The following is a 126,114-nucleotide window of genomic DNA, read 5'->3' on the forward strand; positions in this document are numbered from 1 at the left end:
TATTAACGCGCGTACCGCTGGGGGCGACCGTTATTGTCGCCCCTAGCGGTATATATTAACGCGCGTACCGCTGGGGGCGACCATATTTGTCGCCCCTAGCGGTATATATATTAACGCTTGTACGGCTGCAGGCGACCGTTTTTGTCGCCCCTAGCGGTATATATTAACGCGCCCCTAGCGGTATACCGCTGGGGGCGACTGATATTGATCGCCCCCAGAGGAACTTCCGCTAGGGGCGACCTTTCTTGTCGCTCCTAGCGGTATATATTAACGTGCGTACCGCTGGGGGCGACCATTATTGTCGCCCCTAGCGGTATAACGCTTGTACCGCTGCGGTCGACCGTTTTTGTCGCCCCTAGCGGTATAACGCTTGTACCGCTGGGGGCGCCCTTTGTCGCGCCTAGCGGTATATATTAACGCGCGTACCGCTGGGGGCGACCATTATTGTCGCCCCTATCGGTATATATATTAACGCTTGTACGGCTGCGGGCGACCGTTATTGTCGCCCCTAGCGGTATACCGCTGGGGGCGACTGATATTGATCGCCCCCAGAGGATCTTCCGCTAGGAGCGACTTTTCTTGTCGCCCCTAGCGGTATATATTAACGCGCGTACCGCTGGGGGCGACCATTATTGTCGCCCCTAGCGGTATAACGCTTGTACCGCTGGGGGCGCCCTTTGTCGCCCCTAGCGGTATATATTAACGCGCGTACCGCTGGGGGCGACCATTATTGTCGCCCCTAGCGGTATATATATTAACGCTTGTACGGCTGCGGGCGACCGTTATTGTCGCCCCTAGCGGTATACCGCTGGGGGCGACTGATATTGATCGCCCCCAGAGGAACTTCCGCTAGGGGCGACCTTTCTTGTCGCCCCTAGCGGTATATATATTAACGCTTGTACGGCTGCGGGCGACCGTTTTTGTCGCCCCTAGCGGTATATATTAACGCGCCCCTAGCGGTATACCGCTGGGGGCGACTGATATTGATCGCCCCCAGAGGAACTTCCGCTAGGGGCGACCTTTCTTGTCGCCCCTAGCGGTATAACGCTTGTACCGCTGCGGGCGACCGTTTTTGTCGCCCCTAGCGGAATAACGCTTGTACCGCTGGGGGCGCCCTTTGTCGCGCCTAGCGGTATATATTAACGCGCGTACCGCTGGGGGCGACCATTATTGTCGCCCCTATCGGTATATATATTAACGCTTGTACGGCTGCGGGCGACCGTTATTGTCGCCCCTAGCGGTATACCGCTGGGGGCGACTGATATTGATCGCCCCCAGAGGATCTTCCGCTAGGAGCGACTTTTCTTGTCGCCCCTAGCGGTATATATTAACGCGCGTACCGCTGGGGGCGACCATTATTGTCGCCCCTAGCGGTATAACGCTTGTACCGCTGGGGGCGCCCTTTGTCGCCCCTAGCGGTATATATTAACGCGCGTACCGCTGGGGGCGACCATTATTGTCGCCCCTAGCGGTATATATATTAACGCTTGTACGGCTGCGGGCGACCGTTATTGTCGCCCCTAGCGGTATACCGCTGGGGGCGACTGATATTGATCGCCCCCAGAGGAACTTCCGCTAGGGGCGACCTTTCTTGTCGCCCCTAGCGGTATATATTAACGTGCGTACCGCTGGGGGCGACCATTATTGTCGCCCCTAGCGGTATAACGCTTGTACCGCTGCGGGCGACCGTTTTTGTCGCCCCTAGCGGTATAACGCTTGTACCGCTGGGGCGCCCTTTGTCGCCCCTAGCGGTATATATTAACGCGCGTACCGCTGGGGGCGACCATTATTGTCGCCCCTAGCGGTATATATATTAACGCTTGTACGGCTGCGGGCGACCGTTATTGTCGCCCCTAGCGGTATACCGCTGGGGGCGACTGATATTGATCGCCCCCAGAGGATCTTCCGCTAGGGGCGACCTTTCTTGTCGCCCCTAGCGGTATATATTAACGCGCGTACCGCTGGGGGCGACCATTATTGTCGCCCCTATCGGTATATATATTAACGCTTGTACGGCTGCGGGCGACCGTTATTGTCGCCCCTAGCGGTATACCGCTGGGGGCGACTGATATTGATCCCCCCCAGAGGAACTTCCGCTAGGGGCAACCTTTCTTGTCGCCCCTAGCGGTATATATTAACGTGCGTACCGCTGCGGGCGACCATTATTGTCGCCCCTAGCGGTATAACGCTTGTACCGCTGGGGGCGCCCTTTTTCGCCCTTAGCGGTACATATTAACGCGCGTACCGCTGGGGGCGACCATTATTGTCGCCCCTAGCGGTATATATATTAACGCTTGTACGGCTGCAGGCGACCGTTATTGTCGCCCCTAGCGGTATACCGCTGGGGGCGACTGATATTGATCGCCCCCAGAGGAACTTCCGCTAGAGGCGACCTTTCTTGTCGCCCCTAACGGTATATATTAACGCGCGTACCGCTGGGGGCGACCGCCGTTATTGTCGCCCTTAGTATATATTAACTATTTTTAAGAGGTTACGCTAAAACATAATATCCTTGAATTATGAATTTTACACGAAGCATCGGTGGTTCAGTGGTAGAATTCTCGCCTGCCACGCGGGAGACCCGGGTTCGATTCCCGGCCGATGCAATATCAAATTTTGTTTTAATTCAGGTTTTGACGCTTTTTTGTACCAATGGTCCTCTTTTCAGTTGACTTTTTTTCAGAAAAAAATCTATGGAATAATGCAAGACTGTAGAGCTCAACATTAGTAGAAAAAGTTAGAAGAAACTGTTTTGTTCCAAGTAAATTTGACTTTAATTGAGATGGAATGTTCGCGCTGACCTCACTCAGTTTTCTGGTTGTATTAAATTAAGTTTTTGACATTTCTTCTGAAAATGTCAAATGTCTTCCTATTTCATTTCTTTACAACAGGTATTTCTTGAGTTATTGTCGCGCTGTCTGGAAACTGACTACAGATGCGTATTCAACGTAGCCTACGTTATGTTAACAATCATGTGCAATTACTAGACCAAATGTCAATTCAATAAAAGGGTATTTCTCTCTTTGTCGTTTGCAACATGAGTGTTATTTCTGTTCAATAGTTAGGCAGATTTTCTGTAGACCGTGACTTCAGTTAGGCAAATTTTGATTTTCTCCATGACAGAAATTGTGTGTATGGTGATGACCACTATAAAAGTTACCTCAGCATTCAAAAGCATTGCGTTAACAATCGTATCCAATCACTAGACAAACAATGTTGATTGTGAACAATATCAACTTGTTTTATTTCCATCAATAAACTTAATATCACAATACTTGGTCAAATCATAATGAAATATACATTACATACATGTATTTACACTTTAGAATAAAGGCTGTTTATGACTAATGCATAAACACATTACTATAGACCTTTATCATGTTGCCACCATTTCAGTCATGTTCCCTGTATTCAATAACAGTACTGAACGATAATGTTTTTTGTGCAAAAAGGAACCAGACTATTTTTCCTTCCAGTCTCGCTTAGGTTACGTTGATTTGAATGAGAAAGAAAAATCAAGATGGCCGCCACATGATAATGGTCTATGGGAAGAAGTCAAAAAAGCAAAAAATGCATCTTTGATAATTGAACTCCACAAACACATTATTTCAATCAATTCTTGCTTTAATTGTAATAAGGGTGTCCCTTTTAACTTCAGTTTATCTGTGGGTCTCAGATTCTTTTTTCTCCGAAGTCGGTCAAAAAAATTTAAAATCTGAAAAAAATGTGGTTGCAACGGTATAGCTAAATTGAATGATGCCAAGTGCATATGGTCTCTAGGTTTGTTTATTGCAGTGAGTTTATCATGTGTTGATATCACTGAATAAAATAATTATACCATATTTGGCAATGTCGTTTCGGTTTGCGGTAACACCATGTGGTAATAACTACTGTCACTCAGTAGATATTTAGTTCTGAAAAGAACTTGTCCTGCTTATTATCAACGTTCGCTAAGTAGTTTAAGTTCTGATAAGAACAGTCCTGCTTTAACTTCTAAAAGAACTTGTCGTATTTGGCAAAATGTACATGGTGAGAAAAAAACGCATCCTAATTGGCAGGACCAATTTTTGAATAAAGTTCTGCCTGTAGAACTTTCAAAATCAAGGATATCAAAGCCCAATCAATGAGCTTTCTTTTAGTACAAGAATCACTCAGATCGCTCATGTACTTTTCAAGTTATGGCATTTTGAACACAAACACCGTTAATAAAGTTCTGTCCACGGATCGAAAAAAAGGTAAGTGTTCTTTCAGCAAAACGAAAACAATTTCTCATAGGGATGCATGTGAATGGTTGACTATGTTGTGTACTATACATGTGAAAAGTATACTATAGACACCTAGTATGATGACAGGCAACATCGTCTAATCTTCTGGGATTCCAATGGTTGCTATGGGCCTTACGCACAAGTCGGCCATATTGAATTGAAAGTGAGGTAAAATCTTAATTTTTGGAACTTGTGAAGAGAGATGAAAGCAACTTAATTACTAATTAATTCCAGTCTGCTTCAATAAATAATGTAAAATTTGTAAAAACCAGATTCAAAATAAAATTGGCAGTAAAATAAGGCTGCATTATGCCTGCATAAATAGTCTGGCGCCATCCCATTCAACAGTTTACAATCAATGAGATACATTCAGGGAACTCTACGAAAAAAAAATCTGGTATTCATTATATAAGAGATATAAGATAAATATGTACATGGTCACCAGTTTTTGCACATAAAACCATGCACACAGCTTAGTAATGGGTGTAAGGAATGGTTTTGAATGATGTACATGTATATACTTTTACATTCCTACATTGGAAGTCAAAATTCATGGCAACTATAAGTGGCATTAATGTGTCACACTGAAGCTTAACCACATATCACATGAAATATAAAACGTACATGTACACAATTTTATTTAGATATAAACTTGTCGGAAGTACACCTCTGCAAACAGAAAGAATGCCTTCGAGAAAACTCACCCTATAGCTGGGTGAGTCAATGTGTCATGTTGATAAGATTCAATGTCAGTGATGACCGTTCACTACGAGTGGTGAGGCTTCTGTACTGAACATGACTGGACTGCTGGCTGTGGGGCATCAGAAGCTGACTAGGGCAGGTTGAGTCAATGTCTGATGTCAATCAGATTCAATGTGGTGACTCCACTATCTGTGAAGGGCATCTGTACTTGAATCACGACTGAACAGCTGGCTGCAAGATGTCGGTAGCTGACTAGGGCAGGGTGAGACGACCTCTGATGCTGATGAGATTCAATGTGATGACTCTACTATCTGTGGTGAGGCTTCTGTACTGGAATCACAACTGAACTGCAAGCTGCAAGACGTCAGTAGCTGACTAGGGCAGGGTGAGTCAACGTCTGACTTTGATCAGACTCAATGTGATGACTCTACTATCTGTGAAAGGCTTCCGTACTGGAATCATGACTGAACTGCTGGATGCAGGATATTGGTAGCTGACTAGGGCAGGTTGAGTCAACGTCTTACGTTGCTCAGATTTAATGTGTTGACTCCACTATTTGTGGTGAGGCTTCCGTACTGCAATCATGACTGGACTGCTGGCTGTGGGGCATCAGTAGCTGACTAGGGCAGGGTGAGTCAACGTCTTACATTGCTCAGATTCAATGTGATGACTCTACTGTCTTTGGTAAGGCTTCTGTACTAGAACCCTGACTGGACTGCTGGCTGTGGGACGTCGGTAGCTGACTATGCAGGGTGAGTCTATGTCTGATGTTGATCAGATTCAATGTGATTACTCTACTATCTGTGAAAGGCATCTGTACTTGAATCACGACTGAACTGCAGGCTGCAAGACGTCAGTAGCTGACTAGGGCAGGATGAGTCAACGTCTGATGTCAATCAGATTCAATGTGATGACTCTACTATCTGTGGTGAGGCTTCTGTACTGGAATCACAACTGAACTGCTAGCTGCGAGACATCAGTAGCTGACTAGGGCAGGGTTAGTCAACGTCTTACATTGCTCAGATTCAATGTGATGACTCTACTGTCTGTGAAAGGCTGCCGTACAGGAATCATGACTGAACTGCTGGATGCAGGATATTGGTAGCTGACTAGGGCAGGTTGAGTCAACGTCTTACGTTGCTCAGATTTAATGTGTTGACTCCACTATTTGTGGTGAGGCTTCCGTACTGCAATCATGACTGTACTGCTGGCTGTGGGGCATCAGTAGCTGACTAGGGCAGGGTACTAACGTCTGATGTTGAACTGATTCAATGTGATGACTCCACTGCCTGTGGTGAGGCTTCGGTACTGGAATCACGTCTGAACTGCTGGCTGTGGGACATCTGTAGCTGACCAGGGCAGGGTGAGTCCATGCCCGAAACGGAGCCGTCATACACGACATGCACTGCATCGCCACTCACATTGATCAAGCACTGACACTGAAAAGACAAGAATTTGAAAGCAACATCAGTTTTGAACCAGTCACTGGCAATGGACAACACATCACCTAACCTCCTGAATTGTAACCTAAATGCTCTTCATTAAGACTCATTTAATTGGGATTCCGTCACATTTTTTTGCATTCAGGTTTGACTTTTGTAAGAGTTACCGCAGGTTTTAGGCATAAAAATAGCAGACGGATTGTTAAAAGTAGGGGGAAATATATGAAGGAAGTCAACCAACTTTGAAGAAAAGGTTTCTTTGAAGAAAATGCTGGATTGTGAATTGCTCTGAGCCATTCTCACATGGGGGAGTGTGGCCTAGTGGTAAGTGTTTGTGACTCATGATCAGAGGGTCAGGGGTTCGAATTCAGCTGCTGGCCATATGTTGTGTCCTGGGCAAGCCACCCCAATTGCCTCTCTCCACCCAGGAGCATAAAAGGGTACCGGCATTAGCTGGGGAGTAACCTGCGATGGACTGGCGTCCCATCCAGGGGGAACAGAAATATTCTCAGTCGTTTCATGCCAAGGAAACCGGAGATAAATGCCGGCCTGATGGGCACATTGGCCCGTGACTTCACTATTCACTACTCTCACCTGATGATTTCGGTCCTCCACCAAGCAGTCCACCAGGTTGTAAGCCACCAGAGCGTTGCCTCCCAAGGAAGCAACGTGGGATCGGATGATAGCGTTGACCTCAGAGATGAAGTTATACATGAAACCACTCACGCCTCCAGACTGTGGGCCAAGAAACAAGCAGCACCTCGTGAAACCATGCTCAACATATGAATTACAACAGTGGAGTAGTCAAGTGATTTACTTTTTACAATTGTGACCTGCTATGACATAATGAGGAATAACCCCCATCCTTGACTTTTTGAGTTTTATATACCATGTAAAAGGACAACTCTTTAGCTTTGTAATGATACCAAATTTATTTCTGTAGCTTATTTACTTCCAAAGATATGCCGCGGGAAAGTTTGTAGTGCATTGCCGAACTTCCGCGACCTAATTTCGGAAAAATCGCTTTGAAAAAAAGTTGTGTGTTGCGCGTTGTGCATTGCAAGCTTTATGTGAAATGTGTACGTACATACACGTGTGGAACAACATTGTTACATTGTAAACAGTTTCTGAGCAGGCGCGCTGTAGGCACTCACTCACAGATGGGATTGGTGCTGCAATATGTCACACAGCTAATAAACAACGCTTACAGTGCATGCTCTTGCCTATTCATACAATGTGGTCCAATCAGATGGTGTTATTTTTATTACGTAGTGAAGCTAACTAGACATTGTCTTTGGCAACACAACATCGCGTTTTGAGCACCATTTGCCACAGCTGATCATGAGTTGCTAGGCCAGTACAGACTGATGTCACTGCTAGAAATAAACAGAGCTGGCAATACGCTATCGAATGGTAACACACAAAGGTATACACAATAATCGATTCTCTTAATATTCCACGGTGAACTTGGGTCATTTTGTTGTTGTTGACAATTACTGACAATTTTTGAAAAACTTCACACTAATACACTTTAGAATTCGTCATTCTTTCACTTTTGGAGGTAACTTTTTCACCACAAAAATACACAGGGTGAATCTTTAACCCTAGCTACTCAAAAATTTGAAAATTCCAAAATCGATTTTGACATGATTTTCCACACATAGGCAACTTCAGACGACGATAACTCAAAACAAAGTTTCGGGCGACATTCCTCATTTAGCCTCAGCAGGTCACAATTACACATCGCACATAACAAATGCAACATTCTTGGTACGGCAAATATTGTCATTCGTTCCCAGTAAAGGCGAGTAAAAAAAAAATGAAACACAAGTGTCGGGACTATTGTTTTAAAGAAGTTTTACATGTGGCACTTTCAAAACCTAGGATATGAAAGCCCAAATTTATAAGCTTTCTTTTAGTACATGAATCATTCAAATCACTCATGTACTTTTCAAGTTAAGGAATTTTAAACACAACCACCATTTTAAAGTTCTGTCCACAGATCACAAATAGGTCAGTGTTCTTTCAGCAAAACGGAAACAAATCACACAGTGGTAAGGCTCATGATCAGAGGGTCAGGGGTTGAAATCCAGCTGCTGGTCATATGTTGTGTCCTTGGGCAAGCCAATTCACCCCACTTGCTTCTCTCCACCCAGGAGTATAAACTGGTACCGGCATTAGCTGTGGAGTAACCTGCGATGGACTGGCATCCTATCCAGGGGGAATAGAAATATTGTCAGTCGTTTCATGCTACTGAAACCGGAGATAAACGCTGGCCTGATGGGCCACATTGGCTTGTGACAGACTTTACTTTTTTGTTTACTTTATTCTTGGATTGATCTATCCTCGTTAGCTGTCCTTACCTCTCTGACTGACATGGATTCCCGGACGAAGAAGAGGTTGATATATCCAAGGTACTGGTCAATAACTCCCCCTGGTACAACGGAGAGTGGCGTGATCTCAACCTTAGGACGCCAGACTGGTGCTACCGTAGAATCCTTGCAAATACAAAGAAACAGACAATTAACAACCATTCATAAATACCTAAGACAGTTTACCCATTCCCATTGGTCGAGAGCCCATCACATGGCCAGTTTTAAACGGATGATAAACAAACGTCTAGCTGGTTTTAATCACTTCCTGTGTCACATGAACTTTGGACTCCTATGAAATCCGGTGCCAGTACCGTTTTATTGGTTATACATTCACAATCTTCACGTGGCATGCGCAATACTGTATTCACACTACACCGGCACAGCTGCGTTCTGTGCCACATCATGCAGTACGCGGCATTGGCCAATCTCCATATAAGGAGTTGTTTACAACTTACTCGTGAGATGGCCATAGCATAGCCAGAGGGGGGTTTTGAAAAACATGAAGTGAAATTGTTGTAAATCGTTGCAATTTATAATTTTTGACTTAATTGTTTGGATTTTTGGACCCAAAATTTGACTTACTTTTTTTTCACCAAAAAGTTATTTATGAATGGGAATAAATATGGCTTGGTCGGTATTAAACACTATGTTAAGACTGGTTGGAGTCTGGATGCTAATAATTATCCCAGCCGAAATATCAGCATCCAGACTTAAACAGAATGTCTTCAACTGGCTATTTCCAAGAAGGATATTTCAAACAAGAAGATGAGTCAAGTGATGCATTTTTGGAAAATTTAAATGTAAGTTGGGCAAATCCGTGAATAGGTGCACGCGACATTGACATGATGCACGCGCCTGGTTGCTATTATTCGTTGGTTCAGTGCGTGACATCGCCTAGCTACAACCAGCTGAATGAGAATGTGTCCCGGATGCTGATTTCGGGCACAATTCCAACTATGACTTGGCAAATGTTCAATTGAAATCGAGATTCTAGAATATTGTTTTCTAGGAAATATACAGCATTTAATGAGCTAAAACTTCATCAGGTTAGTTGTTAAGCACCCGTCTTTAGATTTTGAGCACTTTGCGAAACAAATGCACAAAGGACAAATGACCTACCCTGCCTTTAACACTGATACAAAAATCACAAACCCTTCCCTTGTCCGCCTACTTTTAGGTGAAAAAAAAAGAACTTACTGTTAGCACTATCCTCTTCTCAAGCATGGGAACTTTGGAGCCTGTAATTATGACAAAATAGTAAGCGACAAGTGATCATGTATCTCCACTGGAAATAAAATGGCTGATTTCCTTGAATTCAGTTCTGTGACAGTTCTAAAAACTGGGCCACACTCCACAGGTGGGATTGTTCTTCTGGTTTGAGAGTCCTGCACTTGATTTCACAAAACTCATCTTAATTTAAGATGCAATGAAGCGTTGCTACGCGTCGCATCCCTACGATGCGTCGCAGCTGCAATGCGTCATGTGATTCATTTCACAAAATGCGTCGTAAGTGCGACGCATCGTAGGTGTATTTAAAGCACAACACGGCGACCGTTGCATGAATTTATTCAGCATTACAGTAAATAGTCGTCTGATGTTCAACAAAGAGTTGTCAGATCTCCACTCGAAAAATGTTTAAAACGTAAAATAAAAATGGCGGACGTATGATGCAGTTTTTAAAGAAAAATAAGCTAGTGGTGGACTGTAGAGCTACTTTGAAATTTCAACTGCAATATTCCATGCTAATTCATAATTATTCAATGTATTTTCAATTTACAACTTTAAATACATTGTCTCGGTATTTATAGTCTCGTTTATGTAATGTTTATGGCATTGAACTGGCTTAAAAAAGGCCTCTTCTTATTTTCAATGGCGACTAGACATGTCATAACTTTCAACCTATTTTAAGCCGTTTCAAGGAACTTATGACGCGTTCAACACATTGCAAGTTTCCTGAAATGGATTGTACAACGTGTCGCGAGTTGCAACGTGTTACACGTGTTACTTGCTTGCTGCAAGCGGGTTGCTGACAGATACTTCTGGCCTCTCTTGTTGCGTGTTTATCCGTCATCCGTTCCAAATACCACAAAACCTGGAGTTTAAAAACCTTGCATGTATACATGTCATCCGACGTAAACTGTTTAAGAACAAAGCTGGAACAATTTTCAAAGCAAACGTTTATGACTGCTCAGTCATACTATTGTTCCCTCATTTTCGCTGAGCAGAACTTACCTTTTCCTATCGGTGTAGACGGTGAGGCTGGCACGCCTTCGGTGACTTGTAGCTCCTCCATGGAGAACAAGAGCTCCGAATCTGTTGATCGGATTCCTAATAATCAATTGAAGTGTGTGACATCCATTTCAGTTTACAGACTTGTGCTGAACAAAACACTACTATACAGCACGTCCCCTCAATACAAAAAGGTAAAACTTGAAGGAAAAGGTGGTGCGGCGACGCGGCTTTTTTTTTTTTTTTTTACTTTTTTTTCTTCTTCAGATGTCGGCTGATGACTGCAAATGGTGCCCGACTAAACTTAGTGCAAAATTTACGGGAGCCTAAAGAGGCCACATAACGCTTATACTTGATCGTAACCCCATCTAAAAACACGTGAAAATTGTGCAGCAGCAGGATTTTGGTCAAACCAGTGAGTTAGGCGGTTTTGAGACATCATCTTACACTGAAAAAAAGCTTTTTAATTTTGCTGACGCGCATGGCTACGGCGACGTGCGCACATACCAGAGACCGGAGATTTTTTTTTTTGGCCTAAATGGTTATATTCTTTGAACTGATTGAGAAACTTCAGTATTTTTTTTGATCAAAAAGTTGTTTATGAATTTGGCTTTCCAGTCGTTATTATTGTTGGTGGTATACATTTTTTTTAAAATATGAAATATATTTTGGGGGGGTTTGGGCCCTTTTTTTTTTTTACTCTCCCTGTATGAAAACTGCAATAAACCAAGACATCCATGAAAGCTTTCGTAAGTTCTCACCTGGAGACATTCAATTACTTCACATCTTGTCTATCTCTATCTCCCTAACGATTGCTCACTTCCTAGTATAGGACTGAGGAACATGCAAAATGTAATTCAGGAATTTGTTGAGATCATAAAATACCTTTGTTTTGGAGCACCTTTTCAGGGCTGGACGTCGCATTTTCTCTTAGGTCTACAGCTGATGCTGTTAACCACAGCTACAATTAAAATAAAAAAAAGGAAAATGTCTTTTGTTAAAGTAATATCATGACTCACAATCCCGTTGTGTTTTAGTACTCACAATGAAATTATTGGGTTACCCTTAAAGGGCTGAGCTAGAATCTGTCCTGCCCCTTTAAAATAAGATTCCAATATTATCGCTGCTCTGGTTTTTTTTGGTGGTGCTGAATCTTTGTGATCTTTTAGACTGGTGTCTTGCGAAGGCTTTGACGTCAGATTCATACAAATCGGTAGTGCAGAATGTCAAACATTAAATGTCGACGTCAATGTTCGCAAAAATGATGACGTCGATTATCACCATACATCTTCAGATGCTGGTCTAAGTGTGTGCCAAGTATAAAGTCAATCGGATTCGTTTTTAGTGCCCAAAGTGCCTTCCACGATAAAAACGTGTACAAATGCTATGGGAAATGGCTAAAAAAAAAGAAAAAGGAAACAAATTTGTTTTTAACAAAAAAGGCTGTTTCAGCAATTCGGGAGATTCACAATGCAGTGCGCCACCAAGAGTTTACCATGGAGAGTTCATTTTTCCCAGTGCATTTTGGGAGATGGTCGACATTTGAAATTGTTTTTCTGGTCAGTAGTTTCGTAAGCGTATGATTCGAGTGTATGTTTGCCCTTTTCTTTTCTTTTTATCAATATGGTGTTTTTTGTAAGGCGGCAGAACGCTATACCCCAATCTATAACATATTAGCTCAAGTTGTCTACTGACACTCATTCAAATGGCCATGTTTTGTCGACCGTAAACTTGAAAAAGTTGACTCTCCATGGCAAACTCTTGGTGGCGCACTGCATTGTGAATCGCACGAATTGCCAAAACAGCCACAAATTGACATGTCAATGATAATGAGATTGGTGGTCCGGATGTTGAACACTGGTAACCGACCTGTATGACATCATCGTCTGGTACGTTGACATCATAGCACACACTACACAGACAGCAGGGCGCCATGGAACGCAGCTGGAAACACATACTCTATGGTAAGAAATAACAGTTAAGAAATCCATCATACAGGCTACGCAGGAGGTATGAAATTGTCATCACATTCATATTCGGTAAACAAAATGCGAATGCATATGAGTCATATGTTCGCCTTTTAACTTTGCAAGTGTGTTTGCAAAGTAATCATACAAAAAAGTAAAAATGCTGAATTTCTCTATTAATACAGTAACTATTCAGACATGCAGCTAGGAATTTAGAAAAAAAAAGGAAACTCCAAACCACACAAGACTTTGTACAGTGTTTTTCAATTTGTAACGGCATTCATGAGAAGTGAAAAATGAGGAAATCAGCGGATCCAAGGAAAAGTTGCATGCCTGCTATTTATAATCAAAATCATTTTTTTTCTGCCAAGAATAAATATGGGACGCTTTCAAAAATTTCTGCTGACAATGGCGATTGATTTTTAGGTATGAGCTAGCTTTGAGGACTTAATACCCCTCTTTGTTCACTCCTCTGATGTACGACTACAAGCGAATAAAATGTCTTCCAAGACCGCTCCTATGGAACAAGCATGTCCTTTTAATTTTAAAAAGGTGAAATTTCAAGTGTTTTCAGTTCTGCCATTAAAAAAATAATAATAATTACGTGTTATGGACTGGTCACAGAAAGATTAAAGGGACATTACTGCCTGGAATATGCCCAATTGGGCTACAAAATGTATTTTAAATTAAATGATATTAAAATGGGAAGAGCATTTATGCAAATTTCTACTCCTCTTAAATGTATGAAAACTATTTGACGTCCCTTTTGTGTTAATTTTATTGAAAAGTGCACTTTTAAAATTTTCCATGCTTTTCCGGACAACTGAGGGCGCTGTTGCTGTAATGTCATTTCAGGAAGACATTGTTCAGTTTAGGGGTTTTCTGTTCAAATTGTGAACCCGTAATTTGCTCAGTAAAAACATTTAGAGAGAAAGGTTTGCTTATTGGCTTACTGCCATGCACCGACACAACAACAAAACACCAAAGAAAAAAACATTTACGACAGCAAAATATCCAAAATTCTAGCAACTTTTTGTGCCTAAATAGCTGCAAAATTGAGGTTTTTGCCTGAAATGACATCACACTTTTGCTCATAAATATGGAAATTTTGATTAGTATAAAAACCAAAAAGCACCAAAATACTCTTGAAAATTGCAAAATCAATAATTGAAAATAAGGTTAAATGGGACACAAAGGTGCAATTTCAAGGATTGCATTAAAAAAAATTACATTGCATGGGCCCTTTAACTCTTTTCAAATTGTTTAGCAAAATGTGTAACATATGTTCCTAATGTGTTGGCCTTACCTGTATAAGGTCATCAAATATAGGAGCAAAATGCTTGGTGGAGGTTTCTGCCAGCGTCTGTGTTCTCATCATGGTGAACATCTGTAGATGCTTGCTGGGCCGGAAGTTACCCGGCACTGTCTCTGTTGTACAACTGAATAAACCTGTCGACACGATAGGGATGCCTCATGAAATGTACATACAGCAATTTGAGTACAAATTATTGACTACAAAGCTCAGGCCGATTCAGAGTTGTAACGAGTCACTGATTTTTGTGACTCGAGTCGAGTTGAGTCATTTTAACCCTAACTCCCTAGGCCTTTTTGCTAGGATGAAGCCTCAATCCTGCAAAATCCGCCAATTGGCCTCATGGAAAAATAGCATATAGCCTCAATCCTGCAAATTCCTCCACCATTTTTTGAATTCGGTCAGTGGAAGGGTGACCACTGCCTGAATCCTGCAAAATCCTGCGGCAGTGACTGTCAATATGTTGAGGCTCGGCCAGTGACATCCTGGAGCAGTACGGAGGCTTTCAGGCATAATCCAGGCCTATATTTATGCATGGCTGAGCAAAAACAACACAAGGTCCAGCCCAAGACCTTGACAAAGTGCATCCTACGAAATCAGTAACGCACTTTTCCCATGTACCCACAATCCTCCAAATTCCTCCACTTTGGCAAAGAGGGTTTTGAAGGATTCAGGGCAGTTAGGGTTAAAGAAGTCACTGCAGTTGAGTCGAGTCATAAGGTCAAGAAGGTCGAGTCGAGTCGAGTCAAGTCAAGTCACAGTTTTTAGTCGAGTCGAGTCGAGTCGAGTCAAGTATGTAGCTCGAGTCAATTCGAGTCACAAATATTTGAACCCTATACAATAAATAAACACAAGAGAGAAAGTCATTTTTGGGCTTTTTTAATTTTACATTCGGGCTACTTCATGTGGCGACACCACGTTTGAGTCTTAATGAAAATAAAACGGGGGTGCCAGCTGATCGTCATTCAACTAATGGGGACACTGATCAAACCAAGTATGTATACATGTATGTACATTATTCGTTAACATTCTAACGTGACGTAAACAAAAAAAAGGCACCAGCATAAGTCATTGCAAATATTCTTCGCAAAGTTTTGCTTTTATTTTTGGTACTCGAGTCTTATCAGCCTTCCTCGAGTCAAGTCGAGTCATTCTGATGAGGGATTTGAGTCAAGTCCAGTCATTTGCCCATAGGGACTCAAGTCGAGTCGAGTCACCAAAAATTGTGACTCAAGTTGGACTTGAGTTGAGTCATTGACTGGAGTCATTACAACTCTGGGCTGATTTCATGAAACTTTTCTGATCTTACAACTCATCTTAGGACCTAAGACGAGTCCTTAGTCTGAGATCGATCCTAACCGAGACCCGTCCCAAGACCGATTTCACTACAGGCACCTTAAAGGGACACTAGGTCCTGGAAGAGCCCAATTGGGCTACAAAACGCGCTTTGAACAAGATGATGATAATCGGAAATAACTTTTAAAAGTAGGATATAAACATCCACACAACTATCCTTTCAAAACTGGGCGTTTTTGTGTTATTCCTGTATTATGCGTGCGAGAACGAATTTCGGGGTCCACTTTTGCGACCCCATAAATTTGAGCTGTTTGGATGCTAGTTGTGATTTCATTTGTACGCGTAAAGTGTTCGCCTTTTGCGGACGTTGAAGAAACCACAATTTTTTGCATTGGTGATTGGTCACCGCACGCTGTTCCCGAGACACGTGTATAGCGTACATGAGAACGACACGAAAAACGTATTCATACTCCGTTATGTCCGATGTAAACAAGCAGGTTTTTTTCGTCTTTTCTCGGGAACAGTAAGACATTAGGTTGGTTTCCTTTCAACCAGATGTTTGAAATAGGCTAAGTAAACAATCCAAAACATAACATCTTGGGGGATTTCAGGACCTAGTGCCCCTTTAAGCAAGATGCATCAAAGAAACATTGACAAACTGACTTATTCTATGAAGAGTCCAATCAATTTTTCTTGATGTTTGTTTCTTACCTGTTGGGAGTAGAGGGTCAAACAATCCTCCGACAGTTTCCTTGTCTTCAACGTCATCCACCTGAACAAAAAGGGAAAATAAAGAGGTCATCGGTTACTGATTGATTTTTAGAAAACGTTATTTAAGTTTAGAGAAGAGCGCTTCATTTAGAGTACAGGGTGAGTCAAAAAAAAGAAACCCAAATGTCGGGACCATTGTTTTAGTAAAGTTCTAGATGTAGCACTTTCAAAATCTAGGATATGAAAGCCCAATTCATAAGCTTTCTTTTAGTACAAGAATCATTCAAATCACTCATGTACTTTTGAAGTTACGGACTTTTAAACACAACCACTGTTTTAAAGTTCTGTCCACGGATCACAAAATGGTTAGTGTTCTTTCAGCAAAACGAAAACAAATCACATAGGGATGTGCGTGGAATGTTTTTGTTTTGCTGAAAGAATGCATACCTTTTTTGAGATCCGTGGACAGAACTTTAAAGTGGTGGTTGTGTTTAAAATTCCATAACTTGAAAAGTACTTGAGTGATTTGAATGATTCTTGTACTAAAAGAAAGCTTATGAATTGGGCTTTTATATCCTAGATTTTGAAAGTGCTACATGCAGAATTTCACTAAAATAATAGTCTTGACATTTGGGTTTCGTGTTTTTTTACTCACCCTGTAGAGCACTGAAACATACAAATATGAGATTTCCTTTGATAGTTTTCTTGTCTTGCCCACAAAAATTAAAACAGTCATCATTAAAGGTAGGGTATTTCATTTGTCATTTGTGCATTTTTTTCATTTGAAGCAACAAAGCGCTCAAAATCTAAAGATGGGTTCTTAACATCTAACCTGATGAAGTTTTAGCTCAGTGAATGCTGTATATATTCTGAGACAACAACATTCTAGGATCTCGATTTCAATTCAAAAACTACCAAGTCGTGTTTTGAATTGCACCCAATATCGGCATCCTGGACACGTTCTCATTCAGCCAATTGCAGCTACGCGACGTCACGCACTGAACCGACGAATAATAGCAGCCGTCCATGACCTCAATTTCAAATCAAAGTTGCCAAGTCATATTTTGAATTGCACCTGAAATCAGCATCCAGGACACGTTCTCATTCAGCCGAATGCAGCTACGCGATGTCACGCACAGAACCGACGAATAATGGAAAACCGAGCATGTGTGCGCCAAGTCAACGCTTGCGCGCACCCATTCATGGATTCGCCGAATTACAAACCACCTACTAACGGAACTTTCCAGAAAATGCGTCACTTGACTCATCTTTGGAAATGGCAGTCTTTTATTATCTTCTTCAAAATGACAGCATGCCAGAAGGAATAATTTCACAGGGAGTTTACTTTAGTGCCATTACTATCTTTAAACCAAGTACGCTTGTCCACAAAAATTTTGACCGTTACTTTTTGGATAGCTGCAAATGATCTTCTCTACTTTTAATTGCTTCAGACTATTTTTGGATGCGTTAGTTTGGACAACTTACCGTCAGTACGTAGGTGTCTTTCTGTGAGGCTAGGAACTGGGTGTCTGTGAGATCGTCGGTGTTATCCAGGATTGGCTGAGGACTGTCCAATGCTGTGGTTTCACCCAGGGATTCCTATGGAAGATGAGGAAAAAAATACTGCAAGTAAACTTGTGCGAATTCCTGGCATCCTGGCAGTTTGTATACATCTACAGGCAGTTGACAATTATACAACACCTGAATAAATCCCTGTCATCTGATTGGTGGATCGTTGATCACATGTCAATGAATTATTCGTACCAACGCATGGTGCGCGCATGGCGCGCAGCGCACAGTGCAATGGAAGTTCTATTGCACGGTGAATAGAACTTCCATTGCACGATGTCACTGTTGCTGGTGGTGGCGCTGTTTTAAATCGAGATAAATTGAATATGATTGTTCTCAACCTGTTGAACAGTTTGCATTAATATAAATATGATGATCTTGTCAAACTTTTAAACAGTTTTTTTTAACATGAATAAATTGGCTATTAAAAGTCAACCAATCGGATGACAAGGATTTATTCAGGTGTTATATAAAACAAATAATGAATGTTTCACGTTCGTGCAATGGTAAGAATAATTTCATTTGGTGACAGATGAAATGTTTCATTATGGAACATTTCATCTGTCACCTCATGAAATTATTCTTACCATTGCACTATGGAACATTTCATCTGTCACCAAATGAAATTATTCTTACCATTGCACTCACAAACATTCCTTATTTGTATATTGTCAGTGTACCTAACCAAAATGAAATGTGTCATGATTGGGGGCTGCCCAATGGGCCATTATAGTGGACTCAGACATTAATAACTACGAACTTATCTTACAGGCAGATGCAGTTCGTAGATGTCCTTGTTCTTTGCGGTGGTATCTAGAAGTAGCTTCTGAAGAGCCTGAACTTGTGTCTCACCTCCGCCAGACTAGGTTTAAGAAAAAAATCATGACATTAATATGGAAATTGGAATGAAACAAGATTTTACTTCTTGGAAATGACGTAACAGAAATAGGCCAACATGCTGTGATCCGGGTCCAATTCCCAACACAGTCAATATGTGGATTGGGTTTTCAGTCCCTGCCTGATTCTGTGGGTTTTCCCCAGAATATTCTTCTGGGCTTTTCCTCCCACCTCTAAAACTGTCATTTCTTCTCATTGTCTTCTCTCTACAGGTTTCTTCAGGCTTGCGAGCTACAGTGCCTAGGGCGCTGTAGAAGAATCCTTGGTTCCATTACCAGAAATGATTAACAATGATAATTCAGACCGTGTTCTTATTACGGCAGTCAAAATATCAGTCGCTGTGGACAAAATGAAAAAGCTGCGCCTGTCTTTGATGGGCCCTGAATCAATCAATCAATATTTAACCGATTGGAACGAGTTTTTCGTTGTTGAAAGCTAATGAACTATACTCTCTAAATAAGTTTAGATATTTACGATTTTTTAAAAGCTGTCAAAAAGAGGGCTTTTTTGAGGATTCAGGTTTTTTTTGTGGCACCCAAATCTATTTTACCTGAAATAATTGCAGACCGATCTAGGATACGATTTTTTTTAATCAATCATACGATTCTTAATTTTCAGCCCAAAAAATATCCAGAATATGTTTGAAATGATAAACCAACCTGGCTTGTGACTCTCAGTGGTGCTGGAGGGGGTAGGGCAGTCACGTAAGCTGCCGTCGCCGTCTGTTTGAGAAAAAAAAAACCCAAAGTAACAGCAGTAAAAACAATTATTATACAGGGTGAGTAAAAAAACCTGAAACCTAAATGTCAGGACCATAGTTTTAGTGAAGTTCTGCATGTAGCAATTTCAAAATCTAGGATATGAAAGCCCCATTCGTAAGCTTTCTTTTAGTACAAGAATCATTCAAATCACTCATGTACTTTTCAAGTTACGAAGTTTTAAACACAACAACCGTTTTAAAGTTCTGTCCATGGATCACAAAAAAGGTGTGCATTCTTTCAGCAAAACAAGAGCAATCTACACACATCCCTATGTAATTCGGATACGGTCAAATTCATTATAAACCATTTTGATGATACTCACCGCTACCCCAATAAGTAGTGTTTCTCCGACGACGATCTGCACGCGCAAACCAAACAGGGCGTTCATTCCTTTGACCTAGGTGGAAAACAAAATTGTCAAAGAATTATAACATATTATCAAGGACGCTTCAAAGGAATTCATTTAGTTTGTAACACCACACCGACAGATTCTGTCTCTTGATTGGCCATGAGCACGTCACATGGTTTCTTCAATTTTTCACTTTTTTGCTTAGAGATGCGCATTGGAATGTTTCATTGGCCCAATGAGCAGGGCAATAATGATTGGTGGATGCGTGCGCTTTTTAAATATATATTCATAAATACCTCAGACAGTTTAGCCATTCCTATTGGTCGAGAGCCCGTCACGTGGCCGGTCTTAAACGGATGATAAAGACATGGCTAGCTGGTCTTAAACACTTTTCCAGTGTCACATAAAATGTGGACTCCTAAAAATCCAGTGCCTCTTACCGTTTCATTGGTTGAACGTTCACAGTCCTCATGTAGGCATGCGCAACACTACAAGCGAGTCAGAATTTGATAGTTCTAAATTCAAAACGCAACGCCCCAGGTGCGTTCTGCGTGACATCGCGCAGAACGTGCTACGCGCGCGTCAACCTCCATAAAAGGGTTGTTTACATCTTACTCGCCAGCTGAACACTCCATTATTTTGCTAGAGGGATGTTTCAAAAAGCTGGAGTGAACTTGTTGATCAAAATTGGGATTTTTGGAACGAATTACTTGATTTTTTTTTATCGAAAAGGTATTTATGAATGAGAATAAATATGTGCTCGGTCGGTATTTATCACTCTGTTTAAGACTGCTTAGAGTCTGGTTGCTGATAATTACCCTCGCCTCCAGCTCAGGTAATTATCAGCACCCAGACTCTAAGCAGTCTTAAACAGAGTGATTAAAACCTCTCGAGCACACATTTATTCCCCTATTATTATTACGGTATTCTAAGATTTTGGGGTTTTTTTACCTTGAGTTTATTCATGAGCTGTCTGTGAATTTCATACTCCATAAAGGGCAGAGCCTGCAAAGAAAACAAGAAACAAAAATAAATTTTCACTTTTTAAAACAAATGATGGCCAAAACATGCTTGTTAGCACATATCATTAATCCGGTTCAAGCATATTGGCGGCCATTTTGAAAAAAATAAAAATAAATGGGATAACACCCAAACAACTGCCACCTTTCGATCATTTGATACCGGTGGCCCAATTTTTGGACCGAAACTGATAGCCTATAGCTAGAGTTGTAACAAAAATACAAATTTGCTTTCACTGCAAGTATTTCATTTTGTTGTTTTAAATTGGTCTTAGGCTCCGAATGTAACGTCCTTAGCAATGGAATTGTCCAAGTACTTACATCACTGATCATTGCTGCGTTGCTTTCTCCTGTTGCCTTCTTCTTGCTGCGGCAGACGCTGGCATGGATGCAGCATCCCCGGCCCGTGTAGGGCAACTCAGGGGGAGGCTCTACCGTATTGAACAAGACATCCGGGACCTTAGATCTCCTAAGAAAGTATAGGAAACATCAGGAAAAAGAAAACATGGGCTTTGAGTGTACAGTACACAAATAAAACATGATTTGAGGGTGGATAGTCGATATTCGCTCCCCGAGGTATTGGAAATTGACAAACTAGTTCCTGAGGCAAAGCCAAAGGAACTTGTCAACTTCCAATTCCGAGGAGAGCTAATATTGACCATCCATCCAAACTAAACCATGTTTTATTTGTTTACTATACTTCATACATATTCACAAAAATTTCATGAAGTTACACATTAGTTTTCTCGCACACGGACTGAACCGACGAATTATAGCAACCACGCACGCTTGTGCATTGTGTCAACGCTTGCGCGCACTTTGCCGAATAAAAAACTTACTCCTCACGGAAATTTCCAACACTGCCTCTTGCATCCTTGGAAAGACCTTCTTTCATTGATTTCTTCAAAATGACAGCTTGCCGTAAAGAATAATTTCACAGGCAGTTTAGTCCCCTTACTATCTTCCAACCAAGTATGTTTTTCAACAATAATTACGTCAGTTACTTTTTAGATAGCTGCACATGATGGACTGTAGCTTTAAGTTAGTCCGCAGACACGCATTTCAGCAATTGCACAATGTTTGTTAATTACTGCTACGATTACCCATCCACCGGGACCTCAATGTCACGTATACACTAACTGCCCGAATGAGAATCATTCCCAATTGCTGATTATACGGAATATACATCAGAAAGTGAAAATCAAAATATGAAAACACAACTTTGATTTGGTAGCTCTAGCAGCGGAAACCGTTTACAAGAACAAGAAGTCAGGTGTGTTTACAAACACAAATGCCCCGCAACCGTGACTTTTCCCATGACATAACACCACTTTTTTAACATCAACTTACATTAGTGTTTTATATGAATTAATCCCTATGATCTCAAAGTAAATACAAGATTTCCATTGTTTCAGCCACTGTGACCTTGACCCTCGACATTTCAGCCCCAAATACAATAGGCTTCCTAGGATTACCAAGAACAATCCACAAACCAAATTTGAAGTTCACATGTAAAGTATTTCTCAAGTTATCGCACTGACAAAATTTCTTTTGTTTTAGCCACTGTGACCTTGACCCTTGACCTTTCGGCCTTTAATGCAATAGGCTTCTTAGGATTGCCAAGGACAATCCACAAACCAAATTTGAAGTTCATATGTTAAGTATTTCTCAAGTTATCGCACTGACAAGATTTGTCCAGACACACACACCCACCCACCCACCCACGGAAGGACAAGGCGGAAACAGTATGCCCCTTCGGCTTCGCCGCGGGGCATAAAAATAGCATAAATTCATTTGTCTGAAATTCAAATCTATATATGGGTGGAGCCGAGCTGCTCCTAAAACTGGTTGGTTTGGTGCAACATTAGAACGCCTTTCTGAAACTGTTGTAAAATAGCTTATTTCTCTGGATATAAAGAATGATTCATGAATGTGATGCTTGGAGATGACTTACTTGCAGATGGCACATTTGCTGACTGTGACTGGGAATGGCAGGGATGATTCATTGTATGGAATGTGACATATGGCGCACTTTGGGCAAGATTCGGTGGCAGCGGTGGGATTCTCTGACATGACGCTGGAATGACACACAACCAAGTTGCAAAATACCGAAAGACTTCAAGAACGATAACAAAGCAGGTTTTCAGTTGAAAGGCTCTCTGATTTGATAGGGCCCATATATGCAAACAGAATGCTTACTTTGTTCCACTATATGCTCAGAATCCATTTATGGAAACACAATCTCCTTAACAAGTCAAGCAAAAGCAAGAGCTAGTCTCAATGAACAATGCCTCAGTTGTATCCTGCTGCCTTCCGGGACCACAGACTCTGAGGCGGTTTGGCCTTGAGACTTTTGACCTGGTGGCTCTGGCTACACTGAGCAGGCTTGTCACTTAGACAAGTGTTGCATGTTGCTGCGTTTGGCAGGGTTTCTCTAGCCAAAATACCCTGGAGGGTTAGGGTTCAGGGGCCATATTCATGAAACCTTACTAAGCCTAGTTGGTTACTAAATAGGCATGTAATTGCTTACTAAGCCTAGTTGGTAATGAATTGGTATTCATGAAAGATTGCTAATGCTAGTTACATTCTAGGTTTTTAGTGTACATGTAGATCCAGGGCAACTCTAAGTCACTAGTTAGCAACTTTATCATTTTTTGTTGTGCCAGACTTGGCTCTTTAGGTGGCTTTCCCCCTCCGGTTGCCTTCTTGAACTTTCTCATACTTGACAGGCATTCTCTTGACTCGGATTTTAATTTGGATAATCTAATTTTTAAATCATCCAATGATCTTTCAACCTGTGGTAATCTTGCACGGTGTTGGCTGAGAATATATAGTTGCCCATGCATCTTTCTTTTTCTTGTTAGTGTTTGCATCCTTATGCTTAGCATCAATAATATATTTTAATTCCACATACTTGTCTTCCATAAAGAGTTAGAACTCTTCTTGAGAATAATTTGCCTTCCTTGCCTGTTTTGCTTTATTTGCAATTGCTAGAGAATTTGATGTTGATTCACTTACTTGCAGTACACTATACCACATATAGGCCTTGGTCACTTTTTCCTTCTTTTTTTGCTAATCAAAACAAGTGCTGGACATGGATTAGCCTAATACACCTGTCACACTATTGTATCTGTTGTCATCACATTCCATACATGCCCACTCCATCCAAAGCACCCAATTCCAGTTACTCAGGTATGCAACTCAATTCTCCTAGTATGTAACTAGTTAGCAAGGTTATTAGTATTAAAAGTTTCATGAATAACAATTTAGTTGTCAACTCCATAGTAGACTACTTGGCATTTTAGTATCCTACTAAGGCCTAGTTGGCTGCTAATTTAGTAAGGTTTCATGAATATGGCCCCCGGACAGTATGTGAAAATGGCACCTCCCTAAGGGTCCATATGACCAAAGCACCAAAGACCAACGAATGGTTAGACACAAAAGCCCCCAGTGGCTGCTCCATCACCTACTGAACGAAACCTGGCAGAGTTTGCAACCGGCTTGTTTTGAAATTGCTTGCTCATCATTTGCCCTAAAATCCTAAGACTCTGTAGGTTATTGGCATGACGTGCACGATGTGGGGTTAGTAAGCATTCGTGAACGGGAAGAAACATGCGAGGATCCTTTCCTGATGAATAATGACTAAGCAAGAGCATGGTACTCAATTTTGAAACGGGGAGGGGTTAATTTGAATATTGGGTGTTGCCCTTCACCAACATGACTGCACAAGGACAAAAAGAAATGAGTGAAATATTTAATGATATGCAAATTTATGAGGGAAATGTGCTGAACATTAAAACAGCATTGAGGGAATGACAGAGTGGTGGAGCAGTTTTAAGCATCTGGCTTAAAATCGGTTTAAAACCCATTCGTGAAAAACTTGTTGGTCAAAAACTTTTTAAAAAATCAAAATATTAACAAAATACTGACGACAATTTTACTCCATATTCAGGCCAATTCTAACGTGCGCGTCACATGTTCTCATGTGGTTATCAAGAACCAGAGTGAAGTAGGGGGGCTCGACATGTACTATGTGCATGTGGCGTGGAGTGCATCATCTCGCGACCGGTTTCAAACATTGCTGACCAGTGTTTAACCCTCCTGCTATTTAGACAGTCACAGACAGTCAAAATTGACTTCCACTTCCCCTGCTATACTTTTAACAAAGGCTAGTCACCAGCAGTCAGATCATATGTCAAGCAAGCACTGTGACTAGTCAAACTGGGTCAACAGACAAAGCAGGCAAGTTGTGGTCGCAGCTGTTTTATCACTCAACCGGGGTCAAAGCATAGCTGTATCAAGTTACTTAAGCAGTCCAAGGCAGTCAATCCTGCCGTATGTAGGTTTGGAATTCTTAACTGCTGAAATGGGGAGTCAGGTTGGCGTATAGGGAGTCAGGTTGGCGTAGCGGTACTTTCCTCGCCTTCCACCACTGTGACCCGGGTTCGATTCCCGCCTGGGCCAATATGTGGATTGGGTTTTCAGTCCCTGCCTGATTCCGTGGGTTTTTCCCAGAATATTCTTCTGGGCTTTTCCTCCCACCTCTAAAACTGTAATTTCTTCTCATTGCCTTCTCTAAACAGGTTTCTTCAGGCTTGCGAGCTACAGTGCCTAGGGCGCTTTTGAGGAATCCTTGGTTTCATTACCAGAAATGATCAATAATAATAATAATATTTATAACAATCACATGCTTGATTTTGACTGAAAGGACTACTTGGCACAGAATGTATGTTTACATCTAGGAGGGTTAAACAGTGGTTTAAGACCACCCACATGATGGGCTCTCGACCGAAAGGAATTGGTCAACTCTCTCACGTATGGAGGTGGAATTACAACAGAGACTGGAATGTTTTGATTGATAGAACGTGCTCTGAACACGGAAAGACTTTGTTCCAACCTGTCTGTCTGCGGTGGCGTTTTCTCCTGGCTGTTCTGCTGAATCTGTTGCTGGAAGTCTTGACGGTCCAGGGATGTGGTCAGTAGGTTCGGCTGTGTCTGGGTGGATAGGGGAATCACTGGATACTGGAACGCTGCCAGATTGACAATGGCGGCCGTCCCTGTGGCTGACAACAGGCAAATCTCATCACTGGAAAAAAAATGATTAAAGGGCAGATACAACATTTGCAAACATCACAAAACGAAACGATCATATTACCACAAAATACCTTATTGGATTGTTAGGGAATGACAGTCTTAAGCATCCTGTAAAATTGTGGCTCCTTGTGTGCTAACATTTTCAAGCAAAATGGTATTTTTCCAATGCTTGTCGGCCGCCAAAGGTTGGAGAAAACTGGCTTTTTTAAAAAACTGCTTGCAAACTATTTGCTATGAAAACTGCAAAAACTCTTTGTAATTGATTACACACTTGTGAAGGGGTACAAGCCTGCTAGACTGATTCTCTGACCTTACAATTCCCCAAAATCTATTAATTCTCCGTTTCATCTTAAGTGGGGTCAGGGAACCAGACTTCAAGAACATGAATGGTCTTCTTGGTTTTTCCATCATCTACAAGCCCAAAACGTGAAACAAGTCAGTTTAACAATATTTGCTATAACATACTAATCCTCTAAATCCATTTATTTCTGAAAAGTGAAGCAAAAGCAAATGTTGTACATTCCCGTTACGATGCTAAAATTGAGTTCAGAATTGTCCTCAAAGAGTGAATTTTTCGGTTTTGTGTAAGCAAGCTCATACCTATCAGTGGTCTAGCTAGGGTAAATTATAAAGTAGGGGCATCTTCTAAAGACTAATGTGAGCAATGGGTGGGAAGCCTTTACGCAGCAAAGGTTCTGCAAAATTTGGGTTCTAGATGCTCTGTGGTGCAATCTAAGGTGATTCCTGTCCACTTTCCCTTGCCTTTTTTTGAGAATTTTTGGGGTTTTTTATAAGGAGAATTTATGTGATTTGTTCAGAATTTAATGTTGCCCTTTCAAAGTTTCTTCTGTACTCAAATTTAAAAACCACTTCTATGGAAAAGTGTTCTCAGGAACACCCATTCTTGTTCCGTAGTTGTGGGGACAAAATACTGTAGGGAGCGCAGAAAGTCCCCATAACTCGGTCCCAATTTTCCCTTACAATAAAAAAAACTTCGCCATAACGCTGTGAAGGCCTACCCACCCATTCTAGCACATTTCTCAGCGCATTCAAAACTGCCGTCAAAACGCTACTTTAATTCAGCCTTTATCGTCACACCATAGAGTAACTTCTATTTCGTGTCAATTTGTACACAAGTATCTCTTTAGGTGTGTGGGGTGCTGTGGTCCGCTGTTGTCCAATGGTTACGGTGTTCGACTCATGTGCCGTTATACATGGTTTCGAATCCTGACGGGGAACATGGTGCTTGTGCTCTTTGGCAAGGCACTTTACTACGATTGCCTCTCTCCACCCAGGTGTAGTAAATGGGTACCTGGTAGGAAGAAATTCCTTCAAGTGCTTGAGTGCCGTAATGGCAGCCGTGCTAAAGCCAGGGTAATAATAGAGCGCCAGGAGCGTCACTTAGTGACGGATATGAGCGCTATACAAGAAGCCATTATTATTATTATTATTATTATGTATGTGCACATCATAACTGTTCATTATCATTACAATTATTGTTAGAAAGGTACAAGGTTTGTCTAGCGTACCATATACTAGTAGTTTCCTTGTAGCCTAGGACAGCATGGCATCCCATGGCTGCAGCATGGGATCTGATCTCTGTCCGGATCTCCGTCCACCACGCATCTCTGGTCTCTGGCTCATCTGTACAAGTCAATCAGGAAACAGCAGCCAATTTCACAAAAAATCACAGGCATATTTTTGTTAAAGGGAAGAAACAACATTTGAAAAAAAGCAAAAAACAAAATGATCAAATGATCACGAAATGCCTTACTGGATTGTTAGGGAATGACACTCTATAGCATCCTGTAAAATCATGGCTCCTGGTGTGCTGACATTTCCAAGAAAAACACTATTTTTTCCAACGCTGTTCGGCCGACCAGCGTTGGAGAAAATTAAAAAACTGCTCCGAATTTTTGCATATTTAGTTATTCTGCATTTTCTTTGCAATTGATTACACACCTGTGAAGGGCTACAAGCCTGCTAGACAGATTCTCTGACCTATTACTCCATTTCATCTTAAGTGGGGTCAAGGAAACAGACTACAAGAACATGATTGGTTTTCTTGGTTTTTCCAGCATACAAGCCCCAAAAGTGAACAAGTCAGTTCAGCAATATTTGCTATAACATACTAATCCTCCAAATCCATTTATTTCTGAAAATTGCAGCAAAAGCAAATGATGTACATTCCCTTTAATCTTCCTCAATACTTTTTTTTTTACGAATGCTACAACCCATTTAAGAAATTGGTGTAAAAATGGTCCAAAAGACATCTAAAATCTCTGAAAGGCTTTTGGAAAAATGTCCCTGATGGAGGAGGGGAGTTCGAAAGTTTACAAGCCTGAAACTTTCCAAACTTTCCAAACAAGAAACTTTCCTTCACCGACATATAAACACTATACAGGGTGAGTCACAAAAAGCGAAACCCAAATGTCGGGACTATTGTTTTAGTGAAGTTCTGCATGTAGCACTTTGAAAATCTAGGATATGAAAGCCCAATTCATAAGCTTTCTTTTAGTAGAAAAGTCATTAAAATCACTCATGTACTTTTCAAGTTACAGAATTTCAAACACAACCACCGTTTTAAAGTTCTGTCCATGGATCACAAAAAAAATGTGTGTTCTTTCAGCAAAACGAAAACAATTCACACACATCCCCATGTGATTTGTTTTCGTTTTGCTGAAAGAACACTTACGTTTTTGTGATCCGTGGACAGAACTTTAAAATGTTGATTGTGTTTAAAATTCCGTAACTTGAAAAGTACAACGTGATTTGAATGATTCTTGTACTAATAGAAAGCTTATGAATTGGGCTTTCATATCCTAGATTTTGAAAGTGCTACAGCAAGACTTCACTTAAAAAAATGATCCCGATATTTGGGTTTCGGTTTTTTTTACTCACCTCGTATACTGCAAGGTCGAGTGGTAAGATGTCTGCACTAGACAGCAGAGGTAGTGGGTTCGAGTCCCACCCAAGTGATTTTTTCCAACTTTTACTCAAGAGGTAACATACTGAGTATACAGTGTAATACGTCAGTGAAGGGCAAAACCTAATGTTTGGAAATTGTCGGTTTACCTGGATTGTGGATTCTATCCAGCAGTTTGACTGATCGTGCAGTGACCACCCCCCCTAGATGCACCAGGAACCCAGGTGGGAACTTCTTAATGGTGAAGAATGGATACTCCTATAAAAAAAGCAAACAAGGAGTTTAAAAGGGAGCTATCCGCTCCGTTCACAAGTACCCCCTCACCGGCAAAGAAAGTACAGTTGAGGGTGACCGACCGACGCCATCTTGCCTGACTGCAATATTTTGCCACAAAGCACGGCCACTGCGTGTGCATAGTACAAACCCCCTGGCATACGTGCGTCACACACAAGGAACGGTGCACGCGTCAACCAGCGAAATGTATATGTCCCGCCCATGGGACATTGTTGCTAGGTAAAAGGGCGCCCTCTTTGTTGGCGCACGGAGCCCATAGGTTCAATAATCATATGTGATTTTACTATGAAGCAAAGGTACATGAATGGACATGGGGTTATCATATCATTTGACCCCTCCCAATTTTTTTCGTCCCCAAATAAAAATTGTAGCTTACATTTGATTCAATAGCTCAGAATAGCTGATTAAAATGACTCCAAACTCGAAAATGATGTTTAATTGATGATCTTTTGCTCAAAAAAATTGGTTAAAGTGGTCAGAAATTGCCTCAGATTGCACCAAAGAGTGTCTAGAATCTAAAATTCTCTTAAGCAGGCCTCAAACCCCACGCCGTAAGGGCTTCGCACTTTGCGCTCACATTACTTCTGATCAAGGCGTCTCCCCACACAATTGAGAAGCTATTAACGCCCATGAGTGCTTCTTGAAGTATGCATGACTGATTTATTCCGAATTCACACAAAACCAAATCCCTATAAACCACTGAATCATAATTGATGGAATGAGATTTTTATTTATAAAGCCAGTAAAGATTTTGAACTTACCAGAATATCAATGGTTATTGGTGGCAGGGTTGGTTTAGGTAGTAGTGATAACCTCTGGGTTAGTCCGCCACTCCCACCACTACCAGGCTTCTCCTGACTGCCGACTGACCCAGTACAAGAAGGAAAACAGAGGAAAGATTGCACACAGTCAAACTAAAGACACAATAGATTCTTGGTCAGAAAATTTGCAGCTCTGCGGGTAAAGTGGTCTGCGAGTAAAGCTGCAGGTTGTGGGTTCGAGTCCAGCCTGGGGTCATGGTGCGTGTGCCCTTGGGCAAGGCACTTTGTCACTCATTGCTTCTCCCCACCCAGGAGTAAATGGGTACCTGTGAGGGCAGAGATGGTTATTGTGACTGAATAAGCTTGCTGAATAAGCAATACGCCTAACAGGCAGCACTGAGCTGTATACTCCCCAGGGAGCTGAGATGGTATTTTGAATGTTTCATGGGCCAATTAGCTCTGTGGTTCGATGACCTACATGTATGACCTGAGTAAGTTGAAACTAGGCTGAAACTTGAACAGGTTACTTCTAAGATTTTTATCACTTTCGGTACTTTTCAGCACTTTCGGTAACTTTAAAGGACTTGGGATTTAATTTTAAAGGCACTTGTGATATACTCGACTGCAAGGCTGCTTAATACCACACCGTAGATTTTGAAATACCAGAGATAGTATTGATGCCTTTACCGAGATGGGCTGAGGTCAGGTCCGAGTCTGATAAATGGCGGCAGGGCGCCACCTTAGATGGTGACCTAGGGGCTGGTTGTGAGAACTGCTGGGTGTAGAGCGGGGAACCAATCATGGTCCCATCTGGGGTATCTTCTGCGACAGAAAATCTGTAGAGTTATAAAAAATGACAACTCTTCACTAAATTCAATCTTTCTTTATGTTTTATATTTTGTCGTGTCAGTGCAACAAGGTCGTAACTCCATTCTGCAACAAAGTCGTATCTCGCGCGAATACGCTCCGTGCAACAACGTCGTATCTCGACGTCCATTGATTTTGCATGTATATCCGGATAATTTAAGCGAGATACGACCTTTTGACATTCTGAAACTCACGTTTTGCGTTTATGCCATTTTAGGAGATACGACCTTGTTGCACTGACGCAACGATTTACAACTATGGTGGTTTAACATAAATGAATTGCATTTTTCCATGGCCAGGGGAACCCCGACAAATATATCTTGGTATCAGAAAGACATCTGCATACATTATAAATTGTCCACTGACTTGACTCTGGAATTGACAGCAACAACTAATCGTATGATGTAGTTGCTCCTAACTTTTGCAAACCTCAATTTCTTTGTTTACTGAATTCAATCATTTGGATTGGTGTGAATCTGGTATGCCAGGCTGTAACCTGCGTAAGGTTTTCTACGCTTACTCCTTTGGGTTGAGTTGATCCTGTGGTGGGCTGGTAGAGAGAGGAGACGTCAGTGGGTTGGTTCGGTGTATCAGCGCTGCCGTGCGTCAGTGCAACAAGGTCGTAACTCCATTCTGCAACAAAGTCGTATCTCGCACGTATACGCTCCGTGCAACAACGTCGTATCTCGACGTCCATTGACTTTGCATGTACATCCGGATAATTTTAAGCGAGATACGACCTTTTGACATACTGAATCTCGCGTTTTGCGTTTATGCCATTTTAGGAGATACGACCTTGTTGCACTGACGCAATGATTTACAACTATGGTGGTTTAACATAAATGAATTGCATTTTTCCATGACTAGGGAACCGTGACAAATATATCTTGGTATCAGAAAGACATCTGCATACATTATAAATTGTCCACTGACTTGACTCTGGAATTGACAGCAACAACTTATCGTATGATGTAGTTGCTCCTAACTTTTTCAAACCTCAATTTCTTCGTTTACTGAATTCAATCATTTGGATTGGTGTGAATCTGGTTTTCCAGGCTGTAACCTGCGTAAAGGTTTCTACGCTTACTCCTTTGGGTTGAGTTGATCCTGTGGTGGGCTGGTAGAGAGAGGAGACGTCAGTGGGTTGGTTCGGTGTATCAGCGCTGCCGTGCCGATACCTCGGACCACGATGCCAGATTCACCCTCCAGATCAAAACACTGCCAGTAACTGCGGTCAGAAAAAATCCACCGAATGTTACAATAAGACAACACAACCCTGTAAGGCCAAATAAATAAACTTTTTCATCCCAGCCTTTTTTTTTTGGCCGCCTCCTTTTGTTTCAATGGCTCCTTTGGAAACAAAAGTATCAGCGAAAGAGTCGACAAATTGGCAGAATCCATCTTGGAAAATCTGCCATCTTTAAAAAAGGCAGCTGCCTCCTCCCGTTTTTTTCCTTCAAAAAGCCTGGACAAGAAATTTTTTTTTACTTGATAACTATATCAATACTTCTTGATTCTCAAAACTTATAATTGAAAACAACCACCCTAAATTTGTACTTTTCTCCAATCTTTTGCTCCGGAGAGTGAAGCCACATAATCTGAATTCAAAGCCTAAGACCAGACTGGTAGATGTCCAAATGCTTAAACTTTGGAGCCTTTAGTCTGGTGGTGTGAACGTGCATGAAATGCACAGAAATAGAGACTGGATACCAATTATTTTTTTTTTTATTTACTTTAGTCATGTAGGAGTAAACTAATGTTGGACTGGTAGTGTAATGAGCCAGCACCCGATTTCATGAAACTTATTGTATAAACTTACAATGCATCGCGGCTGTGACGCATCCTGCGATCCACTTCACAAAACACGTCATAAGAGCGACGCGTCGTGGGTGTATTTATAGCACAACTAGGTGACAGTTATATGTATTTAATCAGCGTACAGTAAGTTGAGTCGTCAGTTCTCCGCTCGAAGTTTGTTAAAACGTAAAACAAAATTACGGCCGTGTGATGCAAATTAAAGGAAAACAAGCTCTCAGTGGACTGTATAGCTACTTTGAAATTTCAACTGCAATATTCCGGGCTAATTCATAATTATTCAATGAATTTTCTATTTACAACTTTACACACATTGCCTCGGTATTATAATCTTGTTTATGTATTTTTTATGGCATAAAACTGGCTACGAAAGGACGCTTCTTATTTTGCGATGACCACAAGACACATCGTAACTTGCAACATGTTTTAAGCCGTTGTCAAGGAACTTAAGATGCATTCAACACGTCACAAGTTTCGTGAAATGGATCATACAATGTGTTGTGAGTAACGAAGTGTTAAATGTCGCAACTCGAGTTGCGACGCGTCGCAGCGCTTCTTGAAATCGGGTGTAGGACTGTTTTGTATCTTAAGTTTACGGACACAGTTTGAAAGTCACAAATTTTCGGACACAGTAAGGACACAAAAGTGAGAGTCAAAATTTTTGCCTTTACCCTAGGACTGCATTGCCTTCTCTCTCAAGCACCTTCAAGCCAATCTTCCTCTGTAGCTCGCCGGAAAGCTTGGTGAATAACTGCTGTCTCGCCTCATTAGAAGCCCTCGGTGTTCGGATCATGTCAATCCACTACGACCAAATAAAGAACGTTGGTAGAAAAAATTGGTTAAAAAGTTGTCTCAACTTTTCGACGTTTTATGGATTTGAACCGGGAAGGTTATTTTGAATTTCTATATGCTTATTTTTTATAAGATGGAAGTTGCGTCGGTGTGATGTAAATTTAACATAAGGTTTTTGCCCTTCACCGACATATAAACACTTTTGCTCATACATACTGAAATTTGTATCCTTGTGGAGACATTTCTTTGTTCTTGTGTACTAAAGTTTTCGAGTTTGAAAGTACAGTTTTAAAATGCTCTTATTTTAACCAGAAGCAATTTCCTTTTCTAAAAATCTACCATTTGTGACAGATCAACATATCTTGGAAATTCCTAGTTTTTGAGTAAAATCCATATATATATTTCGTGAAAACCTTGTGGAGACGTATTCATCTATAGAAATTGCCCTGTGGAGACGTATACAATCTTTTGTTCCCTATTGTGTGCATGTCTCCAGAGGGCACGGTGTATCAGATCAGGAGGTTACACACCGAGTATCCAATATACACCGGTGAAGGAAAAAAAACCCTAATATTAAGTTTACATCACACCGACGCAAATTCCATCTTATGAATAGTTAAATGCGGTACCCGCTGCTAATGTACATCAGATTCGAACCAGCAAACCAATCTTGTTAGCTTGGTGGTCGATTGGCAAGACATCTGCACTAGAAAGCAGGAGGTCGTGGGTTCGAGTCTCACCCGAGTGATATTTTCCAACTGTCATTCGGGAGGTAACACACTGAGTATACAGTGTTTATACATCGGTGAAGCGCAAAAACCTATTGTTAAATTGTTTATTTTTATACAGGGATATCAGGTTGGCTCAGCGGTTCTTTCCTCGCCTTCCACCACTGTGACCCGGGTTCGATTCCTGCCTGGGCCAATATGTGGATTGGGTTTTCAGTCCCTACCTGATTCTGTGGTTTTTTTCTAGAATATCATTTTGGGGTTCCCCCCCCCCCCCCACGATAACTGTAATTTCTTTCCACATCTTCTACCAAGGAACCCCAATGGGAAAAAAGTCGAAAAACTTGCGTGGGCTATCCGGCCAATTGCCAAATAATCATAAATAAATATATTAAACGCCCCATCGTAGAAAATGACAGTCCTATTTGGAAAATAGGACTGTCATTTATGTTTTCTTAAATATTCACAATGATTTTGTCAACTCCGGCAGTTTAAAGTATAAAATAGATATGGTTTGAAAATACATTATAATGGGGGGGGGTCCTCTCGCATGTGACAGTCCTTCAGTGTATTAAGCTAATGAGTTTGGTAACTATGGCAACATTATATTGTAGCCATGGCAACGGACTGAAACACTGTACACGAGTGTGTGGCTCATCGCCCTTATTGCTTTTCCGCCGCTCGGAGTTGTCATTTCGAGCCAGCCAGTGATTCTCGCCATTTCACAGTGACACTTTGTAAACTTGAGTGACTGAAAAGCGAACGTTTCGAATTGTCCGCTCATCATGGCGTTTATGTCCGAATTCTTTGCCATTGAGGTTGCCATTTTATCAATGAGGGCCCTCTCTGAGTCAAATTTCTGCCTGTCTCGGTCCCCTGTCAAATGCTCTTGACATTGATCATGTTGGTTTTGAACAGCGCTCCCATGTGAAGATAGTGTCCCCCCACCCACTTTTTTATTTTACGGAGGTCGGGTGTCCAGTGAAAAAAACCTGTCTACCTTTTGAGCGTGGATGAACTTGGGCACCCGTCCCACTGTGTCATCCAGCCCCCCACTCCCCCCCCCCCCCAAGGATGAGAACCCTGGCTACACCGCTGCTGGGTTGTCGACAGCAAGCGTGGCAGGATGCGTGGAGCGCGGGTCGCATGACCGATTTTAAACACTTCTCATGGCAAACCACCCACTTGACACGCTATCAATCAACAGACCAATCCGGGCGCGCTATCAACTCTACCACGGAGCCCCCTTCAATGGTGAAAGCATTGTGCTAGCTATTGTTCAATCCGTCACAGGCGGTTGCTTTGTACAATAGCATGCACAATGGTTTCTCCATTGAAGGGGGCCCCGTGCGCATGCAAGGATCACTATTGGAATGGTTCAACTATCCCAGATGTTTAATACAAAATTTAAGTGGCTGTGTATCTATTTGTCTCCTACCTGATACTCAGGGTCATCATTGACGACTAGCTCCTCTACAAAACCATGAACAGCACTCACAGTGTAACAAGTAGGAATGCCACTAGCTGAAAGACAAAAACAAATTACAAATATAATATAAAAACATAATGGACTACCAGTGACTGCACAACTTGAAGTTTATTTTGGGAAAAATTTACACTACTGTTTACTGACAAAATAACACTTACCATTACTAGCTGGAGTTACCCAGCCCTGAGTTTTATCATTGGGTTGTCTATTAGGGCTGGAGCTAGTTTTTCTTGTAACTTGTAGTATAGGCAAAACATTTTGGAAAATGTTCAATTTTGTCCCCGTTACACACTAATTGCAACTGCAACTCACCCCAAACTTGCCTGGAATAACCATTACACAGGTCCTTGAAGTAAAAAACGATCCACGATGAAGATTCAGCCTACAATTGCAGTGAAAACAGGAGGAATAACTGCTAACCTGACAACCTTGCTGGCATGGCCAGGACCGCAATTGGTTTGTGCACAAAAAAAAATTGTGTACAATGAATGGCGGTCGATTACCATGCACGTACAGCTCGCTGGTACTCGGCGTTTTTGCGGTCGGTGCATGACGTGACGCGGAAGCGTAATACCCGATGACTGTTTCATGCATTAATAAGAGGTTCACTCGCATCACAGTGCGGTACTGGAACGGCAACCGTCGAGTTGGCCGGCTATCGTGCATTCATAGTGCAGTGTTACTCGACGGTTGCCGTTCCAGTACCGCACTGTGATGCGAGTGAACCTCTTATCAATGCATAAAACAGTCATCGGGTATTACGCTTCCGCGTCACGTCATGCACCGACCGCAAAAACGCCGAGTACCAGTGAGCTGTACGTGCATGGTAATCGACCGCCATTCATTGTACACAATTTTTTTTTGTGCACAAACCAATTGCGGTCCTGGCCATGCCAGCAAGGTTGTCAGGTTAGCGGTTATTCCTCCTGTTTTCACTGCAATTGTAGGCTGAATCTTCATCGTGGATCGTTTTTTACTTCAAGGACCTGTGTAATGGTTATTCCAGGCAAGTTTGGGGTGAGTTGCAGTTGCAATTAGTGTGTAACGGGGACAAAATTGAACATTTTCCAAAAATTTTTGCCTATACTACAAGTTACAAGAAAAACTCGCTCCAGCCCTAGATGACAACCCAATGATAAAACTCAGGGCTGGGTAACTCCAGCTATACCATTACTTTGTTGTAATTCAATGTTGCAACAGTTTTTAATGACTGAAATGATATGATATATTCAATCCTGAGCAAAAAGTCATTCGAGGCCGTTTGCTCAGCACCTAGCTAAGAAAATATAGGGCCTATCGTCAATTTTTGCTGAGTTTTCTGCCTCACAAGGCCTTGAGGCAAATATCTCTCCTTTCTGATTTCTTTTGCCTCGCAACGCAAAAAACTCACCGTGTGCAGGCAACCTGAGCTACGTGCTGAACTAAAAAGATTAACTAGCCAATGAAAGCACATAATCTGTTCACATGATTTCAAGATGGCGACCCAACGAACAAATCAGGGACCTTGTCAGCGACTATACAGTGTGTATATAGGTATGGTTTGAAAAATACGCCTTCCACTTTAATATATGAGACATCAAACGTCCAAATCTGATTATTTTTGACAGAGTTATTTTCCAAGAGAGGTCAAATTGACCGTGGGACCAAGTTTTCAATTTTAGGCATTGGGACAAAGGTAGCCTAATAGCCTCTGTGTGGCTAATTGCCTCGCCTACAAAAATGTGTTTAGCGAGTTAACACAATTCTACACACTTTCTTGCTATCAGTTTGTACACTTGTTTACATGTTAAACATTTTTAGCATGAGGTGATAGCAAGCAAGTGTTTAGAATTGTGTTTACTCACTAAACACATTTTTGTAGGCACGGCAATTATCCACACAGAGGCAATTAGGCTACCTTAACACCAATGCCTAAAAATTGAAAACTTGGTCCCATGCTCAATATTACTCATAACTGTTTCAAAAATCATCAGATTCAGATGTTTGATGTCTCATTTTAAAGTGGAAAGGCGTATCTTTCATACCATATCTATATTATCTATGTTGGTTACACATTCTGCGTCTGGCATTCCGTTATATTTTCTTTGCATTTTGTTGATACACACTGTATTTTTAGGGGACAAACTGTTTTATTTGTGGCCAGATCATCCTTGATTCAGTTGCTGACCAACCCTATACATGATGTACCAATGATTGGTATGTGCTCCATTACACTGGAAAACATATCGGACTGGTCCAGTAGTTTTGCAATTGTTTTAAAAGCCTGCTGGCATTTGGCCCTAATTTTGAAATTATGCGACCGACAAAGATAATCTGGCCACAAATTAACCAGCTTGTTTTAAGAGGAAGGGGGAAGATGTTATTTCAAGACTTACAACTGAAGAACTGAACCCCACATGACGATTCCTTGAACTTGCTGACATTTTCTAGCAGATCCACTTTGACCACCACACTGATCTCCCCTCTCATACCGTGCATGGTGTCATAAATAGGCAGCCAGCCTGCTATCTCGGATGCTCCATCTTTCAAAAGTAGGGGGTTCAGATCGATGTAAACCTGGGGAGGGGCAGATTAGAATATTCTGTTGTTAACCCTAGAAACCAGGTGCACCTAATTTTTAATATGTGATGCGATCAAGCTATTAAATGAGTCATTTGTCAAAATGTTTATTAGGAGATTCAGGCCAAAATAGGGCCACTTCATCACATCACTTCATCGCATCTCTTGGTGTTCCGGTATCAACATGCGGTTTTCACATCAGTAATGCTGAGATTGTGCTCTTTTCAAATCTGTATTAAAAAAATTTGACCAGGGTCGACAAACGACTCATCTAGCTTGATCGATCACATATGTTTTCTAAAATATTCACAATGATTTCGTCAACTCCGGCAGTTTAAAGTATAAAATAGATATGGTTTAAAATGACATTAATAAATACCTTGGAGAGTTGATGGTTTCTGATTGGTCGAGACTCGATCATGTGGCCGGGCATTAACGGTGATAATGGACCGGCTTCAAAGATCAAGCGAATAAATGGCCCCTGAACCAGCATTGATCAAGCCCCGTTCAGCCCCATGCAAGCCAATGATTGGTCAAAATGTAGTAACAGTCCTGCGGTAGCTTGTAACAATAGAGCACTGCACATGCGCTCAACCCCCATCGCGTGAGACTGACGCGCGCGTACGCAACACAGTTGCTAGGGATGCGTGCGTGCGCGCGTAAGGAAGTTTTGAAACGACATCGTACAGCAGTGCAGTATATATTGAGAATGTTTACGACGAAAGCGTAGATCTACGATTTATTTTCTTTGAACACTTCACCCACCGACATATTTACCTTTCCTAAACCAAGCATCTTTGTAATTCCGGACACAAGGAATGTGTAAACGAGATTTCAGCTTCCTCCATCAGGTAAAGATATGAAAACATTGTTGTAATTTGTTTCACTACGGCAGCAGTTTCTGTTGAGTTTACGTCGTTATACTATAGCTGTTAAGCTAAAATATGGCCCACGAACATGAACACAAAAAAGTTTGGAAATATCGCCGAAAGAAAGTAAAAAAATTGGAGCATTTTAACTGTTTATTTCGTTAAAAAGGTATTTATTAATGGGAATAACAGTGTGAAGATCCGGTCTTCACTGCGTGATAATGACCGGGTGTGGGGGTGACCGCTGTTAATGGACCTCGACTTCGTCTCGGTCCATTAACAGCGGTCACCCCCACAAGAGTTGAAATCCTGCTACAAACTTTGGCAAAAACCCGAACATTATGCTCTGTACTCGGGTATCGCATTCTCCAGACAGGTCACCTGACCACGTCCATTTTTAAAGCTTACTAAAAAGTTCCAATAAGTTCATCACAAACAATAACAAGTTATGACAGCTATGATGTCCTTTACCTACAACACCAATAATGACATTTATTCTTACAAAACAAGGTTCTTACAAAGCAACAGGGTGCAGATTCACCACTGTATGTAAAATATAATGTTCATGTTAGGCCAAAAAAAAAATAAGTCGGTCTCTGGTCAGCGCGCGCGTCGATTTTAATCATGCGCGTCGATCTTTTTTTTCCCCAAAATGTTCCGCGGTAGCTCCAACAGCGCCCTCTATTTCCGCACCTCCTCAGTTTTTTTTTACCAAAGAGCACCAAGGAATGGGAAATTGCACCAAGGCAAATGATCGAAAAGCACCACGGCAAATTATGGAGGACACCAATGTACATGAGGACACCAAAAAAGCAAAATAGTACCCACCTTGTCTGTACAATCCAAGCTTGAAGAAGAAAAAAAAAAAGCCAAACCCCCCCCCCCCCAAAAGCCGCGTGGCCGCGTCAATTCCGGAACTTTGGTCTGACCAGAGACCGAATATTTTTTTTTTAGGCCTTATCATGCCATTTGCCAACGATTTGAAATTTTCAAAAAATTTGAATTGTACATGACTGTCGAACAACTTAAGAAATTGTAGCTGGCTTCAAAATCGATAAAAATCAGTCTTGAAAACCATTGCTGAAAAGGATGTTGCTTTTTATGCTACACGTGCATGAGTGATTTAAAAATTCCTTTTTTTAGTGTAAATAAAGAAAATGGTGATGGTAATAATAATTTAAGAAATATGAAATAAACGATAAAATTGATCTACAATATTTGTTGTCGGTTTTGACAAATGCAAACATTGCAAAAACAAGAACTACTTGCAAATGTACAATGCAGTAGCGCTTTAAATCTGTTATGCAATCTATGGAAAGAAATCGAACGATTTTCATCAGCTCAAAATGCTTTCAATCCAATCATTTTTCATGTTCGCAAAAAGAGCAAAGTATTTACATGCATATTCTTTACTTCAAAGTACATCAGAAGCTGTGTTTTCGTTTCAGAACGAACAAAAAAAAATGAAATAGTTGCTACGTGATGTAAAGATAAGAACAAGTGTCTCGCGAATGTTTTATCGTCGGAACGAAATCCGAATTCACAAGTTCGCAGAGTGCATCTTTGAAATTGTTCCATTATTGTCATGACTAGCCAAGGCACACCTCTGAGTACACACAGAAATAATCAGTCTTCTGAAACTTATCCTTATCTTCGGAGCTTGTGCTGTTGTTCAGCTGGCATATCTTCTTCCCGTCTTCGGTTTTCTTGATGTTGAAAGAGCGGCATCCGGGCTCCTGGGCGCAGGCTGAGCCACAGGCGACCACGCCCTCGGTGATAAACTCCCGGATGTTGTGGTCGAGGAGGCACGTTGAGTTGAGAATGCGGCTGTGGGTGTCGGTAGAGAGGCAGTATTGACGGGGTTGGGTTGAGAGACGAACACAAAAAGCCTTCCACCATCTCTCACATTGTTCATCATCCATCGTGTCTATATAACGTACGACTAACTTAGCACAATCTTGATTGCCTTTCCAATTATTTGGTTGCCCATCAGCCCATACCAAGAAGGGCTCGCCTCCTTCCTGACCGTCACACTCCCAAGTTCCTTCAACCTCTTTGTCATTGCAAGCAATCCAGGCGTAGTATTCACCGTCCTCCTTTCGTGCCAGTTCCACCATGAAGTTCAGTTCCTCGAGCGAGCGAGGAGTGGCCATCTTGCCTCCCATGCCTTGGCAAACTTTCTTGGCGTCATCCCAATTATAGTATGAAGGAGTGAGGCGATAACACTCGTTACCCCACAATTGCCACTCTTGCGGGCAAGAGCATTTGACAGGGGACCGAGACGGGCAGAGATTTGACTCAGAGAGGGCCCTCATCGATAAAATGGCAACCACAATGGCAAAGAATTCGGACATAAACGCCATGATGAGCGGACAATTCGAAACGTTCGCTTTTCAGTCACTCAAGTTTACAAAGTGTCAATTTTCTGAGATCGGACTTGGCTGTGAAACGGCAAGAATCACTGGCTGGCTCGAAATGACAACTCCGCGCTGCGGCAAAGCAATATGGGCGATGAACCACACACTCGTGTACAATGTTTCAGTCCGTTGCCATGGCTACAATATAATGTTGCCATAGCTACCAAACTCATTAGCTTATTACACTGATAGTCCAGGCAAAATACTTCATTTTTTGAGTGAACCTCAAACAAATTGCAACAGGATTTTTTTCTACCACAGTGCATTTCTATAAGGTCCCTAAAATGACATACTAAAAGTCCAAAAAAATCCAAGTGGTGGAAATATGCCTAATTTGCATAAATCCAAAATGGCCGAAAATTTTAGGACTTTCACATTGATTTGGTCATATTTCTCATACTCGATAGCTTTTTGAGGTACTTAAAACGACAATTTTAGTCCGTTTACATTGATTTCATCATTATTCTAGTCCTAGGTAACTTTCAAGATCCCCATGTTTCCCAAATTTTCCATATGCCGTATATTAATTTGCATAAATGCCATATATTAATTTGCATAAATTAAAGTTAAAATTATGGCTGCCATATGTGTGGACATGTCACAATTCAATTTTCCCTGATAACCCAAGTTCAGTTATTTATACATAAATATCACGGTGCATTTCTGTAAGGCCCCTAAAATAGTCCCCAAAAATCCAAGTGGTGGAAATATACCTAATTTGCATAAATTCAAAATGACCACCTAAAAACATGATTTTCATATTGATTTTGCCATAATTCTCGTCCTACATTGCTTTTGGGGGTGCTGTAAAGGGAATATACAACATTTGCAAACATCAAAAAACGAAATGATCACATTATCACGAAATAACTTACTGGATTGTTAGGGAATGACAGTCAATTAAAAGCATCCTGTAAAATCGTAGCTCCTGGTGTGCTGACATTGTCAAGAAAAATTGTATTTTTCCAACGCTGGTCGGCTTACCAGTGTTGGAGAAAACTGGCTTTTTTCAAAAACTTCTCTTAATTTTTCAAATTTAGTTATTCCGCATTTTCTTTGCAATTGATCACACACCTGTGAAGGAGTTCAAACCTGCTAGACTGATTCTCCGACCTTACAATTCCCCAACGTCTATACATTGCTCTGATTCATCGTAAGTGGGGTCAGGGCAGGGGCGGATCCAGACTGCCATTTGCTGGGGGGGGGGGGGCTAGAATTGTCGAGGACCTGCGAGCGCGGATCGCGAAGCCCTTACGGCGTGGGGTCCGGGGCCAGCTTAAGGGCCCCGGGAAATTTTAGATCGTAGATGCTCTGTGGTGCAATCTGAGGAGTTTCCTGGCCACTTTCCCCAGATTTTTTTTAGCATAAGTTTTTAAAATTATGAGGGGATATTTTGTTTCATTTGTTTCAAGTACATATAGGCCTATATATATACTCTTGCTCTTATGAAGTTCTTCTGTATTCAAAGCCTAAAGTTGAGAACATGCACATAATTTGTAATTGTTCCGCGCTCATCAGTCATATAACTGACATGAATTTGAATATTTCATTACAGCGGATCCATATTTGGGGAGTGTGACAAACTGGCATGAAACGTATCCGAAAAATATTTTAATAGAATCTGAATTGGCCATTGTTTGATTTTATTTAGTCACCAAGCCCGGAGCGTGAAAACGGTTTGACCTTCATACGCATTGTACGCAGCAGTTGTGCGCGTGCAGTCCATAGAGCTATATTAGGAGGTGCGTGAAAATTGCCACGCCTTTTGAACGATTTTTCTTCCTCAAACTCAAAACGCGTGGCCCGTCGGATCGATCACCGTCCGTTTTCCACCGATAGTATACATTTTAAAATATTTGCCGGGGGGGGGGGGGGGGGCGTGCGCCCCCTGCGCCCCCCGCTGGATCTGCCAATGGGGTCAGGGAACCAGACTACAAGAATATGATTGATTTTCTTGGTTTTTCCAGCATCTACCAGCCCAAAACGTGAAACAAGTCAGTTCAACAAAATTGCTATAACATACTAATCCTCCAAATCCATATATTTCTTAAAACTGCAGCAACAGCAAATGTTGTATATTCCCTTCAAGCAACAATTTGTTTTTTTTACATGATTTCATCATTATGCTAGTCCTGGGTACCTTTCGAGATCCCAATGTTTCCCAAATTTGCCAAATGCCGTAAAATAATTTGCATAATTTCAAATAAAGTAAAGTTAAGTTACAATTATGGCACACTGATTCTGACCCATGTTGGGACTTAGGCCATGACAAATGGGTCGCAGGGGAAACTATTCCACAGGTTTCGAACTTTTATTGAGTCTGATCTGTATATTGGAGAAGAGGCGAAAGATACGAATTGAGTTATCTTCATTATTCAAGTGGTTCTCGCTAAATCACTTAACTCAAAAATACAAACTACGGAATAGTAAATGAAATGAAACTGTAGCTTAACTTCTATTATTATCATATATGATTACAAGTAAACAAATTGCCTCCAGCAGATGGGGGTTGGCAGGTCATTGATGGCAAATCTTCCCATACAAATGGACAAACCGCCTGCACCACCATCACTACTTGAGGTCATCCGATGTGGGTGTAAGAAAGACTTGTGCGAATAGAAACTGCACGTGCCGAAAGTATGGCCTGTCTTGTACAACTGCTTGCACTGAATGCCGTGGCACTAGTTGTGCCAACTCGCCTACAACCAGACATTGATCCTAATGCTGCTGAAGATTACAGACTGCCACATAAGTGTTCATTCTAAGATACAAAGATGTACGTGTAGATGATAACAACCAGACTAACAGAGCATGCAAGCCAATATGGATGAAAGGTCGTCAATATGGATCTTTGTGATATTTCTGTATTCATAACTGAACTTGGATTATCAGGGAAAGTACAATTGTTTTCTCCCTTCACAGTAATCATATATAAGAAGTTAAGCTACAGTTTCATTTCATTTACTATTCCGTATTTTGTATTTTTTAGTTGCATAATCAAAACTGATGTTAATGATTTAGCGAGAACCACTTAAATAAGTGCGACTTTAACTTTAATTGTGTTTTTATTTAATTGACTTGCTACTTGTTCCTTGTTAATTGTTTAGAATTAGTATTTAACTTTGTCATTCTGTTCTTGGATGAAGATTACTCAATATGTATCTTTCGCCTCTTAAATCAGGCTCAATAAAAGTGCAAAACCTGATGAATAGTTATCCCCGCGACCCATTTTTCATGGCATAAGTCCCAACACAGATCCTAATTGTGCTGTAACTTCAACTTTACTTTTTTTGAATTTATGCAAATTAGTATAAGGCATTTATGCTAATTATTATACAGCATTTGGCAAATTTGGGAAACATAGGGATCTTGGAAGGTACCCAGGACTAGAATAATGAGGAAATCAATGTAAAAGGACAACACTTTGTTTAAAGTGCCCCAAAAAGTAATGTAGGACGAGAATTATGGCCAAACCAGTATGAAAATCATATAATTAGTGGACATTTTGAATTTATGCAAATTAGACATATTTTCCAGCACTTGGATTTTTTTTTAACTTTTTTTTTCGGGACCACATACAGACATAGAGATGCTCTGTGGTGTGATACATAACTGAACTAGAAGTTGTTAGAGAAAATTCAATTGTGACGTGTCCACACACATGGCAGCCATAATTTTAACTTTAATTTATGCAAATTAATATACGGCATTTATGCAAATTATTATACGGCATTTAGCAAATTTGGAAACAGAGAGATCTCGAAAGGTACCCAGGACTAGAATAATGATGAAATCAATGTAAAAGGACAAATTGTTGTATAAAAGACCCCAAAAAGCAATGTAGGACAAGAGTTATGGCCAAATCAATATGAAAATCATATAATTAGTGGCTATTTTTAATTAATGCAAATTAAGCATATTTCCACCACTTGGATTTTTCTTTTTTTAAGTTTTTTTCGGGACCATATAGAGACCTCTGTGGTGTGATATTTATGTAAACATAAATGAACAAGAAGTTATTAGGAAAAATTCAGTTGTGATGTCAACACATGACAGCCATAATTTTAACTTTAATTTATGCAAATTAATATATGGCATTTATGCAAATTATTACACCGCATTTGGCAAATTTGGGAAACATAGGGATCTTGAAATTTACCTAGGACTAGAATAATGATAAAATCAATGTAAAAGGACTAAAATTGTTGTTTGAAGTTCCTCAAGAAGCTATCTAGTATGAGAAATATGACCAAATCAATGTAAAAGTCCTAAAATATGCGGCCATTTTGGATTTATGCAACTTAGGCATATTTCCACCACTTGGATTTTTTTGGACTTTTAGTATGTCATTTTAGGGACCTTATAGAAATGCACTGCGGTGAAAAAAATTCTGTTGCAATTTGTTTGAGGTCAAACCTTATATTGCCTGGACTATGAAGGACTGTCACACGCGAGAGGACCCCCCATAATAATAAGGGAATAACAGTGTGAGGAGCCGGTCTTCACTGCGTGATAATGACCGGGTGTGGGGGTGACCGCTGTTAATTCGTCTCGGTCCATTAACAGCGGTCACCCCCACACCCGGTCATTATCACGCAGTGAAGACCGGCTCCTCACACTGTTATTGCCTTAATAGGGTTTACCTTGCCTATGGCATCATGAGCACTGTATGTGTCGTAGTCCATTATTCTGCAAGACAATTACTAATAATTAATATTGTTTTAATGTCAATTCAATGCTTTATAAAAACATGATTTAAGCTTCCCGAACCCTAACTCCCTAGGCCATTTTGCTAGGATGTAGCCTCAATCCTGCTAAATCCTCCAATTGGCCTCATGGAAAAATTGCATATAGCCTGAATCCTGCAAATTCCTCCATTATTTCATGAATATGGTCCGTGGAGGGGTGACCACTGCCTGAATCCTGCAAAGTCCTGCAGCAGTGACTGTCAATAGGCTGAGGCAGAGGCAGTGACATCCTGGAGCAGTACGGAGGATTTCAAGCATAATCCAGGCCTATATTTATGCATGACTGAGCAAAAACAACACAAGGTCCAACCCAAGACCTTGACAAAGTGCATCCTATGAAATCAGTTACGCACTTTTACCATGTAACCTCAATCCTCCAAATTCCTCCACTTTGGCAAAGAGGATTTTGAAGGATTCAGGGCGGTTAGGGTCAAAGTAGACAAAATATAAAATGCATCATTGGATTTCTTAGGGTGGGGGATTTGTAACAGTGGCTTTAGACACAGGTAAGGTTCAGGGAAGCTAAAATGTTCATTTGGGGGGGGGGGGGTATCCCACTTTTAGGTATGCCAGATGAGACTGCTGCTATATCAGTCTGAAAATGATATACTATGAAGTTAAATGAAAGAGGTTACCTTAGCTGCAGTGGTTCGTCCTGCAATTCCTCATCATCAACCTTAAAACAAAACATCAATTTATTTATTATAAAGTTTGATATTTCAATAAAACTTCTATTAGGCCACAAAAAAAAGTCTCCGGTTTCTGGTCTGCACGTGCGCGCCGCAGCCGTCAGCAAAATTAACAACTTTTTTTTTTCAATATAAGATGATGTCTCTAATCTGCCAAACTCACTGGTTTGACTGGAATCCTGCTGCTGCACAATTTTAACATGTTTTTAGATGGGGTTACGATCGAGTATAAGCTTTATGCGGCCTCTCTGGGCTCCCAAATATTTTTCACTAAATTTAGTCGGGCACCATTTGCAGGCAGTGTTGTAATTATGTAATTGTGTGTCTGGAAGCCAGACTGAGAGAGCGATGGTCTTGTATCTGGAACCTGTAAACGCTTTTTAATTAGCGCAATATGTAAGGGAGCAGACTAATGACCAGCACGATGTTAATGTCGCTGTATGGTCTGACGTTACCGTTTTCTCTGATTTTTGTCTTGACTATCCAAAATTCCTGAAGAATGTTCGTGTCGGTCGAGATGGTAAGTTGGTGCAGAATTCTCAAGCCTTATGGCCTTACTGAGGTCACCTCAAGCTCCACTCTGAAGGATATTTTCGAGAGTTTTAAGGGGATCGAAGCATCATCTGCAATATCAGCCGACATTTGAAAAAAAAAAAAGTGGGGCGGCAGAAAAATAAAAACGTGTCCGCCGCACCACTTTTGGGGCAAGCTCCATACCAGAAACCGGAGACTTTTTTGGGGGCCTTAAATAGATGTGCTACAATACTTGTGTGTGGAGTAAACTATGGGGTCAATGTGAACGCAACTGTTCTTGGGTAATGGAATTTTCAGATTCCAAGACATCAAAAACACTGTCACAACTAAACTTGAGGCTATTTTCAGGATCATCTCAACCGTAGTTAGGACTGTCCCAACTACATTTGAGGCCACTGCTATATCGTAGTTGGAGCAAAACATAAGTACTCTACCTATAAGCAATAAATACTCATCTCAGTTGCAAGAAAATTTGACACAGAGAAACATGTTTTGGTGAAATTCACTTAGGTTGAAATGTACACATCTTTTGCAAAATTCATAATGTGAACATTATCTCTGTTGTCAAAAATTAACAATAGCATCCAGTTTTGAGGCCTCTATGAACAGGCCATAAATCACAAAGAAAACCACAAAGACAATTTGAGACAACCAATACTCAGTAACGGAAGCCACCTTGATCTAGATTTTTTTTACGCTGTGTATTTGTAGGAATTCAAATCCAATATTCTCGATCCTCACCTCAAACTTGAACCACTCTGACTGCCACTGGGGGTTGAGGGACTTACGACAGGTTTCTGTCTTGTGAGTTACTTGTCCAAGTTTGACCTGCGAAGAAAAGGAATAAGTTTAATGTAATCTACACTGTACATGCAGCTTATGGAATAGAACAATCTGATAAGAATTTACTACATGTATCTATCCCAGTGAAATGTTCCCAAAGAATAGATCTTTGGCCCTACCAGTTGGTAAAACTTAGAAAAATGCCTCTTTAAACTTCGTCTTGTAATTTTAAGAACTTTATTTCTTCAAAATGCTCCGGTTTATGTCAGACATCTTGATCGTAACGTGACTTGAGACAATTAAACTGGGCGCAATCGGTGGATCTGCAACATCGCCCGGGCGATCGTGCTACCAGTCATCAGTCAATCACCCAGCGACAAACCTACGGTCAATCACTTTATCTTTCTGGAGATTTTGTTTTTTTTAAAAAGGGGGAGTAACGTCTGATATTCGCTACAGGATTGACCGACCGCGCAAATGGGTTTTTCCGCAACTAAGTAATAGCACAAATTCACCAATCAAGGCCAATAGCCAACAGCCTTTTACAGGTCAGTAAGTTTCTATTTTGCTTCGTTGTTAAATAATATTTTATTTATATGAACCACAGAGTGAAACTGACGAGGTGAATTATAATAATTTTTCAAAAGCTGAACAAAGAAATTGACTGGAGCGGGGTTTGAACCAGATTGGGAACTTGAATTTTTCAAAAATTGTCATTGGCCAAAGAAAAGATCCTCAGTATTTCACCAACCAAGTTTTCAGACTCAATTCAATTTTTTAAGTAGACTTTTCTTCAATATTTTGCACGAGAGAGAAGTCAGGTGATTTCAAAATGAGGCTAAAGACTAGACTGGTACACGTCCAACCATGGTCCAACTGTTTGAAAAGACCGACTTCTTCATTCAGTGTCATTAGTCTGGTGGCTGACTATGGAGAAATGTGTAGTAATTGAGACTAGTTCCTAACTTGACACGTTTCTTTTGGCACAGTTGATTGATGCAGTACTGAAGCGGTATCGGACTGGTTGTTTCAGGTGCCAGTCTGTTTTCTTGCATTGCATGTTTTCAATACCTTAAGTTTTGGGACTCTCGTACACAGTATTGAGAGTGCCAAATTTTCAGACTGGGTTTGAACCTGCACCCTCTGGATTGCCGTTCCGGTGCTCTACCAACAGCCACTTAAAAGTTAAAGTCAGGATGCACATTTAGGAAATAGTAAATGGCATACTTGGGTTCATGACTTCTGACTAGCGCCTCTTGAACAAGGATATTGACGAATTAGGGACCGCCAACATAGGCTGGAGAGCTCAGTTGGTAGAGCACTGGAACGGTACTCCAGAGGTCATGGCTTCAAACCCCGCTCCAGTAAATTTCTTTGAATAATAATCCTGTTACTACGTACCTCGACAAATGCATCAGCAAGATCGCTGGCCCTGTCCATGACAGGAAGGTCCCTTGCTGCAATGATCTGTACCTTCAGTTTGCCAGGCATTCTGCAATATTATTCACTGCATTAACAACAAACATAAACAAACAAATTAAAAACCTTAAACGCAAAAAAGCGCGCATGAAAGGCACAAAGTACACACAGTTTTTTAAGAAATTGTGCTTATTTTGTGGTGTCTCCCTCCCACGTTGGCTTTTGAAAGTGGTCACAAAGCGCCATTTTTTGGTCATGCACAGAGTCCATTAACTTATTGAAGAAATTACAAAAGTCCCAGGAATCTGTGTACAATGTCTGCGGAAAAGGCATTGCAGCACAGAAATATTATGAGCGACCTTGATATTGAGACTGTAAAGTGTACAAAGAAGTGTGATCATCCATCATTGCATTCTCTTGAGATATGTACACATGGATTACCTCATGAAAGTTCCATGACGTTGTAGCACCAGAGCTACGAACGGGGTCTACCCCATGTTCCCCAATACCTATGTTCCCCAATACCGATGGCCATTTTTAGCTGTTAATTAATGGGGAACAACTGTCGAAAAATGCAATATTCCTAACAGTGTACTCAACTCTAACTACACAACGCCCAAAGCAGCGTTGTCAGGGAAACAAACTTTAACAATCCTCCACTTTGATTGCTTTGTGCATTCGACTGAGAAGGGTAAGCTTCTTTCATTTCGCGTTCGTTATTAACTGTCAGTCGCTGTTGAGAATTTCCATTCAAAACACATTGTGGTTCTACAATTAGCCTTGGTTAATGCTCTCGTCGTTATTCGTCCCGTACGCGGTCAATCGTCGGCATATATCCTCACGCGCTATGCACATGCAAGTAAAAATACAGCGCGAACAGCGACCTCATGCGGCCACTATTGTTTTATGCAAATCAGTTGGGGACGATCGAGAGCCTCGGTTCAATCGTCGGCAACAACTTATGTTTTTCTTAATTTTGCCTTTATAATATAAATGACAAAATTATTAAAATCTGAAAGAAAATTTTACAGACAATATGGAAAGAATGTAGAAACTATTATCCAGACTTTTGTGTACAAAGTCCATGGAGGAATGTCAGACAACTCGACCGTTGAGACAACTCGACTCAGGACAGCTCGACCATTGAGACAGCTCGACCGTTGAGACAACTCGACCGTTGAGACAACTCGACCGTTGAGACAACTCGACCGTTGAGGCAACTCGACCGTTGAGACAACGCGACCGTTGAGACAACTCGACCGTTGAGACAACTCGACCGTTGAGACAACTCAACCGTTGAGACAACTCGACCGTTGAGACAACTCGACCGTTGAGACAACGCGACCGTTGAGACAACGCGACCGTTGAGACAACTCGACCGTTGAGACAACTCGACCGTTGAGACAACTCGACCGTTGAGACAACTCGACCGTTGAGACAACGCGACCGTTGAGACAACGCGACCGTTGAGACAACGCGACCGTTGAGACAACGCGACCGTTGGGACAACTCGACCGTTGACACAACTCGACCGTTGAGACAACTCGACCGTTGAGACAACTCGACCGTTGAGACAACTCGACCGTTGAGACAACTCGACTCAGGACAACTGGATTCAGGACAGCTAGACCGTTGAGACAACTCGACTTTGTTGAAAAGTATATACATACACATGGCGCGGGAAAGTTGCATAATCTGTGGCAGGACCACCACGTGTGCGGGCACACGTCACATGCACAGTGAGCGCTCCGGTGGCTGTCACGTTGGGCTGGACCTGGGCTGCCCAGAACCAGTGCGGCGACGCGGCATGCACACAGCGCCCTGTATAGACGAAGCAGGCGGGCACACGTCATATGCACGGTGAGCGCTCCGGTGGCTGTCGCATCAGGCCAGGGCTGCCTAGAACCAGTGCGGCATCGCAGCATGCACACGCCCTGTACAGACTAGGCAGGCATCCAGGGTCCGCATCCATGCTCATCGCTAACATAAGTACAGGCTGTAGGTCATCAGGCATGGAGCTATGATCAAAGCTGAACACAGCAAAAATCCCTGGTACTAGCCCAGGCCCAAGAACATGCGAGTCGACTTGTCTCAACAGGCGACTTGTCTCAATGGACGACTTAAAGTTCCATTTGACGAACATACGGTCGAATTGTCTCAAAGGTCGAGTTGTCTCAACGGTCGAGTTGTCTCAACGGTCGAGTTGTCTCAACGGTCGAGTTGTCTCAACGGTCGAGTTGTCTCAACGGTCGAGTTGTCTCAACGGTCGAGTTGTCTCAACGGTCGAGTTGACTCAACGGTCGAGTTGTCTCACTCTCAACGGTCAAGTTGTCCAGAGTCCAGTTGTCTCAATGGCCCCCGGCCTATGGAGAGTCCAGCATGTCCAGTGCATTTTCAAAGTATTTTCTGACAAAATTGGAAATGTTTCTCAGTCCCAGTTTCATGTCTTCAATTTCAGCACTTTTGGAATGACTGACCGTCACTGAGAATATGATGATAAAAGTGGTGTCAGGATGCAACATTCTTTTCCATCATTGTATGGTTTTACTTTGTTGAGGAAAGGGCACTAGTATGTGTTCATATTAATTTTACAAAATTTATTTATGAGGAGACCATGGGCGTCGCCAGGATTTTTTCAAGAGGGGGGGGGGTCATTAAATGACTTCGCGGCTCTTTTTCTTTTCTTTTCTTTTCTTTTTTACTTTCTTTTTTTTGTTTTTTGTTTGCTTTTCCGGGAGGGGGAAGTTCCCCCCTTGCCCCCCCCCCCTCGCGACGCCCATGGAGGAGACTTTTTTTTTTAATTATCCACTTTTTCACGAAATAGGTTCTCTGCAACTAAGTCAGTAAATTATTATTGTTAGCCCAATAAGTCTACGTCCCCGAGTTTAGACAGCTAACTTACCTGTACCTCGTCAAAACGTCGTTGTTTAATTCAAATTTCTTGAAAACAATTGTATCAACATGTTATTAAGTATCTTGTTTTGTTAAGTTGAAATCTCAGCACTGGGGAACCTGTGTTACTGTTCTGCTGTTGTTTACGTCTAGACGTAATTGCGCCCTCTCTCGGGGCATGCAGGTAAAAAGTGGGGCGTGGGGTGCGGTGGGAGGGGGGATGCGGGTCTAGCTGTCGAAAAACGGGGGGGGGGGGGGCTAGCCTAGGGAGTCCGCCGAGGGCATGCCCCCAGAAAGTTTTGAAATCTAACATGTTTTTCCCTGCATTCCAAGGCAATTTTAGAATAAATTTAGGAATTTTAGCATTTTACTTTTTGTTTTGGCCCCATTTTACTTTGGATATGCCAGTGTATCATTTTTTTAAGTACTGAGTAGGGCCGCTAAAAGATGCGTTCAATTTAAAGCCCCTTTTTTGCTTATTTATAAGCGTTGCAGTTTTGGAATTATCAGCCCTCCATCTTTTTTTCCCCTTTTTTTCACAACGTCGTACACAAGGGCCAACCGTTTTAACAACATATATCTTCAGTTGTATGTCATGACGGTAGCAAAATGTATCTATGACAGGACGGTACGGGGCCATAAATAATAATGCTAGCTCGAACTGCCTCGAAGATTGGTCGTCATTAGCCCTTATCTGAATGATTGTATTTCTTAACCCAGAAAACTGGATTTTCCCTTAACTTTGTTAATAGACGTAGTCTATTCACCACGTGAATTCACCACGAATGTGCAAGTGCCCTTTTCAAGAAATGTGTAACCCCCCCCCCCCAATAAAAATGACCGTGCTACGCCACTGATTGTTTGTGGTTGTTTTTTTTTTAACTAGAAACAAAAGTAGCAATGCCATAGCAACACACCAGTGATGATTCAAACTGAGCGCAACACAAGGACCACAGAGGACAACGCGTTGCTTTTGTTTCATACGCGAGCGTTACGCCTGCGCATTACCGGCCGATTGCGTCACAATGACAAAGACAATGCATCTACCCAATCAGCACAGCGCGGTAACTATGAAACGATCATCTCAACACGTGTAAAAGGACAGACAGTAAACAGACCGATTCAGATACCGTTTTACTTCGACAGAGTTAACCAGTTGCGTTCATATTGAGAGACAAAAAAGCTTTTCGTACATCTTTCTGCAAATTATTTTGCCGATATTGATTGAATCATTGAAGAATCATGAGGTGAGTGCTTTTCCGTTTGTTTCTTTCTTTCTTTCTTTGTTTTTACTTTTTGGGAAAAAATGATTTCATATAATTTCACTTAATTTAGGCCGACTGTACTTTTCTTGAATCAGTTTTAATCACTGTCTGTGCCACAGCTTGACTTTCCTTCTTCAGGTTTTGTACACGTTTTCATGCTTCAATTAGCCACTTGGGAACTTTCATTCATCCGATCAACTTTATAATTACAATATCCACTAACCCGAATTGCAATCATTGAAGATTATAATTTCAATTTTTAAAGTGACAGTTTATGTATAAGTCGTTCTTTGTACCGTGCGTCCATATATAGACAATAGACATATATACTTAATTTAGGCCTATACTGTACTTTTCTTGAATCAGTTTTAATTACTGTCTGCGCCAAAGCTTGACTTTCCTTCTTCAGGTTTTGTACAACACGTTTTCATGCTACAAGCCAGTGGGAACTTTAATTCATCCGATCAACTTTATAATGTCCACTAACCGGAAGTGCAATCATTCAATATAATAATTTAAATTTTAAAGTGACAGTTTGTGGATCATAAGTCGTTCATTTGTACCGTGCGTCCATATAAACAATCAAAATATGTTGGGACTAGCTCTTTGGTTGTTCAGTTGTAGCCATCCCATGCGGCCCACCATATTTGTTCCCAACTACCGGTTTTACCAGTGTCACTCTCAACAATTCAGACAACAACACTGCAGAATCCAATCATACAAAACACCTTCTTCCCTTGGAAGCGATATGCCTGTGGAACGTACGTACTACCCGTCTCAGTTGTGTCCGCCCATCACTGGTCTTCCAGAACCGGCTGAGCCCATTGTCCCTACGTTAATTCAGCCCAAATAATGGAGTTGCAAACAGGAGCTATTCAAAGTGGATAAGTGCAGACGATCACATGTAAAGAAATACACAAACGAGTCTGAAGAACAAACTGAGACATTTTCTCTTACTTACTCACTGCCCTTGATAACAAATAAGATCGCATAAAATAAAGTTCAAATCAAACAATTAGAATGGCCTGATATTTTATCATTAGCAACTTAGCATGGACTTCTTCATTATAAAATTAAAATGCTAACGAATTTAAGGAGAGCAGAAAGTTTATAATGTTTTTCACCTTCCAGACCAATCTCAGTGATTCTTGCAGCCGGCGCCATTGGCGCTGGTATAGCAGCGTTTGCTGTCTTCAGGAGACTGGCTCCTAGATCTACAGAAGAGATCACCATGGAGACAGACATAGATCAAGTCTGGGAACAAGAGCAGGTTTCAGACTTTGAAGCTGTTCTTTATGACATCACGAGGTATGATAAATGATCATGCGACCTTTCAGTCATAAATACTACTCACCCCTGTACGGAAAAGAACTAAAACTGAACCTATAAGAGATGCTCTTCAGAACAATGTACTAACAGTTTGATAAAGATTTCAACTGAAAATATTGTATGATACTACCCAAACAAAGAATGTGTTAATTTAACATAAAAGCTAAGCCTTTGTTAAGAACTTTTTGACGGTAGACTATTAACCTTTGATGATATTAACATTGATTGTTTTTTCGGTTGAGGAATGGTTCAGCTCTTAAAAATGTTGCCTTTCCACTTTCTTTGCGCAGTCATGCCATTCCCATTCACGGTGTGTTGCGGAGAACTGATCCTCATCTTTCTCTCCGGGTTGAGGAAAAAGCGTTAGAGCCAATGACGAGGAAAACGACCAACAGCCCAACCGATACTCCTGCAACCATCACCAAGGCCGAACCAGCAAGTTCATCCCATTTTGAGGGCCACACTCCGCCTAGCGACATCCAGGAAGGAGTTGTGCCTCTCGTTACCACCAGTGGGGAAGAAACAGCTGAGGCAACACCCACTGTGATATGCCTCAAAAATCAGCCGGATGGCCAAATATCAGAGCCTGCCAAACCAATCGACATCCAGGAAGGAGCTGTGTCTCTTGCTTCCACCAGTGGAGAAGAAACAACTGAGGCGACACCCACTGTGATGTGCCCCGAAAATCAGCTGGATGGCCAATTATCCGCGCCTGCCGAACCGATCGACATCCAGGAAGGAGATGTGCCTCTTGCTTCCACCAGTGGAGAAGAAACAACTGAGGCGACACCCACTGTGATGTGCCCCGAAAATCAGCCGGATGGCCAATTATCCGCGCCTGCCGAACCAATCGACATCCAGGAAGGCGCTGTGCCTCTTGCTTCCACCAGTGGGGAAGAAACAACTGAGGTGACACCCACTGTGATGTGCCTCGAAAATCAGCCGGATGGCCAAATATCAGAGCCCACCCAACCAAGCGACATCCAGGAAGGCGCTGTGCCTCTTGCTTCCACCAGTGGAGAAGAAACATCTGAGGCGACACCCACTGTAATGTGCCCCGAAAATCAGCCGGATGGCCAAATATCCGCGCCTGCCGAACCAATCGACATCCAGGAAGGAGATGTGCCTGTTGCTTCCACCAGTGGAAAAGAAACAACTGAGGCGACACCCACTGTAATGTGCCTCGGAAATCAGCCGGATGGCCAAATATCAGAGCCTGCCGAATTACCAATCGACATCCAGGAAGGAGCTGTGCCTCTTGCTTCAACCAGTGGGGAAGAAACAACTCAGGCGACACCCACTGTGATGTGCCTCGAACATCAGCCGGATGGCCAAATATCGGAGCCTGCCGAACCAACCAACATCCAGGAAGGAGCTGTGCCTCTTGCTTCCACCAGTGGAGAAGAAACAACTAAGGCGACACCCACTGTGATGTGCCTCGGAAATCAGCCGGATGGCCAAATATCAGAGCCTGCCGAACCAAGCGACATCCAGGAAGGAGCTGTGCCTCTTGCTTCCACCAGTGGAGAAGAAACAACTGAGGCGACACCCACTGTAATGTGCCTCGGAAATCAGCCGGATGGCCAAATATCAGAGCCTGCCGAATTACCAATCGACATCCAGGAAGGAGCTGTGCCTCTTGCTTCAACCAGTGGGGAAGAAACAACTCAGGCGACACCCACTGTGATGTGCCTCGGAAATCAGCCGGATGGCCAAATATCAGAGCCTGCCGAACCAAGCGACATCCAGGAAGGAGCTGTGCCTCTTGCTTCCACCAGTGGGGAAGAAACAACTGAGGCGACACCCACTGTGATGTGCCCCGAAAATCAGCCGGATGGCCAATTATCCGCGCCTGCCGAACCAATCGACATCCAGGAAGGAGCTGTGCCTCTTGCTTCCACCAGTGGGGAAGAAACAACTGAGGCGACACCCACTGTGATGTGCCCCGAAAATCAGCCGGATGGCCAATTATCCGCGCCTGCCGAACCAATCGACATCCAGGAAGGAGCTGTGCCTCTTGCTTCCATCAGTGGAGAAGAAACAACTGAGGCGACACCCACTGTGATGTGCCCCAAAACTCAGCCGGATGGCCAATTATCCGCGCCTGCTGAACCGATCGACATCCAGGAAGGAGCTGTGCCTCTTGCTTCCATCAGTGGAGAAGAAACAACTGAGGCGACACCCACTGTGATGTGCCCCGAAAATCAGCCGGATGGCCAATTATCCGCGCCTGCCGAACCGATCGACATCCAGGAAGGAGCTGTGCTTCTTGCTTCCACCAGTGGGAAAGAAACAACTGAGGCGACACCCACTGTGATGTGCCACGAATATCAGCCGAATGGCCAAATATCAGAGCCTGCCGAACCAATCGACATCCAGGAAGGAGCTGTGCTTCTTGCTTCCACCAGTGGGAAAGAAACAACTGAGGCGACACCCACTGTGATGTGCCCCAAAACTCAGCCGGATGGCCAATTATCCGCGCCTGCTGAACCGATCGACATCCAGGAAGGAGCTGTGCCTCTTGCTTCCATCAGTGGAGAAGAAACAACTGAGGCGACACCCACTGTGATGTGCCACGAATATCAGCCGGATGGCCAAATATCAGAGCCTGCCGAACCAATCGACATCCAGGAAGGAGCTGTGCCTCTTGCTTCCACCAGTGGGAAAGAAACAACTCAGGCGACATCCACTGTGATGTGCCACGAATATCAGCCGGATGGCCAAATATCAGAGCCTGCCAAACCAATCGACATCCAGGAAGGAGCTGTGCCTCTTGCTTCCACCAGTGGAGAAGAAACAACTAAGGCGACACCCACTGTGATGTGCCTCGAAAATCAGTCGGATAGCCAATTATCCGCGCCTGCCGAACCAATCGACATCCAGGAAGGAGCTGTGCCTCTTGCTTCCATCAGTGGAGAAGAAACAACTGAGGCGACACCCACTGTGATGTGCCCCAAAACTCAGCCGGATGGCCAATTATCCGCGCCTGCTGAACCGATCGACATCCAGGAAGGAGCTGTGCCTCTTGCTTCCATCAGTGGAGAAGAAACAACTGAGGCGACACCCACTGTGATGTGCCCCGAAAATCAGCCGGATGGCCAATTATCCGCGCCTGCCGAACCGATCGACATCCAGGAAGGAGCTGTGCTTCTTGCTTCCACCAGTGGGAAAGAAACAACTGAGGCGACACCCACTGTGATGTGCCACGAATATCAGCCGAATGGCCAAATATCAGAGCCTGCCGAACCAATCGACATCCAGGAAGGAGCTGTGCTTCTTGCTTCCACCAGTGGGAAAGAAACAACTGAGGCGACACCCACTGTGATGTGCCCCAAAACTCAGCCGGATGGCCAATTATCCGCGCCTGCTGAACCGATCGACATCCAGGAAGGAGCTGTGCCTCTTGCTTCCATCAGTGGAGAAGAAACAACTGAGGCGACACCCACTGTGATGTGCCACGAATATCAGCCGGATGGCCAAATATCAGAGCCTGCCGAACCAATCGACATCCAGGAAGGAGCTGTGCCTCTTGCTTCCACCAGTGGGAAAGAAACAACTCAGGCGACATCCACTGTGATGTGCCACGAATATCAGCCGGATGGCCAAATATCAGAGCCTGCCAAACCAATCGACATCCAGGAAGGAGCTGTGCCTCTTGCTTCCACCAGTGGAGAAGAAACAACTAAGGCGACACCCACTGTGATGTGCCTCGAAAATCAGTCGGATAGCCAAATATCAGAGCCTGCCGAACCAATCGACATCCAGGAAGGAGCTGTGCCTCTTGCTTCCACCAGTGGGGAAGAAACAACTAAGGCGACACCCACTGTGATGTGCCTCAAAAATCAGCCGGATGGCCAAATATCAGAGTCTGCCGAACCAATCGACATCCAGGAAGGAGCTGTGCCTCTTGCTTCCACCAGTGGGGAAGAAACAACTAAGGCGACACCCACTGTGATGTGCCTCAAAAATCAGCCGGATGGCCAAATATCAGAGTCTGCCGAACCAATCGACAGCCAGGAAGGAGCTGTGCCTCTTGCTTCCACCATTTTTGGAGAAGAAACAACTGCAGCGACACCCACTGTGATGTGCCACGAATATCAGCCGGATGGCCAAATATCAGAGCCTGCCGAACCAATCGACCTCTGGGAAGGAGCTGTACCTCTTGCTTCCCACAGTGGAGAAGAAACAACTGAGGCGACACCCACTGTGATGTGCCCCGAAACTCAGCCGGATGGCCAAATATCAGAGCCTGCCGAACCAATCGACATCCAGGAAGGAGCTGTACCTCTTGCTCCCACCAGTGGGGAAGAAACAACTGAGACGACACCCACTGTGATGTGCCTCGAAACTCAGCCGGATGGCCAAATATCAGAGCCTGCCGAACCAATCGGCATCCAGGAAGGAGCTGTACCTCTTGCTCCCACCAGTGGGGAAGAAACAACTGAGGCGACACCCACTGTGATGTGCCCCGAAACTCAGCCGGATGGCCAAATATCAGAGCCTGCCGAACCAATCGACATCCAGGAAGGAGCTGTACCTCTTGCTCCCACCAGTGGGGAAGAAACAACTGAGGCAACACCCACCGTGATGTGCCCCGAAAATCAGCCGGATGGCCAAATATCAGAGCCTGCCGAACCAATCGACATCCAGGAAGGAGCTGTGCCTCTTGCTTCCACCAGTGGAGAAGAAACAGCTGAGGCAACACCCACTGTGATGTGCCTCGAATATCAGCCGGATGGCCAAATATCAGAGCCTGCCAAACCAATCGACATCCAGGAAAGAGCTTTGCCTCTTGCTTCCACCAGTGGGGAAGAAACAACTGAGGCAACACCCACTGTAATGTGCCTCGAAAATCAGTCGGATAGCCAAATATCAGAGCCTGCCGAACCAATCGACATCCAGGAAGGAGCTGTGCCTCTTGCTTCCACCAGTGGGGAAGAAACAACTAAGGCGACACCCACTGTGATGTGCCTCAAAAATCAGCCGGATGGCCAAATATCAGAGTCTGCCGAACCAATCGACATCCAGGAAGGAGCTGTGCCTCTTGCTTCCACCAGTGGGGAAGAAACAACTAAGGCGACACCCACTGTGATGTGCCTCAAAAATCAGCCGGATGGCCAAATATCAGAGTCTGCCGAACCAATCGACAGCCAGGAAGGAGCTGTGCCTCTTGCTTCCACCATTTTTGGAGAAGAAACAACTGCAGCGACACCCACTGTGATGTGCCACGAATATCAGCCGGATGGCCAAATATCAGAGCCTGCCGAACCAATCGACCTCTGGGAAGGAGCTGTACCTCTTGCTTCCCACAGTGGGGAAGAAACAACTGAGGCGACACCCACTGTGATGTGCCCCGAAACTCAGCCGGATGGCCAAATATCAGAGCCTGCCGAACCAATCGACATCCAGGAAGGAGCTGTACCTCTTGCTCCCACCAGTGGGGAAGAAACAACTGAGACGACACCCACTGTGATGTGCCTCGAAACTCAGCCGGATGGCCAAATATCAGAGCCTGCCGAACCAATCGGCATCCAGGAAGGAGCTGTACCTCTTGCTCCCACCAGTGGGGAAGAAACAACTGAGGCGACACCCACTGTGATGTGCCCCGAAACTCAGCCGGATGGCCAAATATCAGAGCCTGCCGAACCAATCGACATCCAGGAAGGAGCTGTACCTCTTGCTCCCACCAGTGGGGAAGAAACAACTGAGGCAACACCCACCGTGATGTGCCCCGAAAATCAGCCGGATGGCCAAATATCAGAGCCTGCCGAACCAATCGACATCCAGGAAGGAGCTGTGCCTCTTGCTTCCACCAGTGGAGAAGAAACAGCTGAGGCAACACCCACTGTGATGTGCCTCGAATATCAGCCGGATGGCCAAATATCAGAGCCTGCCAAACCAATCGACATCCAGGAAAGAGCTTTGCCTCTTGCTTCCACCAGTGGGGAAGAAACAACTGAGGCAACACCCACTGTAATGTGCCTCGAAAATCAGCTGGATAGCCAAATATCAGAGCCTGCCAAACCAATCGACATCCAGGAAGGGGCTGTGACTCTTGCTTCCACCAGTGGAGAAGAAACAACTCAGGCGACACCCACTGTGATGTGCCCCGAAAATCAGCCAGATGGCCAAATATCAGAGCCTGCCAAACCAATCGACATCCAGAAAGGAGTTGTACCTCTTGCTTCCACCAGTGGAGAAGAAACAGCTGAGGCAACACCCACCGTGATGTGCCCCGAAAATCAGCTGGATGGCCAAATATCAGAGCCTGCCGAACCAAGCGACATCCAGGAAGGGGCTGTGACTCTTGCTTCCACCAGTGGAGAAGAAACAACTCAGGCGACACCCACTGTGATGTGCCTCGAAAATCAGCCGGATGGCCAAATATCAGAGCCTGCCGAACCAATCGACATCCAGGAAGGCGCTGTGCCTCTTTCTTCCACCAGTGGGGAAGAAACAACTGAGGCGACACCCACTGTGATGTGCCTCGAATATCAGCCGGATGGCCAAATATTAGAGCCTGCCGAACCAATCGACATCCAGGAAGGAGCTGTACCTCTTGCTTCCACCAGTGGAGAAGAAACAACTGAGGCGACACCCACCGTGATGTGCCTCGAATATCAGCCGGATGGCCAAATATCGGAGCCTGCCGAACCAATCGACATCCAAGAAGGAGCTGTACCTCTTGCTTCCACCAGTGGAGAAGAAACAACTGAGGCAACACCCACTGTGATGAGCCTCGAAACTCAGCCGGATGGCCAAATATCAGAGCCTGCCGAACCAATCGACATCCAGGAAGGAGCTGTACCTCTTGCTCCCACCAGTGGGGAAGAAACAACTGAGGCGACACCCACTGTGATGTGCCTCGAAACTCAGCCGGATGGCCAAATATCAGAGCCTGCCGAACCAATCGGCATCCAGGAAGGAGCTGTACCTCTTGCTTCCACCAGTGGGGAAGAAACAACTGAGGCGACACCCACTGTGATGTGCCCCGAAAATCAGCCGGATGGCCAAATATCAGAGCCTGCCGAACCAAGCGACATCAAGGAAGGGGCTGTGACTCTTGCTTCCACCAGTGGAGAAGAAACAACTGAGGCGACACCCACTGTGATGTGCCTCGAATATCATCCGGATGGCCAAATATCAGAGCCTGCCGAACCAATCGACATCCAGGAAGGCGCTGTGCCTCCTGCTTCCACCAGTGGGGAAGAAACAACTGAGGCGACACCTACTGTGATGTGCCTCGAATATCAGCCGGATGGCCAAATATCAGAGCCTGCCGAACCAATCGACATTCAGGAAGGAGATGTACCTCTTGCTTCCACTAGTGTAGAAGAAACAACTGAGGCGACACCCACTGTGATGTGGCCCGAAACTCAGCCGGATGGCCAAATATCAGAGCCTGCCGAACCAATCGACATCCAGGAAGGAGCTGTACCCCTTGCTCCCACCAGTGGGGAAGAAACAACTGAGGCGACACCCACTGTGATGTGCCTCGAAACTCAACCGGATGGCCAAATATCAGAGCCTGCCGAACCAATCGACATCCAGGAAGGAGCTGTGCCTCTTGCTTCCACCAGTGGGGAAGAAACAGCTGAGGCGACACCCACTGTGATGTGCCCCGAAAATCAGCCGGATGGCCAAAAATTGAAGCTTGCCCAGGCTTCGGTTACAACAACTAAGGAAGATCCCGCAAAGCCATTAAATGTGGAGAACAGTCCGACTGATGACAAATATGTTGCATACTCCCCTTCGTCGAGTGTTGATGACACTCTTGACCGAGATAAATTCACAGACCACATCAGTTCTGATAACCAGGAAACAGGCAGTGTTTCCAGTCCTACATCTACCAACAAACAAACTTCTGTTACCCACACTGAGGAAGAAACTTCAAAGCCACTGAATGTGGAGAACAATCTGGCTAATGACAAAGACCTTGCCTCCTCCCCTTCGTCAAGTGTGGATGACACTATTGACGAAGATGTCGTAACAGACATTAGTTCTGATAATCAGGGAACAAACAGTGTCCCCTGTCCTACCTATACAAGCAAGGATGATGTGGCTACTGTGCCCCGTCCGGAAATAGTTCGTTATAATAAAAAGACAGCCAGCATGAAGGATACAACAAAGATTTGCCAAGTCAAGGACCATGATTTAACTGATAACCTGCCATTAGAAGCCACTGCATGTCCTCACACAAGCTGCAAGGAGGAATCTGTAATGCCACCAACATTGGAGGATGTTGCTTCGGCTGTCGTTGATGAACACAAGACTGTTGTCTCCTCCCAAATGATCGAGAATATAGCAAACATGTCAAGTATTGAGCGTAACCCAACGATGGATCAGCAGGGAGCAACATTTGGAACTCCGAGCATTAACAGTGAAACAGCAAGTCCGTCTGATGTCAACAGTCACACTGCAGCCGATGGCCTACATGAGGGACCTGATGCCTCTTCAAGTGCCATCTCTCTGAGGGAAACCAACAATAACCAATATCATGTTGCTGTCTTGAAGATCAAGAATGGTTCGATGGGGCGTGTTATCGGGAAAAGGGTATGTAGTGTGTGTTCTCTGGTAGACAGATTAACTAGGCTTAATGCACTAGACTCCTGTGCTTGGTAGCAATTTCACTTCAGAAGTCAGTTTTAGAGGAAGCCGGATGCGCAAGCTGACTGTCCTATCACTCCTAGACTGACTGACTAAGTCACGGACTGACTGACTTACTAAACTGAGTCTCTGAGCATTAGTAATGTCCCAAAACTAAGACTTTTGGGTCCAGCGTGTCTATAGAAAGCCTACTCTTGTTAAACGAGATCTGTACAAATTAGTTTTGTACGGTCTCCTTTTATTTTGATTCAGGGTAAACATCTGAAACATGTCCAACAACACTGCAACGTGAAAACTAATTATGGTCAGCTGGATGAGAAACATCAGTTCCTACACCTCGAAGGTAAGGACCCAGATCGAATCACAGCACTTTGTTACATTCCTGTTCACACTTTACTGTTAACAAAAGCTGACCTTTGAAGAAAAGTCTGTCTCATTATGACAATAAAATCTGAGATGGTGGTTTACCATTTTCATCTCTTTAACAAATGTGTATAGTCAGATAAATAAATAACTTGATAAAGCATTTGTTGAAATAATAAAAATTCAAAGTGCATAAAAGAAATTGTGAACGAAAAAGAAACACTTCTAGGGTATTGATATGTTCAGAAATCTTATAATAACTTTAGAGTAGTGTCATTATATTATTTAAAAACACATAATGCCAGATGAAGTAATTTTGATATGCTCTTTTTCAAACTGTAGGCACAGCTGAAAGCATTCAACTAGCTAAGGACCTTCTTCACAAAAGTGTTGAAGTGGTAAGATTTTCTGGCCATTTTTACTTCTTTGGTAAGATGTCTAGAAAATATACTTGGAATTATGTTCACAACAAAATACTTATCCAAAAATCAGCACTTGAATTTGAAGGTCTTAATTCTTACAACAGAAAATACTCTCTAACAGTATGGAAAAAATTATTCATTCGCTTGAAATTGTTAAATATTCACAGCAAAGGACTTATTGTTTGTCACTCAGGGTATTTTGGAGATATCAGCTCATGAAGTTGAGGGCCTTCTAACAACAGCAAAGGAGACAGAAGAAATTATTACGTGAGTGGTATCTTTACATCTTATTATCAAAGTTATTATTATATTAAGATTTCAAATGGGATTAAGTACCACATACTACAAAGTACTGCAAAAAATTATGTATGCAGGTAAATACTAAAAAATGCTATGTGTATTGTGGCCACTTATATGCTCAAATACTGCATACCATACAGTTTACTACTATAGTAGTATTTTGTAGCTTTAAATGAGGTTAGTATCCAAGTTTATAAGCAGGATAGTTTCAAACAATTGGTATGCTTTCTTTCAATTGTTTACTGCAGGGAAAATTACTACAGTACCAATCGACAATATGGCAGAGTTGTTGGGCATAATGTAAGTTTGAAACTTTTATTACTTTTTTCCCCACAACATTTGCAAACTATATTGACAATGTACAGTTGCAGCAAATGTGGTTAGGAAAGAAAAAGTCTAATAACATTCGTTAGGGGAAAAGGCAATGAGTTATTTTCTTATTGTCTGAAAATTCTTTAAAACAACTTATTTGTCTGAGAACAGAAATTAGAATTGGTATGGATGTACTTGAACTATAAACTTGTGCTGTTTCATGTGTCAGTCAAATAAGGGTTATTACCGTCAGGAAAAAGCAGAGTATGTTTCTTTGGAAATATATCTGAAACATTTCAGTCAAACAGGATGCATGTCAACTAATAATTACAAATGAAATAGACCATTATCATGTTGCAGTCATGGATATTTTCCCCCATTCCAATCAACGCAACCAAAGCGAGGCTGGAAGGAAAATAGTCTGGTTCCTTTTCGCAAAAAAAACCCCATTATCATTCAGTACTGTTATTGGATACAGGGAACATAACTGAAATGGTGGCAGCATGATAAAGGTCTATTGAGAATAGATTAGATTAGATGAAATTAAATTTGATTTCTTTATTGTCATGCTCAAAATTAAATTATTTTGTGAGAATTGTAGTCACTGCAAACCATCAATTTGCAGGGGAAAAATCTGAAGGAGTTGAGAAAAATGGGGATCAAGGTGAATGCTTCATCTGTTGGTGGACTGAAATGCCTCTCATTGACAGGTAAAGGAATTCTATAGGAAACAAATATCATTGAAATAAAAGCATTATACTTTATTATATACTTGCCTCTCTCCACCCAGGAGTATAAATGGGTACCGCCATTAGCTGGGGAGTAACCTGCAATGGACTTGCATCCCATCTAGGTATATTCTCAGTCGTTTCATGCTAAGGATACCTTAAAGAAAATATACAACATTCGCAAACATCAAAAAACAAAACTACCAAATTAATGTGAAATACCTTACTGGACTTTTAGTGAATGACAGTCTAAAGCATTCTGTAAAATCATGGCACCTGATGTGCCGTCATTTTTAAGAAAAGTAGTATTTTTGTATTATTTTCCAATGCTGGTCGGGCGACCAGCGTTGGAAAAAAACTAGCTTTATTCAAATACTGCCCCCAAATTACCATTATTCATTTAGGTTGCATTTGTTTGCAATAAATTACACACCTATGAACGGGTACAAGCCAGCTAGACTGTTTCTCCAACCTTACAATTCCATGACGTCTATGAATTGCTCTGTTTCATCTTAAGTGGATCAGGGAACCAGACTACAGGAACATGGTTGTTTTTCTTGGTTTTTCAGCATCTACGAACACAAAACTTCTAACAAGTCAGTGCAACAATATTTCCTATGAAATACTAAGCCCCCAAATCCATCCATTTCTGAAAATTACAGCAAAATCGAATGTTGAATATTCCCTTTAAAGCCATATTGACTCTGGACCATTTTTTGTAAATCAAATACAAGATATGGAGTAGAATACCAGTGTTTATATTTTGATGTCCAGGCCCGCCAACCAAGGTCCACACTGCATGCCAGTGGATTCAAGATCACCTATCCACGAGACTGTTTGAACCAGCTCCAGTTCCTGCATCTATGGCAGCTCCATCATCCATGCCTGTACCAGAACAAGCTGCCCTTCCTACCTTGATATCTGATCAAGAGTCTTCCTCAAGAGCTAGGCAGGACTAGGAGATATTCATTGATCTGTTCATCTGGTCTTCATTTTCGGCCATCATTTGGTTTTCTAATTCTTCAACTGCTGTTACTTGTACCTTTATTAGTGATTAAACATATGGTGTCATATTACATTCAGAAATACCTGAAACAGTTTAGCAATTCCTATTGGTCGAGAGTCTGTCACGTGGGTGGTTTTAAACCGCTGGTAAAACACCGCTGTGTTACGGGCAACGCGCACGTCAATATAGGAGTTGTTTATGAGATATACCACAGCATAGCTGGCGTGTTAACGAAATCGTTAGAAATTTGTAATTTTTGACTTGTTTTGACTTTTGAACCGAAAAGTTTTGATTGAATAAATATGTGCTTGGCTGGTATTAAACACTATGTTTAAGACTGGTTGGAGTCTGGATGCTGATAATTACCCTCGCTCAGCATCCAGACTCAAACCAGTCTGAAACATAGTGTTTAAAACCGGCCAAACACACATTTATTCCCTTAATAATAATGTGGTGCTTATATAGCGGTTTATACTAAAGGTCTCAAAGCGCTTCACAATAAGCCTCTGTACTGAGGACGTCACACTTTGTTTACATGTGCACATTCCTATGGAGCCAGTGGGGGCCCACAGTCTACCGAGTACCATAGGAAAGCACACATGTAAACAAGGTGTGACGTCATCAGTACAGAGGCTTATTATTACCCCTGTTCATCAGGCCATGAGACCAGTTCTTGCAGCAGCTCGAGATCAGCGCATTCTGGTCTCTACCTTCACAGGTACCCATTTATACTCCTAAGTGGAGAGAGACACTTGTAGTAAAGTGTCTTGCCCAAGAACAAAAGCACCATGTTCCCCGTCAGGGTTCGAACCCACGTACCACGGCACGCGAGCTTAACACCGTAACCATTGAACCATAGCGCTCCTCATTTCTTTACACCTTTCGTTTACGAAGCAACACACAATGAAAACAACCACGAGTATTTTGTAAATCGTATATATTTTAATAGAGAATGAATAAAATATGTAACCATAAACATACACTCGACTACATTCAGTGACCAGGGCTATCGTAAAGTGGTGCACAAAAAAATGAACAATTTTCACAAACACTTTTCAAAAAAAAAACCCAACCAAGAGAGATATAACAGGATCAAAACAGAATGGATGTAATATAGTAAGATTTTCTTTTTATGTTTGTACAATTTACTTATTTTAAGAGTTAACAACTTGCAAGTTATCAAGTGGTGTACGACAGATACAGGGACTGTGTGAGAGTTTATATTTTAAGTTGCCAGCAACTTTAGTGCAAATGACACAGTAGCTGTGAACCCCTACTTGGGGGCGGGGTCTAAGTGCACAGGGGGGTGGGATTGGATGAGCAAGTCAGTACGGTTTCAAAGCAGGGCTTGACACTTCCTTTTGTTATAGGGCAACTGCTCATACCAGAGTTGTAAGCAAATCCGTCTCAAAGTTACCCAAATTGTAACGGATCAATCGCAAGTCATGTGGTCTTGAGTCTAGTAAACAAAATAATCTAATGAACCAATATTCCACGACTGCAATAAATTGGTAGCTGGTCAGTGGGGACCTGAAGCATGTGGTGATGCGGAGGCCTAAGGGACAAGGTGATTGATTGCCAAAAAATGGCATTTGGTGAAATTTGTCACTAACCAACCAACCAACCATTCCACAGCTAATTATCATACGAAGTGCGCGCACACGGCGTGTGCGTGTCAGTTCGTGAAAACAGTGATGTAAGGTGCTTGGTCAATGGACTTGTTCATAAACAGTTGACTGATATTAGTCAATCGTTACAATTATAATGGACCTCACAACTGCTTTACAGTGGTTTGTACGAATTCAGCTCCCTGGCTATAACAACATCTATAAACAACTCCAAAAAACACAATAACTATACCTTGAAGCAACATTAAGTCAGAAAATTGGAGAGTTGTAGAATGAAACTCTAACATTCCCGTTGGAAACTTTACAATACACTGATTTGACCGTTTCCCATCGATTTTACCCAATATATCCATTTGTACATACCAGACAAGCTACTGCAGGATCACATTGGGTTTGAACACTTCACATCAAACTCAAACACAGATCAAGGTTTGTTTAATATTGGAATTCAAAGTTTATGTAATTGTTTTGGAATGTCCAATCACGACATCTTTTGTTCCTTTTTTCCGTCTTTTTGGTTTCTTTTGGCTGAAAGATCTGTTCCATAAGTCAAACCGGCAAGCTACACATAGCCAGCGACTCATACAAATAATAGGCATTAAGTTGCTTACCACCACAATATTGTAAATGAGAAAAATGCAAACCGTACACAAACCAAACTTTAAAAAAAATTGACAGCGTTGACAATTTCAATGTGTTACAAACTCGAATCAGTTTAGTCTTTCTGTGAAGAATGGTTCTAGCCAGCAAACTAAACCGAGTACAGTCAAAGCATAAGACACAAAACAAACCAAAACTCCCCAGAAATACATGTGCATGTATAACACAAAACCTTTTATGTACATGCAAACACGTAAGCAGCACACCAAACAAAAGCGCTTAACATCAAAAAAAAATTAAGCAATTTGTACATTTTTCATATCAAATTATTGATCTTCTATTAGTATTCTTACTACTTTCTAGTTGTTGTTGTTACTTTGAACTTAACCACATAACGATACTGCACGCATGAAGAAATTAAACGCTTAATTCACACTGTGGAGACGGCTCTACAAAATGTCTTTGAAACAGGGCAAGATATAATGTATGCAGTCCACAAATTATTGGAAAAAAAATTGACGAAAAAAACCTTTTCACCAAAAATTAATAAAAAAACACATAAATGGTTATTATTTAGAACTACATACTATTAGCTAATTGCTTTACAACTGTAAAAGTCTTGAACACTGAATGATTCGTTATGTATAATCTAACAGACTGCACCTACATTAAAAACAAAAAATTTACATCAAAGCAGTATTTTTTATACAATATGTCATTGAGCTACCAGAACTAGACTTGAATATTGTTAGACTTTTTGTTTTTATATGTTAAGAGGCCATCTTTTCAACAGGTATTTTGACATTAAATGCGTAGAATCTCTCTTTACAGAGGTAGAATTTGGACAGTGCATTGAAATGGAACCTACTTTTTGTGGTCATGGTACGAATTCATGAAGAATCACAACACAACTATTTTGAATGATATGCATATCGATGTAATGCACTGTATGTTTGCAGCAATTTCATGAAAAAAAAATCTTAACGTCAAAAAATTTACAGTAAGGTCAACTCATGATAGTTGAAAGCAGAATGCCCTCCCCGAATAAAAAAAAAATGGGCAAGATCGTATTTCAGAATCAAACAAATGCAGGAGGAACTTTCCGTTGTCTTTTTTTTTAATATTGAAAATTGGAGTAAAGTTCAGAAGAACACTTTGACACAACAAAACGTTTCAGATTAAAATGCTGTGAAAAATGCAAATGATTAAAACATTCCCTTAACAAAAATAATTGTAAAAATTCCGTCTTTTACAAGGCGTCTAGACTATCGGAATTTAGTTCTGGTTTCTCCATACCTACAGATATTTCTAAATTAGTAAACAAAGTTAATTGCAGTTTAGCTGTAAAATAACAACAAAGTATTAAGAGTTATCCCATTTACTATTGATATATATTCATACATGTAGTTACTACAATTTAGACTCTGAAGAAGCATGTTCTTTACTACTTTGTTCTCATTATTCAGATTAGTCTTTTGTTTGTTTATTTGTTGGGGTGTTTGTTTGTTTCTCTATTGCATCTAGCACTTATGTTCCTCCTCACAAAATAATTCCTGGTTGGGGAAATGATATGTTCACGAGGAGTCCAATAAGTATCACAGCTCCCCTGAAAATAACCAATCTTTTGAAAATTACTCCCACAAAACACTGTGTTGTATTTCTTCGTATTACACCTCATACATATTTAGCTTCATTTTAAGGTGATTAAGAATGGCTTATTCTTTATTTTTTTTGCTGGATTTCCAGCGATAACCTCGTATGTGAATAAAGATGAGATTATTATTCAGTTCTTGGACATGGAAGCTCATATCTTACATGGATAGAGAGCTGGATAGTATCGCTACTTTCTCCGACAAGTTTCAAGTTCACTAAACTTGATATGAATCCAGTGACACAATGACGAAAATTGCCCGAAAAAGATAGACACGTGTGACGGTTGTTCCAAGGTATTCGACCAGTACTACTTTGCATATTGCAGATGATGCACTGGAATACCAACCAATGACAGATGTGCGTTAAGCTCATGAATATGTATGAGGTGTAATATCCACTGCTGTTTTTGTTGTAGTTGCGTTATTAAGATGAGACTGACAAGAATCGTTTGGTCCGAAAACCCAGCAAGGTATGGACAGTTGCTATTATAGGAATGACAAAACAAGACTGTTGCGAAATATTAATTTGAAAAACCTGTATTTGCAAGTGGAATAATGCTCCAAAGCGTTCATGTCATACTTGTACATGATATGATAAAAATACACTCATGACTCGCAATACTATATTACTATATTGGAAAAGTCTCATAGCAAATTTTAATTTCATTATAGCAAGTTTTGATAATATGAATTTGTAAGTCTGTTTTAACCATGATTGAAATAGGAAATTGTACAAGAAGAATCGGGAGAAGTCATGATTTTAATTTACATCTACATGTAAAATGAGAAAGAGATATTAAATAAGCGCACTTTGATGCACGGACAATCTACATGTATTTTATATCTTTATTGGATTTGGATGCATTTTTCGCACAATTTGATGTACATCAAGACAACCGACAATATTGACCAATATCACTAGGTGCACCGTGCTGGTACCCATGCCCACGGTGACCATTGCAACCTATAGGTTGCAAACCAGCTAAAAAACTGCCATAGACCTCCATGATAAATGCCCCTCCTTCTGAAATTCAGGAAAAAATACATCTCTCCAAGGTGTTTGAGACGCGCATCAAATTAAGGCTTATTTCATCATATTTCATTTTCTGTTCAATATTTTTGGGGTTAACCAATGACTTTTGGGAGAAAATTTCATCCAAAGATGATCACCCCTAAAAGTAATCCTGAAGCCCATTGCCATTTTGAAAAATGATGCCTGCACCCCATTGCAAAACTAGAGCAATTTTAGGGCCCAATTTCATCCGAATTTGACAGAAATATGAGGTTGCAGTCATGTTCACGGCTTCCACACTTTTTATTTTATAAAACTTAAGTTCTTTGCCCACAAAATGCTCTAATAGCAACAAAAATGAGGGCATGCAATTGTGATTTGTCCCGCAGAGGCACTTTCGGGCCTATTTACTGGTCTGCAACCTGAGGTTTTAGAATAGTCTGGTGCCTAGTGACCCATAGGTTTCCTCGCAAAATGCCATGAGATGGAGCAGGAATCCATTCCAATATGGAGTAGAAATTTGAATTGCAAAGCCGTTGTAAGAGACAGAAAATGACAATGCACTTTTGTTCATTACTGCTAAATACAGTTACTCTACAACAAAAGAAAATAGCGTTTGTGTTCACGGTTAAACTTCGGAAATATCCCCCAAAAACTTTGGATTACTTGAATTAGCTACTTTGACTATTATGTCTTCACATTATATATCTACAAGCCGGTTAATTTCTGCAACACCAAAGTGTAAATAAAAACAAATGGTCAACATCGATACAACACTGAGAAAATATGAACATTTTGTCAATGTGTAAAATTTAAATAATCTATTAAAAAATTCCAAAAATATCAAACAAGGCCTGCAATTATGTGCACAATTTCTTTTGTTTTTCCCCGCTAAAACTTTTTTAACACGCACTTCAGCTGTGCCTTTTTACACAATGAAAGTTTTTGTTTGTTTGTTAATAATAATACGTTGTTCAGGTTCAGGTCACTTTCTGCAAAACATGTGGATTTTTGACATTTCACAATTGATAACGAACGTTCAACGCGTAAGAGACGGAGGAATACTCGTGCATCTTACAAAGCACGCAATACGCACCACGCTGTACGGACAATCCGATACGGGATAACACCACGCAATTGTTGCCGTGGATCGACCAATCAGGACCGAGGATTCAATCTCCTCAAGGAAAAAATACTTGTCCTGACGTCATTCGATTTCCTACCAGAAGGACACGAAATCCTTCTTCATTTGCCATATTATTGTGGATTTCAGGAATTCTATGACGGCTCCTGATCAGAAAATGTGCATGCCGAATACTTGCTGAACCAACGACATGCTGAAGTCGTTTGTCTCTTACGAAATCCCCTATGAATTGTGAACAAGTCCATGCCTGAACTTATAAGCCATTCGGAATCCCTCCGGAAATGTAATGAAGCATCCATGAACTGAAACACACGTACGCAGGGTGGATAGCGAACCGAACAAAATCACCTGGCCGTATCAAGTGAGCTATAAGGCAGCTACATGCAAATCTACACATAGTCTCACATCTGTATGCATTGCTGCAAAACATTTTAACACATTTTAACAATTGTAAAAAAAAAAAACCCTCCTTGTTTTAAAAGTTGAAATGTTATAAGACACTTGTAAACTCCGTCGAATCCTAACCAAGTTATGAACCATATAGTGTTCTACCTTCAGTGCGATCGAAAACCCTCGTATTTACAAAAAGATACTGAACCACAGCGTGCGCAATCATTTGCCACAATTTTTCTCCTAAGCAATGAAAGAGAAGTTGCTAAAATTCTACGATCTAACATTTTCACTCGCTTCTCTGTAGCACACATAATGATTTCTTTTGTTTGTTCAATATATACGTTAAACGGAACTTGGGCACATATGAAAAGCAAACGGAACAAGCAACGGAGAAAAAACAAGTGGTGCGATCTTGGCAAAACCTTTCATGTTACAGTCTTCTTGGTATTAAAGTAGAGTTTTCTATTTTTCGACACGACCGCTGCGTTCGCACTGATAGTGAATGCTAAGATAACGTAAGAGGGTCAAATCGTCATGCTTTATTCCCGTTCACACGAGGACGTTAAACAAACCTACCGTGAGACTGACACTGCATGTGAAAGAACGCAGACTTCCTATAATATCTCATCTGTCCATTGGTCTGAATTTAAACTTTAAATATTTTTTTTCAGAGAGTGTGTTCTTTTTTTGAGAAAAGGTTATTGGATGGGCACTCATGAAGCAATTCGTTTTAAACATATTCTTAGCCTTGAAAATTGAAATATTAATTTGTTCCGAAGTTGCATTAAATGGTAAATGTCGTCAGTTGCAACACGATCGTGTGCACGAAGTCCATAGACGATACGTCACTTTGTGGTGCACCCAACGACTGAAATGCTTTTAAAACACAGCATAACTTTGTGTTATTTTGTATAAATGCAAACCCGCTCTTAAAAAGAACAACTTTGATACATCATATTTCATCGATCTTGCTTTAAAAACTATTTTGTTTGTGCAATGTTCTGATGGATTCAATTAGGCGAACGGAAGGACTTTTAATAAAAAAAGGACACTCCCAGTTTTAAGATTTGAGTTGAGCGTCATTCCACCTTGGACCAAAAAATGTCAAAAATTAAAAAAAACGTAGGACCAGTTATTTAGAACAGTACCCTTTTCTTTATAACTAGTCAGTAAAAGAAGCTTGACGAGATATTGGAAGCTGCAGCCCAACTGTAGACTTGCTGTAGCCTATGTCATGTACGTGATGTAAAAGTCTGTTCTTATGATGCACAACTACTCACTGGTCATGTCTGTCAATTGAAAAGGATTCCCATTATTTTGTTGAACGTCAGTTGGTGCATGGAGCGTTTTATAGCATGTGGAACACCCAATTTGAGTGCAGTACAGTGCCAGCCCCAATGTGAATTGAGTGACCTCGTGACCCAATTTTCCACGCCTGCAATAAATCGGTAGCTGGTCAGTGGAGACCTGAAGCACGTGTTGTTGCGGGGCCTAAGGGACAAGGTGATTGATTGCCAAACAAGGCATATGCTGAAGTTTGTTACTAACCAACCAACCAACAGAGAGACATGACTACTTCCAGAGCTGCTCAGCCACAGCTAAAAAACTCACAGACCAAATTATTCTCTTGATGAAGGGATTTTTGCCAAGATCATACCACAACGGAGCATCACGTATAACCTACTAGCAGACTACGACGTTGCAGAGAAAAATTTTACATCATACTACCGCCGCCCCCGCTTGGGTCACACTGTAACAACCGGACGATAGACGGGTCGCTCTTTGCGCCTTCCACAAACTCGGCCAGCGACAGCTTGCCATCCATGTTCTTGTCCATCTGGCGAAAGATCTTGTCGGTGCGCTTCTCCGGGGTGGACTCGTCCTCTGGCATTTTCATGACGGTTCCCACCATCTTGTAGATGGCCTAAAATGGGAAAGTGAGGGGGGGGGGGGGGGGGGGGGGTGTTAGTAGACGGGAATAAATTTCAACAGCTGATTTTAAAGAAACGTTGCGCAATGGCTGAACTCAACTTACGTCACATTTTATTGCGTAACTTGTGTAAAATATTGCATTGTGCAACATTTCAGTTATAGGCAATTCGGGTGATTCACAATGCAGTGCGCCACCAAGAGTTTGCCATGGAGAGTTCATTTTTCCAAGTGCATTGTGGGAGATAGTTGACCAATTCACAGCGCGGGACATTTGAAATTGCTAGTTTTTCCGGTCAGTAGTTTCGTAAGTGTATGATTCGAGTATATGCTAACCCTTTTTGTTTCTTAACTTTTTATCAATATGTTTTTTTTTTGGTAAGGCGGCAGAACGCTATGCCCCGATCTATAACAAATTAGCTAAAGTTGTCTACTGACACTCATTCAAACGGGCCGTGTTTTGTCGACCCTAAACTTCAAAAATGGACTCTCCATGGCAAACTCTTGGTGGTGCACTGAATTGGGAATCGCCCGAATTCCGTAAATTTGGATGTACATGTCAAACACTTTAATGAGCTGCTGTTGAAAAAGTGAATGTGATACATCACTAATAATATGACATCTAAAATGAGTAGAAAACAATTACAGACTAAACTAAGGTACCACAAGGCCGATTCCAGGTTTTTTTTGGGGGGGGGGGGGAGTGCCCAAATCCCCTCCCCCCCCCCCCCCCCCCCCCCCCCCCCCCCCCCCCCGAAGAAGTCGGTCCAAACATTTACGCTCCAACTAAGGCTACGAAGGCGCATAAAAGTCTGGTTTACAAGCAATTTGATGATCAAACAATATAACATTTCGGCTTGGATCATCGTACCTCCACGATTTCCAGCATTTCTTGTCTTGAGATGTACCCGTTGCCATCCAGGTCGTACATACTGAAGGCCCATTTTAGCTTTTGCTCCAGCTTCCCGCGCGACGTCACGCTCAGCGCGATGATGAACTCTCGAAAGTCGATCGTCTCATCGTTGTTGACGTCAAACGTGCGGAATACGTGCTCGGCGAACTTCGAGGCGTCGCCGTAGGGGAAAAAGTTGCCATAGATCTTCTTGAACTCTGTGACACTGAGGTGGCCACTAGGGCAATCTGGAAAAAAAACATCAAATAAAATGCTACACTGTTGCAAATACATGTAATATAGTTACATGGTTTAGTTTGAGGGGAAATAGTACAAATTATTGGCCCCAAGATGTTGACTGCTTTGACGTCTTTTTTTCCCTCCTCAAATGGTTAAAAGGACACTAGGTCCTGGAACAGCCCAATTGGGCTACAAAACGCACTTTGAATGAGATGATATTAATCGGAAATAACATTTAAAAGTAGGATATAAACATCCACACAACTATCCTTTCAAAACTGGGCGTTTTTGTGTTATTCCTGTATTATGCGTGCGAGAACGAATTTCGGGGTCCACTTTTGCGACCCCATAAATTTGAGCTGTTTGGATGCTAGTTGTGATTTCATTCGTAGATAGTGTTCGCCTTTTGCGGACGTTGAAGAAACCACTAGTTTATTTGCATTGGTGATTGGTCACTGCTGTTCCTGAGACACACAACGTGTATATCGTACACTGAGAACGACACGAAAAACGTATTCGTACTCCGTCATGTCCGATGTAAATGAGCGTTTTTTGGGTCTTTTCTCGGGAACGGTAAGACATCAGGTTGGTTTCTTTTCAACCAGATGTTTGAAATAGGGTAAGTAAACAATCTAAAACATAAAATTTTCGGGGATTTCAGGACCTAGTGCCCATTTTAAGCCAAAAAAAAAATCTACAGTTTCTGGTATGGAGTTTGCCCCAAAAGTGGTGTGGCGACGCGTTTTTTTTTCCCCCTACTTTTTTAGATGACACTTCGATCCCCAGTTAAAACTCTCAAAAATGTCCTTCAGAGTGGAGCTTGAGGTGACCTCAGTACGGCCATAAGGCTTGAGAATTCTGCACCAACTTACGATCTCAACTGACACGAACATTCTTCGAAAAATTTGGATAGTCAAGACAAAAATCAGAGAAAAGGGTAGTAACGTTATAACGTAGACCATACAGCGACATTGACATTGTGCATAAGCTGCCAAGCTGGTCATTAGTCTGCTCCCTTACATATTGCGCTAATTAAAAAGTGTTTTCAAGTTCCAGATACACGACCATTGCTCCCTCAGTCTGGCTTCCAGATGCACAATTACAAAATTACAACACCGTCTGCAAATGGTGCCTGACTAAATTCAGTGCAAAATATATGGGAGCCCAGAGAGGCCTCATAAAGCTTATACTCGATCGTAGCCCCATCTAAAAACACGTTAAAATTGTGCAGCAGCAAGATTCCAGTCAAACCAATGAGTTTGGCGGTTTTGCGACATCATCTTACATTGAATTAAAAAAAAAAATTGCTGACGCGTATGGCTACGGCGACGCGCGCATACAAGAAACTGGATACTTTTTTGGGGGGTCTTTTTTGCAAAATTTTGAATTTCCTTTTTACGATCTACTTGTACATATAGTTTTGCTCTCCCAACTATAGCAGTCTGGTGAACCTTTTTTTCCCAGGTTACATATTCACAGAGCTTGGGATGTTCCCCTCTTGGGGATTCCGAACACATCTGCCCGTCTAGTGCTTACCTTTCAAGAAGCCCTTGTACCATTCTTGGAGTTCGCTGTCGTTGAACTCGGTATGTTGCCTCAAGTCCTGCAGGATCTCCGGCTTGAGCTTGCTATTCTGCTTCCCCATGACTACGTCTGCTGCGACGACCGAGGTCTATTTGCAGTGGCAGGGATTAGTAGGTAGGCAACGGTCAATCTGAGATAGTGGAGACAAGAAGACGACGAATAAAAAAAAGCCATTATGGCAAGATGTCACATCGCACCCTGTAATATACATGGGTCACGCAGGCTTTTTTCTTCTGGCAAACGACATCAAGGCCCAGTTTCATGGTTCTGCTAACCATAGATATTCGGTGCTTATGATCACGACTTTGTGCTTACCGCGCTAGCAAAGAAATTTTGTAAGTCCAGAATCTTATACTAACTAGACTTTAACCAGGGCCCCCTTTCATGACTATGCTTACCATTAGCGGAAAAAAATCCTGCTTGCACGAATAGAAAATTCCTTGCTAAAGGAAGTGTATTTCACAGCTTAGGGAGGAATTTTGGCTTAGCAATTCATAAAATGGAATTTGCGTTGGGGTGATGTAAATTGACTCAATTCAATATTGGGTTGCGCCCTTCGCCGACATATTTTTTATAAACACTGTATACTCGGTGTTCTCCCGAGTGATTGTGAGAAAATTCGGGTGGGACTCGAACCCACGACCTCCTGCTCAAGATGAGTGTTAAGATTTTCACGGACTACTTTTATACAAACATAGTTTGATACAAATATAAAATGGTTTGCCGGGAAGAAATGTGAATTTCCTGATCACCAGAAGGTTGTAAGGATTTAACATGCCGCTTAAGCGTACGTTTAAGGCTTCGGAAGTTCCCGGTAAAAGGTCGTAAGCATAACAATTGAAATAACCTCAGAATTAAGTAATATTTTGACATAAAAATGCACACTATTATCTATTATCGGTCACAATTTGAACTGTATGTGATTTTCAATCTAAAAATGGCAGCAAAAACCTTTCAACTCGATTATCTCCAAAAGTGATTTTGCGTGCCTGGGCTGCTTACGACCTTTTCCTTGTCACACGACGATATGGCTTTTTGGCTGGTACACGGTGTAGTTTACCATGCAAAAATGCTTGGTAAATGAGCTACTGAGCGGTCATACGAAACCTAACATCTGGTTAATATGATGAAATTGTCAATGTAATTGGATACAATTTGTCTGCCAGATGATGTCACACAGATGCTGATGCACACACAAAGAATATTCCCTGTAAACATGGGAAAATTTGATTAGACTAATTACAAGCATGTGCAACAGGGCTGTATAGTTAATGTACAATGCTGATGCACGCACAAAGAATATTCCCTGTAAACATGTGAAAATTTGATTAGACTAATAATAAGCATACGTGTGCAACAATGCTGCATAGTTAATGTACAATGCTGATGCACGCACAAAGAATATTCCCTGTAAACATGTGAAAATTTGATTAGACTAATTCCATGTGCAACAATGTTGTATAGTTAATGTACAATGCTGATGCACGCACAGAGAATATTCACTGTAAACATGTGGAAATTTGATTAGACTAATTACAAGCATGTGCAACAAGGCTGTATAGTTAATGTACATGTACAACCTGCATGGGCCCAAATTCGTGGCATTACTCAGAACACAATTTGTTTGCTAACAGAGTCTTTACAGAGACTGTGAGCAGTCAGCAATTAGCAAGAGGCATGCTAATGTTAGTGGAAAAATGTTTGCTTAAAGGTAATATACAACATTTGGAAAAATCAAAAAACAAAACTACCAAATTATTATGAAATACCTTACTTGACTGTAAGTGAATAATAGTCTCAAGCATCCTGTGAAATCATGGCACCTGGTGTGCTGTCATTTTCAAGAAAAGTGGAATTTTTGTATTATTCCCAACAATGGTCGGTCAACAATCGTTGGAAAAAGTGACTTTTTAAAAAAAATCCTGCCCCTAATTTACCCCAAGTTAGTCCACATTTTGCTTGCCATAGGTTACACATCCATGAGCGGGTGGCAAGCCAGCTATAGTCTGGTTCCCTGACCTGACAATTCCCCAACGTCTATAAATTGCTCCATTTCGTCTGAAGTACCGTACACCCGGGGAACCAGACTACAAGAACAGCATTTGTTTTCATGGTTTTCCCCAGCATCTATGAACACAAAACTTAAAACAGGCCAGTCACTCAGTGTAACAATATTTGCTATGAAATATCAACGCCCAAATCCATCCATTTCTGAAAATTACAGCAAAATTGAACGTTGTGTATTACCATAAAGCATTGAATACCAACTGCAAGCCCAAAAACACGTCAAAAAGTCTTTATGTAGACGTACATGTAGAGATACAATGTACATATACACATGTACATGTAGATGTATGTATGTACATTATATCACCTATAGTATTGCAGTCTGGGTGACCCAATTAGGGCCAGGTTAATTTGTGAGGCGCCAACTGAATAACAAATGAAAGATGTGAATGCCACGATACAAAGGACTATCTAATGGGACTATTAACACAAGTATACAATATCAGAATTTCTGTGGTATAGTAGTCATTATCCGCCCCTGAGATATTTGTAGCTATTATCATACCGTCGTTATGGGAAAACACTTAAATCCACCACAGCATGAAGTTTGACCCAGAATGGATACAGGGTGAGTCAAAAAAGAAAACGGCCTAATTATATTATTATTATTTTAGTTTTATGTGGCTTGCTCTATTTCATAAAAAATATAATAGGGATAAAGTACATGTTATTGACTAGTAACTGTGAATGTTCCTCTCCATTTGCATACTCTTTTCCCAAGTTCACAAAATTCAGCTGTCCACCACTGATCATTTACTGTTCTAAGAACTCAAAAATACCTGTTAAAGCCAGAGTCCATCATTTGCAACTATCCAAAAAGTAACTGGCGTAATTATTGTTGAAAAACATACTTGGTTGAAAGATAGTAAGGGGACTAAACTCCCCTGTGAAATTAATCTTTCTGGCAAGCTGTCATTTTGAAGAAATCAACGAAAGAAGGCCTTTCCAACGGTGTGTCTTAAGACGCACCGTATGAAATTCAAATTAGTAGTTCGTTTTGTTATTCGGCAAAGCATGCGCAAGCATTGGCACGACGCACATGCGCGCGCAGTTGCTATAATTCGTAGGATCAGTGCGCGACATTGCATAGCTGCAATCAGCTAGTGAGAATGTGTCTCTGACGCTGGATTCAGGCCCAATTGAAAACATAATTTTGATTTGAAATCGAGATCCTAGAATGCTGTTTTTCTCGAAAAATGCAGCTGAAGCTGAGCTGAAACTTCATCAGATTGGTTCTTCAGCATCCTTCTTCAGATATTGAGCACTTTAGTTGCTTCAAACGAACAAAATGCACAAATTACAAATGATGGACTATACCATCAATAAAATCATTTATCCAGGTCACTTTTCTTTTGGACTCACCCTGTATTGTAAGACTTGGCACAGCAAGAATGAATAATTACCAACACGTGTGCAATGTCTCAGTCAATTTCTTCACATGCGTCTCTGATGGGCATTCAATAGTCACGGCAAACCAAATTATTCTAAAGAGTACACGCACGAAGTAATGCCGGTCCTCCCAGGAGCTTGTGGAAATTGTATTTAATGAAAAAATAAGAACGTAGCCCATGCCATATCATGCGCCACTAAAGCTACAGTCCATCATTTGCAACTATCCAAAAAGTAACTGACGTAATTATTGTTGAAAAAAATACTTGGTAGAAAGATAGTAAGGGGATTAACTCCCTGTGAAATTGGTTTTTTTTCTGGCATGCTGTCATTTTGAAGAAATCAATGAAAGAAGGCCTTTCCAACGATGCGTTCCGTTAGTAGTTCGTTTTTTTTTATGTGGCAAAGCGCACGCAAGCGTTGGACACGATCATCCATGACGCACACGCGCGCGCGGTTGCTATAATTCGTCGGATCGGTGCGCGACATCGCGTAGCTGCAATCGGCTCAGTGTGAATGTGTCTCAGACACTGAATTCAGGCCCAATTCAGAACAAGATACAGCAACCTTTGACTGAAATCGAGATCCTAGAATGCTGTTTTTCTCGAAATATACAGCTGAAGCTGAACTGAAACTTCATCAAGTTTGTAGTTGTTCAGCACCCTTCTTTAGATTTTGAGCGCTTTTGTTGCTTCAAACGAGCAAAATGCACAAATGATGGACTGTACCTTTAAGCATGGTTTCTGGAACTACCCATGCACAATATCTAGCTATTGACAAAAATGTGTTTTTTGATTGCGTGAAAATACGCAGAAAATTTGACATTTGAAACAGTTAAGAATGACTGTACAAGATGAAATGTTGAAGTAGGGCGGAGTGGGGCCTATGGAATAGTGCTTAGGGCCTACGGAACACTTTAATCCGGCCATGAGTGTCATCGCTTTGGTATGAACCGGAATCGAAAGTTGTACATATGTGCATAGTTATCAGCACCTTGCAATTACCATGATGAGCTTCTCCGTGAAAAACAGATTACCACATATAATTGAACAGTGGTTTGAAAATTTCTCTCTTTGAAGCGATTAAATCACTAGTGGACAGAAGAAAAAACAGAGAAACAGACAAGACATAGGCCCCTACCTCCTAAAAAAAAGAAGAAACTGGTGCAAAATAGGGTGGGGTGGGGGGGGGGGGGCGCCGGCTGTGCCCCTTCTGTATCCGCTACTGTACATGTACATGAACACCCATGCTGGAATTTGAATCGTTGTGGAGTCATTTCGTCGTTCTTGTGTACTAAACAATTTAAAATCTAGTTTCAAAATGCTCCTATTTTAACCAGAATTAATTTCCTGGGCTGAAATTCGGACTTAATATCCCTTATATAAAATATTTCAATTTGCGACAGATCAGCCCACCTTGGAAATTCCTAGTTTTGAGTAAAATCCATATATCTATTCCGTGATAACCTTGTGGAGACGTACATGAATTCAACTATAGAAATTGCCCTGTGGAGACGTATTTAATCTTTTCTCTATTATACCCATGTCTCCACAGGGTACCGTGTACCAGATCAATGTATACATACCGGTACATCCATTGTACATTTATATCTGTCCTTGTTTCTTGAAAGTTCTTAAAAAAATCCCCAAAAGATTTCTCACCTTTAGCACAAAAGAATTCTTAAAAGTTTATTAAGATTTGATGACTTCATCCAAAAAAGTTGTCGTTCGTTATTATCAACTATCTAATCCCACAGTGAATGAATTTGGATGGATACATGTAATTAAATTCAAGTTTTGTGCGATAACAGAGACTTTTTTTACGAAATAAGTGAGAAGAGTCGCAGAGAAACTATTTTTATCGACCACCTGCCGTAAAATTTGTCTTGAACAAACACGTCTGTGGAAATGTTAAAGACAATCTCCAAACAACATGAACAACTTCCTGGCACAATTTGTGGACATTTCTCCTGGGATTCATGAAGCCAGGGCGGGGAAATGGGCTCTTTGGGCTCCGAAGTGTATTTTTTTTTGAAGAAACAACACTCCACGTCAACCTGCAAACGCTTCAAATTTTTCGGGAAAATTGCTTTTAAATTGTGTCAATATTCACTGTGTTTTGAGGTAGAGGAAAAGAAGCGTAGATGGCAAAATGATTTTATACTGACCAAGTTCAACACAGAATACAGGGTGAGTAAAAAACCCGAAACCCAAATGTCGTGACCATTGTTTTAGTAAAGTTCTGCATGTAGCACTTTCAAAATCTAGGATATGAAAGCCCAATTCATAAGCTTTCTTTTAGTACAAGAATCACTCAAATCACTCATGTACTTTTCAAGTTACGGAATTTTAAACACAACCACCGTGTTACAGTTCTGTCCACGGATCACAAAAAGCTCTTTCAGCAAAACGAAAACAAATCACATAGGGATGTGTGTGAATTGTTTTCGTTTTGCTGAAAGAACGTACACCTTTTTTGTGATCTGTGGACAGAACTTTAAAACGGTGCTTGTGTTTAAAATTCCGTAACTTGAAAAGTACATAAGTGATGTGAATGATTCTTGTAAGTAAAGAAAAGCTTATGAATTGGGCTTTCATATCCTAGATTTTGAAAGTGCTACATGCAGAACTTCACTAAAACGATAGTCCCAACATTTGGGCTTCGTTTTTTTACTCACCCTGTAGAGATTTGGAATCAAACGGACTAACAACATTTGTTTTTGCTGTAATTTTCAGAAATGGATGGATTTGGGGGTTAGTATCTTATAGCAAATATTGTTACAGTGAGTTTTTTAAAGGTTTGTGATCATAGATGCTGAAAAAACCAAGGAAAAAAATATACTCTTCTTGTACATGTAGTTTGGTTCCCTGGCCCTACTTCCGACACAACGGAGCAATTTATAGTCTGGTTCCAAATTTATAGGGAACCATGACTGGCTGGCTTGCGTTCACGGATGTATAAACAATTGCAAGCAATTTGTGGAATAACTAAATTTGGTAAAATGGGTAGTATTTGAAAAACAAATCAGTTTTTTCCAACGGTGGTTGGCCGACTATCAGTGGAAACTGATACAAAAATTCCACCTTTCTTGAAAATGACAGCACACAAGGTGCCATGATTTCACAGGATGCTTGAGACTATTATTTCCTTAACCCTAACTCACCCTAGCTGATTTACTAGGAACCATACCCATCCTGGCAAATTCCAACACCATATGGGAAACTGCACACACGTATTTCTGACTTTGTTTCTGGAGGTGTGCCAACCCAATGTAAAAGACTGTCAGATTAGGGGTACTGTACCCATCCTGACAAATTCCAACAAAACATGCTGTTGGGGTTTGATGGGTTAAGTTCTGAATAGTACAGTCAAGTAAGGTATTTCATAATAATTTGGAGGTTTTATTTTTTAGTGTTTGCAATGTTGTTACCTTTAAATGCTCAAACTGTTCAAAATCATACAAAATATGAAATTCCCGTCTACAAGAGAGTATGTAGCTTTAATAGAAAACATAGGTATATATGTGTACATTTGAGAACATCGTACGACAGCACTATACTCGCGTGTCAATATATCTCTCACAAAAAGGATAATGTCATCTTGATAAACCGAACAGCTGCAAACTCAACGGGTTGACGGTCTTACCAATGTTCAACATGTTCAGAGATTGTGTATAATTATGGATTAATGTAGCATTAGGACGGATCTGCAAAGGCACGTACAACTGATAACGTGAAACATTTGTATTAAATACGACATTGTCTAGGAGGCATTTTAATCTCTCATTCAAGATGTCATTTACAACAAAAAATGAAAGAAAAACTGACGTGTTCTTTCAGCAAAATGAAAACAAATCACATAGGGATGTGTGTGAATTGTTTTCGTTTTGCTGAAAGACAGACACCTTTATTTGTGATCCGTGGACAGAACTTTAAAACGGTGTTTGGGTTTAAAATTCCGTGACTAGAAAAGTACATGAGTGATTTGAATGATTCTTGTACTAAAAGAAAGCTTATGAATTGGGCTCTCATATCCTAGATTTTGAAAGTGCTACATGCAGAACTTCACTAAAAGAGTAGTCCCGGCATTTGGGTTTTGTATGTATCTAAAACGTACCTGTTTTGATCATGTTCATTTTACAAAATTTCTGAAGCAAAAATTGCAATTCCATACAAAAACAAGTAAAACACACTAAGGCCCCCCCCCCCCAAAGGCTCAGGTTTCTGGTATGTGCGCGTCGCCGTAGCCATGCGCGTCGGCAAAATTAAAAAGTTTTTTTTATGTAAGAAAGATGATTTCTCAAAACCGCCAAACTCACTGGTTTGACTGGAATCCTGCTGCTGCACAATTTTACCGTGTTTTTAGATGGGGTTACGATCGAGTATAAGCTTTATGCGGCCTCTCTGGGCTTCCATATATTTTGCACTAAATTTAGTCGGGCACCATTTGCAGTCATCAGCCGACATTTGAAGGAAAAAAAAGTAAAAAAAACCAAAAAATGCTGCATCACCGCACCACTTTTGGGGCAAGCTCCATACCAGAAACCGAATACTTTTTTTTTGGCCTAACACAAACATGAACAACATGACCAAAAACACCCCCCCCCAAACCCCCCCCCCCCCCCCCCCAAATTTGATAAACAACTGGAAATGTACCTGTTTGCATGTCTTCATGCATAAAATTTAAATGAACCTAAGACGCAGACATGCTACATGTACACGTGAGTGCATTTTGGTGGTCAATGAAATGCGTGGGCAACGAAACAGAGACAGAGAAAAACAATGCCAAGTACACACGTGAATTTTCCCAAGTGTGCTGTTTTGGCAACACGATGGGAGTGCATACGTACGTAGCATACAGCGGCTGTACATGTATGACGTCAGCACTGCTGCGGTTTCATGCCGTGTGAGTATTGGGAGTAGAAACAAAACGACAGGCTTAACCACCGGAGTGGAACAAACAAAAAAAAACGCTCGGAATGGGGTTAATTCGCAATTTCTTGGCAAATTGAAAAGCTGTTGACCGGGGGCAGTTCAGTTTGTGCGCATAATTGTAGTGTCTGCATGTATACGTTACAACAGTTGGGGGTGCCTTCGGCTGACCAGCCAAATATGCAACACATGAATTCTGTCTGTTTTTCTTCGAGCTCTAACGAGGAATAATTGATTGATAGGGGTTGAGGTGGGTCAGACATTTCACATAAATAAATTCCACGGGCGGATTCCGGCATTCAAGCATTTTGTTGATGTCTGCCAAACAGGAAAAAATCTATTATGAGCAGGCATTCATAAATCTACTCCTAGTTTTCAGTTTGGCATCTTCATCTCACAAGTACATGTACAAACATCATGATGAAATGCTCAAGTGTATGCAAAGAAATATTACAGAATGTACGATTAACAGAGGGCTCAATAGAGGGCGCTATAGAGAACCGACTGCGCATCCACGCAGCCATGGATGCGCGGATATAGAATGGAGCGGCCCTGTATCCTATAGTTGTACCAAAGCGTGATTGTTATTGTTCAAGCTTTTTCGTTGCTGCAATTTGTGTAATGCTAAAATAAATAAAAAATATCTCACTAGTACGTCAGATGCCTTCTGCCTTCACATTGTACATTGTGGCTTCCAGACCTAATGAATTTTTGATGAATTTTGTTTTTATTATTCGAAGCACAGGTCTTATGATCCCATTAATGGCCCCATCTTTCATAAAAGATGAATATATGTCATGGGTATTAACCCCAGAAACCACATGTCACAGTCCGAATAACCAATCAAGCGATGGGAACGCACGAAGCGAAAACAAAAAGGATCAACTACATTGCATATAGCAAACTGAAAAAAAAAAAAAAAAAAATTCAACGAGAGCAGAATTCAATTTGGCGTGGCGTGTGATTGATGCACTTTTTAATGTGAGCCATATCTTTTTGTGATTATGTTTCTTATAGGAATGCAATGACAATTGCCTGCAGCGTAGTTCTGTTCTCGACGCTACATGTTCAAGATTATGCAGTGTTTGATCATATATTGATTGCGCTGCATTCAGGAAGGAGATTGTACATTTGCAATGCCACACATGTATCATGCATGACCTGATGCTACATACTCGGACACATCCATCAGAAACGCTGTCTACATGGTGGCATTCAGACTTTCGTTTCATGTATAATAAAACGTTGCTGAAATTACCCTTTTGCTGAAATGTTGAAGGCAGAGACCATGAACACACAAGTGTGGTCTATACTGCAGGGTGTTGGGAGAAAACAAAGATTTCAAAATCCAAAATTCTAATATTTTTTTTCAAACTGAATAACGACTTCCAGAATCTCCCATTAGGCTAACAGTCATGCTAACAACAAATCATAAACACCTAAGACAGTTTACCCATTCCTATTGGTCGAGAGCCCATCTGGGTGGTTTTAAACGGTTGATAAAACACTGAATGGTTTTAAACCCTTTTTTCCCGGTACGAGTCACATGAAATTTGGACTCCTGTGAAATCTGGTCTCTTTTACCTTTTTATTGGTTGCACCCTTACATGTCTCGCTCCTAATTATCTTCATACATGTACATGTACATGTACTAATACCGGTAGGCATGCCCAATACTACATTGTACTAATGAGTCCGTATTTCATAAAGTCCAAAATTCACACTACACCGGCACTGCTGCGTTCTGCGCCACATCGTGCAGTACGTGCCACACCAATCAGCACCAATTAGTTGAAACCTCACACGTCTCTCTCCTAATTATCTTCATACCGATAGGCGTGCACAATACTACAATGTACCAATGAGTCCATATTTCATAAAGTCCAAATTCACACAACACTGGCACTGCTGCGTTCTGCGCCACAAGTCGTGCAGTACACGCCACACCGTGCAGTACGCGCCACACGAGCACCAATCTCCACCAATCAGCACCAATTACCGGTAGTTGAAACCTCACACATCTCTCTCCTAATTATCTTCATACTGATAGGAATGTGCAATCCTACAATGAACCAATGAGTCCGTATTTCATTAAGTCCAAAATTCACACTACATCGGCACTGCTGCGTTCTGCGCCACATCATGCAGTATGCGCCACATCGTGCAGTACATGCCACATGAGCACCAATCTCCACCAATCAGCACCAATTAGCTGAAACCTTCACGTTTCTCTCCTAATTATCTTCATACCGATAGGCGTGCACAATACTACAATGTACCAATGAGTCCATATTTCATAAAGTCCAAATTCACACAACACTGGCACTGCTGCGTTCTGCGCCACAAGTCGTGCAGTACACGCCACACTGTGCAGTACGCGCCACACAAGCACCAATCTCCACCAATCAGCACCAATTACCGGTAGTTGAAACCTCACACATCTCTCTCCTAATTATCTTCATACTGATAGGAATGTGCAATCCTACAATGAACCAATGAGTCCGTATTTCATTAAGTCCAAAATTACTACTACACCGGCACTGCTGCATTCTGCGCCACATCACGCAGTATGCGCCACATCACACAGTATGCGCCACATCATACAGTACGCACCACACGCGCACCAATCTCCACCAATCAGCACCAATTAGTTGAAACCTCACACGTCTCTCTCCTAATTATCTTCATACCGATAGGCAACAATGTACTAATGAGTCCCTATTTCATAAAGTCCAAAATTCACACTACACCGGCACTGCTGCGTTCTGCGCCACATCATGCAGTACGGGCCACATCGTGCAGTATGTGCCACACGAGCACCAATCTCCACCAATCAGCACCAATTAGTTGAAACCTCACACGTCTCTCTCCTAATTATCTTCATACCGATAGGCTTGCGCAATACTACTGTACAATGTACTAATGAGTCCGTATTTCATAAAGTCCAAAATTCATACTACAACGGCACTGCTGCATTCTGCGCCACGTCGTGCAGTACACGCCACATCGTGCAGTACACGCCACACAATCACCAATCTCCACAAAAGTACATGTAGTAGTAGCGCTACTCCCGAGAGTAGGGGTGTTTCACAAAACATGAATTTAAGTTGTCAAACACAATCGTTGGATATAAAAATATATCTTTGACTTGTTTTGACTTTTTGACCAAAAGGTATTTATGAATGGGAATAAATACATGCTTGGCTGGTATTGAACAAGCATGTTAAAAACCGGGGCCTGAGATCCAACCTGTGCCCCCAACAAATTCTGCCAGTGGTAGGCCTACCACTCAGTTTCTCGGGGGACAAGTGCAGTACCGGTAGATTTTAAATTCAGTTAGGCTAGGCCAGGGTTAACGCCTCCCCGCGACAGGCTTCACTGCCATCGCATGGTATTTAGAGCATACTCCTTGATCCGTTACGTCTAGAGCGATGAGTTTCGACCCAGGTTATACTAGGATATGATGCAGAGCTGCACTGACGTGCATGGCACAACCACAACTCGCATTCATGCCAACTTATGCGTGGCAGCGTGCATGACCGTAATAACGATACGGTGAAATTATGCATACATTTCCAAGATTATACAGTTTCTAATACACGCAGCATAAGAGGATTATGAGAAAACCGTATCTTACATGTACATGTAACTGTACCAAGAAATGCTTTTGTCTGTGCATGTCATCTTGTTTTGTAAAAGAGACTGCAATTGGCCAATTCCACGGTTAGTTGTGTTACAATGTAGCACTGCTTTTAAGGCTCCTCTATCAACATGCGCGAGTATCAATTTTCCATTTTTGGTACCATCAATACATCTTAATACCAGGACTTATAACACTGCCAGCAGAAAAAAATGTTTTGTGAATTGTAATGGGATATGTAATCTCGGTTATAGTTACCGTACATGTACCGTACATGTACGTTACAAAAAAACAGATGCCCAAGGATAACTGGTAAACATCTTTAAAAGAAAAAGTTCCGTCAAATGGGATACAGCTGAAACAAGTTATAGTATTTCTGAACTTGCTTTCTGACAAATGTTTTGACATATACATTTCTCGATTCTCCAATCGGTTTAAAACATTGCCAAAAAATCTCGGTTAGTTACGTGATGGTTAGTTGCGTTACAGTTTGTCTGCCTATCTTTGGCACAAGTTAAAAACATATAAAAAACTAATAATCAAACAAAAAAGCTCTTTTGGCATAGAATTGGAACCTTTCCCTATGCCTTAAAAACAAAAAATCACAATAAAAATAAAGTTTTGCTTGTTCAAACAAGGTGTCAAAATGAGTACAAAAACTCCACGATATTAGTTTAAAAAGTTTAGTTGACCAAAAATCACACTTAACTACATTCCATCTAACGTTTTTCAAAAACTGAACCAAAACTTCAACATACCAGTACATACGGTTACTATGAGTCTACGGTTGTTTGGTCATACGGACGTTCCAGCGGATGGGAGTTCTAGGGTTGGAGCATTGTTGTCCTTTTATCCCAATTTCTAAAAATTTCACTTGTGGGGTACCGTTCCCTTTGTTAGAGTACCCCACAAATACATGTAGCTCTGGTGTGTACGTCTACGGTCACGGTAAGTGTCTCCAAAAACTTCGTTTAGGTGACACAAAATTATCCCAAATTGTAACACAGTAGTACATGAAATGTAGTACTTTTAAAACAATCAAATTCCTGTTTATCTCCATACATTTGTACCAGTACCACATGTATTTAAACGAGCAAGTTCCATCAGCTTTCAACTCACGTTCACTGTATACGGAAACTCAAAAGTATAGTTCTATTACAAACTATGTATGGGCTCCATGCACAAGTAACCCTTCAGCGGTCAGAAAAGGAGAGTTGGGGGAGACCTAGACTGGTTCCCGGACCATCCACTGCGCATTTCAATTGATCCAAAGTTATGGAGTACCGAAGTGTGACGTCATTTAGAACCAGAAAGTGTAGTGCAAATGAATGGAGTACGCGCGCGTGTTGGTTCACGGGCTGAATCACGCGCTAATGTCTTTACACACATTTTGTGCGCGTGACGTATTCGCTTCGGTACTCCATTGGGGCCGGGGATCAGTCTGGGAGACCATTGCAAGTTGAATTCGAACGTATTCACACGGCGACGACGCCTAACGCTCACGCAGGAAGACGCTATGGCTTAACTAATTTGTGCACATTCAAGATAAATAAGTCATGCATACTTCGCGCGCGAACCAGTACAGTAAACACATGCGGTGTCCCTTCAAAGGGGCTCTCAAAAATGGTAAAAACGCGCCCTCATTTGTTGGCGCACGGAGCCCATAGGGCTCGCTCAATGAGGGCCATCTCTGTAGGAGAACTGCAACTGCGTATTTTAGGCAATCAAGCACGCATTACGCAGTGTTGAAAATGTTCCAAACACGCGCGCTTGTTGCTCGAAATGTGTTCGAAATACGACGCAGCTGCTGCGCGTTATGCAAGTTGACGTCAAAATGCCGATGCACGTGGATAGGTAGGAAATGACGTCCTTTGAACGAGACCTATAAGTGGACATGTACTTGTACAAAGAAATCATCTCAATTAGACATGTACACGAAGGCCATATTTGGTCTGCCTTCCTATACCACAGGCCCATTTAACATTGTGTGCCATATTTCCCATTGATGCCAATGTGTATTTACAGACAATTTTAAAACGTTGATGCAATGACGCATCTATAAAAAAAACACTTGAAAAAAAAAAAACGCACAATGAAAACGAAATTCCGTCTTCATGTTGTTGTCATGGCAACACAAATTATACAGAACAACGGGACAAAACGAGGTTAGTCAACTTTGAATACAGAATCTTGTAATGTGAGTCTTTGCTATATCCCCCCAAAAAATGTTCGTCTGACTATGTTTGAAATAACTACAAAACCATGAGCTCAATTTTGAAAATGTTTGGTTGTGCAGATACTCCTAAGCCTTGGCCTCAACCCCTATGAGTCTCACTTAATTTCAGTCACGCATCACTACACACTTATCACTTGATCACAACAACATTTTTGGACACTGTGACCAAGTTCCTTGCCTTTATCAATTTTACTGTGTTAAAGAGGTTGTGGAATGCTCAAAGACATTTCCGTCATTTTTCGGGTATAAGTAGCCTAAGGTGTGATGAAATAAAAACAACTATTGTGTCTGTCTTGAAATGAGTACAAAAGGTACTTTTGAGAGCTGTTTTTCAGGTCCTGTTTCGACCCGAACGTGCAATTTGTGTAAAAGTCGTCGTTGGGGGCAGCAAACAAAACACAGTAAATCGTGACGTAATAAACAGGACTCCCGATGCAGCATAGTATAAACGAGTCCTGTTTATTACGTCACGATTTACTATGTTTTGTTTGCTGCCCCCAATGACGACTTTTACACAAATTGCACGTTCGGGTCGAAATAGGACCTGAAAAACAGCTCTCAAAAGTACCTTTTGTACTCGTTTCATGACAGACACAATAGTTGTTTTTATTTCATCACACCTTAGGCTACATACCCGAAAAATGACGGAAATGTCTTCGAGCATTCCACAACCTCTTTAAGTAAGCTGTGTAAAATCCTTCATGTTGTGAAAAGGGCTGCGGGTAGGATTGGAATCATTTGCCGGTTGCCTGGCTATCAGTCATCATGGCAAGACCTCGGTTTAATGCTCAAGGGCAAATGATTCCAATCCCAAACCACATCAGCCTTGTTTTCACAACATGCAGGATTTTACACAGCTTAAAACAGCACTGAAACTGATTAAAGCAAGGAACTTGGTCACAGTGTCCAAAAAAGTTGTCGTGATCAATTGACAATTGTGCAGTGGTGCGTGACTGAAATTAAATGAAACTCATAGGGGTTGAGGCCAAGGATAAGGACTATCTGCCCAACCAAACATTTTCAAAATTGACCTCATGGTTTTGAAGTTATTATAAAAACAGTCAGACAGACCCATTTTAGGGACATACCAGTACTGTTATGTATAATATATTTATCTTCAAGTGAAGTTGTATCCTCGATCCTGATTGGTCAATCCATGGCAACAACAGTGTGATATTATAATTGCACGATCCATATCGCACCTGGTGTTTTGCGCTTTTCCAAGATGCGAGCGACGTGTCCCACGCACTTCATTACTCCGTGTTCCACTTGCGCTTGCAGGATAACTTATAGTATTCATAATATAAATGTATTGACAAAAAAGTTCTATCCCTTTAAAAAAATAATAATAATCAAGCCCCCCACCCCCTCCCCTAAAAATTTAGTTCTTGATCCGCCCTTGTATACACTGTACACCATTTGCAAGTAAGTCCCCAAGTAAATGGAGTGGTAGTGTAGTCGATGTGTTTTGCTCCAAGTCATCCCAAGAGCATCTACTCCAGTAGATGACAATCTCATCCCAATGCCAAACCATCCCGCGTTTCAGCTAGAGAAAGTCCACTGCGAGCCTAAACCCCTAATCAATTTTTGGGACTTTATAATGTGAGAGATTTGCTCCCTCTTGGCACATGTCTACATCTAGGTATCTCAAGACCTGTTAGTATCTTGTTCGGCCTAAAGCAAGGATGGGAGGGATTAAAAAGAAGCCCCAGGATTGCACGGTAATAAATGAATCTGTTTGCGGAAAGCTTTGCGAGTATTACTAGGCAGCTGGGAACAGAACTGAAGCTAAAACAAGTTGCAACCTGCACCCGATTTCACGAAGCGCTGCGATGCATCGCAACCCGAGTTACGATGTGTAAGACGTTGCAGCTTGCGATGCGTGGTATGATCCATTTCGCGAAACTTGCAATGTGTTGAAAGCGTCGTAAGTTCCTTGACAATGGCTTGAAACATGTCGCAAGTTACGACGTGTCTAGTGGTCATCGCAAAATAAGAAGCGTCCTTTTCTTAGCCAGTTTTATGCTTTAAAAATACATAAACGAGACTATAATACCAAGACAATGTGTGTAAAGTTGTAAATAGAAAATGCATCGAATAATTATGAATTAGCCTGGAATATTGCAATAGAAATTTCAAAGTAGCTATACAGTCAACTAAGAGCTTCTTTTCCTTTAAAACTGCATCACACGTCCGCCATTTTGTTTTACGTTTAAAAAAAAAACGAATAGTGGAATTTAAACTGAATGTTCAAAAATTCAGATTTAAATCCAATCACTAACTGAAATCTATATGAATTCACAGAATCATAAAAATGATTACAAGTTCTCCACTCACAGGGTGTGTCCAAAAAAGGAAACCCAAAATGGTACCCCTTTAGGCCCCCCCAAAAAAGTCTCCGGTTTCTGGTATGCGCGCGCGTCGCCGTATTTTTTTTCAATGAAAGATGGTGTCTCAAAACCGCCAAACTCACTGGTTTGACTGGAATCCTGCTGCTGCACAATTTTAACGTGTTTTTAGATTGGGTTATGGTCTAGAATAAGCTTTATGTGGCCTCTCTGGACTCCCGTATATTTGCACTAAGTTTAGTCAGGCACCATTTGCAGTCATCAGCCGACATTTGAAGCAAATAAATCAGGTAAAAAAAAAAAAGAAGCCGCGTCGCCGCACCACTTTTTGGGCAAGCTCCATACCAGAAACCGGAGACTTTTTTTTTTTGGCCTTATTTTGTTGTTTTAAAAAAGTTCTGCATGTAGCACTTTCCAGATCTAGGAAATGAAAGCCAAATTAGTAAGCTTGCTTTTAGTAAAAGAATCATTCAAATCACTCTAAATGTACTTTTCCAGTTATGGAATTTTGAGCACAAACACCGTTTTTAAACCTTGTCCACGGATCACAATAAAGGTACGTGACATTTCAGCAAAACAAAAACTATTCACATATCAAAATCAGAACACTCTCATAACCATGATAACTGGCACTTATCGTAACATTTATTTAAAAACCTGCTGCTTCCAATGTCAAAACAACATGTTTTATACAAAATGTTATAATGTCAAGAGTTTATAGTCTTGCCCTGCCTTCTATACTTGGCTACCCTGCGGACTTATGGGATTATTCTGATATCATTGTCAGGATAGGACATGGTTTTATTTTAACTGAAAATATCATGTACCGGTACCTTATACATGTATGTGATCCGTGGACAAGGTTAAAAAAAAAAGTGTTTGTGTTCAAAATTCTATAACTGGAAAAGTACATGAGCGATTCAAATGATTCTTTCACTGAAAGAAAGCTTATAAATTGGGCTTTCATATCCTAGATTTGGAAAGCGCTACATGTAGAAATTCTTTAAAAAATAGGGGGCACCATTTAGATTTTTTTTTTTAAACTCACCCTGTGTAAAAAGAAAAGTCTGTCGCGAGCCAATGTGGCTCATCAGGCCGGCGTTTATCTCCGGTTTCAGTTGCATGAAACGACTGAGAATATGTCTACTCCCCCTGGATGGGATGCTAGTCCATCGCAGGTTACTCCCAGCTAATGGCAGTACCCATTTATACTCCTGGGTGGAGAGGGGCAAGTGGGGGTGAAGTGCCTTGTCCAAGGAAACAACATATGACCAGCAGCTGGATTCGAACCCCTGACCCTCTGATCATGAGTCACGAACCCTAACCACTATGCCACACACTCCCCTGTAATATACATAAATGCAAGACTCTCCTAAATGTCTACAGATTTTCTGGCGGCCGCTGGCTGCTTCAAATCTGCCTGACAAACAACCTTCCGATTGACTTTTAATGACGCAGCCCTGCCCCCCAAAAAAATGCGCAGCCTGGGAATTGGGCTTTTGTTTGAATAACCTTCATCCAGCAATATATACCGGGGTAGCAAGCACGTCCCAAGTGTGTTTATCAGTCAGCTGCAATCTTAAGAAGATCGGGGGCTCAAGTGATTATCATCAGAGCAGTCAGTTCATATTTTAATCAGGGGAAAATGGAAATGGCGAACGCGCACGCAGGTAGCAGATGATGTTGCGTATGTGTACATGTACATGTACATGTACGTACATGTACATGTCATGCACACATGTACTGGTACGTATCTTTTCGTACTAACTGCCTGCAGACATGATTGCATAACGGTTCAATATTTTTTCTCAACCTGTCACGCCATTAAAATAGCACATTACCTCCCATTAAAAACTGCAAGATTTTGTGGAGGCATTAAAGATATACCGGTACATGTAGTCCATCATTTGTAATTTGTGCATTTTGTTCGTATGAAGCAACAATAGTGTTCAAAATCTAATGAAGGATACTGAACAACTAACCTGATGAAGTTTCAGCTCAGCTTCAGCTGTACATTATTCCGAGAAAAACAGCATTCTAGGATCTCAATTTCAAATCAAAAGTTACTGAATCATGTTTTGAATTGTTTTGAATTGCAGTTATATGCGAGGTCGCGCACTGATCCGACGAATTATAGCAACTGCGCGCGCGTGTGCGTCGTGCCAATGCTTGCGCGCGCTTCGCCGAATAACAAAACGAACAAATAATTTAAATTTTCCTACGGTGCGTCTTTAAGACGCACCGTTGGAAAGGCCTTCTTTCGTTGATTACTTCAAAATGACAGCTTCCCAGAAAGAATAATTTCACAGGGAGTTTAGTTCCCTTACTATCTTTCAACCAAGTTTGTTTTTCAACAATAATTATGCCAGTTACTTTTTCGGATGGCTGCAAATGATGGACTGTAGCTTTAAAAACTGCAAGATTTTGTGGAGGTATTAACATGTTATACAAATGCACTGTTCCTTTTCCCCTCTATTGAACTGAATACATTCAAGGACCACTAATTTTAACTGAGGTTGAGGATAAAAAGATGGTACCAGTATTATGCTTAAAGGTAATACAACATTTGCAAATATCAAAAAACAAAACTACTAAATTACTCTGAAATACCTTACTGGACTGTTAGTGAATGACAGTCTAAAGCATCCTGTGTAATCATGGCACCTGGTGTGCTGTCATTTTCAAGAAAAGTGGAATTTTCGTATCAAGTTCCAACAATGGTCGGCCGACCATTGTTGGAAAAAGCATACTTTTTTCAAATGCTGCCCCCAATTTGCCAAATTTAGTCAGTCCACATTTTGTTTGCAATCAGTTTCACGTCCGTGAACGGGTGCAAGCCAGTTTGTCTGGTTGCCTGAAATGACAATTCCCCCACGTCTATAAATTGCTCCATTTTGTCTGAAGTAGGGTCAGGGCACCCGACTACAAGAACAGCATTTTTGTCTTGGTTTTCCAGCATCTATGAGCACAAAACTTTAAAAAGATCAGTGTAACAATATTTGCTATAAAATACTAACCCCCAAATCCATCCATTTCTGAAAATTACAGCACAGAGCCCATAGCAGGGGCACGTCTTCACTCAAATCCCCCCCCCCCCCCCCCAGTCTTCCTACGTTTCCTGATACAGCAGCTAGATCCGCCCCTGTCTGCAGGTAAAGTTGTACGTTGACAACACCCATTTGTTTTTTTGCCAAGATATTGCAAAATATCCATGATGAAAATGGATACGCATGGGTGCATTCTACAGAAATGAACAATACTGCTAAATAAAGATGTTTTATGTAATCAGCTACGGTAGCTGTGTGTCGTGCACAACTATTCCTACACTGTGAGTGCAAAACCTGTGCACACATTTTTGTACCCAGGAGCAGACGATATTTAGTCGCCGTAATGAATTGCCCACCCTAGCTGTTTGTTGATTTGGTCTGGACAGCTACTCTAGTGTTGGAGTGAGCTGTCAATCCTTAAGACACTCACCCCGACCCGACCCCCCCCCCCCCCCCCCCTACCTAACTCCTGCAGTTAGGCTCATACTGTGACCACTGGGGCGGAGTACCAACTACTTAGAGTTTATGGTAAGGTAGACATACATGTACATGTCTAGTTGCGGGCGCAGCTGTGTGGGTGTGTGTATTGGCTCGGATGGGGGAGTGATTTTAAGGGCTTTGCACTATTAGAGCTCAAGTGTGACTCCGATTGCACGGGTTGTCATGGCAACAGTGCGGTGACCGCAACTTAAGTGCACTCCTGCCTCTGCAGATATGGGACACACTCTCCGGAGTTTCTGTAAACCAACTTGAGCATCGCAAACGCTATGCATACAGTGCCACAGAATGTACATCATCTGGCATATAAGGCAGAAAATCCATGCGTCCGTCACGCATTGAGCGTAATGCACACTGCATGATGCGTGATGATCAATGTTCGAAGCACAATGCGCAATTGTCAGTTTACCTGTATTGTGCATTCCAATCCGTATAGCATTATCCGTTAAACCAAAAAATATGCTTCAGGTATAGATTTAAAGGGGCATTATTGCCTGAAATCCCTGAAAATTGTCTGTTTTGGATTGTATATTTATATTTTAAAGGTCTAGTTGAAATTAAACTAACCTAATGTCTTACCGTTTCCGAGAAAAGACGACAACAAATCTTGGTTGTTTAATTGGACACGATGGAGTACACACGCGAATTTCCTGTCGTTTTCATTGAAAGTACATGTACGATACACGTTGTGTGTTTCACATAAATTACGCAGTACAGCACCAAACATACAATTTACAAATTTATTCTCCCAGTATACAGGGTGCATAAAAAAAACCCGAAACCGAGATATTATTGCTAATTGGAACAGAAGTAGGGCACATGTGAATCAAAGGGAGATATCCTCTGTTAGGGTTGAATCTCCTCTTTAAAACGACACCGAGATCATGCATACTAGTTGACTGAGCAGTGACCAATTTTATGAAAGGGTCTAGCATTGCGCCACTTTTCATGGCAAAATTTTATTTTTTTCCCCACCTGCCTTGATCGGCAACCATAGCCTTTCACTCTGTGACAATTGACACCACAAAAACCACAATTGAAAAGTGGCGCAATTCTCTAAGTAGACCCTTTCATAAAATTGGTCACTGCTCAGTCAACCATGAATGTAATGACATGATCAGGGTGTCATTTTAAAGAGGAGATTCAACCCTAACAGAGGATATCCCTTTGATTCACATGTGCCCTATGAGTTCCAATTAGCAATAACATCTGTTTTCGTTTTTTGGAAAGATTTCCATATACGAAGTTCACTCAACACCCTGTGTACAAACCCTATGAGATTGGACTGAACATTTTTAAGTGTTTTCTAAGAAAATGCTTGTATTTTCTCACTGCTCAAATTGACTTTGATGACATGAAATTGCTATCTGGGGGCTTGTTAGTCAATACAGAGGAAAATTAGTGAACTTCGTACATGGAAATCTTTCCCGTTTTTTTTATCCACCCTGTATTGCACAGTACCGGGTACATGTTATGAACATGTGCATGTATGCAAATGCATGTACTGTACATGTACCTTAATGTATACAATAACTCTAATCATTACACAATGCAGTGGCAAATTATGATTCAGCAAATGGCATGATTTATTACGCACTCACCTTAATATAGGAATATAATGCTGCCAATCTTGCAAAAAGCAAACAGTTCACAGTGCACGCACAATAGTGACGTCAACGTTGAATACTACAGGGATATCCAAGCTCTGTAGATGTCACACAGGATGTAGAAGGTCTAAATTGTACATGTATGCATTAAACTGCAGCTTCAGAGCTCAGCTCCAAGTGCAACCAGCAATCATCACTCACTGCCTTTAACCATGTACACGTACCACCGAGTGCTACTTTGATTCTGTAAATACAAGCTTGACAGATTTTCACGATGAATTCCTAGCTCACAGTAGTTGCTTAAGGCTACTGCACAGTGGCTTCCTGGCATTACTTGGCCCATACCATCATGTAACGATACCCAACAATATACAGTGCACATTTATATCACACCAGTACTACAGGTCTATTTTTAGACGCAGCGGCAGTCCTGTAAACGCATGCTGGGCCGGCTTAGCCAATGAAAGAGATTGAATGGTTGTGCAGACGGAACGGTGACCTGTGACATTGTCATTATTTTGCATTATACAACTGTACACTCACAGAATGCAGCTGTACATGGATTTAAAACAATTCTAACGAGGGCATTGTGCATGCAGCACAGTACAAAATTAATATCGTTATTATTATTATTATTTCATCTGTGGGATATAAACTGCAAGTGCACAATCAATGAGGACGACACAGAAATACAATCCTGAAATTGTATGTAATTTAAGACGATGAATCAATGGAGGTTTTAACAAGATGTAAAAAATCTATAGAATATACAGTGTGCACGTACGTATTTCATGAGCCTATCGGAACTACCTGTAGGATTATTTTACAATTTAATAACTTGGAGGAATGGTTAAATTTTGCTTTTGCTGTAATTTTCAGAAATGGATGGATTTGGGGGGTTAGTATTTTATAGCAAATATTGTTAAACTGATCTGTTAAATGGTTTGTGTTCATAGATGCTGGAAAAACCAAGACAAAAATGCTGTTTTTGTAGTCTGGTTCCACCCTCCTTCAAATGAAACGGAGCAATTTATAGCATCGGGGAATGGTCAGGTCAAGGAACCAGACTGGTTGGCTTGCACCCGTTCACAGACAGTGCGTGAAATTAGACAAAAAAAGTGGTCAGACAAAATGTCCGAGCACAATCAAAAGTGTTCTGCCATTGTCAAGTTTTGATCTGCCATTTAGCGTTCCAAATTCGATTCACGCGTTCGTTTCTGTAGTAAGCCACGTTGTGAGAATTTAGTAACAATCACGCACTTAAAGCATACCGCGCAACACAACGTACTTTGATCTTGCTAAATTCTCATTACATGTATGCGCGTCAATGTCCTTATACTCTATATTTCGACTCGTCACTATACAGACTCGATTCAAGTCTGCAGAACACATAACTTAAACTGGGTGAAATTGCAGTTCTGAATGTCCAAAGAGGCTCGATCGAATTATTATAGCAAGGAATAGAGGTTGAATCAGGTCCAATTTAACACTTTTGCCCAATAGAAATTAACTGGGAATTCCACAAACGGCCACTGCTCATTTCCATAAAATGTCTTGAAAAGTACAAAAAGTTGTATTAACTGATTTGTAGAAGAAACACGAAGACTGCTGATCGAAACACAATTTATCGACTTGATTTCACGTCTATTTTTTGGCAAACGGCACGTACGTACGAATGCCAATCTATCGCTGTGCACGCCGCGCTGTACTAGACTGTGTAATGATTGGGGTGTAAACGCGTTGCATCTATTGCGTGAATATAAGACAACACGTACATGTAGTTAGCAGCCGCTCAGCGTACGGTAAGTATTACAGACCGGATCATCGGAAATAAACAACCAAATACTTTTGAGTGCAAGCGTTTATTTCATACTTCTGAAAAAGACAACTCCACAAAGAATACATAAATCGCTCGGACATTTTGTCCGAGCACATCTGCATTTGGTCGGACAAACCATGAAAGTGGTCGGAAAATGTCCGATGTCCGACTGTAATTTCACGCACTGCACAGATGTGTACAACCAATTTCAAACAAAATGTGGACTAACTGAATTTGGTAAATTGGGGGCAGTATTTGAAGAAAAAAATAGTTTTTTTCCAAAGATGGTTGGCCGACCATCGTTGGAAGTTGCCAAAAAAATCCCGCTTTTCTTGAAAATGACAGCACACCAGGTGCCATGATTTCACAGGATGCTTGAGACTATTATTCACTTACAGTCAGGTAAGGCATTTCATAATAATTGGGCAGTTTTGTTTTTTGATGTTTGCATGTTGTATAATTACAGTACCTGTATACATGTACATGCAATGAAGAGACTTTAATCGAGATTCTCCATACATCCCTGTGATTCACATCAAAGTACCTGTACATGTACATGTGTCGATAACCCTTAATTTATTCCTGCTTTTTGCACTAACCAGTATTTTGTACCGTAAGGGAAAAAAATATTGCATATAAATTTTAATGAGCTTTTTCAAGCAAAAAGGTTGCTTCATGTGGAACATTTGAATATTTCAATACATAAACAGTGTACAAGTATAATCAGTTGACTACTGTCTGCTTCACACAAAATGCACCAATTTCTCAATGATATATGAGCATTATCGTCGCTTTCAATATTGTAAATTTTGTTTTACGGCATGAAGGATTGTATCTGACTGAGACTTTTGTTAACATCAAGTGCCATGGCCTTGATGTGATCTAACACATTTTCTTTTGTCGGGGGCAATCGGTGGATTCGCGCTATCACTTGATTCTGCAGAAATTTGATTGTACGATCGGTCGATGCTGTAGGAAATCTCATTCTTTACTTCCATTTAAAATGAAAATAAAAAGAAAAGGTGATCGACCAATGGCAGTGTGGTCGACCGATCGTGCAAAAGCATTTCTGCACAATTGCCAACAATACCCTGATCTACATGTATACCGAATAAAAATTTGTTATGGCATCGGGAGAAATTAGCTCTGATTCGCTGGACTTAAGAATACATATGTGTAACTTAAGAAAGACAAAAATAATCAAGAACTAGGTAGGCCTACAAATTGGAAGCCGAATCAGATCGAACCAAGCCGAATGATTGCGATTTAGTGCAGAATAAAACCGAATTGTAGCGATTTGTGAAGAATAACATAAGAATAACTCAAGAATCATCCAGAATGACCCAGAATTATGCCGATTGAGTGAATACATTTGTAAGCTATTCTTATAATATTCATACATTTCTTGATACATTCGTAATGATTCAGGACAAAGTTGACTGTTAACACCAAAAATAACTCTACGAAAATTAATGCAATAAGAATATCCAGAATGCTGTAATATCCAGAAGTAGTTATGAATACAACAAGAATAAACCAAGAATTGAAATTGATTCCTGAATCAACGCGACAATTTTGAACATGTTCCAAATTTGTCGGAGCGCTTCCCGATCTTTAACGATCCTCACCAAACTAACAGAATCATCCCGAGGCAGCAAAGAAACATTTACTCAAGAATTACTATTCGTACCGGTAGCAATTGTGGTGATTGCAGTGTATGGCATAGCCTTTTCATAGTTCACACGAATGCGAATACATTCAACTTTTATGAAATTCACATTTGGATAATGCACAGTTTAGTACCTGATTATTCACAACTGCGTTCAACTTTTATGAAATTCACATTTGGATAATGCACAGTTTAGTACTTGATTATTCACAACTGCGTTCAACTTTATGAAATTCACATTTGGATAATGCACAGTTTAGTACTTGATTATTCACAAGTGCGCCGTTCAACTTTTATGAAATTCACATTTGGATAATGCACAGTTTAGTACTTGATTATTCACAACTGCGTTCAACTTTTATGAAATTCACATTTGGATAATGCACAGTTTAGTACTTGATTATTCACAACTGCGTTCAACTTTTATGAAATTCACATTTGGATAATGCACAGTTTAGTACCTGATTATTCACAACTGCGTTCAACTTTTATGAAATTCACATTTGGATAATGCACAGTTTAGTACCTGATTATTCACAACTGCGTTCAACTTTTATGAAATTCACATTTGGATAATGCACAGTTTAGTACTTGATTATTCACAACTGCGTTCAACTTTTATGAAATTCACATTTGGATAATGCACAGTTTAGTACTTGATTATTCACAAGTGCGCCGTTCAACTTTTATGAAATTCACATTTGGATAATGCACAGTTTAGTACTCGATTATTCACAAGTGCGCCGTTCAACTTTTATGAAATTCACATTTGGATAATGCACAGTTTAGTACTTGATTATTCACAAGTGCGCCGTTCAACTTTTATGAAATTCACATTTGGATAATGCACAGTTTAGTACTCGATTATTCACAAGTGCGCCGTTCAACTTTTATGAAATTCACATTTGGATAATGCACAGTTTAGTACTCGATTATTCACAACTGCGTTTGACCGAATATTCAAAATTCGGAGGTCAGAGTTTACCCATGCCAGCTTCAACTGCATGCCATACGTGCATTATCAACAGTTACAGGCAAAACGCGCCAGTTAAAATTTGTGCACGGGAATCGATGTTAAAGGCTGCAGGAGTGTTTTGCAGTTAGCATTTTATGGCTTTAAAGGGAATGTACATCATTGGCTTTTGCTATAATTTTCCAAAATGAACTATTTGAGGGGTTAGTATAATAATAGATCAAACATTGTTACACTGACATGTTTGAAGTTTTGTGTTTGAAAATGCTGGAAAAACCAAGTAAAACAAAAACGTTCAAGTAGTCTGGTTCCCTGACTCCACTAAAGATGAAATGGATCAATTTGTAGATGCCGGAAAATTGTAAGGTACCGGTAAGGGAACCAGTCTAGCTGGCCTGCACCTGTATGAACATGTAGCCAATAGCAAACAAAATCTGGACTGAAAAAAAAAATGGTAAATTTGGAGTAGTTGAAAAATACATGTAGTTAGGTTTTTCCAACAGTGGTCGGCCGACCACCGTTGGAAATGTATACAAAAATACCACTTTTCTTGAAAATGACTTCATACCAGGTGCTACAATTTTACAGGATGCTTTAGGCTGTCATTTACCAACATCCTACGGTAGTAAGGTATTTCGTAAAAACTTGGTACTGGTAGTTTTATTTTTCGATGTTTGCAAATGTTGTATTTTCCCTTTAATCTGCTGAAAGGATGAGAACAATGAACCGCCGTCGACAAAAAACATTACTGACAATAAAAACTGGCATCTGACAATAAAGTGCAGTGCACTTCACGATTCACACAGTCATGTGTGTACATGCGTAGTTTTTTTATCTGTCAAATATTCGAAACAGCAAAACGATAAATTGAATATTCAGAGACAGCCCTAGGCAGGACACTTTCACCAACATCTAAATGGCAGAAATCGCTATCTACAATCAAGAGATAATGGCTTACTGATGTGAGCAATTAGTTAGTGAAATTATTGCGGCAGAATTAGCAGCACTAAGGCCATACATACTGAAATTTCTATCCTTGTGGAGACATTTCTTTGTTCTCGTGTAGTAAAGTTTTCGAGTTTGAAAGTGAAGTTTCAAAATGCTCTTATTTTAACCAGAAGAAAGTGAAGTTTCAAAATGCTCTTATTTTAACCAGAATTAATTTCCTTGGCTGAAATTTGGACTTAATATCCCTTTTCTAAAACTCTTCCGTTTGCGACAGATCAACGTACCTTGGAAATTCCTATTTTTTTTATAGTAAAATCCATATCGATTTCGTGAAAACCTTGTGGAGACGTATTCATCTATAGAAATTGCCCTGTGGAGACTTATACAGTCTTTTGTTCCCTATTGTGTGCACGTCTCCAGAGGGCACCGTGTATCAGATCACCCCCCCCCCAAAAAAAAAAACCAGTTCTGCTTCCGATTACATTGCATTCGAAATAGGGTAGGAACCGGTAGGTAGGGATTTTTTTGGGGCCAATTTTTTTTTCAAGTACAATCATACATGGAGGCGTCTGCATGTAGTCAAGGGTAAAAGGTAGAAATTAATGGTTTTGGGTTTTTTTTTTTTTCTTCTTAATTCCCCCCCCCCCCCCCCCCCCCAAATTAGGGTAGGGGCTGTCAGAATAGGGTAGGTAGGGAAACCGGATGCAGAACTTTTTTTTTTTTTTGCCTAATAGCCTAATGAAAAGTGCTACAAGAGCATTACAATATATACAAATGTACAATGTATATATATTTTTTTTAAACGTTTGAACAATCTCCCACTTGAACTACCATACGCCAAATGAAATCCCTGTCTACATTCAAATCTAACCTCAAAACCCATCTGTTTCCACGTCGTTTTTGTAATTAATGTTTTTCTTTGTATGTAAGCGCCATGAGCGTCATGCCTGGCGGACACCAGCACTTTACCAAGTGTTCATTATTATTATTATTTATTATTAAATGATCCAATGAAACAGAGTCATGATTGCCAAGCGATTGAGACATAACCTAAACAAGCACCACATGATTATCAATAATACAAAAATGAGAAGGGTTGGTCAAGAGATATTTTATGCTCATCTGAGACGACAGCCATTTCTTAGCGAGGGTGGCAATGTGACAGTTCTTGACCTATCACAAGGCTCGTCTTAATTGCAAAACGCGATGGAAACGGACACCACTCCACAGTATGGGGTCTTCTCTTCATTTCCCTTCGCTGGGAAAATCAATAATGCGACAAAAGCGAGCAACAAGCTGTCGGCATGGCAACGACACACCAAGCTTGAAAACAAGGCTGTTTTTTTCCTGCGAACATTAGAGACTGAGATGTTTTTGTCTGTTCAGATGCCCTTGAGGGTTTCAGATACTGTGGTTGTATGCGTGTAGTTTTTTTTACGTGTGATGCGGGAAAAATCGGTCCGTTTCAATGAATAATGCACAAGATATTGCTGAAAGCAAAACAGTAGAAACCTTGTTTACTAGTACATGTACTAGTTTTGTATAATTGTACATGTGCCCTACCCACAACCAAAATGTTTACATAGTTGACGCATGCTATTGTTGCTACATGTATATTAACCCTAACTCCTTAGGCATTTTTGCTAGGATGTAGCCTCAATCCTGCAAAATCCTCCAACTGCCTCCATGTAAAAATAACATACAGCCTCAATCCTGCAAAATCATCTGTTATTTCTTGAATGTTGTCCTTGGAGGGGTGACCACTGCCTCATATTCTGCAAAATCTTCCAGCAATCACTGTCAATATGTTGAGCCAGTGACATCCTGTAACTTGAAAGCAGTGTGGAGGATTTCATGTATGTATAATAAAGGCCTAAATTTACGCACGGCTGAGCATTAACGGTCCAGGTCTGGCTTAATTAAGACCTTGACACAGTGCTTCCTCGAAAATCAGCCAGTCAATTTTCCCATATGCCATAGCTTCAATCCTGCAAAATCTTCCATTTTCTGAAATCCATGAATAACTTTCTAAAGGTTAAACTTTGTTTGTGCATAGGACACAGCGTGCACAAATTCTTGGACTTGCCCAACAATTAAAGTTAGCTTTCTTTACGCATAGTAAATCTAAACATTGTTACCGGTAGGAAGGTTTTTAATCAAATATTTGTTTAAAAATAAAACATGTTTTATTGTACATGTACGGTACATGTCGACAGTGACAAAATTATTAATTTTTATGTTTAACCCTTACCCTACTAGACCCTCCAACGCATGCCAATTGTGCCTCAAGAAAATCTCCTATGTTTTTTGCATGGCCCTCCAATATCTGCCATGTCATTTCAAGGGTAACTGGACAGGCACTCCAATACATGCCACAGAGAACAATGAGAGTCCGCTGATAACAAAGTGAGTGCCCCCAGCTGGTCAGTATCAGGCACCCTCCAGGGCCTCCAACTCCTGCCAATTGGAGCCTTCACTGCTACATCAAAGTATCCTCCAATAAACTGCAGCTGGAGGGCATTGGCATAACCAACTGACATGCAGTAAACTACCCTCAGAGAGTAAGGGTTAATGTATTCATGTGTACACACATGACAAATGTACGTGGAGTACGATGCAGTACGTATGGTAACTCAAAACATTGTTAGGAAGGTTTTGTAATAAAATATTCACTTTAAAAATAAAACATGTATTAATGTAGTTGCATGTACGGGTATGTACATGTACCACATGTCAACTGCGACAAAATTATTTAGTTTTATGTAAAATATATTCCTGTACAAATGTACTATGCAATATGCAGTGAAAATATAGTTAAATTTTTAGGTGTTTATTTTTACTCCATTCTTTACTTGATGACTTACATTAAATTTTCAAATAATAATTTATTCATCATCTAATGTGCAGATTCAATAATGTTCAAATGCACCTTACAATTCTTAAAATTCTTAAAAACACTAAACAAATAATAAGTTATAGCACATGAAATTTGGACTCCGATGAAATCTGGTCCCTTTTACCATTTTATTTGTTGAACGTTCACAATCTTCACTCAGGCATGCGCAATACTAACAATGAGTCCGTATTGACAGAGTCCTGAATACACACTAGCGTTCTGCGCCACATCACACAGTACGCGTCACGCGTGCATGACATTCTCCTTATTGTTTAGCAGTAAACTTGCGCGAGAAACATACCACAAACATAGCTAGAGGGGTGTTTCACAAAAACATGAAGTAAAACTGTTGAACAAAATCATTGAAGTTTATAATTTTTGACTTTTTAAAACTTTTTGACAGAAAGGTTTTATGAATGGGAATATGTGCTCGACCGCTTTTAAACAAATACGTCTAAATCCGGCTATGGACCTGGTTGTCGATAATGGGCCTTTATCTGTGTTAAAAGCGGCCAAGCACATATTTATTCCCTTAGCTAACAACAGAGTTGCTGACTCGAGTCATGTGACTTGGACTCGAGTCGGACTCGAGTCGCTATTTTTGTGACTTGTGACTTGACTTGTAAATACCAGCTTTGACTTGTGACTTGACTTGGACTTGCAAACAATGACTTGTGACTTGACTTGCGATTGCAAAAATGACTTGTTACCAACCCAAGTCAGACGCTACTCGAGCGACCCAATACACTTTAATTAAAGCTATAGTCCATCATTTGCAGCCATCCGAAAAGTAACTGGCGTAATTACTGTTGAAAAACAAACTTGGTTGAAAGATAGTAAGGGAACTAAACTTCCTGTGAAATTATTCTTTCTGGCAAGCTGTCATTTTGAAGTAATCAACGAAAGAAGGCATTTCCAACGGTGATTCTTCAGAAGCACCGTAGGAAAATTTAAATTAGTAGTTCGTTTTGTTATTCGGCGCAGCGCGCACAAGTATTGGAACGACGCACGCGCGCGCGTGGTTGTTATAATTCGTCGGATCAGTGCGCTACGTCGCGTATAGCTGCAATTCAAAACATTTCAAAACATGATTCAGTAACTTTTGATTTGAAATTGAGATCTCAGAATGCTGTTTTTCTCGGAATGTACAGCTGAAGCTTAGCTGAAACTTCATCAGGTTAGTTGCCCAGTATCCTTCATTAGATTTTGAACACTTTTGTTGCTTCAAACGAACAAAATGCACAAATTACAAATGATGGACTATAGCTTTAAGCTATTATACTTTTAATTAGCTTTTTCATTCCAGAAAATAGACCTCAGTGACTGAATCCAGTAAAATGAATAGTTCCCACTAGTTTCAAAAGTTTTCAATAAGACTGTCACAACAGACGACAGTTTTCAATGACCAATTGTCTCTTGCTTAATGTATTGGTTGAACAAACTTTGAAAGGAACCTTTCATGAAAAGAAAGCATGCCTTTGTCAATTGCATGTAAAATACCGGATAGCTTAACCCATTGGTATAGGCGTTTCTAGAGTATACATGAAAATTGAACAATAAAGTGTTAGTATACTACATGTAATCAAGTGAGGAAGTCTTTTTTTCACGGTCATCTCAACATTTATTTCTACAATGTAAAGTTAATTTATTAAAGTATACAAAGGGCTAATATCCAACAGATATGTGATAAACTACAAGAATAGTAATTGCAACACATTGAAAAAGGGGAATTAAGGAGGCATGTTCAAAATAACTCGTAAGTTCATGCCAGGTTAATTCTTTTAGCTTATTACAGCTGGACAAAATAATGTGCAACTTGACGTGTTCTTGGAGAAAGATACTTGTGACTTGACTTGTTTTTAGACCAAATGACTTGTGACTTGACTTGTGACTGGACCTAATGACTTGTGACTTGACTTGTGACTGGACCTAATGACTTGTGACTTGACTTGGACTTGCAAACAATGACTTGTGACTTGACTTGGACTTGCAAAAAATGACTTGCTGCCACCTCTGGCTAACAACGAGTGCACAGAAAGATCTGATGGCTAGACAGATCCCAGAAGTACCGCAGAATTGCCCACCAAGATGGCCATTTCCCACAATGTCTGTTCCCTGTCCACGCAGGCCGGTGGCAGCTAATACTGTCACCATCAAATTAATAAAAAATTATGTCCAGCACAAGAACGTTGTGTACACACGTCATTGGCACATGATTAATGTACAGATGGTATGCATCGTGGGGTTTGATTTATTAAATCTCAAAATCTCAACAACGGCCCATCATCTAGTTCTAGTAAGATGCAATTGGGATACTGTCCACTGCTTATTGAGATGAGAGGTTTTGAATAGTGCTTGGTAACATTTTTATCCATTAACCGTATCACCTGAAAAAAAAAATTGGAAAATTTAAAGGAAATTAATAATTACACAACGTTTGCTTTTGCTGTCATTTTCAGAAATGGATTGATTTAGGGATTAGTATTTTATAGAAAATATTGTTACATGTACATTGACCTGTTTAAAGTTTTGTGTTCATAGATGCTGGAAAAACCAAGAAAAAAATGATGTTCTTGTAGTCTGGTTACTTGACCTACTTCAGACGAAATGGGGCTATTTATAGATGTCGGGGAATTGTCAGGTCAGGGAACCAGACTAGCTGGCTTGCACCCGTTCACAGTTGTGTAATCGATTGCAAACAAAATGTGGACTACCTAAATTTGGTAAATTGAGGATGGTACTTATGAAAAACGTCAATTTTTTTGAATGACAATCAGCCGACCATACAACAATTTTGATACAAAAATTCCTCTATCCTTGAAAATGCTACACCAGGTTTTTGATAGATTTCAGCCATTATTATTTCTAATGAGTCTAGATGTCCCAGTTTTTCACAAGTGCTAAAAATCTGTCATTGATTTTTTTTCTCCAGAGAGGATCAGTTACTTCCTAGAAAAGGTGATAATAGAGGAGTCCCTTTTTCAATTTGAATCTTTTTATTCAATTTCGGCAACTTTTTATTTGGCAGGTATAAAAACAATAGCTCCATGTTCTGTACCTTTTTATGCAGAGAAAGTGCCTGAAGAGTCATACCATGGGGTGATACATAAGGCAAAAAAAAAGAAAAAAGTTCTGTTTCCGATTACATGGCATTTGAAAATAGGGTAGGTACCATAGGTTAGGGGATTTTTTTTTGGCCATTTTTTTTGTGTGTGTATGATCATATGAAGGCGTCTGCATGTAGTCAAAGGTAATGTAGAAATTGATGGTTTTGGGTGGTTTTCTCTCATTTTTCCCATAAAAAAATTAGGTTAGGGGCTGTCAGAATAGGGTAGGTAGGGAAACCGGAAGCAGAACTATTATTTTTTTTGGCCTAATGCCAAATATATCAAAGATCAAGAAATACATGTATGTGTCATTCTGTGTTTGTCTCAAAGCTAGGGCTTGTGTGGACTTTGCACCCATGGACGAAGTACCAGACCGCCAACTGATTGACTGGGCCGATAATGACATACATTTTAGGCTAACAGAACACGTACGCGTCACGAGGAAAATACTAATGAATGGTAATCTTGACTCAGATGTGAAACAAATTTTAGGGCTCTTTGTACTTTTATTTTGCATGGAAATCTGCAAAATGCTTACTTTGTACATTTTGTACATGTACCGGTACAAGATACAGGGGAAGTAAAAAAAAATAGGAAAAGGTGTCCTTTTTTTTTTTTTAAACCTTCTGCATGTAGCACTTTCCAAATCTAGGATATGAAAGCCCAATTAATTTATGCTTTCTTTTTACTTAACTATTCTAGTTTATAAGAGTTTAACATCCAAATTGCCTCCTCAACTTTGTAACTGTTTTCATTTTGTTTCTAGTACCCACTCATACAATACCAGGTCTGTTTCTCAAGGTAATCTAGTTCCTTCGTTATCCAAATCTAACTCAGGAAAACGTAAATTTGCATCTCGAGGAGTTCATTCTTTTAATAACCTCCCTGCGACACTTAAACATCCGTTGCCTCCCATTCTTGCCAGTTTTACGCGCCTCTACACGAACCTGATAGTTTAATATTATATGGTACATGTATGTCTTGTTTTTATCTTTTTACTGCCAATGTAACAACCGTGATTAACCTTGTCAAATTTTACTGTTTTTTTAATGATATCTTTGTAACGTTTTTATTGCTTGTTCTATTTTTATACTATCGTATGTTTGTTGTAACTGCTGGACACCTTTGAAAAACAGTGTTCTACTGAAAGGTCTCCCCAGGATAAACAAGAAATAAATAAATAAGTAATAAATAAATAAATAGTGAAAGAATTGTTAAAATCGCTCATGTACTATCCAGTTATGGAAATTTGAATGCTGTTTGCGTATGGATTCTTTCATTCACGAAACAGTCGTTGAATTACCTCAGCCCGCAATTTTGAAAAATCGTTTTGGAATCATTTCTCTGGACTCATGCAGCAACTCTAAAAATTCTGTCACCAGTAAAATAGCAATCCATATGCGTGTACCGCAAACGCAAAGCTGTGTCTGTCTTGTATCAACATTTATACGTTACGCGATAACAGGCTCCACGACGATTACTATTTACTTGTAAAAAAGGTAATTTTCAGTCGCTATGCCACAACTTACACCACAAAAATGATTGCGCAAGTTACGCCATAATTCATTGCGCAAGTCGTGGACTTAAATGCACTATAAACTTTTGTGAAATTGTCATAACTAAAATGTTGCACAGCATGAAAACTTACGCAACATCTTATAGAGATACTGGTATATTGACAATGTGGTTATTGTAGCATTATGATAACTACCAGCATTGACCAGTACATGTACACTGCGTGGAATTGCTCATAAACATTTTCTTACAAAATTGTTAAAAAGTATGGCAGATAAAAAATATAGGTTACTTTAAAAGCAAAATACGCTCCAAGGTCAAAATATAGGTTTTATAAGTTGTATAGGTTTTTAAAAGGTTTCGCCGTGCTACCTGAGTTAATTTCAATGTCTGACATGTTGAGACCTGTCTCCAAAGCATGGGTTATCCTTTCCCTTCTGTGATGGGCCGATTCTTTGAACATCTATAGACAAATCCCTGAAGTTTAAACCAACGCACGCATTTACCTTGACATTTAAGCTGAGGGTTATATTTTTTTCAACCGCCCACTCCAATCTCCTTCGATCAGCAGCTCGTTACAACAAGCTAAAATCAGCATCGCAGTTATATATGAACATACGAGTACGTCTTCAAATGGTGGTTGCTAGATGACACTTCAACATTCATGAAAATATAACTTTCAAATCTGATCATAATTAGAAGTATGCTCACTTGATTTTTTGGGCTGTGCCGACTACAACGAAAATGTGATCATCCAACGAATATCTGATTTAATTATGTAGCATTTTCTGTTTGGAATATTTAGACTTGACTATAATGATGCAAAAACCGATCCGATCCGACCCAAAATCGGTTTGGTTTCGGGTTGGGTCGGGTTTGCACAACATGACCTGAAGCATGCCCGCCAACGAATACGTGTACGTACGTTAACAGCACAATATACCATACGCATTACTGAACACAATGTGAAGACTCACCAGTTAAAACTGCAGATCCTTCCCCCGAGTGCAATTTCCTGAATCTTTGAGAATAATCGACCAGCAGCAACGACACAGCAACTAACGAGAAGCTTAATCGCCTTTCCCCCACTTCTACGCCCGGTTCAAGTTTGCCTCAGAATATGCAGTACTCCTGGGAACAGCTAATGCCTGTTCTGCGGGGAAACGGAATTAACAAAAAGAATGTCATCTACAGAGATGCAGGATCTGTCCAACGGTGTGGTCCTGGGCGCTTGCATTCCCAGAGCTCCAAGAATAGGATTCTGTTACTATGGCAACCCGTTCAAACAAATGAGAGTCAAGGATAATCTGGTTACGAAACAAGATCTCAAGTACGACCTTCGACTGCTTTTCAAGTATTCAAGCTTCTAACAATAATAACGTGACTTTGTGATGACAGAAAGCTACACGTAGGAGCCTTGCGCGATCTGTTCATTTAATTGATGTCACTGGGCGCAGTGCGCAACGAATATTTCAAACTTTTTTTGTACAAAGTGTTATGAAAGAAAAATTTTAATTTCTGTGAGCATGGCAGTTCTGTGATCAATAAATGTAAACTGCATGTATAGGCCTACTGTACAGGGTGAGTAAAAAAATGAAACCCAAATGTCAGGACCATTTTTTAGTGAAGTTCTGCATGTACATGTAGCACTTTCAAAATCTAGGATATGAAATGAAAGCCTCTCTCTTTCAGTACAAGAATCATTCAAATCACTCATGTACTTTTCATGTAGCAGAATTTTAAACACAAACACCATTTTAAAGTTCTGTCCATGAATCACACGGATCATGCTCCACCTGTTCTTTCAGCAAAACGAAAACAATTTACATTCATCCCAATGGATGTGAATTTTTTTTCGTTTTGCTGACAGAACACATACCTTTTTTTGTAATTCGTGGACAGAACAGTAAAACGTTGGTTGTGTTTAAAATTCTTGAAAAGTACACGATGATTCTTGTACTAAAAGAGAGCTTATGAATTGGGCTTTCATATCCTAGATTTTGAAAGTGCTATACATGCAGAACTTCACTAAAACAATGATCCCGACATTTGGGTTTCTTTTTCTTAACTCATCCCGTACACCTTCAAGTACATGCTGTAGCTGTACTGGTAAATCCTGTTTCCCTTTCTGGTACAATCGACTGAGATTGCGAGTTAAAGGTCGAGTAGAGTAGATCATTTGTCATTTTTTTTCGTTCGAAGCAACAAAAGTGCTCAAAATCTAAAGAAGGGTGCTTAACAACTAACCTGATGAACTTTTAGCTCCGTGAATGCTGTTTACTCCGAGAAAAAAATATTTTAGGATCTCGATTTCAATTCAAAACTTACTGAGTCATATGTGATGCGATCAAGCTAAATGAGTCGTTTGTCGACCCGGTCAATTTTTTTTTTTTTTACAGATTTGAAAAGAGTACAATCTCAGCATTACTGATGTGAAAATCGAATGCTGGTACCATCTTTAGTTAAAAAATTATGGAAGTCAGAACGCCACGACATGTGATGAAGTGATTTGATGAAGTGGCCCTATTTTGGCCTGAATCTCCAAATGAAAGTTCCAGACAAACGGCTCATTTAGCTTGATCGCATCACATATTTTGAATTGCGCCCAAAATCATCCGGAACACGTTTTCATTCAGCCGATTGTAGCTACACGATGTCACGCACTGAACCGACGAATAAATAGCAACCACGCGCACGTGTGCGTCGTGTCAATGCTTGGGCACACCCCTTCACGGATTTGCCCAATTACAAACTAACTACTAACGGAAATTTCCAAAAATGCGTTTTTAGACGCATCTTTGAAAATGACCCTCATTTATGTTTTCTTCAAAATGTCAGCATGCCAGAAGGAATAATTTCACAGGGAGTTTAGTGCCATTACTGTCTTTAAACCAAGTATGCTTTTTAACAATTATTTGGGCAGCTACTTTTTGGATAGCTGCAAATGATCTTCTCTACCTTTAAAGCTATAGTCCATCATTTGCAGCTATCCAAAAAGTAACTGACATAATTATTGTTGAAAAACATACTTGGTTGAAAGATAGTAAGGGGTCTAAACTCCCTGTGAAATTATTCTTTCTGGCAAGCTGTCATTTTGAAGAAATCAACGAAAGGAGGCCTTTCCAACGGTGCGTCTTAAGACGCAGCATTGGAAATTTCCATTAGTAGTTGGTTTTTTTATGCGGCGAAGTGCGCGCAAGCGTTGGCACGACGCATGCGCGGTTGCTATAATTCGTCGGATCAGTGCGTGACATCCCGTAGCTGCAATCGACTCAGTGAGAACGTGTCTCGGACGCTGAATTCAGGCCCAATTCAAAACATGATTCAGCAACTTTTGATATGAAATCGAGATCCTAGAATACTGTTTTTCTCGGAATATACAGCTGAAGCTGAGCTGAAATTTCATCAGGTTAGTTGTTTGAAACAGCACCCTTCTTTAGATTTTGAGTACGTTTGTTGCTTCAGTTCAAACGAACAAAATGCACAAATTACAAATGATAGAGTATACCTTAAAAAAAATAAAAATGAAAAGAGAAGTGGCCTTCACCGATATCAACAATCAAATTAAATTTACTTCTGAAAAGAAATGAGCTGAGCACACAGGAAGTAGCAGAGCTAAGGATTTGGTTGCCGTAGCTTGATGTTTAGTGTTATTTCAGGAGAATGTAGAATGCATCCGAAGAAGCCTTTTAGCTGATTAGAAAACCATTGTATTTTAGCCAATGGTACACATACAAATGAACAGTATGTAGGCAAGTCAAAACTGGCAAATTATGCTTCAAAACACACGTACACAAACCAAGCTTATCCATGGGCAATTTTCCTGCACTACTTGGCAGTGAGAAAAAACACAGATGTGCACCGAGTAAAAAAAAAATATGAAAAGAAATTGATTATGAGCAAGTCATTGTGTGCTCTTCATAACGTCTCTCAAATTTACCGATTCACAAACTTCATTCCCAGCACTATCCCTTTTTCTTTAGAGTGATGTCCGTAAACACACTTAAACCACTGTGATATGAGTTTCTATGCAGACAAACCCCTGGTTGATTTCATGCAAACATGTAGTCGCAAAAGCATATTGACTGATCGAACTGCAAGGGCATTATTTATGCAGCGGCACAGAGTTGAACATGACTGCCATGGAATGTTCTAATAATGTGGCTAGAAAAAAGAAAAAAAGTCAGAGAATCTATGAATAAATCAGTTAGCTTGCATGTATTATGCAAATTTGTGATTGTGTACATATGCAGTATTACAGCAGATATGCTGTGTTCCAATCGCGTCGTGTTTATCGTCTTCACTGAGAATTACACAGGCCTTCTTGCACATTGCACAAGTTGTGAACAGACTGTTTCCCTGACCCCGATAATATGTGACCTGTTCTGTCAAAATCAGACTTTTCTGGGCATAAGGTCGAAAATGATATTTTTACATATTGTTAACATATGTTCTTTTTCCTTTTAATAGGTGGTTTAATTTTTGAAACCGGTCATTCCTGGGCAGAGTTATGCTATTTTGAAGTTCATTGTGTCGAAAAGTAGAAAACGGAAAAAATGGCCACAAACGTCACAAAACAGTTATTTCTTTAACTGATATACCTTATCAAAATCATCAAAAATGTATGTAGAGTTCAAATTAGGGTTTCAAACTTTTATATTATATTTTAGACATGTTCAAGATTACATATATGCAAAAAATTGAAAATCGATAAAAATCACCCCCACAGCGTTTTTTGGCCCTACATGTATCTCAATTTCAACCTCTGCCCAGAAGCGTCTGCTTTTGACAGAACAGGTCACATAGTCCGAAGGACAATGGGAACCAGCCTAAGTCGTGAACTCGAGAGCCTCCAGTTTATCATTGGTGAATACCAGTTACCAGGCAATAAAAATGCTATAATACGACTAGTGAACACGAGAATCACGACACGGCTGGAACGCAGCATCAGTTTACTGGGAAAAGACAAAAATGTTTACTTCTGATGCGGCAAAAGACAAAAAAAATTCCAGTTCTTTTCCAGAGAAAAGACCCCAAAAATCCCGGTTGTTTACTTCTGTCGCAGCAAAAGACAAAAAATCCCAGTTGTTTACTTCTGATGCAGCAAAAGACAAAAAATCCCAGTTGTTTACTTTGAAATACCGATAGGATAGGTAATTACAATCTAAAACATAAATATCTTGGTAATTTTAGGCTGTAGTTCCCCTTTAAGCCTGCGCACTAATAGCAACTTGTGATCTATCGTCAATGGATGGTCAAAAGGTCATCCAGGAAGTTCTCGGTCCTTAGCTTCCTGCCGTCTAAAATAATCACATGGCGACCGTAACCAGGAATGCCACTGACGTCAGGCTGGCCCGGAATAATCAACTAGTGCGGTAGTTCACCTTTTTGTCGACAAGCGTGGCTCGGAGAGAAGATTGTCACACTATAGCTTCTACAGTTCTCACTCGAACCTGTGCACGGCGATATCAGAACTCGACATGTAACCCGTCAGATGATACTTAACACCAGTCTTAGAAACAGGCCAGGTTTCGGCTTTCCGCCCTGCCAATGACAGACTAGAGCCCAACGTGACGCAACCTCTAGGCGTGGAATAACAGCCCGGCGTTGGGTTTCTGCCAATCCAATTTAGCCAACACTTCTAAGTGATCCATGTACCTGTTGGGAGTTGGGGGGGGGGGGAGGGGGGTGGAGAGTCCCTCATCAGAAGACTCGATGGTGCATATCCCAGGTGGCACGAGGTGATGGGATCACATGTGGATTTGAGAAGGATGAAGATACTCCTGCCATGCTCGGCTGGTCAGCAATGATCCAGATGACACCTACAAGTACATGTACATGTACTTTACATAATGTACACTGTGCTGGTACCGTATGGGTACTTGTATGGTACATGTACATGTACATGTGTATACTGTACATATAGGTACACATAACTACCAGCCTAAATCCTTCAAAATCCTCTTTGCCAAAGTGGAGGAATTTGGAGGATTGAGGTTACATGGCAAAAGTGCTTTACTGATTTTGCAGGATGCACTTTGTCAAGGTCTTGGGCTGGACCTTGTGTTGTTTTTGCTTAGCCATGCATAAATATAGGCCTGGATTATGCTTGAAATCCTCCGTACTGCTTCAGGATGTCACTGGCCAAGCCTCAACATATTGACTGTCACTGCCGCAGGATTTTGCAGGTTTCAGGCAGTGGTCACCCCTCCACGGACCATATTAATGGAGGAAATTGCAGGATTGAGGTTATATGCTATTTTTTTCATGAGGCCAATAATGGTTTAGTGCTGTCAAAACAGAGCCATCTTCTACATACCGTATAATGCCCAATTCTCATGCAATTCTAATCTCCAAAGATAATTCGGGAGACAACATCTACACAACCGTACTATCTCAAAGTCTCAAACGTCTTTTGTAAAACACATTTCAAGGTCATCAAGAAGTTAAGAACTCGTACAACTCATCTGTACATGTTTATTCAGCATGCCAGAAATGTTAACCATTTGGTAGTAATATGAACTTTAAATCCACACAAATTTGGAGGTCTTCCTTTTTTTTTCAGGATTCCTACAATGTAATACATTTCGTGCAGGGGTGGTCAAGAAGAGAATCTACATTTCCCACTAATTTTGTATAGAAATAGAAGTTCATTTTAACTGTCACCGGACTGTTAATCAAATGACAAGGATCTATATCAGTTATATATTAAAACAAATACTGAGTGGCTTTAAGTTGTGAAACGGGAGGAATATTATCGCTCGGTAAAATCTGGCCTTTTCCATTTCACTCAGCTTCGCCTCGTGAAATAGAAAAGTCAAGATTTTACCTTGCGATAATATTCCTCCCATTCCACTCTGAGCCACTCAATATTTGTATACTAATAGAAAGCCAGATCATGAATACAAGGAGTGCCAAGTATGTAGCATGTCATTTCTGTTTGTTTTTGGGGGAACATCTTCGAGCACGCCAGCCCTGCATTAATGTAACACCAACAGACACATGCTGTCTGTTAGCAACTTGAACTACGTCAACCACAGACTACATAGTACTTCAACCTCATCAGCAACCACTCATACTTGTCAGACTTTTAACAGCTACCGTAGCTGACCCGACCTGTGATTTCCCAGGGTGGATAACTCCAACAGCAATGGTTGACAACTTGGGGAAATAAAGAGGAAGCGAAGTGCAGGTCTGACGATCCTCACAGGAATTCCAGTGGATTGTGTCACAGATTGGAGAATACCGGAAGTCATTCGATGAAACTATAAGCAGCACTCGTGTGCACGGACAGAATGCACTTAAGGAGACAATCGGGAATAGAGAGAAAAGATTTTTCCCCCTTCCGTTTCACAACCAATCTTATTCTCTCAAGGATCTGCCGGACAGGATCTTGCAATGCTTTGATTAAAAAACAACAAAAATTTGTAATGTGTATTAAACTAATAGGCATCAATAGAATTTGCAAGAATTTGCCGCACAGGATTTTTGATGCAATGCTGAACCCTACTGAATCCACCAGGATCCAAGTATATCATATACCCGATGGAGCCTGTTGGATTGAGCAGTAAACCCCTTGTGTACATTCCTGATGCAAAATGTTGGATTCAGCAGGCAACTGAACTGCATTATAACGCCATGTTGGACTCCGTTGGATTCAGCAGACAACTCAAAATAAGGCACAGTGGATTGAACAGGAAACTCCGGTTGGACTCTGTTGGATTTAGCAGGGTAGTCCTGAGGAACTACTAGGGGTTAGGGTTATCCCTAACCGAACTCAACCCATCAAAGTTCAACAGCAGGTTTTGTTTAAATCTGTTGGGATAGGTTCAGTTCCCCTAAACTGATGGTCTTTTACACTGGGGTTGGCATACCTCCAGAACCTACATGTAAGTCCAACAGTGTGTGTGTACAATTTCCCATGTGGGTGTTGGAATTTGCCAGAATGAGTATGGTTCCTAGTAAATTAGGCTGGGGAGTTAGGGTTAACCTGTTTTATTGTAAACCCTCCTGCTGTTTGAACAGTCACAGACAGTCAAAAAATCAATCCTCTTCGCCTGCCATGCCATTCACACAGGCTAGTCACCAACAGTCAGATCATATTTCAAGCAAGCACTGTAACAAGTCAAATTCAGTCAACAGACCCAAGCAGGCAAGAAGAAGGCACAGTTGTCTTATCAATCACCTACAGTCAAAGCATACAATGTAAGTTTCATAAACAGTCACAGCCAGTCAATCCTGCTTTATGTAGGCTGGGAGCTCTTAACTGTTGAAAAAAGGCACTTGATTGATTGATTGATTGAAAAAAGTGACCATTTTTGCTGGGGGGGGGGGCAGTATTTGAAGAAAGACAGTTTTTTTCCAATGATGGTCAGCCGACCATCGTTGGAAATTGATACAAAAATTCAACTTTTCTTGAAAATGATAGCACACCACGGTGCCATGAAATGCCATAAAATATGCCTACAGTAAGCACAGAATTTTCTGTTACAGTAAGCTGGGGTTTTCGCTAACCATAAGCAGAGCCGTGAAATTGGGCCCAGATGACGTGATCATCATGACGAGTACAACCCGCCTGCAGCTACATGGCATAAATGTTTGATTAATTTATGCATGGATTAATGGGTATCCCTGCCTCTGGCTCAACTGTGCCAGTTGCGATCACAAAGGTTGCTGACAAGATAGCAAAGTTGTTCACATGGTGAAATTGTATAAAGTCTACGTACACAGGTGCAAACCGATGCATTTTTAATAATCTTGTGGTTTATTATTAAAATGTATATAGGCCAAAGGTGCCGTAACTGTACCATGTAGATTGCATTTTGGCTTTTTAATTCTACATGTTTTCAGGTACGCATTTGGTAAACTTGACTATAAAAGAAAAATTGTCGACCATTTGGGGGGGGGGGGGGGGGGGGGGTTTGGGCACTTTTGAACAGTGGGCAATTCCGTAAATTTGGACGTACGGTACATGTCAGATACTTTAACCGTAAACTCCCTAGGCATTTTTGCTAGGATGCAACCTCAATCCTGCAAAAAATCTTCAAACTGCCTCCATGTAAAAACGGCATACAGCCTCAGTCTTGCAAAATCCTCCCTTTTTTTTTTTAGTGTGGTCCTTGGAGGGGTGACCACTGCCTCAATCCTGCAAAATCCTCCAGCAATCACTGTCAATATGTTGAGGCAGAGCCAGTGACATTCTGGAGCAGTGCGGAGGATTTCAAGTATAAGCTAGGCCTAAATTATGCACGGCGGATCATAAGCAACACAAGGTCTGGCCCAAGACCTTGACACAGTGCATCCTCCGAAATCAGCAAAACATCTTTGCTACATAGCCTTGATCCTGCAAAATCCTCCATTTTGCAAAGAGGATTTTGGAAAACTTGGTAAGGTTACGGTTAATGAGCTGCAGTTGAACAAGTGAATGTGATACATCATTAATATGCAACATCTAATGAGTAGAAAACAATTACAGACCAACTATTACAGGTACCACCACCTGAACGACCTTGTACATGTACATCAAGTGGTCAGACTCAGGAAAAGAATATAATTTTATGGATTGCCCACCTGTTTTTTTTTTATGTTGGACTATCTTTGCTTAAAAAACCATGCAAGCTTGTCGACCACGCCGATAGTTGGACTATAGTCTATCTACATAGTCGACTATGTGGGGCCAGCTATATTGACATGACCATGGTTGGTTGCAAACAGTATGCATACGGTACATGTACATGTTTTCAAACCCAGGAAAAATTCCTGTTCATAAAGCAAAAAAAAAAAAAATAGTTCTGCTTCCGGTTACCCTACCTACCCTATTTTGACAGCCCCTACAGAAATTTGTTGGGTTTTTTTTTGGGGGGGGGGGGGGGGGGAACGAAAGAAAAAACCTGAAAACCATCCATTAGGCCCCCCCCCAAAAAAGTCTCCGGTTTCTGGTATGGAGCTTGCCCAAAAATTGGTGTGGCGACGCGGCTTTTTTTTTTTTTACCTGATTTTTTTTGCTTCAAATGTCGGCTGATGACTGCAAATGGTGCCCGACTAAACTTAATGCAAATATATGGAAGTCCAGAGAGGCCACATTTCTCGACCATAACCCAATCTAAAAACACGTTAAAATTGTGCAGCAGCAGGATTCCAGTCAAACCAGTGAGTTTGGCGGTTTTGAGACATCATCTTTCATTGAAAAAAAAACTTTTTCATTTTGCCGACGCGCATGGCTAAGGCGACGCGCGCGCATACCAGAAACCGGAGACTTTTTTTTTTTGGCCTTACTGCATTTTAGTTTTACCATTGGCTACATGCAGACACCTCCATAATATCATATGTACATGTACATGTATACACAAAAAAATTGCAAGAAAAAAAATCTCCACCTACCCTATTTTTAAATGCCATGTAATGGGAAGCACAACTGGTGTTTTTTTTTTGGCAAAATTTGTTTACTTGCAACCAACGCACCCATATTTCGTTTTACATACGCTAATAATGTGGACATTCCTTTGTTTTAGTGAAAACTCGGTACAAAAAAAAAACTTTACTTAAACTGTGAAAACTCTTTCAACCCCAAACTTTTTTTTTATTTCCTTGAATGTTTCTCTTCATTCTGCGGCAGATAACTCTAACCCGAAAATGCCTCTAAACCTGTTTTCCAGAGAGGGCGAAACGTTATGTGGACACGGCTTAGTCCACATAACGTCAACACAACCTACATTATGTGGACATCTTTTGTTCACATGTCCACATACCGGCTGTAAGACAAACTTAAATGCACTGGTACCATTTATTAAATCCATGCAGTTGTTACATGTACATGTACATAATATGCATATTGACATGAATACGTGTGTAATGTTACATGCGATGAGTGACTAAATGCGACATTAATTGAACATGAGCATTACTGAGCATTTAACACCTGCTAATGTATACTGGTACACATATGGCAAATATAAACTGATGTACCAGTACATGAACACTGAATGATTCATAGTACATTATGCAAAAATATAGGCCTATGTACATGCTACGCACATTTACTTGTACAGTTGTACAGTTTGTACAAAAGTGTGCCCAAAAAGGCAACATTCAGAAAACAATATTGAAATTGTTTAATATTTTTTTCTGTAATGAAATCACATGGACATTAACCGTAACTCCCTAGACACTTTTGCTACTTAAGATGCAACCTCAATCTTGCAAATCATAAAACTGCCCAAAACCTCCAACTTGTCAATGTAAAAATGGCAAAATCGTCCATGAATTCTTGAATGAAGTCCTCAAATTCCACACCCCTGTTTCGGGGGATTTCGGCAGATTCAGGATACCTCCATATTGAAAAAGTTGGGGAATTTTGATGGAATCAGGACATGAAGCCTAGCGGTACTACAGGATTTTGATGGATTCAGGATACCTCGAAATTGAGCAGTTGGGGGACTTTGATGGATTCAGGATCTCAACAGATTTACTCCCGGCTAATTGGTGGATTCTGATTTTTTTTGCATGGCAAAATTGATAGATTTTGACGGATTCAGGATACTTTCTAGTAAATGTACCACAGGGGTTAGGGTCAATGTAGTTTCAATGAAGAAGATAACCTTAAACAGTTTTAATAGATTGTTTTTGGAATTTTTTTTTTGGCACACTATGTGCACGTGCGCTGCTGACATCGCACAGAAAAGGTTTCAAATGGGACTGTCGAATCACAAGGACCGTGCAATGTGCCTTTATCAAAGTAAGACAACGCTTGTGACGAGTTGGACAAATTGATTAAAAAAACCTGAACTGTCTCACCGACCGATCACAAATGACCAAATCTAGGCTTCTTCCGCTTGCTCAAACGATAGCATCTTCCATCAACGTCAAGTGTGCCTACTCCAATTTTGTTTCACCGCTTGTACAAAAACACGATTGCTATGGATTAGCTCGTGTTCTTAGCGAAAGGAACAAAGATCCTAGACCATGTTGACTTGAGTACGCCCTCTGGCTGAACACGTTATCTTCATTTTCATTGTACATGTACAATTCTTGTCGAGCTAATCTGTACACGTTTTTTTTAAAGTGTTACAATCATCAAAGTGACATGCACAAGTACATGGGCATGCATTCACGTACATGTACCTTATCGATAAGAATTGGTTTTTACTGCTTGAGGAAAAAGTCATTCATCAGAAATGCACAAAACCAAAAACTACCCGAGTGTCACTAACCGTTTCATTAGTGTTTCTACAGCAGATTTCCTCCTCCTGCATTTAAATTAGCTTCGAAACTACCGCGAAAGTATACCAAGATAATCTAACTCCCTAGGCCTTTTTGCTAGGATGTAACCTCAATCCTGCTAAATCCTCCAATTGGCCTCATGGAAAAGTACCAGTGGCAAACATACTACGTGTCGACGTGTACATAGCCTCAATCCTGCAAATTCCTCCAATATTTCTTGAATATGATCTGTGGAGCGGTGACTGTCAATATGTTGAGGCTTGGCCAGTGACATCCTGGAGCAGTACGGAGGATTTCAAGCATAATCTAGGCCTATATTTATGCATGGCCGAGCAAAATATAACACAAAGTCCGGCCCAAGACCTTGACAAAGTGCATGCTATGAAATCAGTAACGCACGTTTGCCCTGTAACCTCAATCCTCCAAATTCCTCCACTTTGGCAAAGAGGATTTTGAAGGATTCAGGGCAGTTGGAATTAAGGCCAAAACTTTTCTTAGACAAAATTAAGATAATGTACCAATTTCAAGACAATATACAAATCAATACACTTAATCGTAAGATACGATGACTCTCAGACTAATCTCAAGTTAAGACACCGACAACGGCATTGCTAAGGAATGTTGGACACGTTGCACGCATCTTAGGTTTGGTGAAATTGATCCTAGAATGAGTTGTGAGTTAGGACAAGTTACCGGTACTCTTCCTAAGACGCGTCTAAGCGTTTTGTAAAATCGGCCCCAGACATCATGTTCAACATCACGTTTTTAAACACCACATTTATAACTACCTGTACTCTAACACATTACAGTGAAATCTCAATAAGTCAAACCACAAGGGAACAGGTTCAAAATTTGACTTAAGCAGAGTTTGGAGTTAAGCAGAGTTGAATATCACTGTTATACTACCAAAGGCAATGAATTCTTTGTTTGACTTAACAGTTGTTTTGAGTTTTCAGAGTTTGACTTGTACGTATGTAAGTAAGATTTGAGGCTTTGCATGGTGGAGATACTGATGAATGAAAGATTTGCTGAAACACCATGTGCGAATAATTTCTCAACTAAGAGAATGGTTCTGAAAAGAACCAGAGGTATAAACTCGAAGTTCCGGTCAGTATGCTCTGATTGTCTCTCTCTCCTGAAGACGGTTAGAGCATACTGACCGGAACGTCGAATTTATACCTCTGGTTCTTTTCAGAACCATTCTCTTAGTTGAGAAATTATTCGCACAT

The 126,114-nt window shown here is 41.0% G+C and overlaps 4 protein-coding genes and 1 non-coding gene across 5 annotated transcripts; 2 read left to right on the top strand and 3 right to left on the bottom strand.

Moving 5' to 3' along the window:
• The first annotated feature begins 2,535 nt into the window (after positions 1–2,535).
• Trnag-gcc lies at positions 2,536–2,606 on the top strand. Its single transcript has one exon. It is a non-coding gene; the product is annotated as a tRNA-Gly (tRNA).
• Positions 2,607–4,617: 2,011 nt separating this feature from the next.
• On the bottom strand, positions 4,618–52,738 carry LOC119728537 (C2 domain-containing protein 5-like). The gene is made up of 30 exons (XM_038200817.1): positions 52,581–52,738; positions 49,661–49,766; positions 48,218–48,304; positions 46,889–46,929; positions 46,149–46,194; positions 38,036–38,216; positions 35,610–35,695; positions 33,323–33,453; positions 31,924–32,064; positions 30,657–30,805; positions 29,970–30,073; positions 29,064–29,172; positions 27,518–27,632; positions 25,792–25,980; positions 22,849–22,971; positions 21,216–21,363; positions 20,827–20,880; positions 19,849–19,923; positions 19,425–19,487; positions 18,638–18,730; positions 17,785–17,898; positions 16,300–16,360; positions 14,287–14,429; positions 12,883–12,972; positions 11,899–11,974; positions 11,017–11,112; positions 9,982–10,022; positions 8,773–8,907; positions 7,004–7,144; positions 4,618–6,406 (listed from the first exon to the last, which is right to left on the bottom strand). Exons 2-30 carry the CDS (start codon positions 49,748–49,750, stop codon positions 6,236–6,238), a joined length of 3,093 nt encoding a protein of 1,030 aa, XP_038056745.1. The 5' UTR covers positions 49,751–49,766; positions 52,581–52,738; the 3' UTR covers positions 4,618–6,235.
• LOC119728536 (C-type lectin mannose-binding isoform-like) lies at positions 40,038–41,747 on the bottom strand. The gene has a single exon (XM_038200816.1). It carries the CDS (start codon positions 41,449–41,451, stop codon positions 40,678–40,680), a length of 774 nt encoding a protein of 257 aa, XP_038056744.1. The 5' UTR covers positions 41,452–41,747; the 3' UTR covers positions 40,038–40,677.
• Positions 52,739–53,730: 992 nt separating the features above from the next.
• Positions 53,731–67,198, top strand: LOC119727992 (mucin-17-like). The gene is made up of 9 exons (XM_038200072.1): positions 53,731–53,817; positions 54,967–55,143; positions 55,455–63,717; positions 64,024–64,114; positions 64,477–64,532; positions 64,750–64,823; positions 65,105–65,156; positions 65,794–65,878; positions 66,671–67,198. The coding sequence occupies exons 1-9, from the start codon at positions 53,813–53,815 to the stop codon at positions 66,853–66,855; spliced, it is 8,988 nt and encodes a 2,995-aa protein (XP_038056000.1). The 5' UTR covers positions 53,731–53,812; the 3' UTR covers positions 66,856–67,198.
• A 1,840-nt stretch (positions 67,199–69,038) lies between these two features.
• Positions 69,039–100,093, bottom strand: LOC119728538 (neurocalcin homolog). The gene is made up of 4 exons (XM_038200818.1): positions 99,734–100,093; positions 77,929–78,106; positions 76,132–76,400; positions 69,039–75,255 (listed from the first exon to the last, which is right to left on the bottom strand). Exons 2-4 carry the CDS (start codon positions 78,035–78,037, stop codon positions 75,046–75,048), a joined length of 588 nt encoding a protein of 195 aa, XP_038056746.1. The 5' UTR covers positions 78,038–78,106; positions 99,734–100,093; the 3' UTR covers positions 69,039–75,045.
• Positions 100,094–126,114: the final 26,021 nt, after the last annotated feature.

The sequence above is a fragment of the Patiria miniata genome, unplaced genomic scaffold (assembly GCF_015706575.1).
Source record: "Patiria miniata isolate m_02_andy unplaced genomic scaffold, ASM1570657v1 HiC_scaffold_20, whole genome shotgun sequence".
Classification (NCBI taxonomy): Eukaryota; Metazoa; Echinodermata; class Asteroidea; order Valvatida; family Asterinidae; genus Patiria; species Patiria miniata.

Bases quoted from the DNA above. Each gene is read 5' to 3' on its own strand.
- LOC119728536 (XM_038200816.1), bottom strand. From the start codon at position 41,451: ATGGCGTTTATGTCCGAATTCTTTGCCATTGTGGTTGCCATTTTATCG.
- LOC119728537 (XM_038200817.1), bottom strand. From the start codon at position 49,750: ATGCCTGGCAAACTGAAGGTACAGATCATTGCAGCAAGGGACCTTCCT. The intron at 46,930-48,217 runs GTGAGGATCGAG...TTTTGTTTTAAG, and splicing joins CAGAGTGGTTCAAGTTTGAG to GTTGATGATGAGGAATTGCA. The intron at 30,806-31,923 runs GTAAGCGTAGAA...ATAACTCTACAG, and splicing joins GATCAACTCAACCCAAAGGA to ATTTTCTGTCGCAGAAGATA.
- LOC119727992 (XM_038200072.1), top strand. The intron at 63,718-64,023 runs GTATGTAGTGTG...ATTTTGATTCAG, and splicing joins GGCGTGTTATCGGGAAAAGG to GGTAAACATCTGAAACATGT. The intron at 64,824-65,104 runs GTGAGTGGTATC...TGTTTACTGCAG, and splicing joins GAGACAGAAGAAATTATTAC to GGAAAATTACTACAGTACCA.
- LOC119728538 (XM_038200818.1), bottom strand. From the start codon at position 78,037: ATGGGGAAGCAGAATAGCAAGCTCAAGCCGGAGATCCTGCAGGACTTG. The intron at 76,401-77,928 runs GTAAGCACTAGA...TTTTTTTTCCAG, and splicing joins GTACAAGGGCTTCTTGAAAG to ATTGCCCTAGTGGCCACCTC. The intron at 75,256-76,131 runs GTACGATGATCC...TTCCCATTTTAG, and splicing joins AAATGCTGGAAATCGTGGAG to GCCATCTACAAGATGGTGGG.